Source organism: Fringilla coelebs, assembly GCF_963513975.1.
Source record: "Fringilla coelebs genome assembly, chromosome: 3".
NCBI classification, from domain to species: domain Eukaryota; kingdom Metazoa; phylum Chordata; class Aves; order Passeriformes; family Fringillidae; genus Fringilla; species Fringilla coelebs.
In genome coordinates, this window is record NC_140030.1 from 58,024,597 (window position 1) to 58,139,159 (window position 114,563).

At 43.8% G+C, this 114,563-nt stretch overlaps 1 protein-coding gene across 1 annotated transcript; it reads right to left on the reverse strand.

Moving 5' to 3' along the window:
• Positions 1-31,700: 31,700 nt before the first annotated feature.
• On the reverse strand, positions 31,701-93,328 carry FNDC1 (fibronectin type III domain containing 1). The gene is made up of 20 exons (XM_084203120.1): positions 93,156-93,328; positions 70,895-71,104; positions 70,413-70,511; positions 68,500-68,614; positions 67,292-67,479; positions 66,530-66,637; positions 64,145-64,333; positions 61,024-63,369; positions 59,184-59,296; positions 57,300-57,411; positions 55,906-56,289; positions 51,221-51,286; positions 49,178-49,339; positions 46,999-47,229; positions 46,497-46,605; positions 39,172-39,251; positions 37,464-37,493; positions 35,635-35,796; positions 34,816-34,938; positions 31,701-33,399 (listed from the first exon to the last, which is right to left on the reverse strand). Exons 1-20 carry the CDS (start codon positions 93,223-93,225, stop codon positions 33,284-33,286), a joined length of 5,013 nt encoding a protein of 1,670 aa, XP_084059246.1. The 5' UTR covers positions 93,226-93,328; the 3' UTR covers positions 31,701-33,283.
• Between the last annotated feature and the right edge of the window lie 21,235 nt (positions 93,329-114,563).

Consider the following 114,563-nt stretch of genomic DNA (forward strand, 5'->3'; position numbering starts at 1 on the left):
GTATGAAGTTTAGCATGTAGGCTGTAAAGTGACCTAGAAAGGGGAGTTTATGGACACTGTTATTAATCACTATGTGATGACACAAAGTGAGAGAAAACGGGAAAGAATTATTTCTTAGAAACAGCTTTAAAATACAAAGCAAAATGACAAGAAAAAGTGGGAAATAGGTTTGGGAAAGACCTGAAAATTTATTTCAAGGGCCTAAAATTTGAGAAGTTTTGGGGGAAAAGACAATTGTCAGATCAGTAGTGCAGGCTGGTACTCAGAAGAGCTCCTATTACTTACAAAACTGAAATACTCCTTAAGAGGAACATGTGATCCTGTGCTGGTTTTAGCCCATGTGCAACTTTGTTTAAATCCCTTTTGGATCTAGCCTCGAGGGCCTTCTGGTATCCGGAAGAGTTGTTTTCCAGCTCAGAGAACTGGAATGCTTTTTTGGAAGCATTCTACATCCCACCTGTGCAATGCTGGCTGGTGTGGCTGTCACACATTGACAGCTGGCAATGCTTCTCAGGGTATGTCACGACAAGCTGTCCCCACTGAAAATGACTGCAGCCTATTTCTACATCTTCATTTTGAGAAGAATATAACTACACACTTTAGACCAGAGAATAAATTTAAATTAGGTTCCTTTAAATAATTTTATCTCTATTCCTATCATAAGCTAAATACCCCATTTGTGTAATAAGCTGTGGCAGAAATAATTATGGTAATTTGAACCAGCTCTCCTGACAAACTTTCTCTCAGCTATTTTGAAATGTGAGAGTGAAAATGCTTACAGTCTTTTGCATTTCAGCTAACTACTGAAGAGCTTTTGGATATCAGAGCAGGAACAAAATGCAGTTCTCCTTGTGGAAATCAGTGTAGTCAGACTGAGAGATGACTGCAATCAGATAGAAACCCAAGTGACCTGCAGTCAGTGCTCACTGCAAGCTCAGAAGTTCAGCTCTCTGGAAAACTATGAATCAGTTTCCTTGTAATCCACTGCTTGCTTTATTTTTCTGCAAATATTCTTTTGGAGATATTAGTGCCCATATGATGGAAGGCACAACTAACATTATGACTAAACTGAGCTTCATCTGGAATGAGAACAACTGTGGTTATTTTATTATGCCAGCCACAGTCTGTTTCTGTTGGGTCAGATGTGTTTACTGGTTCAGCCATTACCAACATTACTTCACTAAAAAACTCTTGACATTTTCAGCTGTGTATATTTCTAAATGTCTATTCTAAATAAATAAATAAGCCCAAACCATGTTTTCTTATGGAAAAAGATACTTTTTAAAGATTGCATTTTTAAGTATCTTCACTTTATTTAATGTGTGAACACTTGAAAATCATTCCCTGACCTATGATTTTGTGTACTTTACAAATGTTTCTTAAGTAAATTTTAGTGAGCACATGAGATTAGGGTTTAGAGTTGATCTTAGCACCTTCTTTTACTGCTTATATGAAGCCAGTCACACCAAATGGAAACACACTCAGCTCTGTGTAAAAACATCCAAATCTTACTGGAGGACAATGACAGGAAAGAGGGAAGGAGGAATATTTGAACCTGCTTGTGGACACTGACAATGTCAGGCAAAGCTTTTAAGCTTGTAATAATTTCCTGCTGCTTCTAAATTTCTCCCTGCAAACTCTGCTTTAAAAGGAAACAAACACCAGTAACAACATAAGTTTATAGTTGTCACCATCAGTGAAATCTGCTCCTCTGGAGATGCCACAGGCATGCACTCCCTTCCTCAGCTCTGCAAGTACTCAGACACTTTCTGCCTCTCTTATCTGATCACATGATGCTGACAAGGGCTGCTCAGGCATAAGGTGTGCTACAGCTGGAGGTGCTCTCTGTTGCATCTCAAACTAAATTCATAGAATCATACAATGGTTTGGGTTGGAAGAAACCTTAGTGATCAGCTTCTTTCAACCCTCCTGCCATGGGCAGGCCACCTTCCACTAGACCAGGTTGCTCAGAGGCCCATCCAGCTTGACCTTGAGCACTTCCAGGGATGGGCATCCAAAACCTCTCTGGGCAACCTGCTCCAGTGTCTCTGGACCTCCTCACAGTGAAGAACTCCCAAGATCTTCCTCAACCACTGCATCTCTGGTTCCATGAGTTTACCCCAAGGAGAAAAATATGCATCTGGGTAGAGCAGACCTAGAGGAAGACCCTTGTTGTCCTCAATGGATCTATCTAGAGGCTTGATGATTCTCTTCAAAACTTTTTCCAGCATGTTCCTTCTCGGAAGATCGCCGAGCTTTGCAACCCCGAGAAGTGTTAAAAGTCTCTGTTTCAGCCCGTGTGTTCAAAGGATGAGTCGAAGCTCTTCAGTTTTCAGTCTTGGAGTTGTTTATTAAATCTTATCTATAAATTTTTTTCTCTTGTCCTGCCAAGGTTGGCTCACCAGGACAGTTCCAGGCACTCTGCCTGCCCCCAGGGCGGTGTTATCTTTATATACTAAAAACTATGTATAACATGTTTACAATTATTTTCCAATACCTATCACCTATGTTAGACAGTGAGCTTCTACTCTAAACCAATCTAAAAGGGCCAACATCACCACTGAAGATGGAGGTAGAGAAAAAGAAGAAGGCTAGACACGACCAAGTGCCTCTATCTTGTCTCCATAACCTTTACACTAAAAATCCCAAAACCTACATTTACACCCTGTTATAACTTCATTATTACACTATTTAAGTTACTGTGGCTTTTAGATCTTCATGTAAAGCTGGCAATTTGCTCCACGGTTCATAATTGAACCCACTGGTGTTCTGGGCTGTGTGCCAGGGTCTCTGAGCCCCCCGGCAGGGGCCCTGGCAACTCCGGACTCCCAAGGGATGTCGTGAGTTCCAACAGTTCCTCATTAAGCCTTTGTGTATCAGAAACCATCCAGGAGACAGGAAAAACGAAGAGAATCATTAAAAGATGTACCCAAGGCCTTAGAGGAAAACCAGGTCAGTATTAAAATGTACACAACAAAGCAACTTCCTACTCCGTCCCCATTTCTTTTCAGAAGAATATGTGTTGCAGTTTAAGAAGGGACACCAGCCACTACAGGTCAAGAAAAGGAAGTTGTTTGTTGGTAGATGAAATTAACAATTGAAATTGTGAGAAGATGGAAGGAACTAACAGGATTTGTCTCTGGTGAGATCAAATGCCCCTCAGCTGCAGTGGGCTCCCCTTGAAGTAGGCAATGTGGCCTTGCCCCAGCTGAAGGTACTTGCAGTGATGCTCACTTCTGCAGGCTTAGAAACCACCAGCCCAGTCTCTTCTTCTTGAGGAAAGAATGTGTAGCCAGCAGAGATGCAAAGCTATTTGAAGAAACACCGTGAAAAGATGAGGAAAACATTTATTCCATGCATGTAACCATTCAGCCTCTTCTGTTTACATTAACCAGGACTTTGGGGAAATACATAAAAATGGGGATTTATAGCTGCATAAGTCCAACAGTGTATCAGTGAGTAGCATAAAGTCAGTAACACTTCATAGCAGGGTTCCTCTGCTTCTTCCCTGTGATCCAGAAGCTTTGGGACAATCACTGCATTTCAGTTTTTCAAAGAAATGCCAGGTTACATGAAAATGATGTTATACTTTTTATTACACTGGTACTGCTTGCTGTTGATTCACTTAGTAACTCTTGTCTTGAACTGAAACAGATGGAATTAGCACAAATATGGTGCTGTTAAGGTTCAGCATTTGGCAAACCAAGGTGGTTTGTTGCTAGGAGAGTAATTTCTAACAGCACATTTTTAAAACAAAAATTAATGTTTTACCCTTCACATGTTGATATCCAATGTCATGTGCCTCTAGTAATCCACTTCTTTCCTCACAGCAAAATATTCCACTTCCAGAGTCCAAACTTTCCTGTCTGCTAGGGAGCTATGAGACCATAGCACACAGGAAAAAGTGATGCTCATCCAGAAACCAGCCATTCCTCAATGTTAAGGCTGGCTATTGAAATGCTGAAGTGTGCTGAAATACCTCTGCAAAAACCAGCATCCTTTGTTAGTGAGGAACCCAAGCCTCACATCTCTGATCCAGGGGTGTCTTGCTGGGATAACTATTGGCCCATAGTTGAACGTGTCCTGCAAAAAATACTTGTGAGGAGAACTGGAAGAAGTCATGTTTCTCTACCATGGAAACAACCATTTGGAAAACAACCATGAAAAATTAGCAGATCAAATCCAATTGTGCTCTCCAGAATGGAGATCAATGAATCTGCTGACAGAACGTGATGAAGGCAGAAAATGCTTACTAGGTACCAGCTGGGCTGAGAATAAAACAGGTTAAGCAGACATATCCATCCATGGATTTTTCTTGGAAACCAGAGATATGACTCCAGTACTGCCACCAAGGCCACGTGGTCCTGCAGCACTGAGAGTCTGAGTTCTGCAACAGGCACCTTGAACAAGAGTGCTTTGTGATAAATGACTGACACTAGCAGGCAAAGCTAGTCGCTCAAATGCTGTAGGAAACAAACCTGTCAGCAAATTAAAAATGGGGAGAACCCCATAACACCCATGCAGTAATGCCCAAGGAGCAGTACAGCCTTCAGAGCTGAGCTGTTCCCTGGCCATGGTGGGGGGAGTGCAGAGCATCTTGCTGAGCTGGGTTTCAGCACCAGCTGTAGCTCAGTCCCCTGGCAGATTGCTGGGGCTGCATTCTCCCCCCTGCACACCCCTGTGCCAGAGCACCTCAGCTGCTAGCAGATTAAAACTGCAGGCTGCCCCTCAAAGTGTGTCCCCATCTCTGTTTCACTGGCAGTAATAACAAGGCAGCTGTTCAGATGGAGAGCTGCTAAAAAACCTGCTTGTCAGAGCTGGCAAAACCAGGGCCCAGGGGTTTGGTCCAGCTCTGCCTTGCACGGGGCAGCTCCAGCCCGCAGTGCCGCTGCTGTGCAAGCAAAGAACAAACTCGTGGTTCTAACGTGAGGACAGAGGGTACTTTACTCACCAAAGGGAGCAGGGCAGGCATGGAAAAGCCTTGTTGCCAGAAGTGTGTTCTGTTCCTGGTCTGCGGGATGGCTGGCACCTTCAGATTGGGGGCACCAGCCCAAGGATCCAGCCACACAAGCCTAAAGGGCATCCACATACACACCAGAAACATCCACCCTGTCAATTGCACGAGTCCTGCATGGGGCAGGAGCAGAATCCTGTCTGCCTTGTGCTGCCAGGCTCATGTGTGATGCTGCCCATAAAATGCCTTGCCAAGTGACACAGCTGGTTAAGCTGCTTTCCGCACTCCCTCTTCTCCTCAGCTCCTAGTTTGTCTCTGTCCTTTGAAGTCCTGGGGGCTTGAACAGCACTGAGTGTCAGCATGCACCTGTCAGCTCAGCCAGCACCTTTCATCTCAAAGCCTCCAGAGCAACCTCCTTGCTCTGAAACTGGGAGAGTTTATAACGCAAAAACCTTGCCTTGGCCTTGGACCCTACAGGGATATTTCCATTACACTGTTATTATGCAAAAGGCCCAGAAGGAAAAATAAAAATTAGGCACCTGCACAAACCAAATTTAGCCTGGTAGATGTGCTGGAGGTCTCTGAAGATCTGTGTCAAGCAGTGATCTCTCAGTGCATTAGCAATCACTATGGTTGAGTTCAGTGTACCTGAGCAAGCCATCAGCAGGTCTCAGCACTGAGATTGCCAGGGCCTGATTGAACAAAGAAATTTCAGAATCCCTTAAAATGTTGTCTTGCCCAGCAAAATACAGCACTAGGCTATTGGGCAGGAGCAGAAACCAGCACTTCCCAGACTAAAACCAGCAGCATGACCAGTAGCACACCAGCCCACCATGAAAGCTGTGGGTGCTTTGTGCCTCTGGTGGCAGAGCAGACCCCTGTGCTCAGCTCTGCCTGCCGTGCCATGCCTCAGCACTGCCCCAGCTGCCTTCCTGAGGGCTTTTGATGCACGGCAACCCCAAACCTGACACAGATCTGCTTCTCATTTTGCCAACCCAGAGCAGAGTAGAGCATAGCTCGGCAGTTGACCCTGCATGCGAAATTACCTTTTCTGCTCTGATAACTTGCTTCAAGCAGAATTAAAATTTTTCCTTTCTGTGAGGAATTCTCACTTTTAAAAATCATCTCAGGGCAAGCAAACCCCACGAGGGAATGGACTTGATGTGTAACCACATTGATATCAACACAGAGTCATATATGCCTTCATACTTGGCAGCTGTTCTCTGAGACTGTATCCAGAATGTCACAAGTTTTGTGAAAGAAAGTTGGCTCCATTTTGCTGAAATGTCTTTCTTTTCTGTCCTGAAGTGGCAGAATTTGAAGCTCTGACACAGCAGACCACTTAATCACTTCCCTGACTTGAAGTACATTTGTAATGGCTTCGCTGAGCTGAAACTGTTTTCTGCACTTGGGAAGGCTCCTGGCCTTCCTTGGGCTGTTGCTTGCTTAACAGCACGAGTCTCCCCTGCTGTGGAACTGTGCCTGTGTTATTCAGTCAGACTGAAAAATGAAGGCAATTTAAAAATCCTCTCAGACTGACATCTCCCATTTGGCTGACCTGGCTCTGCAGGCAGGGCCACTGGCCATGGCAGGACCAGCACCCGGCCGCCACTGCGTGCCCTGGGCTGGGAGGGCAGTGCACCAGGCAGGGAGGGAGATGGCATCTGGCACCACTAGGAAAGGGGAAATTTGGCATTATGGGGAGGCAGGGGAAGGAAAAGTCATATGGACCTCTGCAGGAGGATGAGGTGGTGCCTGGAGCCGATGAGGAGAGAAGTAGAAGAAAGTCACAAATGAGACGCTGTGGGTGAAGAGAGAGGGAGAGGAAGAGGGAGGTCGATTTGACAGGCAATATAAATACCCCTTCTTTTTCTATCCAATTACTGGCTGCTTCCACAGTCCAAAATTAACTACTGTAGTCCATAACAATTACAGGCCTCATTAAAGCCGTGGAAGAATGAGCTGACAGACTGAAGAGCTGTCAAGCCCTTTCGTCTAAGGAAAAGAATCAGGGGCCCAGGCTGGTGCAAGCCATACCATGGGCAGCCTCAGCCAGCAGGCAGAGATTTTCTCTGGAAACAGGCTTGGGGTGTGTATTGGAAAGGCAAAGCCAGGGGGATTTTTGCCCAATGTGGGTGGCAGCTTGAGCTTGACAAACTGCCATGCTAGCAAGTTTGGGAACAGCTGAGTCGGAAGGCACTTCTACTACTCCTGCCTCTTTGGGAAATGGGCTGCCATCCTTCCCTAGGTGTCCACGATGGGATCATGTACAAGATCCTCCATTTCTATAACTGGTTCTTGCCCTAAGGGAAACTGTCCTCCAAGTGACTTCCTCCAGTCACATCAACTGGACCGTGTCGCTGGCCATGCGATGCAATGCCCTTCAGATCCATTCATTCATTCATTCATTCATTCATTCATTCATTCATTCATTCATTCATTCAGATGTGTTTCAGCCTACAGGAATGTAGATTTTAGGTACCTTGGGGTGTGGAGGGGAAGGCAGGACTGATCATATATGCTATGCCAAGGCTAGCTGCCATGTACAAATACACGGCTCTGCCTGTTGGCACAAACACAGTTGCTTCAGCCAGTCTCACATCAGCCAGAATTCAGCCCCATGGCTTGTGCCTGCCAGATAAGAAATTCAACAGTGTGTACTCAACACAATATCTCTGATCACCCATGGTGCAAAGGTCTCCTTGCAACTGGATTGCAAGTCACCAGTTCCATCTCCTCCATCTTCCCAGCATTTAGCCTGTTTATATTTCCTCCTTTCTGGGAGATGGAATGAGATTTGAAGACTATTTAATGCTTAAAAAATTCATGCAGCCGTGTTCTACTTAACAGAGAAGTTTTACATGGAAAATGTGTTGTTTTTTCCATTATGTTAACTTCTCACAGCTCTGCCTGCCAGTGGTAGCTCCTTGCTTTCAAGCTACTGATGAGCCTCAGCATCTGTTCTTCTGGGCATCCAGACCATTTGCAGATTCTCAAAAGCAAAAGCCATGACATACTCTTTTTAGAAATGACTGGATGTCTTCCAGGGTTGGAGTCAATTAGTGAAACAGACCCTTGATGTATTTCTGATATGATCTTGCAAGAAGAATAGGTTAACAGCTTGTCCATTCACTCTAAGTCTACTCTCCCTTCTTCTGTTCTGACTCCACCAGCAGAATTCCCCCAGGCACTGGGAAGAGGTTGGAGAAGTCAGTCTTTCTAGTACATGACAAGTTGAAAAAATAATTCTGGGTAGTGCTGACAGCCTAGATGCTCTTTAGACCTGCATTAGAACGAGGTCTTCTGACTTGGAAAACAAATCAAACTTTTAACAAGGCAAAACTGCAAGCAAAATCTCCGCATAAAATCCTGATGGCATTTTCCAGCTAGTAAAACTAGAACTTTACATTTTATAGCTGGAAAGGAAAGTATTCAACAGCTGTATGGGAATGAAGCCAAAGTTTTGTGACAAAGATTGTCACTCCTTCACTGTCCAGCCAAGCTTTACTGGAGCTCTTTGACTGAAAGTATTGCCTTTAGTCTTTAGGGAATCTAACAGAGAAAGAGCCCACCTAATCCATTGCTGTTAATATCCAGTCAGGCAGGAGAGTCCATGCTGAGATTATCTTTTGCTAATCTTCTCCAAATGAAGGCTCAGAATTTCTCCTGGGCAGCAGAATTGAAGGTTTTACTAAGCAATGCACAGAGCTCTGCACTTTCATCACTGCTGTTGGACATGTAGTTTTTCATGCTACTGCCATGTCTGGGAAAGAGACTGTGTGATGCCTAAATGTGAGAAGCAGCTTTCAGTGACTGCAAAGTGTTCACTTCAGTGCTTGCTGTAGCAGTTTTGACTGTTCTTCCTGGGCCATAGTCACTTCAGGGGTACAAGAAACTGGAAACTTTGTGAGAGGAATGGAGACAAAACACCAAAGTTTATCGGAGTCTGCCTCCCATCCCTGTCCAGATCCCTCTTGAGACAGTCAAGGAAAGAGAGATGGCAAGGGAACATGAGTCTGTGTAAGTCTCCTTGTCACTGCGGGTGCAGTGCCAGTGTGCACGTGGCATAAGCCAGTCAAGCCCTTCCTCGATGTGCCCCAAGATGGGAGGTGGACAGGGATAAATCAAAGCTCTTCTCAGTGTATGTATCTCTTGGCCTAGATGCAAGTCCATTAATCAAGCTCCTTTTTGATCTTTTTTTCCCATTTCATCAAGCTGGTCTTCCAAAGACATTTTGTCTCTTTCCATTTTCCCCCTTTTCATCATGCGAGTGACAACAGCACTAAGATGGATGTGTTTACAGCCTAGAGCTGGGCTGGTGTCTCAAATTTCTCCCTGCTGCAGACAATTGCATGACTTCACCCACTGGTCACACAGCAGCAGAAGGCCAAGGGGCTGCCAGCCAGCAGTGTCCAGCAGCGTGCTGGAGTGGCTGTTCCCAGTTCACTGGCACCTGAAGAGATGAAATGCAGCAAGGGACACAGGGGCAGCATACCTCTGGCAAGAGGAAAACCACAGGGAGCAGGCTGGGGATGGACTGTGCCTGTGTGTGTCTCCACCCTCCAGTTCGTGCATCTGGAGAGACTGAGCAGGCTCAGATGCATGTGGGTGAATTTGCACCCTGCCTAGCTAGCCGCAGTCTGGCGCGTGTACACTCACAGGGTGTGTCACACCCCGCCCCAGGCGCGTCAATGCGGAGTTAAATCTTGCTCCTGGTCTCTGCAGGACAGCTCTATCAACGATTTCTGATGTCTGAGGCAAAGAGAGGGAAACAAACCCCATTCTGCAGACCACTGTGGGCCCGGCTCGGTGAGCATCAGTATCACAGCCTTGCCTTCTCCAGCTCTGAAATTTCTACGTGGCAGAAGGGTAACTCCAGCTGCTTTACAGACTGCTCTGTTGCAACTCTGGAGAAAGGTGAAATGCTCATCTTCATTTTAACTTCATAAATTCTCTGCTGTTACATGGGCTCAGGACATTGACAGTACCTGACCTTGGCTTCTGCTTTCCTGAGGCATATGATGAATTTCTGGCTTCTGGCTTTGCCTGCTGAAGGTCTGAAATTTGCTGTAAGGTGTTGTGGTTACCAGCATTCAGTATGTGGGATCTGGCACCCATCCCAGCACACACAGCCCAGCTCTGGTCACCAGCCAGTCCCAAGGACAGGACCCAAAAGCACAAGCTTTTCCTGACCCAACATTGCTTAATTGTCCCAGATAACACCAGAGGAAGGTTTATTGTTTCAGAATCCTTCAGAGATTTAGCAAGGCAAATCAAGTTGACTACTGCCATCCCAGTTTGGGAAAAAGAAGACAATTTTATAAAGTACACTGGCTTTCTCCTGCCTCTTTCTTTAGAAATGTCCTCTAAAGCAATTTCACATTTCAAGTAGTTTAGGAATGCTCAGATTTCATCTCTGTTTTCAGACTCTTCTGCCACACTGAGGGAATATGGTGAAGGTTGGTGTGCAATGAGCCAAACTCAGACAACTGAAGCAGGGATTTTTGCTGCTTCCAATAGATTTCCCCATCCCCAATTTCCCCATGGCAATTTCCCTATTTCCCTAAGCTGACCTACATATTTCTAAGAATGAATAGAGAATTTCCTCCCTATGAGACATGATCTTGAGACAATTTTTTTACTTGACTTTTTCCTGGTGATTTTGTGATCAGATATGTGGATTGGTTGTGTGTTTCACTACCTTCATTTAGTATGAATTGCCACTTCAGGAGCACACTACTCAGCAGCTGGTCCCATAACTAACTTTCTGAACCTTTTGCTGAAGCAGAGTTGGAACTCTTGCAGTGACCACTTCTTGGACAGTCCCAGGCCAAATGCACATTTTAATGGATGTCACACAAATGCAGAAGATAAACCATATCACATTATCAAATGGCTCAATGTGTACTCTTTACAATACCAGTTCTAAGGTTGAATGTGGTGTGTGAAAATATGAAACAACCACAGAGAACAGAAACCAAAACTCCCTGCAGATGTAGGCTAGTCAAAAGGCCAAATGTGAGATTCAGCTTTGAACACCCTTCTCTCTCAGCTTCTACCCCCACTTCCCCTTGTGAGGAAGCTGTAGACTGGTATGAGTTTTCCCTTCAATCTCCTCCTCTCTAGCCTGAAAAAACCAAGGTCTATGTAGATGTTCCCATGGAAATCTAATTTCCTGACTTAGGAGAACAAAAATGGAAGCCAGACTTAAACTTTTCTGCAATTTACTCTGTCATTATATTTAGTTCTGCATTAGCTTTGCAAAATCTCAGCTGAATCTGCAATTACACCCCACAGCCCCTCCAAGGACAAGAAACCAAACCAGAATCTTAAACTAGCCTTTGAAATTTCTGCCTCCTCCAAGGGTTTGGCAGGGCTAGGTCTTGCTTGTGAAATGCACCAGTCTCCCAGTGTAGGACCACTCATTTGTTACCACCTTCTTCTCTGTGGAAAGTTTAAAATTATCAGGAAAGTCCATATATATATATATATATATATATATATATATTTCCCCCAGCATTAATTTCCTGTTCCCTTTTCATGGGATAAGTTACCTGAACAAAGCACAGTGAATGATTTGCCTGGTGTGCCTTCCCACATTATTGTAAAATAATAATCAGATCAGAAGCTATTCAGGGTGGATTAATACCAAGCAAAAACTAAGGTTTTCTGTGGAGAGTATCCAACAGAAATTTCCTTTTTCTCACCACAATTTTATATGGGATTAAAATCATATTCATCAGCACTTTTGCAAATATTTTTCACTGACATTGCAACTGATGTTTTTTCTTACTATTTTAAACAGCTTGATCAATTACCAAGCACAGTAAGTTTCCAGTAATTCCATCTGTGTTATAAGAAGGAAGGTGTTTTATTAAGGTTTGGAAATTTCTGTTTACCACAGACATATGTTCAACACAGCCCTTCCAAGAGTTTTAGAGCCACAGTTGTTAATTTTCTTCTTCCTTGGAAGGATGCCTGGTCATAACTGAGGTTCTTTTGCTTGTTGCACTGTTGTTCCATGTAAGGAATAATACTGCTTGTATAGTTTTGTGAAAAATGAAAGTTTGGAAAGGAATGGAAGGAGAGTGAAGCGGTGAGCAGGAGCAGGGCATCCACTGCAAGGAAAGTGAGAAAGCTCAGCTACATTTTTATGCAAAAATATGCTGGTACTTCCCCTGTAGAGCTTGTTTCTAAGCATCTGAAGCAGCCTGTTTGGGAATGTTGCTTCTCAGTGTCCACACAGATAAAATGTGAAAGCCTGTGACATTATTTCCACTTGCCAGCAGCAGGCAGATGCCTGGTTTCACTTCTGCTGTCCAGATGGAGGGGTGGGAGCTTGGTTTGTGCATCATCTCTGTGCATCAGACTCTCTGGCCAAGGCAGACAGCTCCACTGGGCACCTGAAGGTGTCCAGCTGTCCTCCTGTCCTCTAGCTCGTGTAAGATGATACTCACAGTTGGGTCAGGCTTCAGGACAACTTCAGTGGGAGACCAAGTTTATGACAGAAGGTTTGAATGCATGCTGGGCTTCTGGCTTCCCACCACATTCTCCTGGATGTTGAAATATTTATGAGGAAAACAATCTTATGAGCTGAAAGAAAGAGATAATGAGCTACGAAACGGCTGATTGCCATAAGGACTCATCCTCCTCTGGTGGACTTGAGTTTCTCCCACTTACTAGCAGAGATAAGCTTTCTGGAATGGAAATGACTGCAGTCCAGTCCACTTCTTTGATGGAATGGAAATAAACACCTGGTGGCCAGTGTCTCTTTCCAAGATTCATTCTGTCATTTTTGTCCTTTCCAGTTCAGAAGGGTGAAGACTTGTGACATAAATGCATGAGATTTTCCTTAAATCTCCAATTTATACTTGCTTCCCAAGTCACAATACTTTCCAAATTTCACATGCTATCCCCTATTTTTTTCCCTTTTCTTTTTCAACTTCTTTTTTTCTTTCCTTTTAACATTTATCTTTTTTCTTTTTCTTTTTTTTCACAGCGTCAGTAAAATGTTCCTTTGATTGATAGCAGAACTCAGACTCCATCAAGGTTCAAGTCACAAATTCCCTGTGGCAGCCAAAACCACTGAGTAAGGGAGCCCAGCTTGGAAGGATTTAAGGGAGAGCGGTTCTGGGAACTCAGATTTGGGATGCCTGGAAGATGCTGGGGATGTGATCCAACTCAGTTTAGGGCTTTCAAGATGTCATGAATTGTACCTCAGAGGAGGCAAGATGGAGCATCATTGATTCTGGTAGGCAGGTGGATAAAAACAATGGAATTGTTTTACACACCATTCTGAGATGCAATCCTAAAGCTAAGAAATCCCATTTGAGGATCAGTTCAGAAAGTCTTTGATATCATTAAAACCCTCCAGGTGGCTACTTTTCCCTGAGAACCAAGGATGTTTCCCTGGCAGCTTTACCATGGTTCTGCTGGCTGCCAGACCATTCTGCACCAGTTTTCTCTGAAGTGATACAGTGGCAGCCAGTGTGAGCAGAGAAACCCCCATGTCTACAGGGAGTGAACATGTGGGTCCTGTCAGAAAAGAAAAGGATGCAACACCTGTCTTTTAAGAGAGGTTAATGTGGTCAGAAGCAAACTGGAACAAAATGGGGCTGTTGAATACTGTAAGTACCTCCAGCTGTCCCTGCTGACACAGCTGCTGGAAAGAAGACAAGTCCTTATGGCTTTAGGGCAAAACCTCACCTTCTGCATGGAGTGGGAGGCAGCATGGGTGGTGGGAGAGGGTCCTTTGAAGCTGGCCTTTGTGGGAGCAGCCAGCACCAGCCTGGCCACCAGAGCCATGCCATGCCCTGTCTCTAGCCTTCCCCACATCTTGGCAGGGAGCTGCCACTGCATAGAGTCCCCACACCCCTGTACGGCTCCGTGCAAAAAGAAAAGTTGGGGAATAGTTGGAACATTTGGACTCTCTGGCATCCCAAGGATTTCCTTTCTAGCATTTGAAATGGCATTCCCTTTTGAAAGATTTGTTATTTGAGAAAAAATAAAAAACATTTGGAAACATTTTTGAAAGGTCAAAATCAAAATAAAGATTTGGAAAATAGAGAATCCAGTCACTCAGTGTGAAGTGTTCATTTCCTCTGAAAGGGTTATGTACAATTTTTCTTTTCTTCTAGGACTTCAACATTTCTTCTTTCTTGGTCAGAAAAGAATGTCAGATCCTGACAGTCCTTATAGGGCTGGAGGAGCCTCTCCCACCCAGCCCTTGTGTGCACACATCGTTCATATCAGGAAAGGGCCCTTGGACCATAAATGAGTTGAGCAATTTGCTTCCAAAAGGAAACCACCACCGGAGTAGAAAAAGATGCTGAGAACAAAAGTTATTGTTTAATGTCTTAAAGAAAATCAGTGCTGAAAATGACTTCCACTGTATTCCTTTTCCTACAGTTTTGTCATTTGAAAACAAAGATTCTACCCTCTCTCTCTTCCACAAGCTTGACCTAAAGCTTATCTTTCTCTCAGTTATGAGTCACCTGAGTTCCATCAATTTTGCACTTCCTCTCTGACTTTGCTTGTCGGGGCCACATTTGAGCAGGGACACATTTGTTAGCCACTTTCCAAAGCACAGCAGGCCGCTGCTCCCTGATGCAGGCACTGTACCAGTACAGATAATAAACACAGGGGAATATGCCAACTCATACAAGAGTACAACTTTGAAGTTTTCTCTCTCTGTTTTTCTCATTGCAATTTTAATGGAGTTATTTAGAAGTTAATATATTTCACCCTTGCTGCTCACTAAATACCCTTGACTCAGCAGAGATGTAGAGCTGCTGAACACAAAGAGCAAAGAGAAATTGATTGTCAAACAGATGCAGAACATTATTACTAATTTCTTGGTTTTCATCATTCCTCTTCAGTCAAAAAAAAAAATCAAATGTGAAGTCTGAAACTGGTAACAAACCATATGGCATTTGCACTCTGAAATAAAAGAGAAAGCCTGTGTCTGCAATCATCCACCACTTTGTCCTTTAGCCTAAATGTGTTTGCTGTCCTTGGCATTGATTTTAAGACATCTCTATTTCAGATGTGATCCTCTGACAAGTGGGGATTTCTAAGGTATTGGTAGTGCCCTCTCTCTGACCCTGTGGAGGCAACAGTCTGGGATATCTCTTGGTTTCACTGACCAGGCTATTGGCAAATACAGGCTTGATTACCCTGCCTGTATTCTCACTGTGCATCTCATACACCAAACGTAATGAAGCCACAACAAATATTTTGGTCCTACAATAGTGCAGGGTTCACAGTGATGCTCCCTGAGTCCCTGAGTGTTAGGGGTGCTGCCAGGAAGAATTTTGGCTTTGCAGACCCCATGCATTCACCTTCACTCCCTTGCCTAAATATGGGTGCCTAAGGACAGGCACGCTGTGGGGCTGGGGGGTAAAACACCAGACCTACAGGTGACCACAGCTTCCCATGCTCACATCTAGGGACCACACAAGGTACACTTCTGCACCTTAGGGAGAGGCCTGTGTTTAGGCATCTGACTCCTACCCCTAGGAAGCAGCAGGCACCAACATTCAGGTGTTTGCCTAGAGCTGCATCCCTCCCCCACTTCAGGATGGGATGAGCCTTTTCACAAAACCTGTCAATTTCTTTTCTTTGCACAGGAAATCCACCCAGCTGTGCTGCAGGTGCTGGAGACCCCCTGTCTAGGAGAATGCTGTGACTACCACACAGATGAACATTTAGGTTCTTCATGGTTGTGTGGCAAAATTATTTGGAAATATTGACTTCTTTGCAAGTGAATGTTTTAGCCATTTAAGGTGGGGAGAACAGAGGGAAATTATTTTGTTTATTCTAAAATAAATATCAGGTTGACAAATTTCTTTAACACTGACTAGCATGCATTTCTTTCCCATTTTAGTTTTGAAGTCTGCTAAAAACCTTCTGACTCCACATTCATTCCTCACAGTGATGTTAAAGGCAAGCACTGCTGCAGGCTGAAACCTCATCCAGCCAAAAATTATGGAAAGTCTCCTATGAACTAGGGCAAGATTTTACCCCTACTTTTTGTGTTCAAAATATTTCCACAGACTCTAGTTCTCCAGCATATGATTGTTAGCTGGACTAGATCAGGCACCACAGCATAAATTCAGACAAGGTGCTCTGAGATCTTAAAGTGGGGCAGAAGTACCCACAAAGATCACAGGCTTGCACAGGGATGCTACAAGGGGATTTAAAGCAGTGAAGCTGTAAAAAGCAGCAGGAAGCTCTCAGGAGTAGAAGTGGTTCTGGAGGAGGTCAGAGCAGGGCAAGGTGAACATATTTCTCTGAACTGTGTGAGACTGCAGCTTGAAACTCGGTGAAAGTTCGGGGCTGGGCTGCCTTTATCCAAACCAGATTTCCCAGATTCACTCTCTGTGTGCAGGATTACTTTTTAGTTATTATTTCCTAGCTCTCCTGTGGCTGTATGTAATCATTCCAAGGAATGCTCAGCTATTTTCAAAACTCTGTGCTTAATAAGCAAGGTGGATTTTCGAGGAGGCCATGACTTTGTCTGCACCAAGATGCAGTGCAGCACAGCTGGAATAGGTCTGGGAGTGGGTCAGTGCTGAGGACCCACCTCACATCACTCAGCTCTCCTCCAGCCTGGTTCAGATGCCCATGGAGATGTGGCACATGCTCCAAGGACTCCCAGGCACCCTTCTCAGCCTCATTTTACCTGCCAGTCAGAGCTCCCTGAGGCCAGTCTGCAGTACAAATCATTGCAGATTGTGCACGGGGAAGGCTCAAAAACACACCTCAAAACCACTCCTGCTGCAACTGGACGCTGGTGTCAGCACAGCCCCAGGTTTCTGTAATGCAGGGACAGCAGAGTAACTTCCCTCTTTGCCCCTATTACAGCAGACAGAACCACAGTGCTCCTAGGCACAGCCACGCTGCTCAGGAAGGGTCAGTGGCACCAGAAGTGAAATGAGCCTGCAGGGCTGGATGTGGCTGCTATTAGGACATTAACTATATTCAGCTCCACAAGCTGAATTTTTCTCCACAAGCCACAGCAAACCATGCTGATCCAATCCATCCAAAACATCTGTGAGTACAGAAACTAGTGTGTAGGAAGTGATTAACAATTAGTTAAACATTAAGCTGTCATTGTTAAGAAAGGGAGAGAGAGAGAGCTCCATTCCAGCAACCTCTCCCAAATCAGTGCAAACAAGCCTAGCTAAAAAGGCAACAGCTCAGCTTGCACTCAGGTGCTGAGAGCTACCTGCTGGGATGTGAGTAACACCTGCCAGGATGCTTGCAGTTCATCCAGCCTGTAAAAGCATAAATCACCTAATCTCTGGGCTGAGCTAGAAGGGAGTCAGTAGTTCAGGCTCATTTTAATTGTAATTTATACAGCTATTCCTGCCTGGAGGAGCAGGCACCAAAGAGGGAAGACCCTGCAGCCCTGTCCTCTCTGTGATCACTGAGCCATCTCTACCCCTACAGGGATGACAGATGCAGTTAGTTCAGTGGAAGATGGAGCTGTCATGCAAGAGCACAGTGCTGCCCAAATGAAGCACTGTCAGCTCTTAGGGACAAGTTTGCCATCTTTGAGGACAATTCTTGCAGTGCTTAGTGTTCTGCTTGCCCTCTAACTTCTGAAATCGAAGCAGCAGAAGTGTATCAGAGGCATTCCATTTCTTGAGCTCAGCTGTTGCAATCTTATGGGAAACATTGTGAGAGCAAAATGCTCCAATTTAAGAATGTAAATGAAGAGAAGTGTGGATTTGTTGTTTAGAAAAATGTTTAATTTACACAACTATCTTTGGGGTGAGAAGCAGACTAACACTTGGTGATTTTGTGTGAGTTGCAATATTTAAATAGCACACCCTAAGGGTAAGCTCTTCTCTCTTTCCACCCTCTCTTCTAAATTAAATCAGTACTTCATTTATGCTTGTGGTCTCCATGGCCAGGAATAGATTCTCATCCCTGGAAAGAGTTCAGAATCTTTATCTTGAATGACCTGAAACATTTTCCAGGATCCATAAACACATAGCTCCTCCATTTAAGTTGAAAATTCCTTAAATACAAATGTTTCATGTTCTGATCCTGCCAATGCCCATAAGTAAATAAATCATACAATCATGGGATATGCTGAGTTGGAAGGGAGCCATCAGGATCACCGAGTCCAGCTCCTGGCCCTGTGCATGACACCCCAAGAGTCACACCCTGTGCCTGAGAGCAGTGTCCAAACGCTTCTTGAACTCTGTCAGGCTGGTGCTGTCACCGTTTCCTTGGGGAGCCTGTTCCAGTGTCCAACCACCCTCTGGGTGAAAAACTTTTTCCTGATACCCATCCTAGACCTCCTCTGACTCAGCTTCACGCTGTTTCCTCAAGTCCTCTCACTGGTCACGAGAGTGAAGAGAGCGGTACCTGCCCTTCTGCTTCCCCTCGCGAGGATGCTGAAGACCACAATGAGGTCTCTCCTCAGTCTCCTCTTCTCCAAGCTGAACAAACCAAGTGACCTCAGTCCCTCATAGAGCTTCCTCTTGTGTAAGTGTTTCAGATGGTTTACCTATAAGGGCATTTTTGGCAGTGGTCAGCAAAATGCTGGTTATACTTACACAAACCTTGTGGATGGACAATGCTTGGCTGCAAATACAAGCAGTAAGAAAGTGGAAAGAATTGTAACATTTCTGCTATTAGTCAGACCCCTGAAGAGCAAAGAGCATCACGAAGAAGAAAAAAAACACCGGAAATTAAATTAACCAAACTTTGCTGAAAATGCAATCTGTAGTTGCAGATGGAAAGAATATGATGCATTACCAGAAATGGCCAGCCTTTCCAGGTTCATTGCAGTCAGCCCTTCAGCAGATTTGTAACTTCAGTCTTCTTGTTTCCTGAAATGCAGCATGTCACTGCTTCAGGCTTCTGCTCCGAGCCATGCCATTGTCCTGCTGGCTGGGGGTGACAGTCCCCCCAGGCCTCCAGGATCCTGTAGGCAGCTGACTTCAAGCCCATGCAAGTGTTTCCCGAGCAGCACCGTGACCATAAGTGCAAAGTATGTGAAGAAGGAATCACAGATGTAAACAGCTCAGCTTGATGAAGGAATACAAACATTTTCCCTTGGCTCTCACTGACTTTTTAAAGCCAGCATTTCACCACCTCTCTGAATTTCTGTATCACTTTTGTGTCTTGCAATGCTGGATACAGCTCCACTATAAGCAGGGACTCTGCACAGTCATGCAGCTCAGCATATGACACACTTCCTAGGGAGCATGGGGGCCTGAGGGGCCAGAGCTTTGAGGGACACCTAGAGGGGTGGTGCAGGTCCTTTAAGTCCCAGAAAACTCATGGCTACTGTTTTGTGCACCAGTCACATGGATGTGTAGGAAAATGGATGAGCAGTTAAAGATTTAGGCTGACAGCACCATGGACTTTGGTCTTGCACCTCCACAGGGAGGAGGTGCCTGCCCAGAAAGGTCCTGGTGTAGGCCTAGAAGATGAATTTAGCTGTGTGAATTAGATAAACAAGTTTCCTCTACACTCATCCCTTCAAGTTTTAGTAGTCAGCACTTTACAGATTCACTGGGTTTTGGTTCGAGGTATCTTAGTTATTTTTTTTTATTGGTTTTTGCATCCCCCTGTTGCTCTTCTCCTTAACTCATGATAGGAGACAAAACCCAAGTACTGAGACTGAAAGCTGTTTACTCTGATCCAAATTTTGCTCTCAGGCCTGCCAGGATAAATTTAGTGACTAATTTAAGCATGAGCAAAATCAGGGCTGTTCTCTTGTCCTTTCTGTCCAAGGGCAGCAGAGAAGGCCAGCAGCTCCCTGGGCTGTGTGAGCAGAAGCACAGCCTGCAGATTAAGGGAAGTGTCTGCTTTTTCCACTCAGCACTGAACTGACCATGTGCAGAATACCACGTGGAATTTTGAAGTTTCCTATATTAGGAACACATCAATAAGCTGAAGAAATTTCACGAGCATGGTCAGGACTAGAGCGCTTGCCTTATGAGTAGAAGTGAGGGAGCTGGATTTGCTCAGCCTGCAGAAGGGAGTTTCAGTGAGACCTGAGAGCAAGCCCCCCTACCTTCTGGTCTAATTTGTGGAGGAAGGTGTGGGTGACCAGGTTGGCTAGGGGACAGCTGTGGTCTGTGACATCAGTCTTACTGTCCCCAGCCATCTGATTTCCCTCCATGCTCCTGCCATTCCATACTGGACATCCTTAAGGAGCCTGGCCTGGCAGAGTGCTTGGGCCTGCTTGGCTCTCAGCAAGGAACATGTTCCTCCCCCCTGCTCTGAAGAAAACATCACATTTCAAAAGTGTTCACATAACTCAGCATTTCCTTGACAGAAGACGCTAAATTCAGAACAAGTCTTTGTAAACACTGGATTCATAGTGAGACTTAATGGAGATGGGGGTGCTGGGGCTCTTTTGGTGATTGCTGCACTCCATAGATTTCCAAAGGGCTTGTTTTAGTACCTCAAAGTGCCAAGCAGGGTGTTTAACATGGGTCTGCATTTCAATAGCCTTCCAGTTTCAGTATTGTATATATAAAATGGAAAATGAACTACAGTCATAGAAACTACTTATGACAGCAAACTTACCTGTGACTTGCAGGGGACAAGGGAGGCCTGGACCTGGATGTCTCAGTCACAGAGGAAAGTGATTTGGCTTGAAAAGCACAGCATTAGTGTTGCCCCATACCACCAGTGTGTGCTGTACTGGCAGTACAGGGCAGACACGAACTCATCCTGGCCAGCCATGCTCTGGCTGTAACGTAGATACCCACCTCAGAATGTTCTGGCTCTGTTAGGGCTTTGCACTTTCCACTCTTGGCCCTTTCTCCTGCTTCATATATTTGGGAGGACTATTTGAAACATGGATGAGGGAGTAGTGTTCTGGCAGTGGCATTAGCAGGAGATGTGTACTTTGGAAAGCCTTCTCAGCACAGGCTAAACAGTGAAACCACTGAAACCCCAAACCATGCTGAAGACTTTTCATTTCTTGATGGATTTTTATCCCTGTCCCCAACATCTTGGAAATGGCAAGGCTTAGGAATGCAAAATTCTTTTTCAGTGTAAGATACTAAGGACCTTTGCAATGTTTTTTAGGGGAAAAAATTCTGATGCTTCAGTGTTTTGAAAGGTTTATTGGTGGGGGATGGGGTGGAAAGAGCAAATATCAGCATGTGAATAACGTGTGGATTACAAAAAGGGGAAATATAAATTGGGTTAAATATTTTTTCTTATCTCTAGCTCATGCAATTTTGCGCTCTTTCCAGCTCAGCAGGACTTTTAGCTAGCTCAGATGTTGCCTCAGAGACCCATAAAAGTTCTACAACCCAGAAACAGCTCCATAAAATAAGGAAAACCTCCCAGTGTGAAGTTCTGCCTCCCTCCCTCAGCAATTAACTCTTCTTCCTCCCACTTTCATAGAAGTTGGCTTTCCACACACTGGATGCCAAGATTTCTGCTACTTCTTTTTCACACCAACCTCCAGGGAAAGATGATGGATTTTTGACCATCCCGTCCTTGGACTGTCTTCTCATTTCCAAATCTTTCCTGGGACAGCTGCAGTCTGCTATGGGCCTGTCCCAATTTTATTGTCCATTGAAGGACACTCAAATCTCCTTGCTTTCAACTGTTTCTCCTGTGGGAATGTGTCCTAACCATACCTAAATATCTTCCTCCTGCTTACTACCATCTGTACTACCAGCTTAGAGAGAAACTCTCTGGCCCCTGGAAGCAAGTTCTAGTGAAGGTCGTGACATTTGGCAGCTCTTTTGCCTTGTGTCAGGCACATAGAGAGGTTACAGTAAAACAAAGTCCATTGGTCGCAGGTAATTCCCACATTTCCCTGTGACACAACCCCAGCACTGCCTTAGCTCTCATGTCTCCTTCTCTGTCAATGGCAGACCTCCAAAAGGTCTCTTTTAACACCCACATTCACCTTCTTAATTTGTTTTGTGCCCCTTTTATTTTCTGGAAGACGAGAAAGCATTTTTACCCTCCATTTCCTTTTCCTGCAGCTCTAGGTTATAGTTACTTACTGTCTGAGCATGTTCGCTCAGAAACTCTGGAAGCACAGCACAGTTTGTTTCAAGTGGAAAATATCAAATGTTGGTAGTGATGCCAACATTTATTATATGGAGTTTCCCCTGTAGCTGGTTCATATGAAGTATTCACCACCCTGCATTGAAAATAGCATGTGATTGATTGACTGGCTGTTCTCAGGAACAGTAGAGTCTGTTCTGGAGCTGGCTCCCAGCCCCTCGACAGCTGGCTAGCTTCCGCTAGCTTCGTAGGGACAAACTGGATAAGCAAATTCATGTGTCTGAATGTGGCTACTCAAGCTCTGTACAAAAAGCTGACAGCTCCGGAATACAAGTCTAAGCAAGCAGGACATATTCAGATGTGGATGCACCATTCCTTGAGTTATTCCTGGAATTCTAGAGTGGGTTAAGCTGTCCATGTCAACACAGACATCAACTAGACCATCCCACATCAAGGGGGAGCAAAATGTAAACCTGGCATTGCTCTGCTGGCTTCGCTGTGGATCCATTTCCTACCTAAGTGCAAGAACTGCAATTTATCTGAGGGTTGACTGTTTCTGTCAAACCATGCCTGTATATTCTGGCATGCATTATTTCCCATTAGATCTATTCAGTCTTGAAGGAGAACCACTTCCCAGTTCAACATCATAAAACACAAAGCAACATAACAGTAGCCAAATAAACATTTCTCATAAAATAGGGAAATACAGCAATAGTATGCACGAAGAGAAAGCCACATTAGCTGTGTGCCTAAAACAGATGCCTAGAATCAGTCAGGAAGGGGGGAAATGGCAAACAGACCCTTATGTGGCACTGTACATTCTTTTTAAAATATTAATTTCTCTTTAGTCACTTCTGGCCTCAAAGTAAGGACCCTCTCAGGTGAAGCTCAACAGAGGCATCTCCACTGACCCACAGTGTGAGTTTGTGGTCAGAGCTGCCCTGCTCTCCTGCCAGCACATGGGGGCAGAAACTACAAGGTGGGACCGAACAAAAGCATTCAGTTTATTGCATCTGTAAACAGTTGTCCAATTTCATATACCATTTTAAATTCAAGATCTCTAAATTTTCTTCTGTGGAGGCTGACAACTGCAATGTAACTATAACTTGTCCCCAGTTCAGTAATGAGTCAACAAACTACTAATTAATGCCCCATTTTTGAATAGGAAACCTCAGCTTTCCAGAAGGCAGATTTTGCATTTTCAAGAAGTGAAAAGGTCTTCTACTGTAATATAGGAAAGGCGGTTTAGGGGGTTTATAGGAAGGGGATTAATCATGTGGTCTGAAGCCTCCAGCTCCAGACTGTCTCCTTGCAGCTGGTGGCAGCTGGCTAACCCACACCCTGATGGCCCAAATGAAGGAGGAAGTTGCAATTCCAGCTGTTAGTTGAGACCCTGGAAAGGACTACAGACCGGTGTGTGCGAAATGTGTGGAGTCTGTACCAAAGTGCCTTTTTACAATGTTTTTTCAGGCTCAGTGACAACAACAGAAACAAAAGCTTGCAGAAAAGATGCAAGATTGAAAACAAGACCCTATACTGAGGGTCTTTTCCTATAACTGGGCTCCCTAAACAATGCACAAGTCTCTACGGAGCAGTGAAACTTAGAAACCCATGACCAGATTTTGTCCCATGCTGACAGATCCCCAAGATATCTGAAGTCCAGTCCTGTGAAGCATCAGGAGTCAGCAAGGATTCCAAAGAGTCCCTTTTATACTTCTATAATTGCATGAAGCAATGTTAAGACAAGGATAATATTTATCAGGGGGTTTTCTTGTAGAGGAAAAACCTCAGAGAGTGCTCCATTGACATTCTTGCAATCTCCTTTCCTGTTATTCTTTGGCAGAGTGAGAACCAAGAGGACCAAATCGGCATTGGTTTGGTGCACTGCTACTGAATGAAATGCAAAGTGTTTAACTTAGGGAGGCCTCTGGTTCAGTTGCATGCAAGGGATGAACAAGGGAGATTTGGCAAAGTCAGCAAAAGCCCGGAGGGCACCGGGCCATCGTACCGATTCTTGCCTCTTTTCTGTTTGGAAAATAAATGTGTTGGTTTTGATGTGGCTGGTGGAAGCTAAGAGCTATAGAAAAGTGAATGCCCACCATGTGGAAGCATGCTCACCCCCACAATAATGGAGCCAACAACCAAAGCCTTGAAGGGACAGAGGCAGATTAGGCAATCTCACTTGTTCTACACAGCAGCTATAAAAATCTCAACATTCTATGCACTGCAGATATTAACCCACACCGCAACATTTCTCCCTCCCCAGTGACACATAACAGGATTATTTCAAGAAAACATTTTTCATGAGCCTTAAGCTCTTCTTTGGAGCTGTGACCTCTCATGTGAACGGAATGTTTGTAAAAATTAAAACTTGGATGATGAGAAAGGAAATCTGTAGTTATACACCAAGATGACAGGAGCACCCCTCAGCACAGCAAAATTAGACACCTGTCTTCAGCAGCTTGCTTTTGCCACACAGCAAAGATTCCTGAACCAAGAACTTTTCCACTGGTAGACTGTGGTCTGTATCTTTTTGCAAAGGATGCCAAGACCTGGGAATCTCAGAAGTTTGAGGGATCACAAAAAGTGCATCACATTTTGATCACTCAGCTTAATTAACCTCAAACTGTTTGGAGTAACTGGCAGTACCAAGGGACATTCAGTCTCCTGAGAGTGCTGTAAAAGGTGAACCACTGGAAGATTTCCAAATGTCTTCAGAATTTTCCAAGTTGTAAGCATCATAACTCTTCTAATACCCACTTAATCCACTTGTTAGAAACATCAGAATATCGCCAGAACTCACTAAGATTTTTCTATATACCATATTATATCCTTCAATGCCATGCATTTTTCTCCTCAGATGCAACTCACACAACTCTCATAAACATTTTGCCCCTGTATCTTATATGCTGTCTCTTTGAAGCAATTCTGTTTTCAGTAGAGGTTACTGAATGTCTTGTGATATATTGATTGATGTATAAAATATTATTATATACTACATAATAAATATAGGGATTCACTAACTGTATGAAAAAATGGCATGTCAGTTACTCTGAGCAACACAGGGTTTTTTTCTGGTTTCTGAACCTTTGGTGTTTTAAGGAAAAACAGTCCCAGCAGATTTTTCAGCACACAATTTCAGAATAATTTTCAGAAGAAAATTTCAAAAGGAAGAAACCAAAGCAGAGTTTTCTCTGTAATAAAAGATCTTAAAGCATATTTCTAGTAGGAGAGCTGAAAATCCAGAAAAAGAATGTAACCTTAAAATATAAAAATAAGAACTGCAGCAGCAGTAAAGGTAACTGGGAAATGGTTGGTCAGCCCTGACCTAACCTAGATTATTTCTGTGCAAAAAGCAAGCAGTAAAACTAGGAATCACCAGCCTTCCCATCAGAGGAAGATTCCCCATCATCTTGAAAGTCATTCCATGTTTGTTGGCAAGATCAGTTTTGAGCCTCTGCAGACTGAGGACCAGCAGAGTGAGCAAAGGGGCTGCAGAGTCACCACGGATGATCCGTGCAGGAGCCAGGCTGATGCAGTACACTGGACAAGATCATCACTGTGCAGTTTTGCAAGGTAAAGTTTTGGAGAAGGAGAGTACCAAAAAATGAAGAGTAGATGTAATAATACCCCATAATACTGCTTGAAATGAATGGACAAATCCTCATTCTGGTTTGTTACTTCTCTGCTTTGTTTAGGTTGCACTGCCTAAAGCTGTTGTTGACAATACTATTAATTTTGTAGGTTTTGTTTTTTCTCACATTTAGGGAGAGGAAATTGTAATATACTCAGAGCTTGGAACAATTTTCTCTTGTTTATTCACTGCTGATTAGCAGCATAAACTAAACAGACCTCAGCTGACTTGTATTTACATACTCTGCTGATTCAGCAGAGAACAAAAAAACACAGAGTGTATCTGCTCTGGGCAGCCTCTCCTGTGTATGCTGTTGCCTTTAGGCAGTTCTGTCTGTATAGCACCATGGCACAGGTTTGGGCTCTCACCCTGCCCTTTCCTGGGGGATGGACTCCCAGTATCTGCCCACAGATGTCTGTCAGGCTGCCAGGTGCAGCTGTTCAGTTGGCCTCTGCCTTTCTCAGACCATCCCTCTACCTTCTCAAGGTTGTCCCAGACAAAGAGCAGGGCAGCTGCAACACTCTGAGGAGCCATTTCGAGCAGCCCCTTCCCACCCCTCCCCAGCTGATCGATGAATACTGACCTTCCAAGGCAACCCGAAATGATCCTCATCACCCAGCGCCATGGCACGTGCAGTCTGGGAGAAGGTGACTCACTGGTGGCTGGCTCCAGCTCAAGAGCTTGCCCCAAGCACGACCTGCAATGCAGGCACTCCTGCTCAGTCGGGACATCCATGGGCAGCACAAGGAGGAGACGTTCTGCAGCCTGGACCAGGCAAGACAGGGGCCAGCGTGAAGGCAAAGATGTTGGGTCATGTGGAGGAGCAGAGAAGATCTGACCCCAGGCCCTCTCCTGTGTTTTACTGCCTCTGTTTTATTGCCTCATGATACTGCTGACCAGAGGGAAGGGGAAAATGCTGCTACGTTTGTTTTGGAGTTTGTGGCATTAACATCTGCTATGTTTACGCAGGAGAGAAATGTGTGGGCAAGGCAGGTTAAACATCTGGTAGCAGGCATTGAGTGGGACGATACAGATCATGCCCATGGGTGCCAGGGAGGAACAATAACCTCTGAGTGAAATTGTGAAATATTTTTGGATATACCTTAGACCATACTTTCAAGACATAGTGCTTCAAGAAATACACCCAGCTCTGAGAAAGAATCTCCAATTACCAAAGGAAGAAAGTAAAGGAATGAGAAAAATAGAGGGAAATTATAGCGAATCAACAAAAGCTTCTGGGATTTTATCAGCAGTTTAAACAAACTCAGCCCATATTTTTAATGATGAAGACGGCCTTCACATAACAAAGACCTTCAGAAGGATGGAAGTGTGGAAAGCAATTAGGTGGGCAGAAACACTATTGCTATTACATTCAAGAAGACTTTGAAAGCCTCCTGGAAACAGTCAGTAATGCTTTCATTCCTTCTGCAAGATAAACTGGTTCTTGTTGCCCATAGTACTCCTGAGAAAATCACACTGCCTGCAACCTTGGGAAAATTATCACCAGTGAAAGCCCAGCAGGATCACAGTGTTTTTGTATTTGTTTCAACTTAGAACCTTCCAAAGCTTCAGACAGGGCAGGCTGCAAGTTTTGTCTTATGAGGGATGGACTTCTTCCTGAAGATTCTCTCTAAGACCTGAGAACGGATTTCACTGCTCCTGAACCAAAACCGTGCCTTCATTAAAAGAATTTTGTCACAATGTGGGTGAAATTATGAATGAACACAGAACAGAATCACAGGATATGCTGAGTTGGAGGGGTTCCATCAGGATCATTGAATCCAGCTCCTGGCCCTGCACAGGACACCCCAAGAGTCACACCCTGTGCCTGAGAGCAGTGTCCAAACGCTTCTTGAACTCTGTCAGGCTGGTGCTGTCACCATTTCCTTGGGGAGCCTGTTCCAGTGCCCAATCACCCTCTGGGTGAAAAAATATTTTCCCTGATATCCAACCTAACCTCCGCTCCTCTGCCCCTCCACTCATCCCCCACAGCATGGACCTGCATAAGTCCTGGCCAAACAGTATTTCCTGCCATCCAGAGGCTTCCAGCAAACCATGAGGGCATTGCCCACAGTTATGGGTGACCTGATCCTCAGGCTCAGTTGAGAGCTTCCACAAGTCACATCTGGAATGCTTGTGCAGGAACTACTTGCAATTAAAACCAAGGTCAGAAATTCTTCATGGGGGTCTAGCAAACCACACCCCTTCCCTGCTTTTGCCCTCAGGGCCTCCCTCACTTCCTCACAAAATAATCTTGCAACTTCCATTTAGGAGCAGAAACACTTCTGATGTAACAAAAAGCTGTGAGACCTGTGACTTTTCAGTCTGGAGAGGAGAAAGCACAGTGGAATCATATCCCTGATCTGATGGAGCTAGGCTCTTCTCAGTGGCATCCAGTCACAGACAAAAATCAATGGGCACAAACGCAAATACAGGATAATCCATTTAAACAAAAGAAAAATACTTTTTATTGTGGGATGGTGGTTAAACACTGATCCAGGCGGCAGAGAAACTGTGGAGTTTACATCATCAGAGATCTTTAAAATGCAAGAGGACATGGTCTTGCTATAGCTAATCAGGCTTTCAGCAGGATTGGACCCTTCCCACCTCAGCCATTCTGTGAATTTATGATTATTTTTGTCCAATAAATAAATCCACTGTGGAAAATGTGTGGAGATTGAACTTTGTTTTTTGTGAAATTTTCGTTCTTGTTTTGTCTGGCTGCATAATGGAGTAGTTGGTATCATTCATAGATTTGTGTTCTCCAGGTTGGAGGAAGCTTTGAAAAGCAGATCCAACACACTTGGACTTCAAAGCAAGGCCAGCATTAAAGTTAGATCAGGTTACTCATGGCCCTGTCCAGGCCAGTCATGAGCACCTTCAGGGCTGGAGTTTTCCCTACCTCCCTGGGCTGCTGTCCCTGTACTTGATATGTTTGATGAAACAGACATTTTCTTAATATTTATTGGATTCCTCACGTAGTAGTCTGTGTCCATTGCCCTTCAGCCTTTCAGTGTGTGTAGGACTCACAAAACTGTGGGTGCACCTTTATGATTCCATCAGGCCATTAGGCCAGCCAAGCCTTCCCTTCCCAAGTCTGAACAAACCCAGTGCTCAGCCTTTCCCTGTATGCCCTGACCATCAGGCTCATCCTCTCATTGATGTCCTCCAGCTGGCCTTGTTCAGGAGGGCAGAAGATACTCCATGTGCAGGCTCTCCTCTGCTGAAGAGAGAAGTACATCCCTGAGCCCACTGGCGGTGTCCTTGCTCACGCAGCTCGGTCTGTGGCTCAGCTTCACTAACACAAAAATGTGCTTCCTTGGCATGGGACACGTGTAGGTTCTCCAGCTCTCCTGCTGGTCAGGCCATGTTTGGGGCTGGGTGACACTGTCACTGGTGACACAGCTGGCCCTCAGGACATAGGGCAACTGATGGTACCTGAGGACCTGGCCCCCAGGCTGTTGCCTTTGACACTTGACTCTCCAGTGTTGACATCAGGATTTGTGCACTCAGGTACAATTCCTGTGTTATTCTCTCTGAGTGCCCCTTCTCACCAGGCTCATGCATTTCACTGACTGTTGTGATGCAGTTGGCAGAGTGATGGGGCAGGGGTCCTGTGGGAGTGCTTCCTGCTTTATGGGACACACAAACACGATGAGAAAGAGAGCAGCAGTACAAGGCATGGCTTTGTTTTCAAATGTTACCAGCTAAGGGCCCTCAGGCAGGCTGGCAGGGGTCTTTGGGTGGGGCTTTAAACATCCATGGATGCCAGTTTTGCCTTAGGAAGCAGAGCTGGGTTACTGCCACATTGACCTCACTCCCTTCTGCATTTTCCTCTTTCTCTTCTGCCAGAGGAATACAGCTCTTCACTTGAATAGCATCTATCTGCATGGTAAGAAAAGAGGACGTGGGTTCTGCAGACAGAAAACTGTATCGTTCCTTGTAGAGAGGAACTGCAAGGATCACTTCACATTGCTCAGAGGGTTGGATTACCTCCCACAAAGGCCTTCTATCATCTTTCCAAGTGACACTCAGTGCTTCCTTCATCACCAAAGAGTTCCTCTGTTCACATGCTGGGTCCACATGCAGGGCTTTGGCTGCCCCTGAGAACCCTTGGCGTTTGTCACATGTTGGCAATTGTTTCTGCTGCCTTTGAGGCAGAAATCCCAATTCTCACAAAAATATGGTACAGTGATCAGAGATTTGCATCTGGAACTGACCAGGGCAGACAATGCTTTGAGCAGCTTGCTTGTCTTTTCCTCCCCACCCCTTCCTCTGTTGTGTTTTTATCCCTTTCTTTTTCAGCTCTGTACAATTCCCCACTAGGCAGGGCCCTGGCATCCCTCCACCCCTGAGAGACTTGGACCGGAGGCGATGCAGGCCCAAGCTGTGTGAATTTTCTCTCTGTGGGGATCCTCCTCCTCCTCCATCCCGTTCCCTCAAGGTCACTTAGGCAAAAAAGCAGGGGTGGTGCAACACCCCTCACAGCCTCCGAAGGGACATGGCATTCTCTGAGCTGGCGCCAAGAGCTCGAAAACCAGATGCAGATGTGATGTTGCCAGTAAGAGGGGCATGGGAGGAGAGCTGAGAGAGGAAAAGATGCATTTCTGTCCCATTAGCAGTACCCAAAGCTGTATGACACTCCCTGATGTGCAGGGCAGCCACAAGGCTGTACAGCTGCTTCAGCTGAGAGGCAATTTACCTCCCAAGGGGGTGTGCTGCTTCTTCTGTGCTGGCGTGGCAGGACCAGCGCATCGTGGGGACAGCAGGGAAGTGGGGAAGGAAAGGAGAGGGCTGCCCATTGTTCAGGACACTGACAGGGCCTTGGAGAGAGGATCTGGATTGGGACACGGCTTTCCTGAGCCACGGCTTTTAGTCACCTCTGTAATCCCACCACCTCTTAGATGAGCAAAGAGCAAGATCAGTATAATCTTTTCAAGAAACTACCTGGTATCACAATATTATGTTTACCCTACACACGGGGCAAAGGATGCAAATGTGTTGATCAGATCACTTTGTACAGCACAGAGGACTTATCCAGACCTCAAAGTGAAGGCAACAGACTGTATACCATCGTACTTCATGTGTTTCCCTGCTGTGCCCTACTGCTGACTCTGCCCTGGCTGGTTTAGCCTCAGAGAAGATTTCTATTTGAGGGGAAGAGTGCACAATGCCCTCCACTCCAACCCCAGCACCGCCCAGTTTCTCCTCAGCTAAGGCTGCAGAAAAAAACACTGTCTCAGATCTTCACCCCTAGTGACATCTCTGAAAGGGACTGTCCCAGCCCAAAGGTACTTCCAGCAGGGAATGAAGGAACCGTGTCTCTTCAGATGAACAAATCAGAATTCACCTGTATTCTCTGAAGGTATAATGCAGCTCTTCTGCAAAGCTGCTCTCTGGACAGTCATCCCAGCCTGTATTGCCACAAGGACCAACATGTGGGACTTTCCACTTCCCTTTGCTGAACTTCAGGAGTTTCCTGACATCTCATTTCTCCAGCCCATAGAAGTCCCTCTTTTGAGCAGCTCTGAGCACATAAAGCACTCTCCAGCCCCAGTTTAGTATGTGTGGCAAGCTTGCTGTTGGTGCACTCCGTTCACACACTCCATCCCACTGTCCAGGTCATTAGACCCTACTGGACCCAGTACTGGCTCCGGTGGGTGGCACTTGCAACCAGCTGTCATTTGGACTTTGTGCTACCTTTTGAGCCTCACAACATAGTTAACTTCACATCCACCTTAAAGACCAACTCTCCAAGCCATATTCCACCAGTCTCGCTACAAGCAGACAGTGGGAGACCATGCCAAGTGTTTTCCTGGAGCCAGTGACATTCTCTTTTCTGCCCTGCGCACAGCAGCAGTCATTTCAACAAAGACCACGATCAGGCTGGTCAGGCATGATTTGCCTTTGTAAGTCCACACTAGCTGCTAACCATCTTCTGAAGAGAACAACACATTCAAGTGCTCCCAGTCCCTTATGAAAAGTTGACACTTAGTTCTGTCCCAAGGAGGACTTTTTGAAAGCTAACAATTTGTCACGTAGATTACTTGACGCAGATGACCAGAAAGGATGAAATAGAAATTGAACCATGTATCATAGGTTTATTAGGGAAAAAAGTTATACTTCAAGACCATATATTTGGCACTGTACTGAAGCAAAAATATGTGAGCAAAAGTAAAATGTTAAAACCCAAATCACCTTGAAAAAGAAAATGCTCTTTTAATCACTTTAATTCCCTTTTTTGCCCCCATACAATTTAAAATAACTACAGGAAAGCAACTCAAGAGGTGTTAGACCTACACTAATCTAAGCTGGAACAAGAGTGAAAGATGGACCGAAGACTGGATCTGTCCCCCAGGTTACTGCTATTCTCCCAGGATGCCAAAACAGGTGAGTTTTACTAACCTGATCAAAGGTTCTTGAGATGTTACCATGAAACATTATTGCAAGCTTCCAAACGCCTTCAGAAAAATAATCATTACACCTTTCATTCCTGTCACTTTCTGCTTTCTGGTCTGCTTGGAAGAGATGTTGGTAGTATTTAAAAAGAAGTGTATCCCAATTTGTCCCTGTGGTCAAATGAGCTTCCAGCTAGTTGACTCCTGTATAGGTGGCTTGGGCTTCTTTTTGGAGAGCAAATAAGTTAAAAGCAGTTTCTAATTTCCGAATTACTCATCCTGTGCCTCTGCACAGTACCATGAAAGATATTGACAAGGAATAAATAACATACAAAATAAGATGAGAATGGATTGAGGGAAAGTTGCACTAAAACTTTTAAATAGTAAAATATAGAAAGCTTAACTGATGCTGATGAACTGCTGTGTATGTGTTTTTACTGGACCATACAGTGCCACTCTAACACAGATAGAGGAGTAGAAACCCATTAAATATCCAGTCCAAAGGCTGCCAATGAAGTGGGACACAGGTCTTGATCAATAATTCAAATGTGACATTAACAGTACTCACAAGAAGAATACAGCTCTTTCCTCAGTTAATATATTGTGCATAGCGATATTTCAAAGAATTAACAGCACCTTTTACATAAAAATTCCAAACATATTTATCTAGTGAACAAGAAGATCTCAGCATCTCTAAGAAGTATTTCTGCAGATGTACAGTACTGTATTTATATAGATATAGATACAGATATATCTCAAAGTGAATTTACACTGTGACCTGGTGATTAGTCCAGCAGTGGATGAACCCACAGGGTAAGTCTTCAGGAGAATATACTGCCTTTGGTGGGGGGCCAGTTACATGGCATGATTGCATAGGGGAGCCCCATCGGGCAGCAAAAGACAGTTTAGCATCCCATTAAGCAAGCACAGCATGCTTAGGTCGTTCCTGTAAGATATAATAAACTTCCAAATTTTCATGGCTAATACAGTTCTAATTTTCACAGGTTGCACACATTGCAACCTTCTCTTTGTGCCTTAAAGACACAGAAGAGGAAGGAAAGAAGGAAACTTATATCCTATCCCTGCTTCCAAGCAGAAATCAAGTAGCACCACAGATTTAGGCTGGTAAAGGGTGTCCATGTTTGTCTTCACAATGGTTTCTTGAGCAGCTGGTCTTCACTGGTTTGCCCCATTTTTTAATTTTTTTTTCTTTTCCAAATCAGTTGCTCACCGTCCTCTGGTAGAATTCATTTGAAAAGCATGGTCTACCTAAGACAGGAAAGCAGGCTGCTACCATTTCCCGGGGATGGGCACACCACACTCATACCAGCCCACGTAGTAGTAGGGTGTTGTGTATCCAATGCGTCCAAAGGATACAGGCTCCTGGCGGTACTGGCGGTAATACCCTGTCGGGAGAAAAACACCCATTTGTATTCCAGGACACAGACACAGCAATTTAACAAAAGCAGCAGATGCAGTGAGAGTCAATCCCACAGCAGAAATTAAAATTTATAAACTGTCTGGCAGGGAGTTGCATCAAAAGGGTATTGGCTAGCCCTGGTATTAGGCCAAGATCTTTCTTGAATGATCTAGCTCCGGTCCTTCATATTTCTTGTAGCTTTGATTGGTTTTACTGCTCAAAATCTCTTTAACTATTGTGTAATGCTATGGTCTGCCAAGGAGCTTCTGCATTTCACTCCAGAAGGTGGGCATATTTCAGCCGTGTTTATGAAGTTTCTAAGTCAGTTCAAATACATGAAGGACTCTGAGGCAAAAAATACCATCAAATCACATTATCTCACAGGGCTTAAGAGACTATCATCAGCAAAAGTCAGCTTTTCACAAAACAAAAAGGTATCATTTCATGCAGTAAATACTGAGTTAAACTTTCCCTTCTCCTTTTAATTCATCTGCAGAAAGAATGTGACTGCTTAAAGCATTAGAAGAGGTGCAGCATTCTTGTCCACATAGCTTGTGCATTGGAACATCTGAAACACCCGTGGTTTGTGCCAGTAATAAAACTTCTGTGTGCTCTCTATCTCTTAGACCTAGTATATACACATCTGGATTAATCATCTGTCTTCTGAGCTAAGAAGTGCAGTACTTCCCGTGATGTATAAATATCAATGACTATTTCAGTTTCTTCCTGGTAACGGCACCATGCAAAGAATATCAACACATAATTTAACATGGAAACCACTAAAGCTAACTGAATAATTTAAACCAACAGACTTACTGAAAAGACTGGCTGACTTCTATGATTGGTTTCATTTTGGGAAGCAACCTGTCTTCTATCTGTTGATGTGAGGTGAGCAATTTGCTCAGAGGAACTCCTTCAAGGTAAGAATTTTCCCTCTGAGACAGGAGTCTACCAGGCCAGAATAAAAGTACTGACCTTAAGTCACTAGACATATTCCTTTATGTTTTACATTGAATAACTAATAGAAATCATTCACAAAGGCTGTATTTGCAAAGATGTAGCTGGTCCCTTTGGGCACATGGAAGAGGTTTTGCATCTCAATTCAATGAAGCAGGTCTTATCAATAAGAGAAAGGTTTCACAGACCTATACAATTATTTTTTATTTTGCTTTTGCATTTTATCGCTGCATAGTATTTGCATCATATGCTCCTTTCTGTCTCTGTCTCTCTCTCTGCACCCACATGTCCTCTGGGACTTGCATAATCTGCTCTCAGCTGGACTCCTCGGAGAGCTGCCAGCAGCTGTGGACAGAGCTCCACTCCCTGCTCTGCTCCTTAGCCCTTAATCCTTCAGATGGGCTAGCAGGCTCCTGGCCAGCATCCCACTCCCCCAGCGCTGTACCTCGGATCGTGGGCAGGGCTTCTATGTACGACTGAGGTCCCGTTCTTCCATCCAGGTGTGAATCCACAAATTGGCAGTGGTCCTCGCCCCTTCCCCAGCTATCCCCAATGCTGTAGAAGGTATCTGAAGAGTGATACAGGCAGATTACTAAACTCAGCAATACTTATGTCTGGGATACTCTTCACCACCAGGAAGGTAGGTGTGGAAGAAAGCAGGAACAATGTTGCAGTGACACACACAGTATTACCAATGAACAAACAGTGACCGCAAAGAGGGAGAACACTACCTTCACAGTATGGAAGCAGATATTATGGGAGAAAAATGGGTTACAGCTCAGTAAGGAGTACTCCCCATTTTGCAAGTCCATGGGCAAGTCTACAGGTGACAGGTAGAGAGAATTTCAACTGGAGTAGTTGAAATATATCATGTGAAAGTAAAAAACTCTCAATATGTCAATACCATTAGTTTGACTTCAATCTCAAATGAAAATTAAAAACTGTGGAGCTCTCTTTCTCAAACAGACAGGGCCCTTTATCTCTTATTATTCAAACACTGTACTGAAACTATACCAAGGCACTACAGTAGTCATTAGCATAGTCTGAAAGATGATTGATATGATCCCATTAGCCCAGCTCAATAATATGGAAAGTTTTTTTTCATTATCTCTCAGGCAATGCACTTGTATAAGAGCTACTGCTAATTCTTCTTGAGAAGGACTCTCACATAGTGGTCACACAATTCTGACACATATGAAATGAAGAAAACCAGAAGATGAAGAGACAATTAATCGTGTAGCAGGAAATTAATCCTGGTGCCTACCTTTCAGGTCATCACTGAGGTAAATTTTGTACCTTAAGGAGTTGCAAAGAACCACTCCTACAAACTTTCGGTACCAAGTTCGTTTCACGTACTGCTTGCCAGTGCAGTCTGAGTAGGTGGGGTCATATTTAAAAGTGAATGGGATCCAGATAGGCTCACCACCTAGGAGAAAAAAATAAATTCCACATTAGGGACAGACTTTAACACTTCAGTCCAAGTTCTGCAGAGTTTAACATCTGATAATATGTTTCAGAAGACATGCTGCAACAGATTAATGTGTGACTTTTTTATATTCAGACATAGCACTTCAAGAAAAAATATTATTAAAAATAAAGTTAGAGACTTTATTAAGTCCCACCTAGGCAGTAGACAAAAATAACTGTTAAAATTATTAAAATATGATTCCATGTACTGAACCACAGCTTTAAGTAAACAGTCTTAATCCTTTCAGTAAGACTTCTTCTCTACCTAGTATTACACAGTTTCTCTTCTTAACACAGCCTGATCATAGGTCTGACAGTGACTTGCCTTTTAAGTTTATAAAACATAACCCTTTTACAGAAGAACAGATGTTAAGAACTCTGTGGTAAGCAATAGCCTGTGAAGTTTCTTCTTGCTATTTTGTTTAAAAGATCATATCAAAAATGTACTGTTTTGTTTTCCCAGATTTCATCAAAACAGGTTAGTTTCCAATAATAGAAAAGTGAGACCTTTCCTGTGGAACTCTCTTCAGAGCATTGCTGCAGATAAGACTGCTTAATTGTATTGCAAAAGAATAAATATTCCTACTGGCTTACCTAAATATTTGCTTTGAACTGCCAAGACAATATAATTTGTTTTGAAATTGCTGTTGTATTAATGTATACAGAATGATACAAAAAGCTTCCAATGTGATAATTGGTATTTTTCTCTCTAGCTACAGCCCGAAGCTCTGTTTTCACTCTGCTATTTCTAGGTGGTTTACAAATGAGATTGGAAGTTTCTTCTGTTAGTCATTCTTCCTCTCACTGGGCACATGGACCAAATCCTGCAAACCCTTGCATGTGAGGAGCAATCACTGATTAGCAATCCTCAGAGACTTCCAAGGACACAAAGAAACCAGATTAGCAAGCACAATAAAACAGAGAAGGAAGGGATATACTGGACTCTGTTTTCATGAAAAGTGTAGCAAAAAATCCAGAACCAACCATTTAAACTCCTTAGGAAAGCTGACAGAGCATAGTAACCACGAGGTCTTTTTTCCTGCATCTCTTCTAAGGGCACGTACTGGCTGGGGTTACACTACCAACCTTCATGTCAGCAAGGTTAGCTCCAGCACCAGGAAATCAGATCTTCTGATTATTGCAAATTTGGAAATACAAAGCAATCTAAACTGCTTTGTGGCTTATTATTCAGGTCAGTAACAAATCCTTGAATTTTTTAGCATTTACAAGGGCATGATGATTTGTACAGATGAGCACCAGAACTAGAGAGAGAGAAAGCTGATCCTGCTACTCAAGCTATGCTTAGGCAACTGAAGGGCACAGATACTGAAGTAGCATAGTTTGCTGCTTTTTAACAAGCAACTAAAGCTGTTGTACCAGGGAAAAAGATGGGCCAAAATCAAGTGCTTCTTTGAACACATCTTTACAAGTTTTCTCTTCAGAAAATAGAATAAGGGATCCTAAGACAAAAAAAAATGTTTTATGAATTAGTCCCATTTGTAACTACCTGTTTCCACTTAAAACTGTACCTAAAACTGCATGTTTAAATGTTTCTAATTCCTATATTAGAACTGTTTTGCACAGGCTTTATGCGCTTTGTGAATAAAACAACAGAGTAAGACTTACCAGGTGGCCTAACAATGAGGAGAGGATTGTCTAGAAGAAAAAAACAAATAGAAAATTTAGTATTTTCTTCCAAACTTTGTTTTATAACATGAAACATAAGGAGTCATTGATTGAACATTTTCAATAAGGCTCTTCATCCTGTGATGGCATTCTTTATTTAATATTCCCATCAGCTCAAGCCTTACACTTGAGAAAAGCACTCTGAATAAGCAATTTCTTTCTCTTATGACATATTCCATCACTGTAACTATACCACATGGCCTTGCATTTAGCAACTGGTTTTTGTACTTGTGCCAGCTGCAGAGCCACCTTTGGCCATGACAAATGAAAGATCAGTGCTGCAAACAAAACTTTAAATTTGGTGTATGTAATGTGTTAAATAAAGCTCACAAGGGAGCTGATTTTGGATGGGAAAACTTGGCATTCAAGCCCATATGCTGGCAGCAGAAAAATGATCTGCAAGATACAGCACAGAATCATGGAATTGTTCAGGTTGGAAAAAGATCAGTGAGTCCACTGCCAGCCCAGCATTGCCAAGTCCTTCACTAAACCATGTCCCTCAGTGCCACATCTACACATTTTTTAAAATACCTTCAGGGATGGCAACTCCACTGCTTCCCTGGGCAGCCTGTGCCAAAGCTTGACAGTCCTTCTATGGATGTGTTCCAGCACCTCAAAGTCTTCCTTGTAGTGAGGGGCCCAAAACTGAGCACAGGACATGAGGTGGGACCTCACCAGTGCCAAGTGCAGGGACAATCACTGTCCTGGTCCTGCTGGCCACACTATTGCTGATACAGGCCAGGATGCCATCGGCCTTCTTGGCCATCTGGGGCAATGTCAAATGTTTCCCTTGGATTAATACTTGAGTCTCCTATTCATTTAATGAGAATCTGGATATGTTATCCAGGACCATTGACTTATCTCACATTTCTGTCTCCCTTCTGTGATGATTTACTTCCACAGTTCTTAGTGGAGCTTCTAAGTGAGCACTACAGTGGGAAGTGAAAGGAGCAAGGGCAGAGACTGTAAACCCTATGCCACTGAAAGGGCAAAATTTGCAAGAAACACTAAGACCTTTCACTCAAGTAAAGACTGAAAAATTTGTTCTTTATCATTCAGTGGAGTCACTGGCCTCTGTCTCAATGGAAATAAAAGAAGAAACAAGCAAAAACTAGCTCATTTAACATACTATTTTTAGAAGGGGGTGTTGCTCTTGAATGTACTATTAACCCTGTGAAAGAGCAGCATTCCTTGTCAAAAAAAAACCAAAAACAAAAACCCAGAGAACTTTGCCTGTCTGATGGAACTATTGCTTTCTGTATTTCTTCCAGAAACAACAGCTTCCAACTGTTTAGCTGTTCACAATTAGGAAACTAATTTACTAAAAGTTTGGTCAATCTATCAAAGACCTTAAACTTCCCATTGTTTCTGTATTGCTGAACATTATTAGCCCTTTGTATTTGAAATTCAACTTCCTGTTCCCCTGGAGCTGACTTTAACATCACTTACATTTTCATAGTGGCATTAGGAGTGCATATTCTTTTCCTAGCTTAACTGAAAGCAAATAATTAAAGTTTAAAAAAACCCAAAAATAGTATGAAAGCAGTAAGTCCAGAATAATTGCTGTTATTGGCATGTTGGTTTCAGTCACTGTCCTGCCACATCTGTTATTATGAGTTTTGAAATGAAAATAAAAAGCAAATCATACCAGATTCTGTGATAAATGAGACTGAAGAGCTAACAGGTCCATAACCAAAGGGGTTCTTTGCTTGGACTTTAAAATAATACCTGAAACAAGAAGAGAGGGGAAATAATAGTGAAACAGATCCCATTGCAATTGCTAAATTACAAATAATACTAAAACAGGGTAAGAATTAAAGCAGAAGAATTCCACTGAGTATCCTTTGCATTAAATGGAGTTGGATACTGAGCCAGAATATGAGCTGGCTGTTACAGACAAATGTCTCCTTTTTGCAATTGCTCCCATGCATATTTTTGGAACACTTATTTATGTATCATCTCCCTTCCAAAAACCACATACAACGACATCCACTTTCTATGAAACAACTAATAGCAAAAGACTAAAAGAAAAAGTTGCAAGGAAATAAAATTCTGATCTCAGGAACAGTTTTAAACCAAATTAACTCCTAGGGAAGCAGTGGTATAAACACCACTGCAAACAGAAACGGCATCAGACTTACATGAGATCAGAAGCTAAGCTTTTGACCTTTCTGTAAAAACTCCAGCAGCATTAAGATCACAATACTTGAGCAAAAGAAGAAAGCATCACATGATGAATTATTGATTCCTCCAAAGTATTTAAATCACATGCTTAACTCAAAGCACATGAATCACCACTAGAACTCCATTCTTTGCTCAACAGAAGCAAATTTATCCTCACCCTTAGAGAAGAATAAAATGTATGAAGAATAAAATGTAGAGAAGAATAAAAATGTAAGTACATTTTTAGTTCATTTCCAAATACAGTGACTTTTAGTTGATGCCTACCCTGACATTTCCCCCCACATGAATGTTTTCTTCTTTTCCTTTTATATTTTTATCAGTCCAACAGAAACCAACTAGAATGGAAGATTACTTAAAAATTTCCAGCACAGCATTTTCAAAATTCCTGAGTTTAGGTTTTCCTTTCTTGCCTGCTTGCTTAATTCCATTCTTGTAAAGAAATTAATAAAAAAAACTTTAAAACTATTGTGCCTCTGTAATATCCACATAGCATTTGGATCTTGATTTAGCTTCTCATCCAAAAGCAGACATGACCAAAAGCTCTACACACATAACAGGGCAAGTAATTACTTGCATGGATGGCTGCCACCAACACTGGATTACCTCACATGACAGTGTCCCACGTGAATGTCAGGCCTGATGTATCACAGCTGGTGAAAGGGAGTCTACTCCATCAAAAACATCAGGCTGCTCTTCCTGGTGAAGCTCTCAGATTTAACCACATTGCAGGGCCTGAAGGTCCCTCCTGAAAGGGACCTCTCTGGCCTAAGCACAGCTCACAGCTCAGCACATTTGAAACCACTCACAGTGACAAACCAGAGGGGACATGGCTGAACCAGCCCTTTGGCAAAATGGATTTATTTTTTCATTAAAAGGAATGTCTTCTGTCAAGTAAGGTGAACTGCTTTGCCTTAAAATCAAACTGATCTTTATGAAAGGTAGGAGATATGTGCACATCCTTCTTCTTTGGCCAAAGGCTGGTAGTCACACAAATGCTGGGTTTTGCCAAGAAGCAAGGTGGTTATCTCCAGGACATGGGCCAGGGCATCTAGTTTATTCCTTTAAAATTCCAGGTACGTTGTCTAGGTGAAATCAATGCAGAAGCCACCAGAATTGAAATATTCTGGACTCCATCCATGGCAACAGCTTTACCTTGTATCTTCATTGGACCTGGAGCACATGCATGGTCAGAACCCCTGTGGGACACGTTCCCACATCTGCATGAGGGACATGTTCCCTGTCCCTGCTGTGTCCTGCAGCTGATACCAGAAAACTACTCCTCTATTGCTTTCTGCAGCCAGTTCTGCCTTCAATTAATGAGTATATGATGATATGATGCTCATAAGCAACTAATGTTTTTGTTTGGTTTTTTTTAAAGACACATATGCTATGGCAAGAAGAAAACATTATAAATAGCAGAATTCAGCAAGGCTGTGCTTTTTGCTCATGCCCAGCTCAATCCTTTTGCTGGCAGAAAAATTTGCCCCTGTTTTTAACTACTGACCTAGATTTTTTTGTGCAAAAGAGGGTTTAGTATGTTTGGGGAAAGAGGAGAGGGAAGGCAAAAAGCCTCCCATATGCTTCTCCACTTCTGGCACCCAAGCAGAGCATGGCAGCCTGAGCACTGCTTTGATGCCAAGTTGCTGATGCTCTCATGGAGCACCTGCATTCATCCACACCTCCTTCACTAGCACTTTTGTCAACTGGATCAGGACAGGGGAGAGCAGCACAAGCCTGTCCATAGGGACAGGACACAAGGCAACAATTCCTCACTGTGGTTCTCAAAAGAGCTGCAGCACAGCACCAAGCTTACCTGACTTAGCTCAGTGTCTGCTGTAACTGCTTCAGAAGAGCAGGAGAAAAGAGTCTTCCAGGCCACACCTTTCCCATAGCCCTTCAAAGCACAGTGGAAAGTATGGATGCCTGATTTCCCACTGCCCCCAAAGAAGTATAATCAGATACCACCTTTCAACACAGTAGCACTGTCTGAGTTAATTAAATACACTTAATACACATGAATTAATGGTAGCCTCAATGCATTCCCATCAGACATACGAGTGCCATAAACCCCCTCAAAACAGAGAGAGCAGCCCAAGAACCTTGTGCACCTCTTTAAGTGGGGAAAAACACACAGATTTGTAGCCAATGCATCGTGCAGGAACTGATTACCTATGCAATCAGGACAACAGTGCATTCAGCTGTCCTGTTACACACACAGAAGCCCATCTAGGGCATATAATCGTTCATGTTGCCTGCCTGACTGTCTAAAAAAATAAATTATGTGATAAAAAAAAAAAAGAGTGATGAAGTCATGAGTACATTTTTCTTTGCTAAATTGCAAAATTCATTCCTAAGCCTTTATATACAGAAGAAAGCTCTAGTTGTACCAGAAAGAGAGCCAGATCTCATGATTTGCTGGCCTGTGATTTAAACATAGACAATGCTATCACTGCTGTATTAAGAAGGTCAATAAAATAATGCAGTTGGGATATATTTCTTTCTCAGACATGACAAATAAAAAAAGAAATTGCCAAAGCCATTCTACGTCCAGGAATCTGACATTTTGATTAGTCAGAATCCTTCAGCTGATGAATTTGCCAGGAAATCTCAAATCAGTATAACTTGACTGGTTTTCATCACATGGAAACATGGACAAAATTTATAATACGTAATTTGATTAACACTTTGCTCAGGCAGAACTGTATGAATTGCTACCATTAGGCACAGAAGAATCACAACAGATGCAGTACCATTTGTTGTTCATTTTCAATACAGGCAGCAAATAGGCTTTTCCTCCTACAAATAAACTTCCTTTGAGATTTTATGTACCAATTCTAGTGATACGTCAAGAAAGGACATAGTGGACTGTAACAGGGCATTGAATATATAACATGTTTTTTCATTCAGGCTACATGACCAGTCAGTCAGCATACCTGTCATTTAGAGCAAAATTATTCTTTGACTTAATTCAAGGTGTTGGAATTAAATAGCTGGCACTCACAGCGCCAAGTGAGATAATCACTCAGCATGATAATTAGGGAAGCAGCTTTTTAAAAAAAATTAGCTGCCCATTCCTTTTTCCTGACGTGCCAAAGGCATGCCTGCATGCATCCTCAGCCCTGCACTCTGCTCATGGCAGACTGAGATGGCAGGATGCACACCCACAGCAAGGGTTAAAATCCTCTGCCTACAGCTACACCATTCCTCCGTAAGGAAAATGTGTAAATCAGTGCCCGCAGGTTCACAGGCTAATGCAGTGTCTCCCTCCATCTGAAATGGCCCACGACTACATCCCTCATAATGGTTACAACTAATTTTATAACAAGATATTAGAGCCAAGCTGGCAGTGGAGCTTCCTACAGAGCTGGTTGTGAAGGAGGTATGTGCCACAAAGGGTATACCACTTGCACAGGGCAATGGTTTCATGGACATCTCAGCTCCTCTGTGTGGCCCTGGTGGCACAAAGCAGCCACCTGTGGTTGATGCCGCTTGTTGGACATACTGTGGTATTGTTTTAATGGAGCTATAGAAAGGAAATAGAAATTTTTGGTGCATCTGCCCCCCTGAAACAGAAGAACCAGGCTCTGTTTGCAGTTGTAAGCCCTGGGTAAATGTTTAAGAACCTCCTATGAAGTGCTCTGTACAACACTGGTAGCAGGCATTGTGGGATCAAAATAGCCCCAGACTGAACAAAACCTAAGTCAACAGAGAGAAAGATTTCAGAAGACATGGAGATATGGGGGTGAAAAACAGTGTTTTAAATAATGAGACTATCTAGCTACTCCCATCAGGCACTGACACAGCATTCCTGAAAAAGGCAGGGAAAAGTCTAACCATGCTCAGGAAGGGGACTGAAATGTTTATGGCAAGGATTATAATGTTTCTGACTGCATAAGACTGATTTAGGGGTTGAGCAGATGCTGTCCAGCCCTTTGCATCTTCTGTGACAGCTGAGAATTAAAGTTAGGGAAGGGACCTTGTCAAAACTACTGGTTTAAAGATTTAATAAAGTTTAAAGTCATTTTAGTGTTTACAATCACAAATCACAAGGAAGCAGCTCCTGTACCCACTGAAGCTGACCAGAGTTTCACTAATGGAAAAAACTTCCACTTCTCAAATGGAGGTCAGACCAGGCCTCAGGAGAAAATTTATGACATGGATTAAACATAGATTTCTGTTTTGTTTGTAGAACCTAAATAACAGGGAGATGTTTTCCAGGATATGTTGACGGCTTGAAATCTTCTCTGGTGCTGACTTCAGCCAGGATGCCAACCTGCTTCTCATACACTGTGCATGCTGCAAAATTGCACCACCCATAGCCCTACTGGGACACCCGGTAGCCAACAGCATCTGCTTACAGTAATTACTTAATCAGACATTTCTCACAAAATGCACTAACAATGCAGACACAAAATCTTTAGATTAACTTCAGCTTTCATGCCATATTTTCTTAGGCATGGTATCTTTTCCTAGTGGTTAGGGAGTTATTTTTAAGACAAAAGGTATGCAATCAATTCAGTCTGTGGGTTTGGAGAATGTAAATGAGAATGGCTGATACACAAAATGTCTCTGTTATAAAGATCCTTCATTCTCCACCACAGACCCCACATGAAGCCTTTATTGCCTTCACAGAGCACACAGGAGGGGCCAATGGATTATATCATGTTCAGGAGGATGCTGGAGAAACAATCTGATTAAATCAATAGCACCTGCTTGAACCTCCCTATCATGAAACAGAACCTTAATTTGACAAGACAGTCACTAGGTTCATGGAGATGCATGAATCCATAACCTTGCTGTTCCTATAAAACTCCATTCAAATGCAGACAAATTGTGACCTGAAGCCTGGAGTTAATGTACATCTCAGACATGCTGGCAGCTCAACTCCCACCAATTCCCCTGCACTGGGCATAGCACGGACAGCAGCTGCAGAACTCCTGTGAGATTTCACTGCAAGCACTCCTTCTGGTGTTCTGGAGCCCTTTAGGCGTTGGGTATGAGAAGCAGAGAGTTATCCCTGGCTTTCAACCCTGTCCTTTGGGCATCAGGAGAGGGAGACTGAAAGACTGAAGAGGTGAGGAGCTTCAGGTGGAAGGTAGAAATGGCACAGAAGCAAGAAATGCAGGGCTGCAGCCAGGAGAAGCAGGGGTGTAAAGGCAATGCCTCCCTGGCCTGCATGGGAGACAAAGTAAGAGAGGAAGAATGAATACTGGTAAAGGAGAAAAGGGCTGGGCATACAAAGGAATCTGGGATGTGGAGGCAGGAACAGATTCTAGCAGCAAGAGGAGAGTTGTTTAGGGAAAGGGAGTCCTCAAGTCATAAGGATGTAAATGTACAAAGGCAGAAGGGTCTGCATTCCATAGTGCTTCCATCATTATCCAGGAACAGGAGACCTCAAATCTCTATCATCTTGCTGTAACAGGTGAAACCCACAAGGAGCTGTGCCACATACCACCCTGCATCCATTTGTAACAACAAGGTTTTGTAAGGACAGCACGAGCACATGCAGAGTACACCGCTGAAGCTCTCCACTGTGAAGTAACTTTGCTTTAACACACCATGAACCGGACTCAAAGACTGTCACTAAGGTCTAGATTACCAATCTTCTGAATAAGTGGCCTTTTTCTAGCTCTTGGATATGTAAGAAAATGCCTCATGAAGCGTGTGATTGACATGGACAGAACAGGAGAGGATAAGATGGGCCATGTTTTCCTGTAACATCTTGTCTCTGTGCTTTTAACTCTGTAGGCGCTCTGAACGTGCTCATCCTGCTTCTCCATAATTAGAATTCCCCTGCTAATTTTCCAGGTCTTTGACACTGCAGGTGTCCTCTGCTGAACATGGCCCTTGTGCAGCTGCATAAGGAGCTGCTGCAGAAGTTGCTCGGGTTCTGGCCCTCCCAAGGAGATGCCATGTCCTCAGAACACTTTGGCTGGAGGGGAGTCTCTGTGGAGGAGACTTCCTTGAACATACTGGGATTTCTTGGCGCTTGGATGTTTCCCAGACAGCAACACCTTCCACCAGAGCCTCAGAGACTGCAGACAGCAGCATGTGAAGGGCTGAGCCCAAGGGAGCACCAAAGGAATTTCAGGCTCAGAATTTGAGAGACAAGTATGTGAGACACTGAGCATCTCTCTGAAGGAGTAATTTGAATGCAGTCCCTCTGTAGCTGTTCACTTTGCCCCCAGTCGCCACAAATTATTCCAGTGAAGCATGCCTTCTTGTTCCACCATTTCAGTCAGATCTTTTGTAAGATAAAGACCTAAAGCTCCTGCTAAACTGACTTCTGAGCCTCACCTTATACCACCAAGCCTTCTCTTCCAGCACATTTATGTGAACAGAAAGCAAAACCAGACGCACTTCCCCAGCAGCCTTCAGGCATCAAATCTTGGCCACACATATGTTGGAACGGCCCACATCACATCAAGTCAAACCATGGGTATATTTCAGCATATTTTAGTATATTTTAGTATACTTTCCCCCCCAACATTTGATTATCCAAAAGATTAGGAAATGCATTTTAAAACAATATTTTCTTTGTTACTGATATGTGTTTTCATGCGCACAAACATATATACATGTACACACTGCCATCTGCTCCAGGGTTAATACGGTAAAGATATCAGGCTGTTGTTGTGCAGTTTATAGAACAATTTTCTGTCCAACAGAATGAGTAAAATCTAAACCAGATGTAAACATTTATACTAAGACCAAGAAAAACAACTGACAATTCTCAAAATTTGTTTTATTTCCTCAACAGAACTGAAAAGGAGTGGATCAAATCCTTACCGTGTGTTGGGTTTCAGGTTCTCAATGGGCAAGTGAGTAGACCCTGCAGTCCTGGTTGACCACTTATTCTTTAAAAAGTCATCATAGGATGCGCTGTAAACCAGATAGCCTGTAAACAGGAAAGAGAAATAGTTCCGAGGATTCTAATTAAATTTTAAATAAATTATTTCCCTAGGTGTCGCAGTAAATTTTAAGGATTAAAGGGAGTTTAAACATCTTTGAATATGAAAGTAATTCCATGCCTAACTCTCCTGGAAAATCCTGGCCTGTAAGAATTTCTTATCATTAGCTAATAATGATGGAGCATTACATCAGAGGACAGCACCCAGTTGTGAATTCTGATTTTAAAAACAGCGAAGGCAAAAAGATGACAGAGGTAACGCATTCACTGTTTCAAGTGACACATTGATTGCGCCGACACTAGTACAAAAGGTCGTTTAGGAAAACCTTCCCCTTCTCCACTCTCCCATTGGGAGAGAAAGAGAAACCTTCAGGAGAGTACCTGTTACCATGTCTCCTTGAGCAGGTTTGGCCCAGTCCACAATGACAAAGGAGTGGCATCCTTCAACTGCCACAACTGTGATGTTGTGAGGGGCTTTCAGGGGACGCTGCTCTTTCTCCCTGAAGTCATTGGGAATGATTTCATCAAGGCTCTCCACTTGGAAATGTTCCAGGGCCTCTGTCAAGGAGCAGGGGGCTGCTGGATCCTTATTGAGATAGGTCACATAAGGAGCTAGAAAAGACAGGGAAGGGCAGCATTTAGTTAGCAGTTTGAGGTACCCCAGAGTAGCACACAGGCTGGCAATTTCCTAAAGAGAGTCAAGATTTGTGGTGCATTCTAAAATTCCTCCCCTTGCAGCCCAGAGACCACTGCCAACAAAGCATGGCTTACAGCCAAATTGATTGATGAGCAGGGGGAATGGGATGCCAACATTCAGGTTTACCTGCCCCACACCTACAATTGTACCAAGTTATGCAAAGATGGAAGGACTGTCTCTGCTACAAGCGGCGGAAGAGATCAGTCTGACTGCAGCACCCTCTGCACACTGCCTCCAGCTGCTCTGGAAGGTGGGATGAAAATGTCACCCAAATTCTGCCCTTCCAACATGGGAACAGATCCCTGCCAGGGCCTTCAATCATCTAAGACTTTACAGGGGTTGGTTCTTACACAAACATCCTGAAGTTGGAGCAAAACAACAAAAGAAGTGTGAAGAATAATTCCAAGGTGAAGTCCAAGCAGTTTAAAGGATTGTTGTGGTCCCCTGGGTACTAAGGGACCAGGAGCCATGAGTCCCTACCTTCCAGGCATGTGCTCCCAGCCTGTAACTTCTATTTTTAAAAGCTTTATACTGACTGGAATTGCACTTCAGTTCAGGAAAAGATTAAACCATCTTTTTATTGCCTTAAAAGTCACCGTAACATTCAAAGGAAGGACTATAAAACTTGCTTTGGAAATGTTTATTCAGTTGCAATAATACAATTCATTGAAATGGTAATATTATTTCCCTAGTGCCTTGAAATGTTCATAAACCAACGTTTCTTGGTTTATCTTATTGGATTTCATGCCCTAAAGGAATTTTTTCCAGATCTTGCAATGAAGTTAATTTTAGCCTCTCCAGCTAAATGAATCAAGAAGCACTGTCAGTGAGAGAACTGAATAGAAACATCATGAAATTGCTTGGACAGGGAAACTGAAGATGCACTGGAAAAAGTTTTGGCATATATAAAAACAAATCTTTTACTCCAGCAGCAGAGTTTCACTCTAAGCCACATGAAACTTGTGGATATTGGAAGGGAAGCCAAGACATGTCAGAGATGATTCTCCATCCCCTGAACTCTTTTCTGAAATGCCAGGTGAGTCAGCAGCTGGCTTGACCTCAGTTCAAGTGCCAGAAATATGTAAAGGGCTGTAGGGGGTGTCACCAGCCTGGGGTGGAGGCTGGAATGTTCTCTACAATCTCCAAATCCCTCTCTTCTGGCCCCCAGCTGACATAGAAGCAGAGCAGCTCTGAAGTCAGTGCTGCAACACCAACCTACACACTTGGATGGCTCATGTACACTGGAGACATGGCTCATGTAATGGGGGTTCCTTCTACTGAGAAAACCTTCAAATACCAAAATCATATTTATCTCTACCGGACTTATTTTTTTGGCAGTTCATATCCAAAGTACCATCCATTCATTGACTTTGAAGCACCCTTTGAAGCACCCATGCTTGTGCAAGGTGGCTGAAATCACTGGGGTTGAACAGATCAGTGGAAAAGAATCAGGTCCCCCAGAGGAAGACTCACACCTAGGTGGAGACTTGCCCTGCTGGAACTGCTGGTGTGAAGTTAGATGCAGTTAAGCTGAACTGGTGCAGACACTCCTGCTCTCTTACTAACTTCAGCTAGACCAAACACAATGCAGAACACAGAACAGGGCACTTACACTGAAAGAGTACAAAGAGGTTTTAACTGGTTCAACAAAATCATCGTGGGCCCACACATAGACATGCAAGCACTGAAGCAAGGAAAAAAGTCCTGCTGTTTGGGTTTCCAAGGTGGCAATCCTTAAAAGGACCACACGCATGTCTGCTGGATGTGTTTGTGCAACGGTCTCAGCTGAAGGGCTGGCCTTGCTGGAACAAGAATTCTTTGCAGCACAAGTAGTAAGCTAGATAAGCCAAAGGGCATCCTTACCAGTGAAGCGTTTCTTCCCAGCAATGTCATATTCTGACACAGGGCCAGTGCCACCAACGCCAGTCTCCGGATAGACAACCTCCAATTCTGTTGTTGTAGAAGCAGTGGTAGTGGTGACAGTGGTGGTGGTTGGGGGCAAAGTGCTCTCAAAAAACTCGTAGTCTTGAGAGGAAACACAAGATGAAAGTGTTAGCATGCTTAATCTAATTTTGGCTTAACTATGAGAAGGGAAACAATTCTGTCACCAGCCAAGTCCCAAAGAAGTGCTACACACCCCGCCCGGTGGGGCCACTGCACACCCCTTACAGAACTCTATGTCAAGGTTGGTCAAACTTCAGCCTTGCAATGGTTTCTACCAAACTCATGGACAGGGAGAACAGTCTTTGCCCCAGAATACTCATGTCACTGCTGATTTAGACCTCACTCACACAGTTAAACAGGACAAAAATTAACGAATGCATTTGTAAAGCAATATCTGAATGTATATCTGCCATCTCCTCTCACAAACCCCAAGAGAAGATGGCACAGTAATTGAATCCCTGGCCTAAGCCCTCAGATGCCAAAGGAAGTAGAGAAGGGAGAGAAAAAAAAGACTTTCTAAGAAAACTCTGTGTTGCAATTCTAAAGCCCTAGAGGTGGTTCACACTGCTCTCAAACCCTCCTGTGACGGGAGGTGCAGAGTCCAGAACTTTCCATTTGTGATCCCTGCAGGGCCATGAAGGAAGGCAAACTGTCCCACGTGAGTCTCATGATGTTCAGTCCTATTAAACTCAGTGCTCTTTGAAAAGCTGCTGTGCTACCTGACTGCCACACAAAATGAAGGGAAAGGAACATTTGGCATCTCTGCCATGACCTCATGCAGGCTGGGGAACTCAGCTCTTGACTTTGAGTGTTTTGTGCTTAAACTGCTAAAGCATGTGTTTTCTGCTGGTGACCTGTACCTAAGGGGAGGCCTGGCAAAAGACCTGTGCACCGAGGATATTCTGCATCCATGGAGATGTTAGGGAAATGGGATGTATGTCCTGTGCAGTTTCTGATTCATCCCCTCCTCTCCACATTCTAAATGTCAGTTTCAGTATGAAGTGATCAGAATTAAAAGTACAGATGTCAATAATATCTTCCACTCAGCTGCTGCACTCTCTTTTTAAATGTTTTTCTGTTGTTGATTAGACTTAAGATCCAGTTATACAACCACAAATAAAAAAAACTTTCATTGTTCTAGAGTCATAAATTCTACTAAAAAACTTTTTGTTTAACTGAGGTCTGTACTAATCCACTTCCATATGTGGGGGCAGGAGCAGAAATTTGAGGACTAAAAGAGATAGAACATCCGATGTCACTGATGGCAGAAAGTGAATTTCAGTTCCAGTAACTGAGAATTTGCATTCCCTATGCAAACTTACAATTAAATGCTGTGACTTGATGCTTCCTCTTTAGCTAAGTTTTGTATGTCCTTGATTACAATATCAAGATGGCATGAATCTAACTCTAAAAAAAAGATTTCCCTCTTTTCCTTTCATCTGATTTCAAATCTCTTTGATAGAAATTCCATAAGAATTAAGCAGATTATTTACTTTATATGTAGGTGATCTTATTCAGTATGAGCATGCTTAATTGTCCAAATGCAGACTACACATTAAAGAAACAACTCACTAAGGCGTTTTGATTGTTCAGGGCTTGAATGTTATTTGGATTTTGTATTTTAGAGGATGTAATTGACTTTGACAGGGCTGGGGTTAGAAGTTGTACCAGAGAAAGTAAATCTAGGATTGAAGCAGTGTCTGTATGACACAACTCTGAAAAGTAATTTATTTCCTCAGTAGGTTCCTGTTAGATAGCAGGACTGATAGAAAGGGACTTTTATGTCCAGAAACAGATGGGTTTAGATCCTTTCTCTTCATGTGTAATGCCGAACCATTTTCTCATCACCACTTGCTTAAGCTCCCATTTACCAATCTGCCTCTTTGAACCCAGTTCCAAAGAAAAAAGACAGAGAAAAAGGCAACATGTCACTTGCAATAGACTCCTATAGTTAAGCCATACCATCATCGTATATCACATAAGCTTCTGGAGTTGCTGTCACATCTGAATCCAGTCCTGAGAATGTATCTATTGACAGAGAAAGAAAAAAAATGCTGTAAGAATTCAATAAAATAATTCTGGAATAAAGTTTAATATAAAAATATTTAGCCAGTGGAATTGTAAAGAAAAAGATAACTTCCTGGTTTCTAGATAATGCAGTGACAGTCTGCCCTGCACATTGAGAATAGCAGATGAGAAGCTAAGTGCAGTAGTCAGGAGTTCTGCTGGGGGAAAACAGGTTCAGGGCTGCTACATAAAGTTAAGAGTAATCACCTTCCAGAAGCTCTGCTCCAGGCCCCAGCTGCTCTGGGGCAAAGGTAGGCTGCCAGCAACTATATAATGATCACATCTGGATTTGACAATATTTTATAGTCTCAGAAGCAGCAAATGTGAAAACGTTGTATGCCAAAAAAAACCAACCAAGGAATTAAATATTTCTACCCAAACATTTTTGTGGAGGTATAAAAAAAAACAACCCACAGAGCCATGACATCCATAGACCATGTCAATGGTCTTGCAAGGAATGCAGCCCAAAAGGAATGGATTTGTAGACTGAAGTAATTAGTGCTGGATTTTCTGGGGTTTTACTCTGCACTAGCTCTACTCTGATCCTATGGAATGGCTGCCCATTACAGGTTGGGCCACATGGGTGTAATCCTGAAGCACTGCTCTGCATTGGTTTCATCCAGCATGAATTCAGTTCAGGAAATCAGAGTGAGATTGCTCTAGGATGCAAATGAAAGCATAGCAAGGACAGATGATTACAAGGTGCACATCAAAAACTCCCTACTGATCCACCCCAAAACCCAACGCAGATGCACCAACAGACCTCCCAGCTGACTATTCCTTGATATTATCTCATCCTCTCTGCAGGACATGACTCCAGCTCCAGATACATCAACCATCAAGTACCTCATCTGTTGAATCCCAAAGGCTTTCCTGCACACTCTGAGGAAAGCTCCACGTTATTCAGGGAAGCCAAAGAGTACCCAAAGCTCAGCACAGTCATAAAAAGCCACGCAAACAAAGCAAAAGCACTGTGCTGCAGGTACCATCAGAGGTCTCCAACGTAATGCTGGGGCTGGGGAGTGGCCAGCATGTGAACAAAGATAAGAGAAAGACAGCTTTGACCCAGAACTGCCAACAGTGCAAAGTTTCAACTGCCAATGTTAAATAGCTCACAAATATAATCTGAATGATACATTTTAATTTTGCTGATTTTTTTTTTTAGAACCAACAATTACTGTATAACTGCTTTTTTCCTCCTAAAATAATTTTATTTTAAATACACAGTGTGATTTTAATGCCCAAAAAAAACTTTAAAACACAGGAAATTGGTTTATTCTTGTCAGACTTTCATATATGAGAATATGACATTTCCTCATGGTAGACTTCTGCAGCCACTCTTCAGGAGATGATCTCCTTGGAAGTCACTTGGCTTCTCTGAAGGTAGTCAGTCCCAAAGCAGATTCTTTGCTGAATTCTGCAGATCTACCCACAACTGGCCAACATCAACCAACATCCATAATGTATATACTTACCTTTGACTGCCAACATCCAAGGAATCAAGAGGATCAGATATGCAGAAATTTGAAACCTTCCATGGGCAGATTTCAACTCATCCATGGTTATTAGTTAGTAAGTGTTTGGACTATCTACAGTCCAGCAAAGCCAAATTTCATTTTCTATTTTTGTACTCAGTTTCAGTGACTGTGCTTGTTTAGCATTAGCTGTGTCATGGTGACAATAAGAGTACTTCCCAACAGGCCTCTCATTTTATTATTTTCTGTACATACTCCAGCTGCAGCTCTTCACCTTGCTCCATCACCCTTTGCTGCATCTCTTGAGTAAACCCTGCCTGTAACAAATGGGGCCAAATCTTCCTATGACCACTTGCCACAGACTTTTGGCATCTGTAAGGACAGTCTTGCTGTCTGACTTGTCTTACAAATTCCATCACAAGATTTTATCACCCGTACCGCGTGGCTAAGTCTCCATCTGTTTTTCTCTTTGTGAGTTCATGAATAAAGTTTAGTTGATTTCACTGACAAATCATGCTTGTGTGGCCAAACTCCTCCTTGAAAGTTAAAGACTGATGAATATAGTGAAAAGCTGGTAATAAATTCTGCTGGATCAAGGAAAAATCCTGCCAGAGATAAAAGAATTTGCCAAAGCTTAAGCAGAACATTTGGAGCTGGGTTTTGGCACTTGCACACCCTGTCTGTTTGTAAGTAAAGCACTTAGCAACAAATATCAAGCTTTGGCAGAAAAAGTATTTCACTAAACAATGTGGAGTAATTTCTAGACTCAGATTAAAGGGAAAGACAAGATAAAAATATAATTTAAAGTAGTTTGGAAATGGTCAAGTGAAAACTGCATTGTTTTGATAATTGAAGCAGTAGTTTACCCCTCTTGAAATATACACTTCCCTTGTTAAACAGTAACAGCCATCATAAAATAAATACCACAAAGATCTTTACTTTTCTAGCAAGTTCCTTTGTGGAACAGGCAGGCAGACTGTTTTCCTGTGTTTATCTAATCTTGAAGAAGCAGGTCACTAGGATTTAAAAAAACTGGAAAAGACTATTTAGAGAAGCTTTCAAAATTTCCAGGTAGGGACTAATATTGCAAAAACTATAAGGTAATTAGCCTTAAGAACCAGGTAAGAAGCAGAAATCCAGCACCATCCTTTCAGTCTTCCACTCTGAGGCATTGGCAGACATACTGTCAAAATGCCAGCCAGTTTACGAGTTACTTCAAGGCCACTCTCATTGAACACACAGCCTGAATAAAAACTTAATTTTCATTCGTGCCTCCATCATGTTCAAAGATTCAGCAAGCCCATCTGGTAGAAGGCAAAAAGCCCAAGCAAAATTTTTTGTGTGTTCAGAAAATCACATGAAAATTCCCCAGCCCACAACTCTGCTAAACGTAACACTGCAAAGGATTTTGTTGCTCAGCTTCTGGAGCCTCCCTTCAGTTTAACCCCAGACATGTGTAATGAAATTCTACTGTTCTTATAATGTGTATTCTCAGAAGAGGTCCTCCAGGTACCAAACAGCACAGGCCAAAAAAGAGGAAACGTTACAGGATGTACTCAACATCTAAGGTAAGTAAAAGGAGCTGAGGGGTGTGGGAAGGATTCTAACTACCAAAAATCATGGCTCCCTTTGGGCAACTTTGAAAGTATGAGATTGACTATATTTGTAAGACTTTGGTAAGTACAGTTAAGAACTATGAACTTTCCATAGAGAAAAGCAAAACTTTTCATATTAATATTTAATGATGATATGATTTTTACATGCATACGTGTATGTGTGTGTGTGTGTGTGTGTGTGTACACATCTGTGCATATCTACACATGCAAGCATGCTTCAATAACTGCACAGTGTCAGAGGTGGCTAATTGTTAATAAATACTAACACGCTATTTCACTGTAATTTCACCTGCACAAGGAACTGACATCTCTGACTTATTAACTGTCTTGGACCGCTAGTAAGGGGATTTTGTTTTCTGCTTCTGAGATCTTCGCACAAGATGCCATCCTTAGACTCACTGTGAGTTGCCAGAGCCGCACCTTTCTTTATCACTGCCCTTTTCAAAGTGATAGTTCAGCTTCCTAGGCCATGGTTTTGTGACCTACTTGTATATCTACTTTGACTTAAGAGACTCAGGTGTATAGGAGAAAGGTAAAGGGGCTTCATGACCCATTAAAACTGGCTGCTACAGTTGTCAGATGTCTGCCAACCTGCTGGTAAAGTTATGGCTGTGCTGCTATTGCCCATTGGTAGAATGAGGTGAGGATTACCTACAAATAGGAAGGGTAAGGGACTACCATGGTGGACACTGATCTGGTTTGGCAAAATAAGCAGCTAACTCACTTGCAATCCAGGTGCTGAAAGCATAAAACACAACAGGGAACAGACTCAACACCAAAAGACTCTAGTGCATTTATATGTGTTTACATTGGATTTCAGTTTGGCACCACAACCTAAGCTTGTATAACTGCAACAGGGAAAAATGACATGCACTGACACTGGTTCATATCTTCAGATATTAAAGAAATCAGTGTACAGCTCTCTGCCTTATCTGTACAGAGCCTGGGTTGCCTTTCACCAGCTTCATCTGTGCTGCATTCCTGCTAGACAATCTATATCCAAGGGCTGGCAAGAGAACAAGAATCTCACTTTGCAAATGCTCTTTCCATCATGGTTCAAAAGAGAGACTTTTCAGAATTCTTTGTGATAAGTGAACACAAAATAGAAAAAATTTACAGCTCCTCCAGCTCCTACCCTGTCCTGAAATGGAATAAGAAAAACCTGTATGTAAGTGCTCTGATGACAAGGCTACTGCCTATACTTGTTCCCCTGTGAATGAACATATAAAAATGGATCCAACACAATGTAAGAAATTTGCTGAAAACAACACAATTTCACAAAAAACCTCAGCTTTGGTGAAAGTTGGTGTTTTCCAGTAAAAATCCATTTAACATCCAAACCCTCCTTCATGAGCTCCAATCTCAGCTCCCACCTTATCAAACGGACCAAAATCTTCAGAGGCAGATTCTCCACCATTCCACATCCGTGTAACTGCGCTGCACAAACAGCACAGCCATGGAAATTCAAACAGCACAAAAGGAAATTTACCTTCTGCATTGCACTCTGGCAGGCCATCAGACCCCAGGAGCAAGTTGCCTTCATCATCATACTCCCCATAGGTGCCTGGAGGACAGGTTGGTGCGGGCTTCTCGGTGGGTGGCTCCGTGGTGGTCGGTTCGGGAGTGGTGGTGGTGGTGGTTGTAGCAACAGTTGTTGTAGTGGTTGTGGTGGTTGTGGTGGTAGTTGTGGTAGGTATTGTTGTAGTAGTAGTTGAGGGAGTGGTTGTTTTCTTGATCATTTCAAGACCAATCAGAGGCTTTCCTCCAAGGCTTATTATTGGTTTATCTTGTGCACTCGCTACAGGTTTACTAAATCTGCTATGTCCAAACAAAGGCAATCCATCAGGACTCACCATTGGAGCACCCTTTTCATCTAAGAGAGCAGAACAAAACAAAAAAATCTCACGATTAATCCACTTCAGGCTTATAGCATTAAGTGTTACTGTGTTTTATCACAGTAGATGTCCCAAAAGCACTGAACAGTGAATAGAGCCCTCTGTAAGTAAACTGACAGAGAAGGAGAGTGTTACTTAGGAAAGAGCCATGGCTAAGGAAGCTGGAAACTGGTTCAGAAGAACCTCAAAAAAACCACAGTGGTGTTCACATTTTTCAGCTGTTTGATAAACACTCCAGGGAAGTTTCATTTCAGAATCACAATGTGCAGACAATGATGGCATTTCATCTAAGTCACTCTCATCAACTAACTGTTGATGAAATGTATGATGAATCCATATTCTGCTCCTTAATGTCAAACACGTGCAAGGAAAATCTGGGATGAGCTGGCAAGATGCTGTCACTGCAGTCAAACTTGTGTGCCAAATTCTGGGTACTGTAAATATTCATGTTAATATAGACTGGTTAACAATAGGCACTGAATTTGTATTCAAGAGATCTGTACAGATGGACTGACATGCAAACAGCAGTCTTCAGAAGAAAGCCGACTTCAGAAGAAATAGGGTTTCTTACTATATGGGGTCAGCTTTAGAAGAAAAAAATGAAATAAACACATCCATATGGCTGGTACAGTGCTAGCACTGGGGAGTAATTATTCCTATGTATACAAAGATATGAGCAATCATCAACCCTTATTCTACTCATCAGTCCTTATTGTGGCTCAGTTCTGCAGTCCTTTCTAATGCTGATACAAGTGAGCTGGACTCGAGTGATTCTTGCTGCCTGTTACTCTGGAGTCTCACAGGGTGACTCAAAGGCTCCCCAGGTCCTGCAATGTGCTGACTGTCTGGTGGAGACTTGAGGTACAAGCAACTCCAAATGGCTTGCATGGCACCTGGGGACTGCTGAAACATTCAACAGCTCAAAGATTTGTACCATGTGTGCAACTGCTATAGAGCTTTTCTCTGTAGGAAGGAAGTTGTAACTTACCAACAATTGTACGTCCATCCCCTCCTAATTTCACTCGGAGAGGGTTGCCTTGGGAGTCTTGGAGGTATTTTCCTTCAGCATTTAACACTAGCCCTCGGTCAAGATCTACAATCTAAAAGCAATAGATGGACTCAAGTTTAGCTAACCCAAGAGAAGGTGAAATGAAATTTCACAGCAACAGAAATCCTGGGGAAATTCAGACACTAAGTATGATGTTTAGGAATGGCTACAACACACTGGAACTTTTAAAACCAAGTGTATAGTAATCGCTGAAATATCACAGCTGAAGAAAGCAGATTCCCAGGAACTGGGGCCCAGAGCTGCACAGCCATATTCATATCACCTACTGTAGCTCTTGTGAGCAAATGAGCAAATCCCTTGATTTTCTTGGGCTGTGCAACTCCTAAGGTGAATTCCTGTAATACTGATTTTGGTATGATGATGAGCCATTTTGAAGATGGGATTTAGAATTATGTCTAACTAAAAAAAAAAAAGTTAAATATTACACTAGTTACTTTATTTTGAAATGGCAATGAAAACAAAGTAGCTAAGATTTTAATTGTGGTAGGAGACTGAAGAAAAGCCTCTGTCTTGTAAAGCAAATATATCTGAGAGCTTGGACTGAATTCCAGAGCTCACTGCAGTTAAAATTCAGTCCTTTTTGCTATTTCAACCCAAAATAGCTGAACTTTATGCTGTTTTAACCTGAGGTAACAGACACTCAGCCACAGAACACAAAAATGCAAAAGGTGTTAAGTACTATGAGGAAATTGGGAAGGAGACAGAAACAGCAATTCCAGGTTGGCAAGAAAGACTTACATCTGGTGCTGAGAAAAAGACTGCAGCAGGAAGGACAGCAGATTATGAGATCAGTCTCTCAAGCCCTCCAGGCACCAGATTTGGTATAGATCCTCTTGCTTTGCAAGGTGTTCATCCTGCTAGCAGCAATGCCTTCCCCTCAAGAGGCAGAGAAATGCCCCATGGCATTCCAAGGACCTTCCTAGCCCACTTTCTGCAATCCATTTGAAGGACTTTGGGCAAAAAGTCTCAAAATGCCTCCCTTGAATGTGACACACCTGGTGCACTTTCTAATGTTCCTCTAATGAAAATGGTAAGACTGAAGTGGCCATAAAATAAATGTCTTTATGCGTCATGCCCTGTGCAAGCAGCTCTGCTGATGCCAGGGAGGCTGATCACAGAATCCTACTGCTCAGCACTTGGGAAAACATGCAGGAAGAAGAACCAGTTCCTTCCTTTGCTTTCCTTGGTTAAAAACTCATTGTAAAGGATGTTAAAAGACAATGTGTGGGCACGTATGCAGCTTGTGGGGCTTTCCTGTCAATGGCATTTGAGCTCTTCTGCATATACCTCTGGAAACATGAGTAAACAAAAACCTACATAAATGCATTTAATGCATTATGACAGTTATGGAGACACTTTTTATTTCAGAAGTCTTGCTCAGGAGCTTCTACCTGGAGTAGAGTCTGGGAGAAGCATTGCTGAACACATCTTTCACAGCAGCCATTCCAGGCAATCTCCACTCACACTGCACAGCAGACAAGAGCCCACTGTGTCAAGAGTCCCTGAGTCACTGGGGAGCACAAATCTCATTGACTTTGATGAAAAAATGTTTCTCTAAATTTAACAGGAGGAATGTTATAGTTTAAAACTCAACCCATCAGGCTGTAAATTTAAAATGTTAAAATAACAAACCCCAGAATTTGTCATTAGATTTCAGTGGAACAGTGGAAACTAAACCACTAAGTATAGCTTCACTTTAAAGCTGCATTGACTGAGGACACTGTTTGCCTGTCTTTTCTTAATGAAAATACAAATACAATAAAAGGCCAAAACATCTTGAATTTAGAGAGAAGGTCACCCTACCCACTTTGCTCCTTGAGGGCCATTGATTACTTTCTGTCCACTTGGTTTTCCATTACCAGGAATTACTTTACCATTTCCATTTTTCGTTGTAAGATTTGGTCTGCCATTATAACCTGAAACAGGGAAGAAAACACACTATTCTGAAGAAAGCTGTGCAACCTACAAGCCATATTTTAAATTGCAAATAAATGCATTTTCTGGCTGATCTGAGTATAAACAAGAACAGAAAGAGGCCTCACCACATTCCACAAACCAGGCACTCCACTTCTTCTTGGAGCAACTGTTGTGACACTGTCAGATTTTTGCAACTGACACAAGAATCTGAAATTGTTTTTCTGAAGAAATTAAACACTCATTGTTCATCTCTATCTTGTTTATTTGGTCTCTCTATTTTATTTTTTTTAAGAAAGCAGGGCAACATTTCTTCATGGCACTACAGTCATTAAAATAGTTGTGATCTTTGTAAGTGATCTTTCAGAAGTGGGATGAAGGAAGAAACCATAATTAAATACAACTACTTGTTCAATCCTATCCTTATATAAAGCCGTAGTGACAAACTGAAAGGAGAGGGCATAGGAATTATCTCTACTCCTATATTTTTAACCTGGAAAATGAAGGAATCTCCTTCTCTAGCTGAAAAACCACTGCTAAACAGAAGTACACTCATGTCAGAAGTGGAGAAGCAGTAGCACTGAGCTGTAGGCCCCCCAGCAACTTTCACATCTTATCTTAGAGACTTGCTCCCAGAAAAATATAATGGGAAAAAATATAGACTGGGAAAAAAAATTAACTGAACATTTGTTGCTTATAACTTCACAATTGCATTGCTAGTAGTAACCTTAAAAACCTCCATACAGAAATCTGTTTTATTTTTTCAGCCATCCATCTCATCCCCCATGGTATTATTCAAGGTCTACTCCCATCTTAAAGCTCTTTAAGCTAGTGAATCTCTACACAACACTGAGTCTGACTAAAGCATAACAGATGCAGCAGCCCCAGCTGCACAGTCCTCACTGTGTAATAGGGAGGGCCACTTTGAACCAAACATTACTACCTACAGATTACACAGAAGGCACTTACTAAAACATTCAGGTCACTAAATACTATTTTGGATGTCCATGCATTGGAGGGACAAAAGGTATTTCTACCTAGCAAGGTCGCTGAGGCTGTCAGGGATTTTCCACAGGTGACATGAGGAATAAATACCTTGATCTGTAAAGGACCCTCTATTCTACTACCCAGGCCCACAGGTATTCTGTCAGAAAGCAAGTCTAACTTTTGGGGTAAATCCCCACCATAAAGGGATTAGGTGGCCTGGCTGTGATGGGTATGGGCAATATGTATGGGCAGTCCTGAGCTGCTACTTAGAAAAAAGAGGAAAGTGGCTTAAAAATTGTCAAAGAAACCATGAGGAAACACCTCACTGTCTAGGCATGGGCAACGTGGTACTATGGTACCTACAAAGGTCTTTTGGCACTCCATGATGAAGAGCTATGTAACTGAGAGTCTGGCATATTCTGAGTACAAGTGGGCTTTCAATGAGCATTTGGTGAAGTCATTTCTCAATAAGGAGCTTTTCCAATTTAGCACCTAACTCTGTCACCCTCTTTGTGGATCACGGGATCCTGTGCAGATCAGACCACAGGAGAAAGGTCTGGGGCACCACATTAGACCAAATAGGCAGTGTTCTCAAGAACTGGGCTTCCCAGCAACCACCAAAATAAGAAACAAGACATTATACTAAATAACTGAACCTGTATCCTGCTGGAGGACTTTTCATCTAACTGCTGACCTTAGGAAAAACACAATTAGTGGCATTAGCACAACAAAGGCAGGATACCTGGTCTGTGAGGAGGTCTAACAAATTGGCGCTGAGAAGGGCTCCCTAGCCTGGAGTTCAACAGTCGCTGACGAGGAGACAAAGTGGAAGAAACTGCTGGAGAAATGGTGTGTGTGGTGGTAGATGCAGAAGAACGTGGCCAGACAAAGCTTGGTTTAGATGGGGTATGTTTGTTAGAGGACTGAGTAATCTGTGATGCTGTGGCAGAGCTTCTCGGTAATTCAGGAGGAGACATTTTTAATATTGCAGGTTTTTCCATCTCTTCTTCTTCAGAACTTACTTTGTGAGGTAGAAGAGCAGTGTCTTCATATACATTTTTGTTACCTCTAGAAACAGAAGGGGACCGTTTTGCTGCCAAAGATGTGGGTTTCTCTTCCATTTCTTTCTGATCGTATTCACTGTAATAATCATCCTCTTCATTAGAAACTGACTGATGAGATTTAGATGAAGAGGGGGAAGGAACTTTTTGAGGAAGTTCAGTGTTAGCCATTTTTGAGGGCAACAGACCCTTTTTTTTCTCTGTTTGGGATGCTGTTCTTGTCGCGACTCCTGAGCGAGTAGGCAACGAAGGACGAGTTTGTCTCGAAGTGTGTGACAACCTTTGATTATACTGGTTGTCTTTTGCTGTATCACGGGCAGAACTGGAGTCTGGCTGAGTGTGTCTTGGCTTGTAGGAAGGTACCTGAGAACCTGGCTGCTGTTGTTTTGATTGAGATGAACTTGAGCTTCCCTGAGAGAAAGAAGCAGATAATCCCCTAGAAGAGGACACCTCTTTCAGAAACACAGAGTGCCTGCTTGCTCTGTCACTGCCCTGTGTTTCATCCTCATCATCCTCTTCCTGCAACTCTTCATTACTTTGGGATGACAGGACACGGTGAGATGGCAGGCGCCGGCCCCTTGAATGCAGTATGGAAGGACTGGTTTGTGCCCTCTGTGGAGGCTCTGAGTGGGAGGTCTTCTTCACTGGAAGATGAGAAGAGAGTGTCTTTCTAGGCAAAGACTCGCTTGGTTTTGATCGAGCAAGCGTTTCTTTTACCTCTCGATTGCCCTGCTCTTCAGGTTTGGATTTGGAAAGAGAAGACTGCAAAAGAGTATGCTTTTCTGGAGCAGCTGTTTGACTTTGCTGTTCTTCTGAGTCAGAGTTGGGCGATTTTTTACTATGTGTCTCTCTGGAGTGAGAATCAGGACTGACCTGAGGATTTCTTCTCTTGGAATAGATTGCTGAAGAAGACTGCCTGGAAGAGGGCAAAGAAGGAAATAAGGGGTTTTCATTTTGTGAGTCCTCCTTATAATTTTTATCAACATCCTTTCCCTTGGATTTGGCACTGGTGGAGGAGCGAGAGTGAGATGAAGTGGAACCAGGAACAGCAGACCTTGATGAGACTGCTGCCGCAGCTGATTTCGAATCCTTCCACGTGCGGGAACTGGAGCCTGAGGACAGCCTTGTTTGCTGTGACCTAGAACTTGGCTGTCCCGCTCTGTCCTCCACTTCTTCACTGTCAAACTCATTATGGTTATTATGAGTCTGGGAATCTGCTGACTTGGAAACAGGTTGGTGTGAGCGACCCAGAGAGCCAGACCTACTGCGATGGCCCGAGACACCCTCGTGAGAGACGGCAGACTGCCGACTCGATGGCAAGGCCTGGCCACCAGGCTCTGAAGCTTTAGAAGACACTTTCACCAGCACGGGGTCAGGCTTCCCTTCCACATTACTCACTAGACCACTACTTTTGGCAGGCAGAGGATGGGAAGAGGGCTTAGAAGGCACATTGCTGTTGCTTTGCCTCAACTGCTTTGTTTCATTATCTGTGTATCTGGGAGCGGATGAGGCAGAAGAGTGTTGTGCTGATGACGGTGACAGTGCTGGTGGCTCACGTTCCTCTGTGCTCATCTGGCTTGACACCTCAGATGTGTGGGTTGGAACAGACATCCTCCCCGAGGCAAGGACAGGGTGGATTGGCCGGCTAGGGGACAAGGGTTTAACATTCCTCCTCTGGTCCTGGGCTTTTGGTGGCGAAGTTGTAGCTTCCTGGGAGGAATCGCGATCATCTGTCACCTCAGTGGATTGGAGGTCAGGTTCCAGCTCTCCTGTCTTTCTAGAAGGTAACTGAGATTTACTGAGGACCCCTCGAGTCAAGATTTTGTTCTTATATTCAGAAAGAAGACTCTTTTTATCGCTAACGCTAGGTGAATGAACAGACAGCTGCTTAGAAGAAGGTGACAGCTGGGCTTTTGAAGAAACAGAAGAACTTTGAGAAGGAGATGAGCCAACATTCCCAGTCTTTTTAGCCTCTGAATTATCTTGAATATTTGTCTTCTGTTGAGTAACTGAATCCTCATGAGCAGCTAGGGGCAAAAAGAAAAGTGTTTATTCGCAACAATAGAAGATTCACAAAAACTGACCAAAAGCAGAAAACACCCAGGTAGCAAGAACAAAACTTATGAGAATATAAGACAATAATTATTTCTGTATTAGCCAGGCTGTGGACTCCAGCCAAGATAAGTTTTGGGTTGTAGGAAGGTACCTATGTGGAATTACTGTAACTTGGGTAAAACTTAGACCAATTAAAATCAAATATCTAAAATCAGGGACTGCAACAGCCTTTCAGGGGAACCAAATCTTCAGCAGAATTTAGTCATGTTGATGGCATGGTGCTGCATTATCCCATGTAAGGCTGTGGCCCACCTTTTCAGCTAACCCAGCAAATATTCTGTCCCTACAACAGTAACTTTTTGGCAAGAGCCAAACACAAGGAGTAGTATCTAAGACACTAAGTGAATTTTAAGACTGGGAGCTGTCAGGAGCAGAGCAGCCAAAACCCCAGAGCATTGCATTCTCTGGCCTTTGGACAACAAGAACACATAGTGTTGTCAAAGATTATGGCATGCATTTATTTAAGAGGCTAAAATGTCCATAAAAATTACCTTTTGCATGCTCCAGAGTGACAAAGACTTATTTGGGCAATATAATGATGAAAAAAGCAAGCAAAAACACTATCAAGGAAGTCAAATCCCACAGGTCAGACAGAGTGCAGGGGAGTTGAGTCAGTAAGAATTAACACAACTGGGACCAAGGCAAGAGTGGGTGAACCACAGCACTGGTTCATGGCTTGGTGCTCACCTGCTGGGATGGCGACACTGAAGGCTTTTGACTGAGGACCCGGTCCCCTCCTGTTTGCTGCACGAATTTTGAATATATAGCGCTCCCCAGCCTGCAGACCATCTATTATGGCTGATGTTGTAGCTCCAGAGTAGGTGATGGACTTTGCTCCAAAAGGCTTGAGAGCCGGGGCGTATGAAAGAATGTATTCTGAAATGATTTGGCAGACGGTTGGAAGGAGGAAACTGAAAACAGTCCTGTTTCCAGCGGACAGACTGTATGGGTAGGATGAATTAGAACGTGCATTACTAAAATTAATACACTGGCAATGCACGCCGAGTCAACAGCTGGAGTATAAAGACATGAGAGAGAGATACACGTATATACGTAGGTTAAGTTGAATATTTGTTCTTATTCTGAAGAGATACTTCTACCAGAAAATATCAGCACTGCAGATTTGCCAAATGGTAGCAACAACACGTCTGTCCAACAAATTCTAAATATGACACACTGAGCTTAGCCAGAGCTAGGGTCAAACACCACGACAGAGAGAGAAAACCAAGATCTGGTTGCCACTTTGAAACTAATCCTGCTCTCACCTTCGAGTTCTGAATTACTGTGATACCTGTGCTCTGCCTTAGCTTTCTGTGTTGAGAGAAATTTCACCCCTATAGGAACAATTCTGGGCTTGAAGAGGAGTCTTCCCATTATACTCCCAAAAAGTGCAGGTGAGGTGTCAGATATGTGCAAGCTCTGTTTTCTTTTCAAATCCTCTGTAAGAGGCACAGGTCCCAGACAAAACCAGGGTTTTGATAATAAATTTCATGGGCTGCAAGCTTTCTCCCTCTATACAAAAACCCACATAATACCTGCGGAGCCACAGTGTCACAATGAGAAAATTCTAGAACTCTAGAAGATGCCTCTAATGGCATCATTTTTTTTCTGAAAGTGAGCCCATATTTATTGTGTTAAGAAATAAGCCATGCACAGTTCATCAAAATGAAGGAAAAAAATCATTGGTATTTTATATGCAAATACATTTAATGGTCCACTGAAAAACAAATCAAGGTATCAGAAGGCACGAATCCTTTTTCTTTGAATATTTTTTCTTTTCCTTCTTTTTACACAAGCATTGCTTTCATGGCAGAGACACTGGTGTAGCTTCTGATAACTCTTAAATGACTACTGGGAACATTTTTCCCATTATTCTAATATGTGGTATAAAAACATAAAATGAAGGATTGAAAACCAAAATTATCAAAAGACAAAAATTCCTGATTACCACATGGTATCAAAATGACCATGAAATGCTAATTCAGTGATTTTATTTAGCCAGTAAAAATATCTTGCCATTGATTTAGTTTAAAAATAAGGCATCTTCTGCAACACTTCATACTCAAACAATGATATACTAGATTTGTATAAGCATTCAGCCCTTAAATATTAGGTATCTTTAAAATTATTGCCTTGGATGACTGATCTAATAACAATGCAGACAAAACTGCACAAAGGGCTACAGGTTGGTCAAAATTAGGAGCAGATTTGAAATATCAGATAATGTCCCTGCATGACCCTTCTCACAGAAATAATGATTCTTGGACACAACTGCGGCTCCACTGAAGTAATTGGCAAGACTTCAAAAAGGGAAGGAATTCCACTGCTGTCCTGAAGAACACATAAAGCAGGTCTTGCAGACACGGTGTACCTCCCTCCAGGCCAGTGATTTTTCAAATCCTGAGATGCTGTAGCGCTGATAAGGGACCTCCAAAAACTTGTGTAATTTGAGAACACAATCTTGTTAACCACTGAAGAACAGGAGGCTAAAAAATCAGCCTCATTTTCAGAGGGAAACAGGGAAAAAATCCCAGAAAGAGCTTTTACTTTTTCTTTAATTTTATGCAAATCTTAGCCAACTGGCAAACTATCTTTAAGACTATGTCCAATAACATTATAGTACACAAAATTTATGCATGAGATCTTCTGAAATCAGATTTGTGTTTGCTTCTTAAGCTGAGGATTTCCTTCCATGACAAACTAGAAATAAAACACAACATAAACCCACTCACTTTCTTGGCAACTAACCAACTTTTTCCACTACAACTAATTCTTTAAAGTCTTTCTGGAAACTTCCTTTTTGAGCCTCATTTTGATCTTCTTAATGGAAGAAGAGATAAAATGTGCATGCATGATACCCCAGGAACCTCTGTGACATCTCAGGCAGACAGTGACAGTGGCTTCTCAGTGGCACTGTGGAGACACTGGGCTGGAAACATGAAAATCTTGCTTGTGTTTAATCAAGTGAAAGAATCCTGGCACAGCCAAGGTTCCAGCTTACTGCAGGGCAGCAGTCTGCCTTTGAGAACAACAGCTCCTTGAGGGAGCTAGAAACCAACAGTGAAGACTCACCTTTGACTTTTCCTTCGCTCTCTGGAAGAGCATCCCAGGATGCTGCTACAGAGGTTGGTTTCCCCTTTAATGGCCAAACATCCAAATTTTCAGGCGCGCTGGCAGGAGCTGGGAAACAGCCATACATAGAAGAGGCAAGTAAGAATTAACACAGTGTACACCTTTTGCTCCACAGCTGAGATTCCTATACAGCTACTTCAAAGATAAATGTGAAGAGTACACATGGCTCAGGTCCATGCTTATCTCTGTCACATCTCTCTCTCAGACTGCCACAGTGAAATTTTATTCCATAATTTTAAGAACAGGAAGTCTGCACAAGACTGCTATTGTGGCTCAGCCAGAATTACATGGTAATTTGTTTGTTATGGAGAACTTCCCTGTACCAAAGAGGCCTGACAGCTTCTCCACAGTGGAGGAAAGATTTTAATTTGCTGTCTACAAAGAGGAATGGAAGCCAAGTTGCTCTTCTTAAAGGAAGGGGCAGAGCTAGCTGCAGGGGTCCAAGGTGCTGAACCATCCCACAAAAATACCTAAGCCACTTCCCTTTGTTCTCCTTGCGCCACAAGAGCGGGTGGGTGTGCTTCCCTGGTGGCTTCACTACCACAGGGATTCAGGCAGCAGCACTGAGACCTTTGCCATACTCTCAACCCTCTGCTGCCCCAAGCAACCACATGGCTCGTTCTGGCTTTCCCTCAAGTCAGCCCTATTCCACAGCTCAAACCCTATGCCTTGTGCTAGCCCAAGGACCCTCTGAATGCATACCTGCCTCTGGGGTCCGCTGGTAAACAGACACGCTCCATTTGCCTTCCTTTTCTCCCTCCAAGATCTGGATGGCAAACTCGTACATAGTGTCTGGCACCAGGTTCTCCACCAGTGCCCGCCGGTTGGACACCTGCTTGTAATCCCACCTCGCCGATTCCCCCTTTTCCCGGTAGCGAACGTTGTACTGCCTGGCACCAGGAACACAGGAAGGGAAAGGTGAGCATGTGGGAGCCCAGAGTTAGCAGAGCCAGAGTGGGACAGGGATGCTTTGCTCTCAAGTAGCCTGCTGGGGCTTAGGGAGGAACCTACCCCAGTGCAAACAACAAAGTACCAACAACAAAACCCAGTGTGTTTTTTCCTTCCTCTAATGGAGTGTGATTGCTTTCACCCCAAAGGATGGGCTCTCCAGGATGGCCCCACGGCCATCAGCATGGCTGGATTGCTGGCAGGCCCTTGCTCCCAGAGCAGCACCAATGGCTCAGTTCCCATCTGTCTGCCTAGATGACTGCTTCCACAAAGAAACAGAGAACATCTAAAATTACTAGTTTTCCAACTGTGACTCTCAGGGCACTTCAGCACCAGTTTGCACAGCTCTTCAGTGTTCCCAGGCTGAGCAACACAATCCAGTGCTTTCAGATCTTTGGCAGTTTCCAGCCCATTTCCTTGTTTGTTTTGGTCTCCAACTGCTGCAGCATGCTGCCACAAGCCAAGCTCTCACTGACAGGGGAGCCCCAGCCTGCTCAGCCTCAGCTGCATGGAGTTTCTGGATGGTCAGAGGATGCAGGGTGCAATGATAGGTGTCTTTCCCACTGCAGTGATGTGCCTTTTCCACTCCACCCACAGCATGGTCATCTCGAAGCTGTAGTCTGTTTTGACAACTCAACTCAACACCTCACCTCTATGGGCTGTGTCTTGTCCCCCAGCCCTTCTTTGCCCGTGCATCTTTGTGGATTTGCTGGCTGTGGTGATATACAAACACTGGAACAGCCAAATAAATACCAGAGCTGGTGCTGGCTACATTTCAGAAGAGATGTAAACCTCTGTAGTACAACACTCACACAGGTCTCTAAATGGTAATGAGCAGGGTGCTAGGAGGCAAGCTAAATCATTCTCAGAGCCAACAGCAATTAAATAAATGCAAAAGCATTCAGCAGAGCATTGGCAGCAGTTCCCCTTCAGTAGCCATTTAAAAACCTAGGGCTAAGTACCTATTTGCTGCAACCTTCCTCTTTTCATACAGTGGGTCTGTCCAAGTAACAAGCACAGACTGAGAGGACATAACTCGAACAGTTATGTCTTGTGCCACCTCCACCTCTTCCTCCTCTGAAAAGGCAAAACAAAACAGCTTATCATTAACAACACCGAAGTTCTCATAAAAAACAGCAAATATCTTCAACTGACACTATAATATTCCCACAGCACAGTTGATTTAGAAACACAGGTGGGAGTAGAAAACTAATCACATTGATTACAGATGGTATTTCATGGAAAGACAATTTCTTTTGTTAGCTGTGTGCCTACAAGGCCACAGTACTAATACATTCTAGAGTCCTTCAATATTCTACTCGTCCCCAAACTGTTACAGCAAAAGTTTTATTAACATACTGATATTCACCATCTCTAGCAAATGCACTGCTAGAGGTTCCTGGAGAGCAGAAATTTTATCTTAAAGAAAATTCTGAGATTTTAAAATCAGGTTTCATTTTGAAGGGCAATAAAACCGTCTTCAAAATTTTTTTCACAAGGGACTATTAGTGTATATTTTATGGTTTTGAGTGCTTCAAACAGGTTGTTTGAATTCAGCTGTAATTTTTTTATGGTATACAAGAAAAAATGAAAAAAATCATTGAAGTAGGCTGTTTTGACATATCAGACTACCTTTCACAAATAATTTCCAAAATTTTAAAATTAAGTGAAACTAATTTGATATTTTGAGGTTTTTAATTTTGATGAGGTTCCCTTTTCTATCTGTCCATCAGAGTTGTTTTAGTCTAGTCTATCTACTGGCTAATGAGAGATTTATTACTTTTCCTTACCAGTGTAATGGCAACTATTTCCAAGTCTCCCAAAGGCACAGAATGTACAAGGCACGACCTTCCAGACACAGTTTTATAGACAAGCAACATTGGAAAAAATATAGATGTCTCAGGAAAGGAAAGGAGCCAGTAAACTCTGGAGGATGATCTCAGACTCTAGGGATCTTACTCATATATGACTGAAATTCAGGGAGAGATTGCCCTTCTCTTCAGCAAGGGAAGGGCATTAGCCCAAAACCCAGCACTGCCTGCACAAATGGCAGGCAGCAGGGAGGCACATTTCCCCTCTTCCAAAACAGATTTTTAATGCACAGGGTTTTCAGACAGTTCCAGGCTCTCCAAGCCAAACAGCTATTATACAAAAATGGCCAAGAGGACCCATCTACTACCCACAAGTAGCTTAGGGGGCTTATTTACAAAGTTTTGCAATGGGAGCACCTGAAGAAAGAAAGTGAGCATGAGAAAGGAAAAGGTGTGAGGTGGATTTCAATACAGTTCAACCACAATTCTCAGTTCTGGCATAGGTGTTTATCACCATCAATATCTCCTAAACACTTTGCCATTCCCATGCCATTCACATCACAGTGTGAGGGGGTGAAAAAGCACACTGGCATGGAGATGACTCAGAATCTCAGTTATACTGTGGCAGCAGCATGCAATGACTTCTTTCCAATGAAAGTAAAAACTTGCTGGGTTGATGCTTCTAGCAATCAACCCTTCAAGAAAGGGGTTATAGATCTGAGAAAAAGACAGCATATAATTTTGGGGGCCCTGACTTTAATTTAATCAAGTCTTCTCATGCAGTTACTGCAATGCATAACATTTGTCAGTAAATAGAGAGGAGAAGATTAAAGGAAAAAAAACCAAACAGGACCACAGAAACTCAACCAACCATGTTACAAAGTTGTATTATTTTATTAATCCTGCTTGAATTAGAGAATTAGAGACATCCATCAAGCTCCTTACCACAAAGAGAAAAACATAGTAGCTCTAGCACCAAAAGACTTTCTGTGTAAAAATCACAAAGCTATCTCTTTGCGTCCAGTTGTCTCCACTCATTGACAGTAGATGTGAAAGAAACATACCTGTGACTTTTCTTTTAGTTAAAGATGACCTATAGACAGGTTGGCTCCGTCCTTGTGAGCTCCTTGATGGCAGTGAAACCACATGAACTGATTCAGAGGCTGTGCATGCAGGGAAAAAACAGAAGGTTTCCTGTAACTTTTTTCATTTATAAGAAAGAATGGATTTCAGAATGGTCCCACCACCTGCAAGCAGAATCTGAGCTATGGCTCTTCTCTCCACCCTTTCCCTCTGCTGTTAATATGACAAACTTGCACATGGTGTCTCTTTAACATAGCATTGAGTGCTCCTACAATTTCTACATTAATCTCTACGTAATACCCTCACTCTGCTAAGACACGGGACACAATTACAAATGTTTTCATTTATAGGAAGAAGATGTTTTGATACCTGGAACAGCATGTGATGTGTGCTCACCAGCATCTGCAGGGAACTACAGAAGTGTGCTGGCTAAGCCAGGTGCTAGCAGGGAAATTTCACTCACCTAGTTTTCTTGCTTCCTGGTTTTGTCGCTCTTGCGGCATCGGAGCATAGCTCATCCTTCGGCTGCTCTCTCCATATCCACGGGGATAGCCTTGGGATCTGCTGTGTGGGCCCCTGAAGCCTGCTCCATAAGGTGGTTTCCACCGAAAAGGTAACCTGCCGTCTGGAGACTGAGCTCGCACTCTCAAAGGTCTGCTTGGCATGCCTTTCTCTTCACAAAATAAGCAAACACACACACAAACCCCATGACAGTTACTATGGAGCACATGCTACTATGATATCAGCAGTCCACATATGTCTGTTGGAAGCACATCTATAAAGATCATAACAAAGGGCATAATTTTACAGCTTTTTAATTGTTTCTGTAAAACCAAATTGGAGTAACAACAAGCTTTCCAAGCAGGATGCACAATACTCAACAGTGCCTTTTCCCAGGCCCTCCAGACAGACTGGTGCAAGACCTTGAAAGCGAAAACATATCGCAATACAAGGACTCCTGCCAGAAACTGGGGAGTCTTGTAGCTTTCCTCTTTAAATTTTTTCCTTTTTTTTTTAAACCCCCTTTCCCCACTTCAGGCACACTGATACATTATTTTTTTGGGGAAGAGCTAAAGTTCAGTGTAAAATGAAGCACAGAACAGTTTTACTATTACAAGCAGGTTCTTTTCTCCTAAACCCATCTCTAATTGTTCTGTTCTCCATCAGAGGCATATCTAAAATGTCTGTTCTGCACATGCCTTCATTCCTGACTTCCCAAACTCCCATTATATGATCCCTTGAGCGCTGTAAAAGGTGCCTCATGCAAGTTGGGTATTTTTTAACATTTGCTGACAAGTTGGCAGTGTTCATTTAAGAAGTCACAATGGTTCAAGGCTTAACAGCTCTTCCACTAAAAAAAAATTTTCCTGGTATCTAAACCTTCTTTTGGGCAACTTGAGACCATTTCCTCTTGTTCTGTCACTTGCAGCTTGGGAGAAGAGATTGACTCCCACCATGTTACAATCTCCTTTCAAGCAGCTGCAGAGATTACCAAGGTCTCCCCTGAGACCTTTTCTCCTTTTCTCCAGGCTTAACAACTTCAGCTCCCACAGCATTCCTTTATAAGACCTGTGCTCCAGATCTCTCCCAGCCTTGCTGCCATTCTCTGGACTTCCCCAGCACCTCAATGACTTTCTTGTAGTGAGGGGCCCAAAACTAGACACAAAACTCAAAGTAGTTGAGTATCACCAGTCCAAGTGCAGGGTATGATCCCTTTCCTGGTCCTGCTGCCATGCTATTTCTCATACATTTTCCTCATGTCCAACCCAAACCTCCCAAACAGCTACTTGCAGCTGCTGCCCAGCATTACAGAGCTACATCTGCCTTGCTCCCACCAAGAAGTGACTTTTTGCAGCCTTCCATCAAGGAGCAGCTGGCTGCTGAGAGATGTTTCCCTATCCTCCTGTTTGTCAGACTGAGCCAGTCCCATTCCCTTAGGCTCTCAATGGACCCCATGTGCCATTGGTAGCCACCACATCCCCAGGTCTCAACATTTCTCCTGAGCATCCCAGCCCTGGCTAAGGGGAATAACACCTCCCCTCAACCAGCCACGCTCTCCCAGGTGCCTGAAGTTTTTCCAGGCTGCAGTGGAAGCACACTGTGCTGGTTTTCTCTCAGCAGCCTTGTATGTTCTGGGAAGAGCACTGCAGCCCAACAGTTCTGCTTCCCCAGTTAAAGCTGCAGCCTTCATCTGCAATTAAAATAGAGTTGCAAGGGATGAAGGATACAAAAGGAACCAGCTCAGCCAGAGAGCCATATGGAAAGTATTCAATCTGAAACAAATGTGGTTTTAGGCAAAGAGAATTGTATCGACCCTAAGGCTGAATGCAGGGGATCAGCTGAGATTTTAAAACCAGGGCTTTCCAAGGATTCAATTACTTTCCTCATGGTAGCACCACACTCTACTACCATTGTTCCCATTTCACTAGTTAGTTCCAGTTTCTATTTATCATTCCTCGTCACAGTTTGACCTGCAGGAGTCTGAAGGCACCCAAGATGGAGTTATCAGCAATGGTTAAAATGTCAATGCTGATAAATGCTGATCCATCAAAACCAGCGTTTTTGTGTGAAGGCTGTTCCAGGCTTTACAAGAAAAGGGACTTCTCATTAAAAATGAAGGGCAGCAGCAGGAGCTTACCACATCCCAAGAGCCATCAGTCTGGTCAGGGATAAGGCTGAAGACCCTGACCTCAGCCACACAGGGGAAGATGAAGCTGAGTTCACACCTCCCCATAGAAATACCTACCAAGCTGCTGCCCCACAAGGTTTAGCCATGCCAAAGGGTTGGCACTTCCCCGTCAGAAGGACATTTCACACTCCTAAAGTCCCCAACTGAGTCACTGTCTTCTGCAGTCACAGCCCCTGAACCTCAGCTCCTGAACCTCCCCTTGCCCTGGTCTCCTGCTCTCATCTTAGCTCTGGGAAAAAAAAATCTGAATTTCCACAAGGCGGATAACCCTGGTTCTGCAGACAGTGAGCAACAAGAGAAACGCATTGTATCCTAAAGACCAGAGTTTTGTCCTCCTGGCAAGGCTTATTCATGTTCAAAAAAATCCCTCACAACCACCACCACCACCAACAAAAATCACACCAAAAAATCAGAACTGTCCTAAACAAGCTACACTCACTAGAGAAGGGATGGGAGGAGGAAGTAATAAATCCAATGCTTAATTTAAGTCATTCAACTCCCAATGATGCCCCTTCCTGTGGGGATACTGAACTCCCCAGGAACAATAGTCTTAAACAGTTTTGAAAGAATAAGCTACCAAGTAACCAAGTACTTGACTGAACTTAAGGTTGAGTCTTCCTCATCTGCCTATTATTTACCCCATAAGCATTTTATCTTTTGTTCCGAAACTGATTAAATAGCTTTCTGGACTTCCACTCTGGTCAAACTAAATCAACTGGTAATCATCTTCAGAACTCATCTAAAGACCTACCTGCAATTACATTAAAATAAAATGCTTTCCTATAGTCTCGAAAATGAGAGTCACTCCCTTTCACTCTAGAAATCCAACATTACTTAGAACTGCAGGAATCTGTGTACAGTATCTTGGCCCCAAAAGTTTGGAGCTGATTAAAGCCTTGAGACTGACTTCTCATAGATGAAACGTCCACTAGTATTGCCAAAATGTCTCTGTACTGTAGGAAAGCATTTTACGAATTATGTAAGCCCAAAGCACAAGGTTTAAGCGGAGGTTAAAACATCCCCTGAACAACCACACAAGGAGGCAGCTTGCACTTGCCAAATCATACAGATTCTACAGAGGGTCTCATCAATTATCTAGCAAAGGAAAACACAAAATAGTTCCAGAAGAAAAGGGAAGTACTGACCCCTAGCAATCAATCTATAACTGCAGGGGAAGACATACCAAACAACTCAAACCTATTAAGATACAAGTACAAAAAGTCATTGAAATTTGAGGTCACAAAAAGTCAGGCACTTCAATTTACCACCACAAGTCCAGGTACAGATTTTTCTTTTTGCCTGCCATAGTCAATGAAAACTTTTCTACACTTTGTACGCCATAACTTCAGGGTTAGAAAACAGGACCTATAAAATGTGTTCTGCTGCAGAGATGACACATAACTTGGCAGAGCCAGTAGACAACATCCATATAGTTTATAAGCAACTATCAATCTCTCTTTTCACTTCAGGCAGAAGTCTGGGAGACAGTGACCCAGCCAAGGCTAAAGTAACAGCTTGGAGGCAGAAATTGTAGCTGCTAAGAGATAAAGTCATCCGAAAAGACCAGAAATGGTAGCAGGCAAATGAAATTCTGCAATGGACAACTTGACCAAAAATCATCAGAATCTGCATTGCAACAGCAAATTGGTAGGATTTTTGCAGTTTTTTTAGGGGGAAGGTCGTATTTTGGTTTTTATTATTATTTTAAATTAAGTTCTAAGCATAAAATGAGACTTACTGATTCTGAACACTGTACTTGAGACTACTGTTGCTTTACCAAACAAAACAGTATGAAAGGTTAAAGAAAAAGTACTGCTCAGAAGAGCAGTTCAGAAGAAAAGAACTGCTCAGTTCATTTGTCCTTCTCAAAAAGCAGATTCCTGTCTTAAGAAGCCTTTAACTGCTCCCTAAGCTCAACTAATTGTCCTTTGAGGTAAGAACCTTGCACCACTGGCAATCTGCAATCCAATTTCAGAGCTGAGCAACTCAGTTTACAGACACCCTGTACTTTTCCACTCAAAACCACCACCAGGACTAGACAAGTACCTCAGCCAGATGCAGTCCCTAGATCTCTGAGCCATTTCTGTAGGAAACAATGCTCTGTATAATATGCATTTCCAAAAGCGCCCAAGCCCTACCTCCATGAAGATGTCAGCAGTAGTTATAGCAAAAAATGGTAGTTAATTAATGAACAAGAAAAAAAGACACACTATATTTCAATTCCTTAGTGGGAAATTCTAAATTTAATTCCATTTGTGAGGTAACACTCTTTGTAAAACATTCATACTCATAAAACCTATTGAATTGGCCACTCCTAAATGCAACTGCTTGAGCCGTGACACTCAAGTTCAGGGCACACATGGCACACACATCCTGAGGCAACTCTACAGGTACCCTTTTTGGGCAGCTCGTGAAACCAAGAGAGGATTCTGCCCAGGGGTGCAGGGAGACTGAGGAATGCCAGCCCTGCAGAAAGCACCAGGAAAGTCAGAAAGTAAAGCCCGACACTCATGTAGCAGTGTTAATGTACTGGCTGTATCACATGGCCACTACATGGACACTGCATGGATGTACATGGCCAGACCTTTACCAGGAAAAAGTTTATTGTTTTCAAATATACTTTGCAACATTATCCCTTTTTTTCTTCTTCATGCCTCCAACAGGTGCTGTTTTCCACATGGTGCTTTACCATCTTCCAGTATGTAAATCACTTTGTGTATTGGCTTTAAGGGCTGGGGCAATTCAGATACACCATCTTGTTTTTTCATGTGATTTGAAATAGACAGTGAAACAGAGTGTATTTGACAAGGTGAAAGCAGAGCTTTACCAGCAAAGTCAGGCATCTAAGCTTTGTAGTCCTTTGTGCAACTTAAGGCTTTCAAGCTTTGTTGATTATTTGTTAACAGGAAAAGAAAAACATCATTTTACCATAACTGAAAAGCAAAGGGGAAAGAAAACATCTCACTTTTCTCATCCAGCAATCCACACAGGGGTGGCTGCTCTCCTCCTCACCTTCACATACTCTGGCTGTTACCTGTCACCAGACAGCTACCCCCAAGCCACTTCAACAGAAAAGAAAAGAAGAAAAAGGACAAACGCAATACCACAGGAAGATAGCTGTTTTCCACCCAAAAACTAATGTCCCATGTCACTTTGTCTAAGTGCTACTGGATTTTTTTTAAGTTGATGGGGTTTTTTTAAGTTGATGACCCAAGCTCGTTTAAGAAAATGTGAGCAATTCACCAGCTTCAATGAGGGCTGGACTGGGGCCATCCCAAGAAGAGTTCACTCTGCAAAGATATTTCCTGCAGTGGGTGAGCCAGCTCAAACAGTGCTGATGTGGCCCTCCAAACTGCGATGTGCTGCCTGCTCTAAACGCACAAGACTCTGGGATCAGCGATTTCCCTCAGACCTGCCCTGGCACAGAGCAGAACACGAGCTCTAGTGGGGATCTTCAGAGTACTGCAGCAGTTAACACCTGTGAAAGCCCAAGTATATGACCAGAGAAAGCAGGACTGAAATGGAAAAACAAATCCACCCTGAGGCTTACTGGGTCGGTGGGTCCCCTAGCATTTTAAAATGCACTGTTAAATTTTCCCTGTGTGGGCTGATCAACTCTTGTAATGCCACTAATTTATACACTTAACATCAGATCTCCTCCTGGAAATAAGCTAATCAGTTAAAGCAGTAGAGGCGAGCGACATAAAAATCCTTTGTTTCTTGTAGAAAAAAAAGAAAAAATCATTTAGCACATTTCCACACACTTCTGCTTGGCACAGAAAGCAGGGACTGGAAGGCTTTAGTTCCTGCAAAGCACAATGGAATCTGTGCCATAATTCACTGGGCTCCGGTCAGGAGTTTTGGGCAGAGGACCAGTATCCAGCGGTAATGTCTGATTTAAGGAAAGCGATTCATTATACATCTGTAGAGGAGTTACCTGGCGTCCGGAGGACATTCTTTAAATTGACAGCGTCAACAGAAGTTTCCAGTGCTCCCTTTGAAGAGCCCTCTGAATGCTAAGCACAATGGACCAGGGCACTTTTCAAACTCAGGAATGTAGTTAACACGTGTATTACGACTTAGGAAAAACCAACAGTGAGTTATCAAAGGCTCCACGTTCTCCCACTGACATCAATGCACAGGCTTCCTTCTGCATCAGTGACCTTTGAAGGGAGCCCTCTGAGGCTGGGCTATGTCTCTCACACCCACTGGTTTTGGATGCCTCACATCTGGGCTTCTCCAGTGATCAAACCACCGTGTGAAGGCCCCCAGGAACCTCGCAAAGGCTGTCAGATCACACTGCAGCCATGGCCGTGGTCTGCTAGTGCCCATTCAGGATGTTGTCCAACACCTGCCTGTTCACTGAGTTGGAGGAAAGGCAGCACTGAAGTGACAACAGCTTTGGGGGTTCCTTGCAGGGGCAGAGCAGGTGAAACCAGCTGGCAAAGGTACAGGGCTGCCCTCACCATTACTGGCTTCACCCACAGGCTGAGTTGAGGGACTCTTTCCATTAACTTATTGGGCTATATTGTCTGCTCTCCCTAGAGACTGTGCCCTTGGTGTCTTGCCCTAATAATGAAGTGGCTCATCTACATATGCTGGCGTATTTATACAGCCAAAACCTTCAAACAGCAAGATATCATCGGTGACCATGTTGCTCACCAGGCAGGTATGGGCACTACAAAGAACTCCAGCACCAGAACAGATGAAGTGCACAGTCACTGCAACCCCATGTGAGGCATGGACAACAGGTATGGGTTGTGCACATTCCTTGGCAGGACATCCTCCTCTGGCCAGTCCCCATGAGGACAGAGCTGCCTTCTAACTCTGCTGCCTTGTAGGTGTGACTGGTTGGCTTGAACAGGCATCACAGGTGATGGAAGAGCATCATTTGTATCAGTGCAACCATCCACAGCCTATAGCTGGGCAAGGGTTTGTCAGCTGAGGCTTCCAGAGAGAACCAACAGTGCACCACATAGAGGAATGCAGGGATGGATTAAGGCCCACCTGTGGTTCCCTCTAAAATGACAACTACAAAGGCATGGATAGTGTCTCCAGCCTGCGTGACAAGGGTGTAAAAATCATGGCACTTGGCAAGGGAGAACTGAAACTCAGTAAGCTGCGCTTTGCTGCATGCACTAACCAAGCAACAAAAACTTATGGAAACAGTTCCTCCAACTGCCCCAGAGCTGCAACAGCAAAAGCCATCCCTTCTGAGCCATACAGCTCGCAGAACACCACTGTTATAATTTTAAAACTTGCATTTTCCATCTTTTTCTTTCCACATTCTTCTCAAGAGATGCTGTGGACAGCTGTGCCTTTAAAACAGCCCTCTTGCTTTATTTTACATATCTGCGCCACTACAGCATACATTTTTCACTTATAATTGTCACCTGGAGACTGAGATCAGTCTCATGAGCACTTAAATATATCCTCACCCCATGCATTTGAATTCTTTGGTTCAAGACTGCATTCAAAGCTCTTCACTTCTCTCACAGCTTAAACCTCCCTAGTTCCCAGCTGAAGCCTTGATAGCACACTTTGTCTCCAACTTGTTTAGAAATCTACCCCTGCTCCAGAGGTAGAGGCACCAAGTCATTGCTCCTTTAGGTCCAGTGAGAGGACAGAAACCCCTGACAGTCCAGAAGAACTGAGCAGGTGGTTTTCAAGCTCTCCTGGCTGTACAGCTCTGGCCCTGGGGCTCCTCGTTGCCACCCACACTGATGTGCATGGCCTGGGCTCCAAAACACATGGTTTACATCAGGCCACTGTTTCAGCTCCTGGAGAAATACAGCCCACTGCTCAACACAGCAGCCACTTTTGGGAGTGCAATACATGAAACCTATTCCAGCAGCAGGCCTCCTGAAAGCTTCCAAACATCAGGCAGCGAGATGGATATGGATGGATATAGTACACTCGGTAAATCGGGAACAGTATGTAGGGGTGTGACCCTTCTAAAATAAAATCCTCAATCGCTAACAGAAAAGGGAGCAGTATTTATGAAGAATGTACTTTGTATGTCATAAAAACCATAATTATTCCCAATTCCCTAATAAGTAAAATACGGAAAAAGTTGAACATTTGGCAGACCCATTTTGGAAGTGTTTTTGAAACCAGCTACTCCAAAACCAGCACTGAAAGGTGGCTTTTAAACCTATCACTCAAACTATCCCTTTGTGTAGATACATTTCCTCCACCTGGCTGTCTAATACTAATTCACACTGATATTAGTCTATTTTTCTTTGGGATTCTCATCAATGCATCTTTCAAGGTCCTGATAATATTAGCTTGCATTTGATGTCTTTGAAGTTCTTCATTTGGTGAAAATAATTTTGTTTCTGGTGGATTGTTCTCTTTTAGATGGCTTAACCATATCAGCCAGAGGTACTGCCAAAATGACTGACAACACAAGGACTTTTCTTCCTATGCAGGACAGAGTCATAATTGTGACTCCAGCTGTTCCTTGAGAGTCCAGAAAACAGTCTGAGGATTAGGCGGTACTATCAGCAGAATTAGGCTCATGGCCTTTTAGTTTTTGATAACAAATAAAAATCTGATCTATACTATTTGACTAAGTTTCAAATGGTAATACAGGTATCCTTTCAATCTTTGTTTACTGACTTCAAGTCTAACCTTTTCTAAACTTAAAAATGGAGGACTGTAAGGAGGGACTGGATGCCTGAGGTACTCCAGTTTGATCCGAAGCTCCCTGGCTTCAGTGGAAACCTCTACTTCATCAGGCCTGTCACGGGAAATTTGATTTGCAAGAAGTGGGGACTCAGTGATTTTACAGAAAAACCAGTTTATAGCAAAGCTCACCTATTTCTTTTACATAAACAAGGAGGGATAGCTTGAGGTGTCAATTGATCTGATAAAGCCATTGACCCCAAATTATTCCATATACACCCCTTCAACTCCTCATCTGCAGGATAAAGGGAATATTAGTGCTTCTCCACTGAAATGCACCTGAGGTTCCCCAGTGCTGATGCCACACTGCCTCACAAGAGTCCTGGCTCTTGTGTCAGCTGCAGCTCCTGTGACACTCAGGTTCTTCCTAGTGTGCAAGAAACTCCCATCTCTTGGTTTCACTGGACATTCAGTTGTAGAAATAGCACAGATATCAACTTACGACATCTTAAGCCCTGTTTCTGAGATAAATCAGAGCCTGAGGCTGCTTTAAATGGCCCAGTCTGAATTTAATCTGACTGCAACCACAAACATGACAAAAGCACAGGATGAAGTTAGAACTGAGTTTGTTTTCCCACAGATAATCCTTGTACAGGCTGTGCTTTAGCCCTAGTCAGAAGTTCAGGGACAGGAAGGAAACCTGCCTGAGAAAATTAGAACATGAACCCACACCAAGCAACTCATGCCATGGCAAGACATTGTCAGGAATAGACCACCCCCCCCAAAGTCAGTGTCTTTCCACACCGTATTCATGACTGCAGTCACCATATTATTTTCACCTACACTGTGTTGTTGTTTTCATACTCATGTTCTTAATTTACTGTGGTAACTTCTTTGTTTCTAACAGTCTAAGATGAAGCGCACAATACATCAAAACCATGTCAGGAAAGTTAAACGCAAACAAAACATTGCCACAAAGCGAACAGACCTCCAATTTTGGTTAGTTTCTTCTTTAAAATTAGGGACACTTGACTCATACTATGTTTTAATGTGTACTTTTGTTGTCGAAGAAGGTACTGCTCATTTAAGAGAAGTGGACAGCACAGAAGAGAAACCCACAACATGGTCCTGAATACTTGGAAGCCGCATCTTCCCTGGGACATCCCTGACTTCCACCTGCACACATGCACCATCCTCACACTCTCCTCACAGCCACCTCTGCAAAGGCTGGGGCCTTTAACAGCACTGGCCCTGGGAACAGCTCAATCAGTGTTAAAGAAGCCCATTGATACCACGAGTGGCAGCACTCTCCTTAGTGGGGAGAAGTGGGTTTGGAGCACAGTTCATACTGCTCTCTCTGACTGCAGGAGAAGGTAGGAGAAGAAATCCCTGAGAGATTCCAAAGGATCCCCCTGAGCAGCTCCTGAGGGCAGACCCAAGGGCACTCATGCATCCATCTGTCACTGGTGCCTGGGCCAAACTCACGGGTTTCAACAGGCTCTTCCATGCAAGCTCCTGGACAGCAGGGCTCCCCTTTGCTCACTACTACCCCAGTTTACTGCTTGTCCCTCAAACATTTCAAAGGCTGTCAGAGGTGTGGGGATAGTTCCAAGTGCCACTTGGAACCCAGGCGGGATTTTGGCTGCACCACCCATGATGAGCAGCAACACTCTTATTCATGAAAACCTGGAATAAAACAGAATATTTGCTCAGACTGACCTTGTCTCAGTGGCTTTTTCGCATTCTGTGAAGCTGCCACTGAGGAAATGTTTCATTTTCACATGAGGAAATGTATGCAGAACTTCAAGTTGAAGGTGAAACTCCAACCACATTTGATGGCCACACAGGAATGGCTAGATGGGAAGGATGACAGGATTACAAGCCCACAAATGCCCTTCTCTCCAGCACTGACACCAGCATGGAGCTTGCATGATGCTGCTCTGCCCAGACTGGACATGGGCCCTGGGTGTGTGAGTTACTGCACTGCAGCTTACCCAGGACATCTGCTGTCACCCCCACACAGGCTTGCAGATGAGACAGCTTATTTCCCTCTAGCTGGACCTCAAAGGATGCCCACAGGTGAGGTAGTAAAAAAAGAGAGCATTGTTTCTAGGCTGTCAGGCATCCCTTCCACCTCTGCTCCCTCCCCCTGTGCCGCAGCCTGAGGCAGCTTTGAAGTGGGTTGGCAGGGGACACAAGTCAGAGCCAGAGCATGCGCTGCTGTGAGCCAGCCTCTGTCCTGCTCCCCACAGCTATGGCCATAGATCTCCAGAAAGGAAAACACACCTATAAAAATTGCACTGCTCATTAGGAGGCTAACTAAACCGTGGCAGCATCTTTATGCTGTGCACCTGGACCATTTCTTATGAACCTAAATCTGCTCTCCTTTTACATCCCATTAAAACCAGTGGCATGTTATAGAAGCACTCAAGCGAAGAATGAGGCCCTGCTCGCTCAAAGGCTGAAGAAAACATTGTATGTAGTTATACTGATGGAGGATATGGACTAGGCTTAGGGGAAGTCACAGAGGAAGCACAGCTCTCTTTCTGCACCACCTTTCACTCCAACCACATCAGGCAAGGCAGTGGTTACCAACATCCATAAAGCACAAAGCTTTGCGTGCTTCGTTCATATTATTCATATTATTTCTCTGAGAATTTTATTATCTGAGAATTATTTATCTGAGAATTTTATTATCAATTAAATTCTTCTATCCAAATACCCACTTTTCTTCCAAATTTCTCCCAGCTGTTGTTTGCTGGGATGTTTCATGGCCCATTCTCAAAGAAGGAGACAAATGGTAGCCTACAGCCTACTCTGTATTGGTTTGTGACAGGCTGTGGGAGGAAAGTGACAACTCTCAGTCACCTTCACGTCCCCTGAGAAACCTGTTAATTTTGGCCACTTTAACACTCAGCAAATGGATTACGTCAGTCATTTGTGGACACAGCAACAAGTGTTAATCAAGCCCCAACTAGCAAAAAAACCTCATGGCTTCAACAGTTCTTCAGAAATCTAGGATTTTGAAATTTCAGAAAACTGATTTTCACTTATTAAAAAAAAAAAAGGAAAAATATGATCAGTAGGATACTTCTGAAATGCAGATTGGGTTTGAATCCAAAGCGTTGGCAGCCTGGATGCTGTGGCTCTGCTTTTAGTTCATTCCTTTATGCATACCACAGACATCACCAAATCGTCCTCAAGCATCCTACTTACATTTGGGATGGTTCATTTACACTTCTCTCCAAAACCACTTCAAATATAGATAAATTTGTTCCCTTACTCAGTGAAATAGCACAGATTTTTTAATCTACTGGAGATTCATATGTTTATGTAAAGTCTTTCCATTCCATCTCTAGTTGAAGTGCATGTTCAACTTTCCATTTGAAACTGCCAAAAATGCCTCAGACTCACAAAGTCAGAGAGTAGGAATTCAAGCTTCATCATGCATTGAAAGAAAATAACATTTAAAACTCTTCATTTTTATTTCACATTTCAAAGCCTTTTATAAATCAGAAAAGTTAGTTTCCCAAGGTACAGGTTTGCTAAGAACAAAACTCAGGCTCAATATTAGTCTCAGCTGTTTCATTAGCAGCAGTCAGAGATTAAGTTTCTTCACCGAGACTGGAAAACATAAATCTTAAAATAACATAGCCTTTGCTGCTTCCTCTTAATGGAAAGGGAAATAAAAAACACTGAAATATTATTTATCTGTCTCTAATATGAAACAGTTCACAGTTCATGTCTTGAAGTAATACCCGCTCTGATTCTTCTAACTCTATTCCACACTATTTATTGCAGAAGTTCTTTCAAAAAGCACACATATAAATTTCTACCCTAAAAGGGAAGCTGGTGGCCCACCCTCCAAGGCTCCCAAAGTGCTCATAGATCCCAGATAAAGTGCATGCCAGGGAAATGCACAGATTACTACAATTGCTATTCTTAGAATCTCTGTATTAGGTTGGGCGCAGATAAGCACAGATCCTCATTACTGATAAATTACTTCCTTTTTTAATTTATTTTCCAAAGAGCAACTTTCTGCAGTCATATTCAAAGCAATGTCTTCATGCAAAGCCCTGGGCTGTTTCACACCTTATAAGCAGTTCTATCATAGCTGAGCAGACACAACTGAGACACACAGCAGCAGCCACTTGGATTCACGCCATCATGATTTGTCAAGTACTGGGACAGCTGGCAAAGATTTTACCCAATTAATAACCTTGAAAAGCATCTGAACATATCAAAAAGATGCAGTCACAGCTCGTCAGGTTTGTAAAAGAGAATCTATGCCACCTTCCTTGGGTTAGCCCAGGGATATCTAGAACTGAAAATTCACATATCTACATTGGTTTGGTCTCCAGTGTTGAGGTTCAAGACTTGCAGCTTCGCCTCACACAGCACAGAATATCCCTGACCAGTGGGATGTACAGCAGGAGGAGCCTTTGGGGAAGAAGAAAATCAATCCTTCCTGTTAACAAAGCCTCTGCAAAAATCAGGAGAGCAAGTCTCAGGAAGGACTTCCAGAGTCTTTAACATGCCATAGCTATCAGGCTGCTAGAGTTATGTACCAATGTACATGGAATCCTATTTTATGCTATTCATGTTTGGTGTTTGAACTCCCAAAGTAGGAGATCTGGAAGGAAGGATGCAGTGGAAGGGTGTATTGAGCAGCCCACTGTGACTGCTGCGAGGTGACCTGCGACACCAAGCGGCCCTGGTGCAGCTCAGAGGAATGAAGCTTTCTAAAAACAAAACACCTGCCCAGCACTGTCTGCTTTGCTTGTGAGCTCTGACCCACCCATCACCAATGCTGGTGACCTCTAATGATGTGGTGATGAACAATAATTTCCTCTCTCTTCAAACCTGAGCTACTGATGAAAACCAGCCCTTACTTCTGTGGCAGTGGTAATCTCTGCTGTCACAGGGCTTTGGCTAGATCTGCATGGCAAGGACAGGTTACCCACCAGGGTTATGGGCAGCCTGAATCTGGGTGATCTTTGTGGCCAGTGCTGGGGAAGCAGCCCTGCAGCAACAGCAGAGACAAGGTCCAAGCCTGGATCCCTCAAACCAAGGCTGGCTGCTAAGAGCAAGGCAAGGAAATTTGCACTATTTTACAAGTAACTTAAGCAACTTGCTAACCTTTTGTGGGCTGGCCATCTGCTACCATTCAGTAGCACAAACATTTTGCTGAAGCTGCAAAGCTTCCTGAAACACAGTGATTTCCTTCCATACAAAGAGGCCCCAAATTACTCAAAAGCTCCTACAGGCATTTTGAACTCTCACTATTTGCCTTATCGGTTTTTATGGGGACTACTTGCAAGCATAACAAAAGTTTGGGGGTTTTAAAAATATATTTATACAGCACAAGCAGAAAAAAAAATATATTTGCAAAAGGTCCAACTGCTGAAAAAGCCAAATGGTTCATTTCATATTGCCAAAAATCTTGCAAACTCTATGTCTGATTTTATGAGGCTCTTATGTTTGGATTCATAGGGTCTGTTTCTGCCACCCTCACTACAATTACTAGCAGCTTGTTCTGTAAATGTCCAGTCTAAGAAAAATCTTGCTTCTTCCAAAGGAAAGCAACAGGTAGAACAGTAGGCATGTGCTAAAAATCACTTCCCCATCTTCAAACACACCACCTTCTTTCAGAAACATCCACACTGGCTTGACTTACAGTAGTCATTATGAGTGAAGAACAGGAGCTCAGCGCCCTGGCAGAGCAATCACCACATTGCAAACAAAATAATACATCACTGTACACATCTAGCATGGAAATTTGGCTTGCTAATATTGCTGTTTAAGGTTTAGACTTTCTAGGTTTTCAATACTGTTGCTGTGCTATCACAGAAGAGCTTTTCTGGTTAATTTAATCTTTTGACTTTGTTTCTTTGTACAGACAGCAATTTTGCTTCTGCATACATTCAGCTTTGGGCAACTGGGCAATTCACAAGACATCAGTCATTACTTCTTGTTTGGAAAATTTCAAGTAGGAGAGAGTAGAGTCTTAGCTTGGGCAGTTCTTCAGCACACCACAGCATGGAAAAAGCATTCAACTCATTTTTAAAACAGGGCCAGTGGAGCTCAGGAAAGGTGAGATGTCACTTTCAAAGTCTGTCTTGGACTTTTGAATGAAACCAGGCCTTGTGATCCCAACCCACCTCCCCAGTAACACAACCTTAGACACTTATGAAATACATTTATTAAAAATACATGCAACCTGAAATCAGCCTGAAGTCTCAGGCCAGCAAAGCCAAAGGGAGCATTTCCATCACTGCCATTTGGTTTTAAATTGTTTTTAGCACCTCTGCTTTGGGAGACCAGAAACATGGAACTGATGGCACAGCCGGGACAGAGGCTGACACGAAGCTCAGCTGATGCAGCCAGCAAGGCTGCAAACACATAACCCAGAGCAGCCACTCCTGCAAAGTGCAGCGAGCCCTCGGCCAAGTCACAGGATCACTGTCAGCCTCACGCTGCTGCAGCCTCTTGGAGCGTGAGCTGAGGCCATCTGCAACGCATCCCGGGCTAAAGACCACACAATTATGTCACTGAACTCGGCACGGCTTCAAAAGGTGACCAAAGGGAAAGTCACGCAGACTGTGCGAAAGCGCAGCTCAGTTACTCATGCAGGGGCAGGTTCTGATGCTGTTAGGTGCTTCCATGGGGCTGCCACATGAAGCAAGACACTACCCAGCAGGAGTTACAGCATCTAAATCCAGCTCTCCATCCATCTGGCTACAGCCTGTGCCCTGCAGTGCTCTCAGACCTGCCCCAAGATCTCAGCAGCAAAGGCAAAATGAAATGCTGTCTTCCTGAGGCTGAAAACATGAAGCCTGGCTACTCCTCAGGCTGCAGGATGCGTGCTCGGGTTGGGAACTGGGTGCTGCTCCCACACTCCCCTCCCTCGGCAGCAGGAGCATCCAGGGGCTCTGAGAGGGCTGGCCAGGCAGGCAGCAGGGCTTGGGCTGTTCTCTGGTACCACAAAACCTGCATGGCAGCATGTTTTGCCAGTTACATTTGCTGCTTTCCATTGCGGGATTTTTAAGGCACACTCAGAAGTTTTTCCTTGATTCCAACTAAACCCTTCTGTACACCCTCTCCAAGGACACCACTTTGGAAGAAGGGATTAAGCACTTCATAACAGAATACCAAAACAAATTATGTTGACTATTTGATTTCTCTTATTTCTATCTTTTTTTTTTAGAGACAAGGAAACACTAACATTCCAGCTCCAACAGTCCTGCACTTTTTCCCAAAAAAAAGTTTCAGCCTAAATATTGCAGTCAACTCTACAGTAAACATGACAAATAACCATTTGAAGAGTGGCCTCTTATTTTACAGCAAATGTATATATGAAGAACAACCAACTCCTTCAATGGAAAAATAATCAGTTTAGTGCAGGAAGAATACAACAGTCGGAAAGATTTGCTGGAACCAGGATCATTGCAGGATGCCCAAGAGGACTTAGTAACTATGTAATAGTGGAATAGCTGCACTGGAACTGTGAAATATGAACACACTCCACAGTCCTCAAAGAGTAATTTACTCTGTTTAATGAAGAGCTGATTTGATGACTGAGTTGCTCACTGAAGAGGCTTGATTTAAAATGCACACTTCTCCAGACCCCTTTTTAATGTGTACAGAGTTAAATTTGGATGTATGTTTTATGTGTTCTTCCAGGATGAGGAGAAGCTTGGACTGCTTTCCTTACCACTGGATTTCAGTATTACATTTGATGTAACCAACAATTTCTTTGTTTAGGAAAAGGTCTCTGTTTAGAGCACACAATTTCTTGGGTCTTTCTTCCACTTTTCCTTGCTTCTCTACTCCTTAAGACTATTTGCTTTAAATGCAGACCTGCCAAATGCAAGCACCTATACCAAAATGGAGACACATGCAGGCTGATTTCAGAGGCACTGAAGAGTGCTCAGCTCTAACCACAGCACAGAGATGTGACAAAGCCAGGGTACACAACTCAACCTGGCAGGTGGGAAAAGCTGCTGTGTCCCACTGCACAGATGTCATTTATGAAGAGCTAACATGGGCCAGAGGTTACAAGTTCAATGAGAGTGAGGTACAGTGACTGCTGCTTGAGAAAGGTACAATTTAACCCAGAGAGATTTTAACCATCCTGAAAGTGCTGTGAGCAGTACAAAACATGCTGAAGTTTAAACACACATTTGCAGAAACTCTGAGTAGGAGAAAAGACCTTATATGACGTCCCAGCAAGCAGTTCCAGGGAACTGGGGAGGAGAATTTGCCATCCAGAGCTACATGACCCAGCAGCCATGTGCCTTAGGAGGGCAGGACACAGGACAAGCGGTCTGCAGAGAGGTGGGTCCAGGTCCCATCCAGCAGAGAGGAGGCTGACAGAGCTCAGCAGCCTGCACAGGTCTTGCTGGGGACCAGAAGCACATGAGCTGTCAGCACAAGCTCTCATCTCCCCAGGCAAATCAAGAGCAGGCAATGAAGGGGACGCTCTGTAAACACTATTTGATGTTGCTCTTGTTAACTCTGCTACCGGTATAGAAGTTAAGGACTCGACCATGTGGCGCACTGTGGAAAAAGTTATTTTTCATTACAACCTTGTCTAAAGTTTAAAGAGGAACCAGGGAAAGTGGACACTTTCCAGGTGCTTGTACGCCCCCAAAGGAAATGAATCCAACTACAGAGGTGCTGCAGGCAAAAGCTGCTGGTGCCTCAAGTAAGGATAAATGTGAGAGTTGGGGTCAGAGTGTGCATAGTCAGTCTAGCCAGGTAGAAGGGCAGTGCAAAATTCCCTGATCTAAATGCCTCTTTGGTAAGAGGCAAGCAGTGGAGACACAGGACTAAACCACATCACTCCTCGAAATCCCTAGGCATCCAGGGTGTGGAGGAAATTAAGAAACGTGTGTCCCAAGACCCAGAGAACAGACAGCAAAGCAGAAGATCTCAGCAGTTCTTGGTTTTCTTTAAATCTTGTGCAATTTAAGCCACTGTCTTGATCTTGGCAGTGTTTATTTTGGCACTTCAGTTTGTGAACATTCAACACAGACTGTAGGTTTTGCAGCCAACAGTGCAGCAGAATAAGCAGCAGTATAGCAAACACATATAAGAAAATACAAACACGATTTCAAAGGTTTTCTGTTGGGTCATGCACAAAAAGGATCTTTCAGACAACCTCACATTTCTTCAAGACACCCATCACTCCTTTACTGACCGAGAAATGTAAGACATACCACTCCTCAGAGGCTATGAGTTTAGTGCAAACATAGCCAAAATTCAATTTCTCAACCCACATGGAAGCAAAATACTTGGTGTTTACAGAGGGAAAGGATACCCTCAGCTTCAGAATCTGCTGCTCTCTGGTTTTCACTGCCTCACAACCCCACAACCCAGCAGTCCATCCCTCCCTCTTGTGCTGGGCAGGGGCACTGGCTGCAGAGATGAAGCCATCTTTCTCATCTTGGGGAATAATGAAAACACTCATAGTTGCAAGTCAATTAAATTTCATTTGCATTCAAAGGAATAAAAACAATCCCACAGTGCAGCACACCAGTGAAAGTGTTACTGCTTTAGGGAGCTGTAAAAGCGAAATGACACGTGGCAATTTCAGGGGTAGAAAAAGATAACAGGGACTCCTGGCACCTTCCTGAAGGATCAGCATAAAGTCTGAAGGGTTGGGAGAACCCTCTTATGGCTGCACAAAAGTGTGGTACACCTACAGCTTGGGGGAGAAAATAGCAGCCTGGGGCTTCCCAAGAGGAAGGCACATCAATGTCCACACCATTTCCTCTGGGGAAGGGACCACTTCTCCTGCTTAGTGCATTAGCAGGCTGTGGGAGATATGCCTATCATCCATGTCCCCTCCTCTTTGCCAGCAGAAAGCACAACAAAAGGTAAATGTTCCCATGATACATGCATGCACCTAGCCATGGTTCCCTTGGGCAGGTGAAGGGGAGAGTAAAGAAATACTAAATTATGAAGGCAGGTAACTTAAGTTAAACAAGATAAGCAGAGCCTGACACTTCAAAAACCAGCGGGGGGGAGGGGGGGGGTGTGGAAGTGTTGTTTTGGCTGCAGTTTTTTGCATATTTGGGATCACACCCAAGCTACTAAACACAGGTTCAATCTAGAGGTCTCTGGTTAGGAAGAGGTTCCAGTCCTGATTATACTTAAGCTGCAACAGCATAAATTTAAGAGACATAATTTCAGTGCCAACTTAGCCACATTCCTGAGCACTTCCTCAGTGACAGACAGAGATATGTTACGTAACTCCCAGCTAGAGAAACCAGGGTCCTGGACATGCACCAGAAACTGCACCTGGTTGAAATGCTGCTATGCTTCCTTCATGTGAAGACAACAGCCCACCTGCAGACAGCTGCATACAATGTGAAGCAGATATAAAGTTCAACCTAGGCTATCTTGAAAACTTAGAAGTCACTTTTCAGCGTCCTGCAAGGGAAATATGATCACTGAATGTGTCTGAGCTATATTTTTGTGCAATTGAATGCTCACTCAAGACACTGAATCATAGACATAAGATCCCATTCCCCCTACTGGCCTGTCTTTGCCTTGCTGCAGCATCAACTCTGCCCCCCCTTCCAATTTCTTTCTGTATAGATCAGCTTCTGCAAGCATCTTCTTAACCACACATCCAGCCAAAATCAGTCTGTGTGCTGTCTGAAGAGCTGGAATCACAGACTTGGACAGCACAGGAGCTTTCGTACATCTGACACACCCAGAGGCTGGTACAGAGCTATACAGTTAAGACCATTACAGCACTGTCCTAAATAACTGAGAAGATACATTCCTTAGAGCTAAATGAAGTGGAAAATTCCCTTGGAGACCCTTCTGCTTTCTCTGTTTGTGTCAGACAGTCTAGACAAGGAAGGAAAATGAGAGTTAGTGCTGCTGTCAGAAAGGCTTTTGCTCTGAGCATAGCCTCTTCTTAATGTTTCTCCCAAATTTCTCCCACTGGCCGCAGGTGGCTCCTGAATACTGTTTGTCTAAGCTAATAAGGTGGGTGGGTGACTACTGTTTTCTGTAGTCAGTATCCATTCTTCCACACATGGGATCTGGCAGCAAGCAACAAATCTCTCTTGGCAGTACACAAATGGGATCTGCCCCCTGAGCTGGCTGCAGCACAACACCCTTCTCTTACGCTTTCTTGGCCCGAGGACTGCCACAACAATCCTGGGCACAGGCCCCACACTGACTTTCTATTTTGATAAACAGAACACAGTCCATGGCAGCACCAGCCCAATGCCAGACCCTTACTGGGGAAAAATCTTTCTTTTCTTTCCACAGACAAAAATTGAAGGGCTTTTTCACTTCATTGGAGCCTGTCTGCTGAGCCAAGGCAGCCTCCCTGTCTCACAGACATGGTACTTGGACAAAGGCTCCAAAGTGCAGAGTGGGTTTGGGACAGGTCCCCTAGACAGAGCACATGCAGTAAAGGTGGTCAGCAGGACCATTTCAAACCCAGCTAGAATGTGAGAAAGTAGGACCAAGGGCAGCAAAAATGCTCAGCAATGGCTTTTACTCCCTGAGAAAGAACTCCAGAACCCACCAGTCCTCTTCTCTAAGACTGCACTTGCTCAGGACACAGCCTGTGTTTAGTACTTTATAAACTGCTCTCTAGACCGGAGAAGGAAAGTGGTGTCTACTCAAAGTGGCCAGCACACCAACAGGACAGGGAGCACACATGCAGCCCACATCCAGTCCTCTCCAGCCACTCTGGGGTTAACAGCTCAGTATTCCCACTCCAGCAGGTTTTGGTGCGCTCCAGAGTTCCATAGCTGGGAAGCATGCAGAGCTCTGTGCAGCACTATGCCAACACATTTGGGTTTGTTCAGAAATTGGCCTAATTTTTACAGCACATTGGTGTGGGACTGCAAACAAGGAAAGACTATGTGAATATTACATGTAAAATTTTTAGTGAAGTATCAGAATCTCCAAGAATCACTTTAGACATTACATAGTCAGGGAAGCAAGAGGCTGCATGTACTCAACAGCTAACACTTTTCCTCAGAGGCTATGACATTTCTCACGATGTTTCCCTCACTGGCAGAATAAAAACTCCCCTGCTCCCTTCCCTCCTCCTCTCACTTTCCAGCAGAGATCCAGTTCCCCCTCCATTTACCACTGCCACAAGGGAGCACTATTATAAAACCGCTTCCAGGAGTGTGATCCCAAGCTTAACCCGGACGGGCACAGCAAGTTGCAGAGAGACTACAGTTCCAGGTTAAGCCGATCATTCCTTTCCGGTTGTTTAGCTGCACACTAAAACTCACCAGGACCCACGGGTGACATGAAGTCCCAGGCTCTGCCGCACAGCCCAGAGCTGCAGGAGAGTCGGGGAGGATGCTACGGTCCTTGGCTGGCTCCTCTGCGACTACAGCACGGGGCTGGAGATGGGACAGCCACCGCATCCGGAGCCTGGGGACAAGTGTCCCTGCGCCGCTCTGGCTACTGTAACCCCGACAGATACATTCTGGCACTGAAATGCCTCCGCATGCGTGTCTATACCCTGTCTTTAGCCGTGCTCTGATGCAGACCCTGTGGCCACAAGCTGAGGAGATTCGGTTCAGCATTGTCTGCGGTGCAAAAAGTGCCGCGGGTGCTGTAGTGATCTCTCACTGCTTGCACAAGGAAAAGGACAGGGCAGATCTGCCACTGCCTCCCACAACGCCACCTCCAGAGCAGCTTAAACCTGAGCCTGCGGGCCCGGGGAGCTCTGACAGCAGCGCCAGCCTCGCCCAGGCTGATACAGGGTGCGATCCACCGGACTCCGGAGGCGGGAACGAAGAGAAGAGAGGAGAGATCTCTCCTGCCTTCCCGGAGAGATGCAGCGCTGGGCTGCCCGGTGTCAGCGCTGGGCTGCCCGGTGGAACCGCGTGAGAGGGGCTCCTCAGCAGAGCCCAGACGGGACGATGGAACCAGCACGAGGCTCCGTGGGGAAAAAGGCATCCACGGGCTGAAGGCAAGCGGGAGGCTGTCATCCTCCGGTGCCATCGGCTCCCGTCTGGCCACGAGCGTCCTTGTGGGCTGCAGCCCTGCGCTCCGGAGCTGCCCGAAACGCGGCAGAGCAGCAGCGGGCTAACCCACCCTCCCAGAGCAGGGTGACCCTCGGTGCCGAGGCTTGCCCGGCTCTGCAGCTCCCCTCCCCGCTCGGGGGGCACCGGCCGAGGGGCCCGCGCACACCGGGGCAGCGGCAGGTGCCTGTGCGGGGCAGGGAGGCGGCCGGCTCGGCCGGGGTGTCCCCGCGGTGCCGCCGCGGCGCTTGTCCCCGTGCCGGGCGGGGGCAGAGAGCGGCGCCGCGGGGCATCCCCAAGCACCGTGTGGCCCCGGAGCCCCCCGGCCCGCGGCACCTCCCCGCCCCACGCCGGGCAGCGACACGCGTGGGACGGCAGCTCCCGCGTACCTGGCAGGGCGGCGGGCAGCAGGGCGGCCAGGAGCAGCAGGGCGGCCCAGGGGGCGGCGGGCCCCGCCATGGGGCCGGGGGCGCGGGGCGCGGGCGGCGGGAGCGGCGGGGCGCGGAGCTGCCGCCCGCCCGGCGATCGTGTCGGCGGGGCTGCCCCGCTGCTGCCTGCGCGCCCCGCCGTCTCCTCCTCCCGGGCTGCCGGGACACTGCAGCGGGGCGGCCCCGCGGAGGCGGGAGACGGCCCTCCGCCCCCCGCCGCCCCGGCCCGCCCGGCGCCCCGGCCCGCCCGCCCCGGCGGCCAGCACCCGCAGCATCCTCTGCCTTGGCGAGAGCGCACCTGGCTCCTTCGGGAAGCGTCTCCCCAAGGAGACAACGAGCTCCGAGCCTGCCCCTCGGCACCCAGGGGAATTTCAGCTGGCCCACGCGTGTTACTCGCACCTTCGTGCTGCCTTCTGTCTGCTCCCCTTGTGACAGTGTGCCCTCACAGCTGGGGGGGGGGGGAGGGGGGGGAGGATGGTATGCAGTCTTGCGTGGGCACAGGGTTCACTATACAGAACTTTCTATATTGGATTGTCTTTCCCTCTTCACATCATCTTTTGTTCTGTCCGAACTTCCACCCCATATTGGGCCGGGGTTTTTGTTTCAGTAGCCTTGCACTGGAAAGATGCACTGTTAGATCTACAAGACGATTTGCAGTCCGACTTGTCTGGCTCTTCCTACACCCCTCCAGCCCACATCTCTCATCTACTTTTTGCTGCATTGCTGAAGGATATTTCTGTAACAATTAATAATGGGTCCTCTGCTGTGGAAACTAAGCAAATATAAAACCAAAACAAAACTAAATGGGCATAAAATGCTATGAAAGGAGAGGAAAGATACTGGGAAAAATAAGCACCTTTTTTTTTTTTTTTAAACAATGAAACAAACAGACCAAACAAACAAAAGTACAAATCAAAGGAAGGCAAATAACAGAGGCAGGGTCTGCACAGGAATCTGGCTCCACACCTGCTTCTGCCCAGACCGTGGCTTTGGCATGCGGCCACACAGCTCCATGGCTGAGCAGCTGGAGGACTGGCACAGAGTGGCTCCAAAATCTCAGGCTATATCTCTGCTGCTGGACATACCTGCTTCTGGGACTCTAGCCCTACTCACCACTCTGGTCCTCCTGGCCAATCTGCTCAGGGTCCCACAGCCCACAGGGGCATACTGGCCACATCCTCACTGGTATCAGTGAATACACAGTATCCTTTGTACCCATCATCTTACATATGTGCATTTTCATAGTTTGCAGCATTCAAAATGAGGTCCGGACAGTGTTAACTGATGAGCTGAATGGGTATTCACAGCAGAACACTGTAGGCTACATTCCCTGTGATGTTACAGTGGGATGGTGCTGGAGAGCTCTGTGGGACATAGGGAGCTGCTTAACCATAGTGGGTCTGGCGCAGCCTCCTGCAGAACTACACCTGGGGTTTGTTTCATTCGAAGGTGATCGCTGCACTCTGTAAGGAAGCCTGGGAGCGAGCTGAGGCTGGGGCAGCCATGCACAAGGTAGGGACTGTAGTCAGAACTGAAGCAGGAAGCCACACTGGGACAAGCAAAGGGAGTCCTGAGTTGTGGGCATCTCCAGAAGGCTGTCTTTCACCACTCTGGGAATATTTCCTCCTAGAACTTGACTGCTATAGCTTGGGAGAGGCTTTTAAGAATCAAACAGCATAGTAAACAGAAGGAGTCTCTAGATGACAAGGTTTCAGGAAACCTGAGTTAAGGCACATCTGTAACACCACATTTTTAGTAGATTGCTGTCCATTGCAGCCTCCTGGCTTTGCATCACACCAGGCATGTACCCCTGACACACTGGTCACTGTACCCCTCTTTGCTCTGAACACTGTACCCCTCCTGCTTGAGCATCACAGCTGCATTATCCCCTTTCAGCTTTGTTTCTCCCCTTCCTAAGTGGCATTCTCAAGGATGTGGTTCCCAGGGCAATAGCATCAGTCATATCGTGAGGAATGGAATGCCAAAGGGCAGTTTGAAAGGCCTTTTCTGGATTATGAATCAAGGACTGACTTGAACACTGACTGGTTAAAGACATGTAATTCTCATATGTGACGCCACATGTTTCTGAGGGAAAGTACACTTCACTAGCAAAACATGACAGCTAGAGAAGAAAACCAAAAACAAGCACACTGAGAGATCTGGATATTCAGGTCAAAAGCTGTAGGAAGTAAACCTGTGTAAAGAGTATCTATTAGAGTCAGGGATCTTGGCATCACAGAAATCCAAATCCTGCCTGTTATCTGCAGTAAGAGCTGTTCTGTGTGAGGAAGGTACCATTGTACATGGTGGGCATTTGGTAATTGCAGGGGATGCAGTTAGTGGAACAAGGTGTCTGTGCCAGTACCCCCTGACAAGGATGTCTAAGCTTGCCCTGAGAGAAAATGGTACCTAGCAAGGCAGGAGGAACAGCCTCAGCATGCCCCTCCAGCACCCACACAGCCCCCCTCACCCCCCAGCTGGTCATGGGTGGCAGAGGGAACCCCCATGGAAGCTGACATTACTCAGTAGGCTCAAGCCCACTTGCTGCTTGTTAAATCACAGCTCTGAAAAGGGAAAAACCACGGCACTTACCAACTGAAGGCAAAATGGGATATAGGTGTATTGGAAAGGGTGGATCTTTGCAGAGTACACAAATCTGGAAGGGGTTTTCTTTTCCTCAGCTGTTTCTTCATTGCTTGCTCTATGCAAGTGCATCCAGGAGAGACAGAGGGTTGAACATGCAGGGGTGCAGCCATCTCTCTGGATGAAACTATCCACCATGCTCACCTGTATAGGCTATGCAGTCTTAGAGGTTTTTAATTTAAAAGACAGAATTCCATTGAGAATGAGGATTACTCAGGAAACAACCAAGTTACCATACTGTAATTAGTATGGACTTGTTCCTATGGCAATGTGAAATTTGTTTCTTTGCAGGAAATTAATTTTCTGTAATTAGCCCAGTTGATATTAATATAGCAGTTAAGATTAAATTATAGCTTAAACCAAGACAAGGGATATTTGGGGTTGCTGATTCTTTCTCTCTTGTTTATGCAAATGCTTCTCCTGAAGCCATATGATGCCAGACAAATAATCACTACATGCTGGAAAATCCTGAGCAGAGAAGATGCAATGCACCAGCAGTTTATTTTCACAATTTCTAGAAAACCCATTGAAACAGGTCTTCAGCTGACACAGTACAGCAGAGCTTCTTGCCTCACCTCCTTTCATTTTCTGTGGAGCCCTTTTATTTATACCAGCTAATGGAACAGCTTTTTGCATTTGTTGAACAAACTTACTGACTCTTGACTTCAAGAATGTTTGTCATTGATAGAAAGGAAAGATAGCTGCAGGCTGTGAGATAAAAATGATACTTCCAATGGTTTGTAGGGGCAGGTTAACAAATGGAAGACACAGGCAGGCAGAGACATATAAAGGAAGAATTTTAGTGAGCCAAATTGTCCAAAACTTATAAGCGATTTCAAGGGCTCTGTACAGAGAGTTTCTCTCCTCTGTAATTCTCTACAGCACTGGCTGCAGCTCACTTGGAGACAAGCAAGCAGGATTCAGCCCCAGCATCAGCCCAGCTACGGCAGCATGGGCTACAATACAGGCATGGCTCAGCACCCAGCAGCTAAAGCTTTATTTATGCATGAGAAAGGAGGAATGCCACATTAAACACTGCCAAGAAGTTTCTGACCACTTACTCTAATTGCAACCACCGTTCCACACAATTTTGTTTAAAGGATCTGAGACCACTGAGACCTTCTTTTGTAAATGTTTTGCACCTGCTTTAACACTAAACCTGCACAAATTGCTAGGAATATTGAAATGCATAAATCTAAGTGTCTATTTTACTCCAAAATGAACAGAAACAGTTTTAAGCATGTTAATCATGCAATTATTTCAGTGTACAATTCTGTTGAAGGCCACCAATGGAGAGAAGAGACTGAAAGAGAGACAGGAAATACCTTCCAGCAATGTAAAACTACGTGCACCTGGTAACCACTCCTTTTCCTTGCAGGTTGCCTATTTCAGTGCGAGCTATAGGTTGGTAGAAGCACAAATAGCTGCATCATGTAAAATAAATGCTCATTAAAAAAAAAAAAGACAGCATAGAAGATAAACTTGTTATGGGCAAGTCATAAGTAGCCAATAATTTATTTGCTGAATTTTGCCTTTTGTCCTGGTTTACTTGCCTGGAAACAGTTTCTTTAATGTATTTATTAATTATTTACATTTATATGTTTTGGTAACCCTCCCACTTAAACCAAAAGACAGATTTCTGGTATTGTAATAACAAAATGGTTTAGGCATGTGTTCTTGAAGATATGTGGGGTATTTACCCAATCCAGCTTCTAGGTAGAGATTCAAAAAAAAAACAAACCTGCCAGAAGAAAATTAAAAGCTGCTTAAGTTAAATGAAAATGCCAGATGAGCATCAGTGGAAACAGAATTCTTGTATGCCCATCTGGTAGACTCATTGAAACAAAAACTAAAGAAGAGGAGATTATGTCATTAAAGAATGCTGCAAACAAACAAGGAGTAACTAAAGTTTTTTAGGCAGCTGTAGAGCTGGCATGACTTGTTTCTTGTGTTATGTCTGAAAACATATATTTTCCATGCCATTCTTCTATAGCAATGTCAGTGATCAGTGCTAAGATCATCGCTAGTTGAACTCAATGATGTTAAGGGTCTTTTCTAAACTAAATGATTCTCTGATTTTATGACTTTTATGGACAAAGTGCCCAGCACTACTTCTGTTAAGCTCCATTTTAGCAGCTCCTCCTGGATGCCAGGTGCCCACTAGAGCCACTCTATCACTCCCCTCCTCAGCTGGATGGGGGAGAGAAAATATAGCAAAAGGCTCATGGATTGAGATGAGAGTAGGGAGAGATCACTCAACAGTTACAGTCATGGGCAAACAGGCTTGACTTGGGAAAATTAATTCATTTATTACAAACCAAATCAGAGTAGGGTAATGTGAAATAAAACAAAAACACCTTCCCCCTACCCCTCTCTTCTTCACCAGCTTACTTTACTCAGATTTTCTTTACCTCCTCTCCCACTACAGCACAGGGACACAGGAAATGAGGCTGTGGTCAGTTCAGCATGTTATCTCTGCTGCTCCTTCCTTTTTAAAAGAAGGACTCCTCACACTCCCCCTCTGCTCCAGTGTGGGGTCTCTCCCCCAGGAGACTCTCCTCCATTAACTTCTCCAGCCTAAGTTCTTCCCACAGGCTGCATGAATTGCTCCAGTGTGGGTCCCCTCCACAGGATACAGTCCTTGAGGAGCAGACTACTCCAGCATTCTGGGGCTGGGTCACAAGTCCTGCCAGCAAACCTGCTCCACTGTGAGCTTCTCTCTCTCCCCATGGGGCCACAGTTTCTTCCAGGAGCCTGCTCCAGCACGTGCTTCCCAAGGGGTCCTAACCAGGAGCTTCAGGGGAACCCATGCTCGGGTACTTGGTACCTTCTCCTTCTGCCCCTTCACTGACCTGGGTGCCTGCAGAGCTGTTTCTCTCGTATATTCTCATCTCTCTGGCTGAAGTTGCTGTTGTGCAATTCTTTTCCCCTTCTTAAACACGTCATCCCAGAGGTGCTGCCACTGTCACTCATGGTTCAACCTTGACCCCTGGGAGAACTGTTCTTGAGCTGGCTGGCATTGGCTCTATCAGACATGGGGAAGCTTCTAGCAGCTTCTCACAGAAGCCACACCTGTAATTCTCCCACCCCTTGTCACAAACCACAATAGAGGGTAGCAGTAATGCTGCACCTCTCCATTAAACTGCTTCAGCTTCTGGAGCAAATTAATATTTTCCTTTGAGTGCTTATGCATATGGAGAGAATTGTATTAGTCCACCATGCAGCTTTGTCAGAACAGTGAATGTAACAATGCCATGTCATGATCCCCTATTCCTCATCTCTTGGTGAGACTGAGTTGATATAACTCAGCCATTGCTGCCTTGCCAAACACCTTTCAACACTGCAACTAGTCAGCATTAAAATAGCAGAATATAAGTGCTACTTATGAAAGTCTTTGCAAAATTTGTATTTAAAGCCTCACGAACAAGTTCCCTGTGTTCCTGCCTGGTGTCACAAAACCCAAGTCCAGCAGCACGTCAAACCTGGGTGCTGTTGACTGCCAGAAGCATGCAATCCCCAGTGGTACAGGATCTCTGCCAGTGTGATGCCTGGACATCAGTGTTCACACCCTGGGAACTGTCAGGAGAGAGACTGGTTGACACGGGCTTTGATGATGGGCACCATCAGAGATGCAACACTGTCTGTCCGGGTTCAAGGCCATTTCAGCTGCTAAAGCTCAGTCAGCACAATGAAGTGTCGAGTCCTGAAAGCTTCAGCGCGGCAAGCAGCAGTCTAAGAAAAGGTGTGTCAGTTTGGCCACTCTTACTATGGGTTCTTCCAAATAAAACATAATTGTGGCTGCTTCTAAAACAGGAAAAATGCCTCATCCCTCTCTGCTGAGCCCTCCACAGTGCAAGAGCACTGAACTGGAAAGGCACCTGGAGGGATTCTAAGCTGCCATACCCGCACGGTGCTTGTACCCCCCACATTGCAGATGGTGGTAATTTTGAGACATAAGGGGAAAATAAGCTTCCAGCAGAGACTTGATGAGTTTGAGGCTCTACACAAAACCCTGACTTTTGCCATTTTGCCAAAATAAGCAGATTTTTGTGACAACTCTGGGGGTAGAGGCCATCTGAGTTGCATGGACTGGCCCTGCAGCACAGCCTGTCTACATGATGAAGAGTTTAGGACTTTTCACCTTCCTCCCCTTAACTCCTACAGCAGTCAGCTACTCTGACAGAAACTAGGAGCATTAAGGACATAGTCCAGGAGGGGTTACCCTTATTGCTTCTCTTTGTCTGATGAGACCATGGCCAGCAGCTCAGAACAGTGATTGCAGGGACACTCATGTGCTGCTGGCACAGAGAGAGTGACTGGAATGGGGACAGAGATGGGGAGCTCTGGTCCTGTGAGGAAAGAGCTCTCACCAAGGTTGGCTGTCACAGGATTCTGAGAGGATGTTCTTTGTGAATTTGAGAGCCTCAGAGGATTCACTTCCCAACCAATAAATGTCTGCTGGGCCCTTATAAACTCCACTGATTTACAAAGTTGTCCAAGCTTGTTTGCCCTTGCCCCACCACTAGAAGCGAGTGACAGCCCACTCCTGATAGGCACCTCCATGAAACTCATGATCCTGGAAACTTAGGAGTGAGAAGACAACTGTAATTTTACAGCACTAGAGGATACTGTTCTCTGAGATCCTTCTGCTAAAAGAGAAGGGTATTGTTATGGCTCTATTTGGCAAGAAAAGAACTAGGATTGATCACAGCTTAGGCTTTCCTAAATGACTACAACTGCTTTGCTCACAGTGTTTTTTCAGGGATATTGTTTACTCCAGCTTCAGCCCTACTCAGGATACTTGGAATTCAAATAAACTACATTGCACTGCATTTTCTGGCAGGCACCCAGTGCAATGAATTTCAAACTAGTGTTTGATTTTGACAGCTACAAGGCAGAGAGGCATCTCACTAGTCAAGACTAATTCTTCCAGTTGCTACACAGCATGACCCTATGAATTTACTGTCAGTCACATCGCTGAGGTCACATTATCCCTCAGTAACAGTACCCTGACAACATGGTAAAGTGCAGATGGTGATCTGCAGAGCGAGGTGACTTTGCATCTGAGGTATTTAAGACCTGAAATTAACTGTGGGTGTATGTACTGATATTTGGAAGAAAGATAAAGGATTTTCAACCTTTAGGGTGACTTGCGTAGACTCAAAATATTTGTGGTTGCAGATCTTAAACATATAATTGAAAAAGTGTGGAACAGACATGATTTTTCATTAATTAAAAAGGAAAGAAGAATGAATTAACTTTCTGAGGTCAAGAAATCATCCCCATCACCATCCCCCTCCCCGCTCCCCCAATGTTATGTATATTTTCAAGTCAGGGTTTCTCAAAGAGCTTTACAAAATGCTGCTTGATGAGCATAAAGATAAAGTATCACTCAGACCTATTAAATACTCTGGCCCATGCACAGAGCAGGCTATTTAAGGCTATCTTTAAAGGGGAATCCTGGCCAAGGCACCCTCCCTCCTGCTCATTTTACACAGAGGAATTAGCCAAAGCGCCACAGGTTCCTCACACACTCCAAGCAAGTCTCCAGCCGCACTGAGATGTTTGTGCTTCCTCTTCTTCTTCAGAAAGGGCCCTCCTGCTGAGCAGCTCCATTGCCTAAATCTTCATGTCAGCCTGGTGACTGGAAACAATGCTGCCATTGCACAAGCAGATCCTCAAAACATTGAAGGGTTGTGCCTGATTTCTTCATGAATGGTCTTCCTGTCACCAGGGCCATGAGGAAGGCCAGATCCATGTGCAGCCCTGGCTGCCACCCTAAAAGAGCTGGCTGCTCCTGCTCCTGAGCAGCTCAGCAGCAGGCACTGCTGATATTTGGCTCTTAGGACTTCTCACCTGAAAGTTTCCCTGAGATGGATGCCCCCAGAGTGGCCCAGTGTTGCCTGGCTGATCTCACAGGGGCAGCTCAGAGGGCAGAATTGCCCCTGGGCACACCTGGGGCTGCCAAATGGGGCTGGAAGACACTACCAACACAGGGCAGCTGTGTCCATGGCCCAGGCACAGAGGATGCTCTGTTGGACGTGATGCCACCATGCTCTGAGGGGTGCAGCTCTCTTGTTGTTGCCTCAGAAGAAAGTTTTTTCAGTGCATGGTGGCTCTGCATACTTGAAGCACCAGTTTGGAAACACAGCACAGGGCAAGCTCTTCTGGGGTATTTGTGTGTTTCAGGGTGTTCTATCATTAAGCTTTGCAGTGATGAGGTTCTCTCTCTACTTCAGGGACAAGGTACTTTTATTTGAGACATGTGGCACGGGACTGTGGATGATGGACTGTTTGGATTCAGGTACCACAAAGGGAGAAGGAACTCAGCCTGCCACAGGAAAAACTAGTAGTGGGTTGAGCACACTGCAGCTGCCAGAGTCACTTCTGAGTCACAGCGACCTGCATTTTCCTCCCCTTCTGTTAAGAATTGTAAGAACCCTGGAGTCCAAGTAGCATTTTCAAAAGGTCTTTTCCAACTGCACGTGCCTCCCTGTCCTCTCCAGCACTATTGTTTCTTCTTCCCTCAGTTTTCCTTTCCCAAATCATATTTCCTCCCTTTTTATTAACTTTTCTCTCCTTATCCTCAAATAGCATCTCACCATTTCTTCATTCTTGTGGTCACTGTACTTCTTCCTTTTCTTTCCCACATCTTTCTTAGCAATTAATTATTCCAGGGATAAAAAGTGGAAAGAGGTTGCTGGGGTTTTCTTCTCATTATCAATAATTCCAACACCTCCCTACTCTTTCTCACCCTCTTCCCACCATCACCAATTCATCCAACTTCTCTACATGTCTCCATCCTGACACTGCTGCGCTCTGACACTCTTGGATGACCTCTCTTGGAGGTCACAACTTGGAGGTCATCACCTTTCCCTCACATCATTACCTTTTAACCACAGCCTCACTAACTCTCACCTCCACACTGGTGCCAATCTGATTACCTGGCATCTTTCTTTCATTGATTTGCCCTGCAGCTATGGTCTACATTTCATGCAGAAATTAATCTACTGGAATAGATCTCACCTTTGCCATGGACTATCCCCTCAGTGGTCTGCTTTAGCACTGCCCTCTGTGTTTGGCTGGTCAATACTAGATTCCTCTAAGTCCCTTCCACCCTTTTCCTGCATATCATCTTTCACTAATGCTGACCTCTGGATGACTGTTTCTATGTCTCAGCTTTCTTACCTTCCTCAGCCTCCCTAAAATCTATCATTTCTTCTCACATCCTTTCACAACCCTTCTCCTTTCCAGTTTTGTCCTCTCTTGCACCTACTCCCTTCAGATCATTACTCCCAATCATTTTCTTAACTCTATTTTTGTCCTCTTGCTTCCTAGCACTCACTGGCTATCAAAGACTTGTCTTTTTACCTTTCAGACCTTCCCTAGGTGACCATTCTCAGCCTCTGTCATCCTTCAGCCTTTGATGTTGCCTTGCTTTCTCCCGTGTAGATTTTCTGCAAGTGACAAATTGGTCTGAAGGGCTGATGTCTGCTCTGCTCAAGCCTCATCTCTTTAACAAGGTACCCAATTCTCTCATTTCTGACCCTTAGAGGAATGGGTCCTCTTCCTTCTGTCCTTCCTTCTTCCAGCCCCAGCTTGTAAAAGAGAACACTACCATGATGTGTCTACCATGGAAAACTCAAAAAATATCCAGTGGAACTCATGATAATTGTGAAGTGAAACTGGCTTAATGGCATCAACCAGGTCATCTTCACTTTGAACAATAGCACCTGTTCTTGCAGACAGGTGAAATGTAACTAATTCCCTTTGCATTTATACTTCCAGGTAATCTAGATTACCTCCACAGGCCTTTGAAAAACCCTTACCACATCATGGTCAATTCCCAATAGCCTCTGGTGCCTTGCTCTTGTATGTCTTCCCTTTTTCTGCCTGTACTTTTTGGCAGGGTTAATCTATTTTCTCTTGCTGTATGAAACCTGGAAGAACCAGACTGCCCCTGCTGGACTCTGGCAGCACCAGAACAAACATGGTCTATAGCAGGTCTGCCTCAGAGTAAGGGTTGCAGCACTCCACCCAAGCCGCCCTGCAAGGGGAACAGCCATCAACTTTCTGGGAGATGAGGCTGTCTGGAGCAAATCTGCTGCTGCAAGTCAGATGCAGAATTCAATATTTCCTCATACTTGGAATACTTGGCACAGTGATTATGAAAATAAATGGCAATTAACTCTTTTTCTAAAGAAGTGGGTACAAAGATAATTTTAATGCAAATTCTTTTCAGAAACCAATTTTCCCCATGAGAATGCTGGCATTTAAATGCATTTTATGAGCTAAGAAAAACACTTAATTTATTCTTTGTTGCCAGACAGGAACACTCTGTTTCAGATTTGTCTCAAAAACTTCCTGAGCAAGTGGGTTGGCCTTGTTAACCTCACTCTTAGCTGTGGTTAGCTTCTGCTAGGTGCCAATAGTGTTTTGAGCCTATTGACTGTTTTTCAGGATAGGAAAGAGACTGTTTGAATACACAGCAGAACTTATCTTCACTGTTCAAAAAGGACATGTAATTGAAACAGAGATAAGTCTATTGTTTTGAAATAAAATAGGCAGAAAATTATTCTTCATTTCTTTTTCATGAGGACACTGAACCACTCATTCCAGTTCAATTGGTCAAAATTTTTGCCACCCCTCATGGGTTTTGCTATCTTGAGCAAATGATTTTGCACCATTCATTGGAATGGTGTAAAATGGAAGGAAATGAATCTTCACTAATCAGTGTTGTCAGCACCTAGATGGTTAACCAAGGGAATCTGTTACATTCAACACTGAAGTGATTTCCAATGGGTCCATTACAGCTTCTCAGTTGAGGTGGTGGGAAATTAGCCTTAGGACTAATAGGGTCTGGGAAAACTGCTCACTAGAATTGTTCCAAGTCTCTAAAAGGGCAGTTGAACATAAAGGCATAATCTCTAGTTCAATGAGTCCATCAGCTGGAAATCACTGCTGATCAGAGAAGTACTGTAGGGAACAATTCCTATACATTTGCTCTATTCTTCTCCTCTTCCCAAGGCATCAGCCTTTAGCCATTCCCAAAGACAGGACACTGACAAAACAGGATCTAGGTGAAACTTTGGTTTCACCCAAAAGAGACATTTCTGGTGATGCGAGTTGCCACTACAGAGAGCAGCTACTCAGGTCAAACAGTTTCAGAAGAAAGCTCACATAAGGGCAAGGGTCAAAAACTCATCCCATGCACATCTGCTAGGAAAAGGATCTACATGAACTTCCACCAAAGATAACTGGACCCCAACTGTATCTTTCTGACCCAGAAAGAGCATGAACAAGGGCTGCTCCGAGTCAAACACTCATGCAGAGAAGGCAGCTATCTGCATCATGCAGAGAAGGCAGCTATCCTTCCTCCCAAACTAGGGCTGAGGAAAGCTAAGGGAGATGCTATGTTTTTAGTCAAGTACTGTTCAGTATGAAGTCTTAATCCTGCGTACATCCATAAAGCAGCTAGACAAATCTATCCAGCTTCCAGTTATCTACTAAAGATGACCTAGCATGATCCAGACTGGACTTTACTTGTGTATATAAGCAGAAAGCCACGAGAATGTTCTTTCCATGCAGCCCATTGTTGTGCAGCATCATGGTAACACATGTCACTGCAGACTGCTAGGTCACAGCCTCACAGAGAATTGATTCAGTTTCAACATCTGAGACACTTCTCCCCGAGGCACTGTGGGGTTTGGGTCCCTGCTGTCCAAAAGGCTTCCTGCTACTGCAGTGCAATGATTGCAGCTGACAAGTTAACTCCACATCAAGGCAGCAGTGGTTTGGGTGGCAGAGAGAGTCTTCCCCGAGAGCTCGCATGAGCCTAAGATTGCCAAGAGGTGTGTGGGGCCCAGCATTGCAAACCCCCACACAGGAATCAAACTGAGCAGCTTCTGGCCCATGGGGACACAAGTCAAGGTCAGGTGTGACAGGGCTTTGAGCAGCCTGGTCTAGTGGAAGCTGCCCCTGCCTATGACACAGGAGCTGGACCTGGGTGATCTCTAAGGACCCTTCCAACCCAAAGTGTTCTATCATTCTGTAGCAACAGTGCCTGCTGGGTCTGGGGCAGAAACACGAAGCAAACACTCCCTCTCTCCCAATTATTAGGTTTTCAGTAATCCAAAGAACATCACTAGCATCTGCAGGGACACAATGATCTTCATTTTTTGTACAATGATTCTGTTCTTTGATGTGTCTTTGGTGATGATATTTTGGCTTAATTACATTGTGCTGGTACCAGACAGTCTGGGACCACTAAGATTCCTGAGTGCGAGGTGCTATGGCCTGAGGAGCTGTCATGCTGATCCAGGATTTCCTCTGCAAAACAGGGAGGAGATAATACACATTCCAAACTCTCCAATACAAAGGATTTTGTGAAATTCCTTCAGTTCTAGCTCACTGACAATACCTTAAGCCCCACCTTCTGGTGAATGGCTAAAGTGCAGGGAGAGACAATGCTCCGAATCAAGACAGGAGTTTTCAAGACAATAATACTAAAATAGAAAAATGCCTGATTCTTCAGGAGAATCCACTGATCTTCAACAAAGAGTTAAAAAAGTAGTTTTAAAAGGCATCATAGTGTTTTTTAAAAGGCATCAAGTAATTTTATCACGTTGGATTCCATTTTCTTCATTTGATATAAACTGTCGTGCTATAAAATAGACTTTATATTTTAAGCAGCTTTCTCTCTTCTCAGTTGTGGCAGTGAGCACACATAAATGCAAACCAGTCTGATCATAACCACAGGCTGAATCATGGGATGGCTCTAGGAAGTTGTGAGAGAACAGGAGTGAACAGGGCAATGACCCAAGAAGGTGCTTTTCAGTTTAAAAGCACCCTCTGAAGAAAGGCTTCTCACTAACTTGTGCTAACCAAGAGGACAAAGCATCCATTTCTGGAATCTCATAAAATTACTGAAGAACCTCAGGCACAGATTTTAAAACCTCATCTAGAGATACCACATCAATATCTTTTTTCCCATCTAAACTACAGCAACTACTGTTAGCCACAGCGAAGTGTCTCTGAAGTAAGGCAAGCTACAGAAACACAATCTGGAATTAATGTATGGCCATAAATAAAGATGGAAGAGAGTTCCAGCTCCTTTTGGCACAATTTTTCAAAGTCTTTAACACCTAGCAGCTCAAACTTAACAAGACACTGTTCTAGTCCTGATGGAACTAGAGATGAGAAATGTTCCCAAATAACCCCAGTGAAAGATGTTGGAAGGAAGAGCCAGATGGAAAACTTATTGTAAAGTCACCTAACTTTGTTGTTTCAGAAATTTTAAAGTCACTCACCAATACCAAGAATAAGGATTATAAGAATATGGCAATACTTTCATCTATTAGTCCTATTGGAGAGAAACTGAAAATTCCTCTCTTTAAGGGAAATGCTCTAATGATCTATAATAGTCAAGTCTACTTTCCATGTGGAATGAGGCATGAAGATCTGTCAGCAAAAATGGAAACAGCTGGCCACCATATCTTGCTGGGGAAGACCATGGCTTGGATCATTACATTTTACTTCTGTCCGTAGTCTGACTTTCAAAGTTCCACATCCACTACTGTCAAAAGAAGGTGCTGTGAAACAGAACATAACATGTATTGCACCCTGTGCTACCCTCACCCAGCAAAAGAAAACATCAAATGAAACACACTTCTCTTCACACAGGATGATTGCCATCTCTCAGCCCAAGAACTGCTCCCCTTTTACTGGGAGAAGGCAGCAGGTAGTGATGATCAGGTGAGTGTCTATTTTTTGCCAGTAAATTACTTTTCTCTTAGATATAGCTGAGCACAAAGTGCACTATTTAGAATATTTATAACAGGAGAAGGGCTGTGAAAGATGAGTGACATGGTTTTGTTCTCACTTTTGTGTGGAAACTAAACACAAATCCAGTGCATTCATCATAGCAGAGGAAATCAAATTAAGGCTTGAAGGTCTAAAAGACTTTAATGTTTTAAAAGAAAGTACAATTAAATAACGTTGTGGCACACATCCTCCTTCACTCATGCTTCCCCAGTCTGCCACCTCACCTCTACCCAGAAGAACTTAAGCTAGACTCAGCTACACAAGCAAACCTCTGGGCTCACCTGCCCTGATGCAGAGCTCTGCTCAGGAGGATGAGCTGTCTCCAAATCATTCCAGCATAGGCTCAAGTACTTTCTCAAAGTTCAGAGCTCTTGCTTACAAATTCCTCAAAGTAAAGTGTGTTCCTTGCGCAATAAAATTTGTGGTGCCACAGGGGGGAGCTTGGAGCTTGTGCTGTGGCTGAAGCTCTCCACTTCCCGATCAAGAGAAAAGGACGGCTCAGCAGCATTAACAACTGCAGCCACTGGAAACGCTGCTCTGGAAAGGCTGGTTGAAAATCATGACACATGCATACATACTGCACAAACACTTTAATAAAGATGTTCCTTTTCAACTTGATCTTAGGAGACACTCATTGACTTTGCCTTGAAAAAGCAGCCAAACCCATAAATTCTAGCAGAAGTCTTACACAGTCTTTATCCACTACAGTTTGGGAGAAGACTATGAACACACAAAAAAGACCACATTTTCCCTCAAATGCACCTGTGAAAGTGTCTGTTGATTTTGTTTGAAAACTTGCAAGAGAGAGAAGCCATTCCATTACTTACACCTTTATCTTCCTCCTCACCAAAGGAAGCAAGATGTCCCAGGACAGTGCTAGGAAATACCAACTTTTTTTTTCACACATTATTTTCTAAATGGTGTTACATTTTAATGCATGTTTATTCATTTTTTGTGTTGTTACAAAGTGTGAGCAGGAAGGCATATGATTTTAATAACTTGCACAGCAGCTATTCAAATCCATTATAAAAACAAGTTCCTATGTAAAGACTTTTAATTAGGCAAGAAATGTGCTTCCTTTAGACAATGGGCTTGGTTCACAGCAATACCTGTGTAATTAATGCTTATTTATTAGAAAAGCATCCCTGAATCAGTAAATGGGGCTATTGACTCTGCTGCAAAATACTATGCCAGTCTGCTTTGGTACCTCTGAAGATGTAAATCATCTACATGTAATAGGAAAACAAATTACCTGTCCTGATTCAAGCTGAAAAACAGTGCTGTAATTGAAAAAGCCCAATCCTGAGCAGCCATTGTGTTTAGTGCTGCAGGATAACAGTGTAGCTATCTTTTTTTTTTTTTAAACAATGCTTTCTCAAGACCTTAATAGAAATTCAGGCTACTTGATTGTGAACTGGGTCCACTATTTGCAGAATTAATATACATAAAAATGGTCAATGTAATTAACAAAATGGATCAAATTCATTCCTTTGGAAATAAAAAAAAAAGAGAGACTGATTTTGCTGGGGTTTTGCAGAGCTGGCTTGGTACAGAGTGTTACCTCTGTACCAATGCACTTTAAACATAAAGAAATCACTGGCTAAAAGACTGATGGCTAAAACAGCATTTTCAGTGGTAGTACCTTATACGGCTGGAAACTAAGTTACCAGTGATATAACATAAATCAAGGTAGTAGTGCATTAGTTTAAAGATATGGGAATATTTGTTTGAATGCTGCAGCATAATAGCTATAATTTTTCACTGCTTTGATATCCAAGGATTCCTAGTACTACACAAATGTATTTTATCTGCTTCATTTTTTTGTTTTGGTACTTGCATTCAAAGCAAAGTAACTTCCATTTCTCTGTTCTGCACTGAAATAAAGACTCTTGTTTCAGTCCATAATGCTTTTCTTATTCTTTCTGGTCTGTCAGTGTTTGTTTTATGAGCACCAAACCCCAGATACTAGTCCCTAGTGTCCAGCTCCCAGTACCCAGCTCCCAGTCCTCTGTACATACACACCCCAAAGGCATACCAGGCAACACTGACAGTGCACCTGGTGACTCCAAACAGGGCTCTGCAGAGCCTGAGCAGCACTGGCACTGTTACCACACCACTGGGACTTCTGCAACATGATCCCTTTTTCTAGGAGATTCCCATTAGGATTCTTCTTGGGATCTGGGAAAGCAGGCCCTACCCTGCATTTCCCATTTCTCAGGAGACTGCCAGAGTAATCATGATTTTCTGTTGCTGGGACTGCTGTCACATTCTGCAAAGAACACAGGAGTCTTAAATAAGTAAACACAAATCTCCCTCTGACTTCCATCTAAAAAGCTTCTAACCAGGTCTACTGCTAAGTACTTTGCTCTATGGAGACCCATGTTCCCAGCAGTTTGGAAAAGAGAGCACTCAGGAGCAGGCAACATTCAAACAAAAAGGTAAAGACTGACAGGAGGTGGGAGAAAGCTGAATTTCCCAACATAAGCTCTGGCCTCAGCAGTGTGTGCTTCTGTAAGAGCTGTTTTCTGTTGCACCAAAAAGGCAGCTTTTGACTGCACAGGTCACAATGAGGTGAGCAATACCTGTCTGCTCTGTGACTCTGAACAGATTTCAGGTGCAGCAGGACTGACGAGGTCAGAACAAGGAGAAACAGTCAATTCCCAAGCATAGAAGCTTTACCTTAATTCCCAAACTACTTATGTCCTCCATTTTTTTCCTAACACTATCCTGAGTGCCTCAGTTTCACATTTCATATGCTTTTTGCAAGACAATTATTCTACATGATTATTATTATTTTGTGCTGATTGTCACAGAAAATTAAGTAATTAACAAAATTCTGCATTTAGGAACTCAATATTCTTTCCAGTTATGCAGCTTCACAACAATCATATGAAGTTGAAAACAAAACATTAGTCCTGTTTACAGACAATGAGCTTTAATTGTTTATTGTGCTCTGTATCACAGCAGTTAGTTTGAGAAATACAAAAAAACTAAATTTAGCTGCTGACATCTATTTTCCTATTAAATATCCTTTCCAAATATGCATCTTCTCTACATAGATATGCATGGAAATGTTCAGATGCATTCCATGAGAACACAAAGAAAAAAAATTCAATCCCACTAGCTGAGAAGAAATCAGCTGCAGTGTCACAGCTAAAATGCAGGACACTGCCACTGGACTGATTCACAGAGAAGTAAAGGATTTTATCCTATTCCCTGCCTTTGATAACATCCAACAGGATTTGCACTCTGTGAATGAGATGATGGTGATGGTGATATGGATGGGCCTCCTCTCTATTCAGGATCATACGCACTAGAATACAATGAATAACTACTTTTTATGAGACTGCCTTGTCCTGAACTGGCCACCTTTCAATAAAACAGATGATGCTTACTTACAATACTATAATGATTTTAATAGGACACACCCTTTTCAGAGTTGATCTCCATCTCCAAGGCAGGACATACCTTTTATCATTTAAAGTAGGACACCCCTTTTGAGTGTGTAACTATAGGCTTGTTGCACATCAGGTAATGAATCTGATTTGGTGGACAATGCTGTGAGTAAGCTGCCAGGGAGCCTGTCCTGAAGAGGATGTGGAAAATGAAAGACACACACCCACACTATCCCAGGAGCAACCTCCTATGGGAGAGTACACATTTTGATGTGGATCACTCAGCTTTTGAGTGCACATGAGGGCCTGTGTGCTTATTTTAACCAGTCTACCCACAGATATTAATTAGAGTGTTTCAAAATTATTAACAGACCCAATATTTACTGTGAGTACATGCTCACAACATGACCTGTAGTAATGTGAGCACCTCTGAAAGGACAGACAAGCAAACAGAATTTATTCCTTTCCTGTATTGAATATGCTCTAGTGCGTTCTTGGGCTTATGTGTTACAGCTGAACTCATCTAAGCAGGCTTGTTGCCTTCAAAAGAAGGGATCTTGCTCCCCAACATAGAGAACTTCTGCTTCAGGCCACTGTCTCCACTTCTTTCCAGATCATGCTCTGGTACTCATCACATAATGAGTTTGTCCAAGTCACTAATCTGCTGTAAAACTATTTCTCTTTTTTATCGCCGAATTTGTTTTCTGCCAGATTAGTGACCTGAATTGACTCACTGTACAGCAAAATGGAACCAGCAAAGGGGAAAAGGGGGAGCAGGAGCTGGGACTGCAGAGGTGTGTGTAGGCTGGGGAGAGCAGGATCTCCTCTTTAAGTAGCAGTAAAAGTAACAGCAGATCTAATAGCACCTTTATAAACTGCCAAGCAGGGAATTTACTTATTGATGCTATACTGCTGCACGATGGTCCTGGAGACATAGTGGGCTCGTCCTGGGGCAAGATCTGTGCTGCAGGGCATTGTGTTCTGCCTCCACACTGTGCTAATTCTCAAAGCTGTTTGTGCTGTCATCGAGTGGCTGGCAGTGTTGTATTGCTCTTGTGAGCTTATTCTCAGACTATGTCAATTCATAATTGATTCAAGGCTGGTTTTAAGCCATCCATATGGCAGCTATTGACAGAAGAAAGCAATATAGCACACATTACATTTATTATTCTGAAACTTTAGGAGGGATGTAAATGGTACATCAGTCTCATGCAAGCCTGTGCTGCCTGAAATTTAACTATTTACTTGCTGCTCTTGCACTTCAGTAGGAAAACATACTACTAACTAAGAGCAGGCTTTTCTCACTCTTTTTAGTCATAAAAGAAACTAAATCCTAATTTCCTTCTTCTTTACACTGGCTTCTGCCTACTTTTTCTCCTAATAACCAATGCCTGCAATGAGGGTTCAAAGAAAAAACGGCCTTTCACAATTTCTTAGAAAGGTCAAAGACATCACTTCCAACTTAAATAAAAACCCAATGAAATATACCACTTCTGGCACACAGCAGCTCAAGCAGTAGTCAGTTCAATACCATATATTCAAAAATGTTACATATTCTAATAATAGTTTAAAATGGCAGGACATCTTCACTGGCAGACTGGAGGAGCCTAAGAGCCTCAAAGCTGAGCCCAAAGGGAAAGCCGTTTTGCTCCCAGCTTTTCCTAGCACTGAGTAGCTCCACCTACATCAAGGACAGTTCACCCGTGAAACTGATCATAAGTTATGTAGTTATTGCAAGGAATGTAATAATTTTCATTAAATAAAACTGTTATGTTGTGAGACTAATGAAAGTTTTAAAATTTGAAGAAAAGAGAAATACTTGAAAGAACTGTTAATCCATAATCTTCGAAGTTTTAATTAAGTTCCAGGAGAATTAAAAAAGAGTAAGAGAGAGGATTGAAGAAAAGAGGGTGGAAAAGATGGAAAGAAAAAGGAAAAAACAATGGGAACAGAAACAGCAGGAAAGCACTACTTGATAGGTAGTTTGCCAGGAAACTTGCAAGCAGAGATTGTCAAAAATGAAAAGGCATTCATGTGCTATTCCATTTCAGTGAGATGCTAAACTCCTCAAGGTCGGCTCAGAACCCAGCTTGAATTTTGCTGAATCTATAAATTCTGCAGATCAGGGATCTTCGCTTCCCTCCTTTTTAATGCACCCTGATAACATTAATTATTATGCCTCTGGTACATTTTGTAAACATTTGAGGTCATGAATCTATTACGAAAAACACTGTACTATTCTCCTGCTGGGAGGCAACCCCCACTCTGAGTTCTAGAGAATGCAACTCATAGTTAGGAATTTCGGTAATTTAAACTTCCTCCCACCAGCGCATGCAAATGACTGCAAGTACTGACAAGAGCTGCATTCTGACAGCCTTCATATCCCTGAACATGCTCCGGCAGCCGTTGGGAGAGGCAGCAAAATGCTGTGCTGGGGAGCTCACCTCATAGTTCTCTGCCTTATGAGGCTGCACATCCTTTACCTATTGCTTTTCCTTTTAGCAAACACAACAGATTTTAAAAAAAATTATCTTGAGGACAAGTATGCAAGGAATTAGGTAAACCAGGTGACAGTAAAGAGAGGCGGTGGAAATTAAGATGTCAATTTTTATCCCTTCTTCTGTTACTGATATCTGTGGATATTACAAAGGCAATTAATCAGCTCTGCTTTTTTGCTATCTCTAAAACAGTAGGAACTGCTGATAATAAATGTGTTTAGGGATTACATATTTGAGGGTTACATAGAAGTGTGTGAAACGTATTTCACAATATACAACTCTCTTGGGCCTCATTTTCCAATGCCTTGTTCCATGTGCCAGATGTTTGTATCAGTGTCTCATGAATGTGAACTGCATACAAAATAAGACGTTTCTGTGGGTTTTATGGCTCATGTTCATTATGAACCAATAGGGAGTCATAGAGCAATATAAAATCAGGCTAAAGATTGCTTCAACAGGACAGCTAATTTATGGCAGGATTAAAACCTCCCTAGAAAAGGTGTTCATATATTTGCCATGCTTTCCATTTTTTGCTAATAGGTGATGGCAATCCTTCTCGTTGCAAATAAAACACTTGTTATCTTCAAAACCACTGAGAACTCGTTGGTCCAGCTTTTCTTTGCCTTTGCCTGAGACTTCCATGGTTTTGACTGCCGCTACTAAGTTTCCCTCTGCTTCCTCTTCTTTAGGATGATGACCTCTAGCTCTTGAGAACTTCATCTCGTGCTTTCTTCCTTTCCGATGACTCTCTCCGCTCCCTCCTGGAGTTCTCTGCCTGTTTTTGCTTTCCAGAACCCTTTCCTGCACGGTGGCGCTGGGGGCTCACCTGCAGGAGTGCTCCGGCCCTACGACCCTCCCCAGGCAGAGCAGCTGACAGCAGCAGCCGCCTCACGGGAGCCTCACGACCTTTCACAAACAGCTGCAATTCCTAACACGATCTGTACGGGCACCTCCCTGAGTGCTTTCAAAGGCTGCATTCGCCTATCAAGCCTGACGGGGTCCTGCAGGCT

Excerpts from the sequence above, each read along its gene's own strand:
- FNDC1 (XM_084203120.1), bottom strand. The coding sequence starts at position 93,225 with ATGGCGGGGCCCGCCGCCCCCTGGGCCGCCCTGCTGCTCCTGGCCGCC. Across the intron at positions 67,480-68,499 it reads AGGAAGGTTGCAGCAAATAG|GCAGTACAACGTTCGCTACC; the intron begins GTACTTAGCCCT and ends TCCTGGTGCCAG. Across the intron at positions 39,252-46,496 it reads AACCTGAAACCCAACACACG|GTATTATTTTAAAGTCCAAG; the intron begins GTAAGGATTTGA and ends TTCTTGTTTCAG.